This window comes from Electrona antarctica, assembly GCF_951216825.1.
Source record: "Electrona antarctica genome assembly, chromosome: 7".
NCBI classification, from domain to species: domain Eukaryota; kingdom Metazoa; phylum Chordata; class Actinopteri; order Myctophiformes; family Myctophidae; genus Electrona; species Electrona antarctica.
The window spans coordinates 6,978,582-7,111,081 of record NC_136812.1 but is presented as its reverse complement, the minus strand read 5'-3'; the positions used below and the strand labels follow the sequence as shown (position 1 = coordinate 7,111,081).

At 43.7% G+C, this 132,500-nt stretch overlaps 2 protein-coding genes across 4 annotated transcripts in view; both read left to right on the top strand.

The window, feature by feature from the left end:
- The window catches only part of mcf2l2 (MCF.2 cell line derived transforming sequence-like 2), a gene marked incomplete at its 5' end in the record, with an annotated part of 156,436 nt that extends 137,725 nt beyond the window's left edge, over window positions 1–18,711 (top strand). The window contains 6 exons of the mRNA XM_079507069.1: window positions 311–382; window positions 1,897–2,007; window positions 2,638–2,747; window positions 4,872–4,987; window positions 14,684–14,757; window positions 17,009–18,711. Coding sequence (XP_079363195.1) covers window positions 311–382; window positions 1,897–2,007; window positions 2,638–2,747; window positions 4,872–4,987; window positions 14,684–14,757; window positions 17,009–17,100 — 575 coding nt within the window. The 3' untranslated portion in view covers window positions 17,101–18,711. The remainder of the gene's footprint in view (window positions 1–310; window positions 383–1,896; window positions 2,008–2,637; window positions 2,748–4,871; window positions 4,988–14,683; window positions 14,758–17,008) is intronic.
- A 7,884-nt stretch (window positions 18,712–26,595) lies between these two features.
- Window positions 26,596–89,730, top strand: ect2 (epithelial cell transforming 2). Of its 3 annotated transcripts, none has more exons than XM_079506655.1 (26): window positions 26,596–26,684; window positions 28,736–28,903; window positions 30,200–30,276; window positions 34,009–34,107; window positions 35,475–35,654; window positions 37,118–37,207; window positions 37,850–37,957; window positions 39,347–39,420; window positions 40,253–40,383; window positions 43,574–43,689; window positions 46,790–46,852; window positions 47,649–47,871; window positions 51,252–51,376; window positions 55,213–55,332; window positions 56,563–56,631; window positions 59,459–59,569; window positions 61,333–61,429; window positions 62,496–62,577; window positions 63,483–63,561; window positions 64,652–64,771; window positions 71,850–71,988; window positions 73,125–73,279; window positions 75,337–75,444; window positions 79,200–79,328; window positions 83,217–83,909; window positions 87,914–89,730. In XM_079506655.1, exons 2-25 carry the CDS (start codon window positions 28,771–28,773, stop codon window positions 83,868–83,870), a joined length of 3,282 nt encoding a protein of 1,093 aa, XP_079362781.1. In that variant the 5' UTR covers window positions 26,596–26,684; window positions 28,736–28,770; the 3' UTR covers window positions 83,871–83,909; window positions 87,914–89,730. The 3 variants fall into 3 exon arrangements, with proteins under 3 accessions (XP_079362781.1, XP_079362780.1, XP_079362782.1); XM_079506654.1 differs by having other exon boundaries at window positions 26,654–26,830; XM_079506656.1 differs by lacking the exon at window positions 26,596–26,684 and adding an exon at window positions 26,948–27,002.
- The last annotated feature ends 42,770 nt before the right edge of the window (window positions 89,731–132,500 follow it).

The following is a 132,500-nucleotide window of genomic DNA, read 5'->3' as shown; positions in this document are numbered from 1 at the left end:
GCACTCACTGTGCTGCCCAAGACCTCCAAATAAACACATTGCTCCACTTGTCTGTGATATATTACATCTTTGGTTCTAAGATGTTGTTTACTCGTTTCGTGATGCCTTTTGCCCCCCCTCCATTTTTCCACCCTTTTTCCTTCTTTTGTATCATATTTAGACTATACTGAACCGAACAATGCAGGATCGATCAGTGTTTTTTAAGTTGCAATGCTGTTCATGTTTTCCTCTTAATAAAACGTGTCCTCTGATGAACTAACTCACTAACTCTGATATACATGTGGGTCCTTGCATGCGTCTCCTTCAGCAGGTCCCCTGTCTACTAGCGTTAAGCCCAAGAGACATGAGATAAAGAGTGATCCAACTCCCTTTGGTTATGAAGGTACAGAGGCATGCCGAGATATACAGTACTATATGATGCACAGGCTCATTGCATGCTCGCTCGCTCGCTCGCTCGCCCTCCATTCTGTGGCTTGGTGATCATCAGTGTTGCTTGATAATGTTATTGCATGTATGTCTGTGTGTGTATTGTGAGTACACAGTATTGTGAATGGCATGATGTGAGTGGGAGTGGGTAAGTTGTGTGAGTGTGCTCCTATGTGTATGTTTGTGTTTTTCAGTTTGTGCTCATGTTGTACTATATTTGTATTGCATCAGGTGTAAAGCAACTAAGTAAATTTTCTTATATTAGGTACGCCGAGCTCTTCTTTTGACTCATAGTACTTGAGTATTTCCAATTTCCAATACTTTTACTTCTACTCCACTACATTAAATATTGCACTTTTACTTCTACACTTTAGTTACTAGGCAGGCACATTGTGAGCTATTTTCTAAAGATCTTTATACATTTGAAAACTTGAAATGGGACATTCTGCATAATGAGTACTTTCTACTTTTGGTACTTTAAGTAAATTATGATGCCAATACTTTTGTACTTTTATGCAAGTCAAATTTGAATTCTAGACTTTTACTTGCAACAGAGTATTTCCTACATTGCATACAGTTGGGTGCCACCGATATTGTCCCTTATCATTTGACCCATTTAGGCCTGACCTCAAAATTTTAAAAAATCCTTCTAAATCCTCCAGTTTTCTGAAATAAATATTTTCACGATTTTTCAAAAATAGCAGACCTACAAGCTCATAGCGCGCCACTCGGTGGCGCGCTATGAGCTTGTAGATCTGCTATTTTTCAATAGCTAAATTATAACATAGTTTAAAACACCAAAAGGGGTTCCCGCCCAAAATGGGTTAACTGTCCTTTTGCGCAGATCACGCAAACCTCAGCAAAAAGAAAAGGACAATATCGATGGCCTCCAACTGTACTTTTAAAAAAAAAAGGGTAAAAAAAAATTCCACTACTGGTACTATAGTTGTACATCAGCATTCAGCAATAAGCATGCAGTGTGTTGTTGATGTGTGTCTGTTGCCTGCTCTGTTGTGCTCTTGCTGTACAGGTAGTGTTGATGTGTGTCTGTTGCCTGCTCTGTTGTGCTCTTGCTGTACAGGTAGTGTTCCGTCGTGTGGCGTGATGTGCGTTTAATGCAAACGTAGCATGAGTAACAACAAGGACCACGGACTGCCTGTCAATCGTGGATTTTGACGTGTCTGTGTTGTGGAGATGTGCGTTTTTGTTGTGTTTATTTGTGTTGCCGAGTTGAGTTGAGTTAGATCGTTATAACTCTGGTTGATTTCATTTTTATTCTTTTTTTATAGTCGAGCTCTCTATGTGTCAGACTGAACTGCTCCAGAAAGTGCTCGTCTCAGTGTGGAATGCATTGTGGATTTGTTTTGCCGTCCCCCGATTGCCTGTTTGTTGTCGCTGATATGTAGAGATGATGAAGTTGTAATGGTGGAGCGTTATGCACCGATGAACAGAGTGTTGCTCTCGTCCCAGATACGTTGCGTGGTGCTATGGCCGCTGTGGCGAAGCGGCAAAGCATCGCTAGTGCTACCCCTGCTATTATCAGCAGCAACGCTACTGTCCCAAGATCCACCTCCCAACCAGGTAACATCCAGGAGAGGAACCTCGATCATTACAGACATTAGATTGTCTATTTGGTGTCGTCTTGTTTTTGTTTTTTGTTGTTTTTTTTCGTTTTGCATGATTGTAAAATGATGATGATTTGGAAGTTGGTGAGTTGAAGGAGTGTAATTTGATTGTTTGGCGTTTGGTCTGGAATACATCATAATAGCACAATCATCTCTGTTTGATCTACGCTCTTCTTTGTAATTGTGTTCATATGGAAACCAAAAGGGCCAGACGTGTTCTCTTTGGTGCATTCTGTACGCAGTCTGTTGTTAGTACTTTTATTTATTTTTTAGACTGAGATCGTCTGTGTTTGGAATTATCCCTGGAAGTATATTTTTGATGAGTCGTGCAACGGGGAGTCTGTTTGGACTCTTTTCAACACATGCTGGCTCACGTTTTGCTGATGCATTCAAAAAGAAAGCTCAAAGAAGTGATTTTTCGTTTTCTCATTCAAGCACGCCAGCTTGGAAATTCTGTTCACTTTGCCGAGCCTTATGGAAATCCATTCTGGTGTAACAAGTAGCAGCCGTGTGCTGCTATATACTGTAGCAGCAAGCAGTACAATACTTCCAACATAATTCTATGATGTGCTTTGTCTTCCTTCAGGGTGGAGCCAGAGACGTCTGCCTTCCATGGACACCGAGGACTTTGAGACCATCCCCTCCAGCGCAGAGGAGCTCTCCAACTCCTCGGAAGAGGAAGGCAGCAATAAGAATGTAGGTAACTCAGATTAACAGTAGCAGCGCTGCAATATTCCACTCCTGCTGGAAGGTTTTGTTTCCGAACCCAAACTAGGTCTATATAAAAAGAGCAATAGTTTGATTTTATTTATGTTTATTTGACAGGGACAATACAAAAAAAAACTATGTGTCAAGTAGAGATGTCCCGATACTGTATAGGTATCGGAAAAGTATCGGATCGGCCCTTATTTGGTCATATCGGGTCATATCGGTATCGGCAAATATGCCAATCTAAGCACCGTTCCGACATAGGGGTAAGGGGTTGACACTATGAGGAGTCTGCTATTAACAACACGAGATGTATAGCTAGATAGCTATAAACACTATTCCCGGTCGGTGGACTTCAAAATAAGAAAAACAAAATGCTTTTTTATTATTCTCTGGTATCGTTATTTGGTATTGGTATCGGCTAACACAGAAATTGTGGTATCGGGATCGGATCGGAAATAAAAAAAGCGTATCAGGACATCCCTAGTGTCAAGTTATAAAAAACATTGAAACCGTTGCATTGTATAATGCGACCCAGTCCCTGGCTGGGCCTTTCTGTACAAATATCTACCATAGCGGAAAAGTATGCAATTACACAAAGTACATGCATGAAATAATTGATACGTATATGTGTGAGCCTGAATAAATAACAAGGGCGATCCCTATATATGCAAATAGTGACCCTGCACTTTGAGGTGTGTCACCATGTCTCCAAGTAGTGTCCTATGCTATATATTAGGCTGCTGTAGCCAGCGTGTGGGCGCGGCTTATGTTGTGGAGTGCTGAAGAGCTTGTGTGAAGGTTATCTATATTAAAACTATTCATTTAATGTAGTACAACCCCAAAAATGTAAATTATATGGATATGTACTTGCCCATGCAGACAATATTGCAAAATAAATGAGCTATGTATAAATTAAACTGTACTAAAGGTTTAAGAGGTAAGTCTGATGAGCCAAGCCCCTAATTCCACATTGGAACCATGCCATGCCCCAATGCTTTTTATCACTTTGTCAACATTTTTTAATTGTGTCTTTTTAATGTGAAGCATATCGAGTTTTCTTTGTATAAAAAAAATGAAATGAACTTGATTTGATTTGATTTGACTTGATGATTTGAGTTGTTGATTTGACTTGACTTGACCCAAACCTCCGGGTTGGGCCATAAATCAAAAACCACCTCGAAAATGAGATGATTCATCTCAGGGGGCTGATCCTCCGAAGACCAATTTCAAATCAAATAAAATGTCAAAGGAGAAGCCGTCCCTCTCTCCCACCAGCTCAACATCTATCCCCTCCTCCATGTCCACTCATCCCTCGCTCCCCTCTTGTTCCAACTTAAATCCCTCGTCCAATCCCTCTGAAGGAAGAGCCCTCTAGCAGCTGCAGTAATTATTTCCCAGCACCGCTCATCTCGTTAGCGCAGCGCGCTGACGACTTGACATTTAAAGGAACGAGGGAGGAGGAGGAGGAAGCGGAGGAGAGGAGGAGGATTACAGGCGCTGCGAGTCTATTGGGTGCGTCAGGGGTTTCCATCACCATTATAATCTGTGTGATGTATAGAGCCGGGGAGCACGTTCTTTAACCCATTTCCACCGAGACCAGATTCTACAAATGTCTTCTAAATCATGACAGTTTTCTGAAAAACCCTATGTTTCTATGTCAGTCGTGATCAAACATTTTCATGTCAGGGACCCACCAAAAATATATGTAATTGGCCGCCGACCCCCATCTGAATATATGTTCTTCTAGGGAGTCGGGACCTCCCCAGAAGCAAAGTTATGAGTTTAAAACGTTTGCTCTGAAAGAATATATATTCAAAGATTTCAGGCACATTTTCACGACTTTTCAAAAATAGCAGACCTACAAGCTCGTAGCGCGCCACTCGGTGGCGCGCTATGAGCTTGTAGATCTGCTATTTTTCAATAGCTAAAGTAGAACAGAATGCTATAAACACCAAAAGGGGTTCCCGCCCAAAATGGATTAAGGGGAGCAGGCGTATTAGACACACAACACACGTGCTGGCTCCAACGTACACACACACACGCACACGCACACACACACACACACACACACACACACACACACACTCAAACTCTTTTCCCTCTTGGCAGCGTGACAGTGGTCGTTTCCGCGTGCAGCTGACCTACGAGTCTCGAGCGGCCAGGGACCTCAATCTGGAGTCAGGTGATCTCGTGCAGTTCCTGGAAGAGGCGGAGAACGGACACTGGTGAGTTTTCTATTGGCTCGGCAGCGTTGCACCGTTATAGAGGTCAACCAATCAATCAACATGTATGGCCCCATTGGCCCCGCCCCTCTCAGTACTCCCATGTCAGCTTATAGCGCTGCACTTCACAGTGGCTATTAAGCACGTTGCCATTTGCTCATTAGTCATACTTTGTTCAATAGGAACTGTGGGAATACCGTCATGTCACCTCGATGAAGACATTGTTGCTGCAACTCGTATAGGTGTCTTGTTTATTCTTGCCATGCATTATAGCCAGACTATTAGGGCTATTTATTTATTAAGGCTTTTTAGTTTTTTCCACAAGAGAGCCTTGCGGTCTCTCCTTTTTTTACGAACCATTTTCCTGCTAGATGGCACAAGATTTCCCAAGTTAAGAATTAACACTAATAAAGTCATATCAGTATATTTGCATTGAAGATATTACTGTATGTTGTTCAAGCACAGCTTCCTAGCAATCAGAGCACAGTTTTACGCTGACTAGGACCGATTCTGAGAAACTGTAGTTGGTAGTGTTGGTTCGGAAGATTAGGGCCGATTCATACTCCTATTTTACCGCTGTAGTGCCGAAATGATTTCGGCTCGTCAGAAACTTTCAGTAGCACCGAAGAGCCGACTTTAGGACGGTACCCGCCCCCCCCCGAACCTCAAATGACGTCACATTGTAGGCTCTACAGAGCCGAACCGACTTTTATTCGGCTCTAAAATAGGAGTATGAATTGGCATTACACCAACATACTGTGAAAAACTGACGCCATTGACGAGATATCTCATCATTTCAAATCCAACGGTTCACTGCCAGTGACAAGATACCTCTTCATTTCAGGCTTTTCATTGATTACGTTATAGATCGCGCTCTTCGACCAAACGTACATGTATGAACAGTTCTAGCTTGCTAGGAAACCGATAAACCCGGAAATTAATAGTTCGTCTACGTCCACCTCAATGTAAATGGATTTATAAAGAAAGCATATATCTCCGATTCTCTTCCCAGGTTGCGTTTTTGGTCAAAAGGAGCTTTATTCACGGCCCATAACTGAGGAGCCGATGATCGTGGTTACAAAACGTATTTTAATTTCTGCGTGAAAGAAAAGTCGATCGTCCATCATTCAACACAGCGTGAAAAACCACCGGCAGTGGCGGAAGAATAGGAATTCATTAATATCTGGCAGTAAATGTGTTATTTAAATGTATTTTAAATGTATTTTTTTGTCCACCCAACTTCGTATACTATATTCTGCATTTATCCATTGATAGTTCAGCTTGTTAAATCCCATTTATTTCATTCTCACAGTTGGCCGTCTAATGAAGTGAAATGTGTCTCGCTCATCATCAGTAATAATGAGAGGGGGGGGGGGGGGGTTGGTTGAGGACAAGAGGGAAGGGGGGGTGCCATCCAGACAGAACTGGTCTAATGTCTCATTTAACCCATTTTGGGCGGGAACCCCTTTTGGTGTTTTAAGCATTATGTCATGCTTTAGCTATTGAAAAATAGCAGATCTACAAGCTCATAGCGCGGCACTCGGTGCAGATCATTGAATATATATTCCTTTCAGAGCGAACGTTTTTAACTCAAATCTTTGCTTCTGGGAGGGGGTCCCTGGAACTACATATTTTCAGATGGGGGTCGGCGGCCAATTACATTACTGAAGTTTTTCAGAAAACTGTCAGGATTTAGAAGACATTTGTAGAATCGTTCCCAGGTCTAAATGGGTTAATGTCATTCTAACATGGCATTGTTTGGTGAGGAGTTGCTGTTTTTGTTGTTCGGCGCGGTTTTAATTTATGTGTACATTTATAAAAATCTCATGTATTTATTTATTGTATCATTACGAGGAGTAACACCATTAATTCCCCAGCCACAATCACCTCCATTAAAAAAACGAAATAACCTCCATTAAAACTGGGTCACAGTCTATTCCCGTCATAGTGAGAAAGCTGTGGAAAACAAGGCCATGTCATTCTTTCAGTTCATTTACAGGGAATGAGGTACAGGCTCTCAAAAGACAAAAGAACTAAACGCTACTGCAGTTGGGAAGTCCAAATAAGGTCAATTGGACACTTTAGTCCATGCCCTTAACTACTTGGCACACCTAATACAATTCCAAATAGGCTCGCAGTTAAACACCTGCATAGGCTCTTTAAAATGCCTCAATCGTTCCATTGTGTAAACCTAAGATAACATATAATATATAATATATATACGATTTATATAGCGCTTTTCAGGGTACCCAAAGTTAGCCTGGTATCCAGCCTGCTTCGCTACGTTCGGCGGATTTTTTTTTCTCTCTTCGCTTATCAGTCTGGAAAGCCTCCCATTGGGAGGTTTTGCAGAACTACACTAGAACTACATATGTTACGTAGTCAACGTCGTTGCTGATTGGATGTTGTTCCAACAAATGAGAGTAGCGTTAGGCAACCTACGTCATCAGCCAGCGCCACCCTCCATGCTTTTCACACTGCAGTAGCTGCGCTTTGCTATGACGTCTCACTGGTGCTTTGTCCCGCCCCGCACCACAGACCAATCAGAAGCCACGTTAGGTTTCGAAGCTTTTGGCATGTCCCGCCTCCCTTGGAGATAGGAGGCTTTCCAGACTGATAAGCGAAGAGAGAAAAAAAAATCCGCCGAACGTAGCGAAGCAGGCTGGATACCAGGCTAACCCAAAGTCGCTTTACAGAACAGAAGTAAAAACATTTTTATTAGAAAACTAGTTAAAAGGTTAAAAACTAGAAAAATAGGTGAAAAGAAGCAGCTTGGACTCCTCATGCATATAAAGGAGGCATGAGGTGAGTCCGCTGCCCCCCCCCCCCCCCCAGGTTGGCAGAGGAAGTGTAGCGCCCAGGATTACATTAGATAATTGGCACTGGGTGAAAAAACTGGGTTGCAAAATCGTGGGATAAAAATTATAAGAAAAAAAACTAAAAACTAGAAAAACTAAAAAAGTGGATATATATAGTATTTTATCTGCAGACCTACCATTTTCAAAGAGCACCATGACTGCGTCAGCTGCCATCCTGATAAATTCTATACATGCAAGTTGCGCTGCGTTGATTAGCGGCTTCCCTCTGGGACAGTCACACGCATGGCTGATGATCCACTGTAGACGCAAATCACTATTCTATGATGTTGGCTTTCTCACAGAGGAGCAACAGTGATTTTACCAGCAGAAAGAACAAAGCAAAACATTGTAATTTTTCCCTGAAAAGGTAGCTTACAATAAGGGAGTTCACCTCACGTATCCCAACTTATTCACTCTGATTAAAGGATTGTAGTTACAGTACATTGTGACTTTACTTTATATGTGTATTTGGACCGGACCGATTAATATTATTAATTCATTTATAGGACAGTATACTCGTCATACGGATCCGATGTGTTAATGAACCTACATAATGTGTATTTATTTCCATAATGTAATTCACCGGATTTAGCAGTAATGCTAATTTTCATCCACTGTCCCCACACATAAAACATTGAACGAGGACCAATAGCAGTTAAATATACCGTACAACATAATTTTCACAATAATTCAAGCCAGCCGGCAGGAGAAATACGCCATCAGATGCACATTGTCTAGTGCAGCACCGCAAGCCAGCTTAACAAAACCTTTTAACATATTATAACCATTTGATGTGAATGCATCAAGATATAGAACTCCCAGGCGTTCAAATTGCATCCTAAAACTTGAACGCATTTTTTTTTTTTACATTCGATACTTGAGATAAGTTATTTAGCACGTACTTTATAACTTGAGCAAGAATATGGAATAGAAGATGACAATTTGCCAAATGACAAATCTATCACGGCAGCTTCCACTTTGCCTTCCTGGCTCCACCGCTCTCTGTGGGCCTTGTGCATTTGCATTAGCTTCCCTGGTTTACAGTCCACGTACAGTAGAGGCCGGCCCACATTAATCAGTGCAGCCTGAGAGGGGAAATTAGTATAACGAAATAACAACTCTGCTGCTCCCTCTCCCTCTCTCTCTCTCTCTCTCTGCAGCGATTAACCCATTCTTGTGTCGCAAATTTGGAATGTATATTTTTTCAGAATGAACGTTTTTAACTCAAATCTTTGCTTCTGAGGGGGTTCCTGGAACAACATATTTTCAGATGGGGGGGTCGGAGGCCAATTACATATCATTTTTGGGGTCCTTGACATGAAATATCGAGCACCACTGATACAGAAACATGAGGTATTTCAGAATTTAATTTTTATTTATTTTTTATTTCGACGTCAGGCCTAAATGGGTTAACTTCCCTGGTTTACAGTCCACGTACAGTAGAGGCCGGCCCACATTAATCAGTGCAGCCTGAGAGGGGAAATTAGTATAACGAAATAACAACTCTGCTGCTCCCTCTCCCTCTCTCTCTCTCTCTCTCTGCAGCGATTAACCCATTCTGGGCGGGAACCCCTTTTGGTGTTTTAAAGCATTATGTTATACTTTAGCTATTGAAAAATAGCTCATAGCGCGGCACCGAGTGCCGCGCTACGAGCTTGTAGGTCTGCTATTTTTGAAAAATCCTGAAAATGTAGTGCAAATCTTTGAATATATATTCTTTCAGACCGAACGTTTTTTAACTAAAATCTTTGCTTCTGAGGTGTTCCTGGAACAACGTATTTTCAGATGGGGGTCGGCGGCCAATTACATACATTTTTGGGGTTCCTTGACATGAAAATGTTTGAGAACGACTGAGATATAGAAACATGGATTTTTCAAGAACACTGTCAGGATTTAGAAGGCATTTGTAGAATCGTCCTCAGGTCTAAATAGGTTAACCCATTTTGGGCGGGAACCCCTTTTGGTGTTTTAAACATTATGTTATAATTTAGCTATTGAAAAATAACAGATCTACAAGCTCATACGAGCTTGTAGGTCTGCTATTTTTGAAAAATCGTGAAAATATTTATTTCAGAAAACTGGAGGATTTAGAAGATTCTTTTTTAATTTTGACGTCAGGCCTAAATAGGTTAAAGGCTCAATCCCCCCCCTCATTTGGGATTAGAATTTCAATTCACCATAACATTACCCTGATAAAGCACTGGGAGATATTAATGAAAGGAGGACAGAAAGTGTGAAGAGAATGGTCTAAAATTCTACAGTCTGGAGTTCCAGATCAATGAGAACACAATGCATTGGGATGAATGATAAATAGGTCTGTTTTATTCAACCCGTTGCTCCTCCATCTCCCTCCCCAAGTCCCCGTCCTTCGATTCACTGCAATATTGGCTCGCTAGGAAAGCATAGGCCTCTGGAAGCCATGAAGGGAGGGAGCCACTGAGAGAGAGGGAAACAAAAAGGTGGAGAGACAGAGAGAGAGAGAGAGAGAGAGAGAGAGAGAGAGGGAGAGAGAGAGAGAGAGAGAGAGAGATTGAGAGAGAGAGTGTTTTGCTTTCATTCTCAGTGCATTTGGTGGTGAATAATACCCCGTTAGATAAGAGCTGCACTTTAAAAAATCCTTTGAATATCCTCATTTTTCATCAGCTCATACATATTTCATGTGTTAAAACTGTCTTCCATCATCTTCATCTATGGATTTTTGGCACAAAATACCTCACTCACACTCATCTCCAGCCCACTGTCGCCCTCTTCCTCGCTCGAGCGAGATCATGGAATTCATAAGTTCTTCGTCTTTATTCATGTTTTTCGTCAGATGGGAAGCGATATGTAGCCACATAGCACTTTGCATCCGCATTGGATTCGGAAGAAATTTGTGCGTGCGTGCGTGCGTGTTTAAATTCAAATCAGGTGCCAAGTGTTATGTGATAGATCTCCTGGGCACTTGTGAATAGCCCTGCTTTATTTCCATGGTGTGCATCTGTGACGCCGCTGACAAATTTTCACATCCAAGTGTTGATTTGTCTGCTAACACATCGCTCCCAAGAGCACGCTCCACCTAGGAACTGTTTGTTTCACACCCATTACATACACTCTATCAACACATACACACGCACGCACAGCCGCACGCACACACGCACGCACGCACGCACGCACACACGCGCGCACACACGCACGCACGCACGCACGCACGCACGCATGCACTCACACACGCGCACACACACATACAGACACATAAAACACGCTGTCCCTGGCTGTCCCTGTCTGTCCCTGGCTGTCCCTGTCTGTCCCTGGCTGTCCCGGTCTGTCCCTGTGGGCTTGCCGCTGGCAATTTACTGAATATTTGCATCAGGGCCCCAGAAGGCTTCAGCACATGCACCAGTGTCCTGCCAACAGAATACATCAGAATATGAATAGAACCAAGAACTTCTTGCTCGCAACACTATGACTTCAGTGTCTGGCAAAAAAAAGTTTTTTATCTCCACAAAGCCAACTTCTTAGGGAACTGAGAAGAAGAGGTTTTTAGATGGAAACCTCCCCACCCAGCGAACTGAATAGCTTCAATTGAAGTTTTCAATAGTCTGGCTTCAGTCCAGGGCTGTGTGTGTGTGTGTGTGTGTGTGTGTGTGTGTGTGTGTGTGTGTGTGTGTGTGTGTGTGTGTGTGTGTGTGTGTGTGTGTGTGCGTGTGTGCGTGCGCGACTGTGCGTGCACGTGTGTGTGTGTCTGCCAACTGCGATCCAGTTCTGCTAAATGACTTGTGCCAGTTGAGAAAATGCCTCTCTGCTCCTCACTAGAGAACTAGAAACTTCTGAAGTTGAATCGTGAGAGTTGATGAGAAACAATAGACTGATTATCCGTGATATTACACTGAGTTGATGAGAAACAATAGACTGATTATCTGTGATATTACACTGAGTTGATGAGAAACAATAGACTGATTATCCGTGATATTACACTGAGTTGATGAGAAACAATAGACTGATTATCTGTGATATTACACTGAGTTGATGAGAAACAATAGACTGATTATCTGTGATATTACACTGAGTTGATGAGAAACAATAGACTGATTATCTGTGATATTACACTGAGTTGATGAGAAACAATAGACTGATTATCTGTGATATTACACTGAGTTGATGAGAAACAATAGACTGATTATCTGTGATATTACACTGAGTTGATGAGAAACAATAGACTGATTATCTGTGATATTACACTGAGTTGATGAGAAACAATAGACTGATTATCCGTGATATTACACTGAGTTGATGAGAAACAATAGACTGATTATCTGTGATATTACACTGAGTTGATGAGAAACAATAGACTGATTATCCGTGATATTACACTGAGTTGATGAGAAACAATAGACTGATTATCTGTGATATTACACTGAGTTGATGAGAAACAATAGACTGATTATCTGTGATATTACACTGAGTTGATGAGAAACAATAGACTGATTATCTGTGATATTACACTGAGTTGATGAGAAACAATAGACTGATTATCCGTGATATTACACTGAGTTGATGAGAAACAATAGACTGATTATCTGTGATATTACACTGAGTTGATGAGAAACAATAGACTGATTATCCGTGATATTACACTGAGTTGATGAGAAACAATAGACTGATTATCCGTGATATTACACTGAGTTGATGAGAAACAATAGACTGATTATCTGTGATATTACACTGAGTTGATGAGAAACAATAGACTGATTATCTGTGATATTACACTGAGTTGATGAGAAACAATAGACTGATTATCTGTGATATTACACTGAGTTGATGAGAAACAATAGACTGATTATCCGTGATATTACACTGAGTTGATGAGAAACAATAGACTGATTATCCGTGATATTACACTGAGTTGATGAGAAACAATAGACTGATTATCTGTGATATTACACTGAGTTGATGAGAAACAATAGACTGATTATCTGTGATATTACACTGAGTTGATGAGAAACAATAGACTGATTATCTGTGATATTACACTGAGTTGATGAGAAACAATAGACTGATTATCTGTGATATTACACTGAGTTGATGAGAAACAATAGACTGATTATCTGTGATATTACACTGAGTTGATGAGAAACAATAGACTGATTATCTGTGATATTACACTGAGTTGATGAGAAACAATAGACTGATTATCTGTGATATTACACTGAGTTGATGAGAAACAATAGACTGATTATCTGTGATATTACACTGAGTTGATGAGAAACAATAGACTGATTATCTGTGATATTACACTGAGTTGATGAGAAACAATAGACTGATTATCTGTGATATTACACTGAGTTGATGAGAAACAATAGACTGATTATCTGTGATATTACACTGAGTTGATGAGAAACAATAGACTGATTATCTGTGATATTACACTGAGTTGATGAGAAACAATAGACTGATTATCTGTGATATTACACTGTCGCACCAGAATAAAGTACATCATTTACACTTGCCATCGTCAGGTCCTGCAACAAACAACAAACAAACAAATACAAATATGTTGAGCATTATAATGTCTTCTGCATGCATATTATTACCTTGTATTTCTATTAACTATTCAATTAATTTGAACATGTATATATTTACAATAATCATGGAGAACTTATAGATTTAACATTTGTAAAACTTGGTAGTGTAGGGCACTACTGGCCAATCTGGACTGGAGGGGCACAACATCCAATCTGGGGGGGCAATGCCCCATGTAGAGACAGCACTGGTTACTCTTATGTCTGGATGTTTTTTTGTTTTTTTCAGATGGCAGTCAGCAGGTTAGATAAGAACTTTAAATGTATTCTGTTTGGGGTAGTTTAGAAAATAGCTTGTTAAGAATTTAAATTTGCAAGACGACTCAATAGTGACATGACCAAAACGGGGAAGCCGTGTTAACATTAAAGGGGTTAACATTTACACAATAATGTTGTGAATTTAACTTTTTTTAATAAGCTGTTTTATTTATTTATACATTTTTGTCTCTCCTTTTCACTTGGTCTCCCTTCCAGCCCAATCTTTCAAAACCACAACCTTAGACAAATAAGAAATTTCAAAACATACTCACTCATATCAAGTCTGTTTTAATTCACCCTTTGTCAGCCTTCTGATTGGTCCCTGACTGACTAACCAGCAGGCTCGTTCTGGCTTGTTCCGCCCTGGTTCCGCCTTGTTCATGTTGAATTTTTTTTGGAAAAAAACTAAAGAAACATGACATGCCCTGCAGTCACCATGCTGCACCTGTGATGTTCCTTTTTTACTGACACCAAGTTTAAAATAATAATTGAGTGCACAGAATATCAATATGAAGCAACTGAAAAACCTCTATATTCAAAACATTATTTCAATGGTAGTGGATGGAGAGAGAGGATTTTTGTCCAACCACGAAACGGCAACCAATGGGTGCGAAGGAGGGGCACAACCATGGGCGGGACTTGACAAAGGGTGAAGTGTAACGGCTTTACGCCGGGGCTCCACCGGGCGCGTCGCGTCACACGTGCGTGCGTCAAAAAACGAACCGGGCAATTTTAATGCAGTCACGCAACGCAACGTGGGCAGTGGAGCCACCCTTCATTGATTAAAAAGGGAACATTCCCTGACGGTGACGGTGACGGAGACGCAATGCGCCCGGTGGAGCCCCGGTGTTAGGAAACCCATCATGTCATGACAAATAAAGCGAAGACGAGACTCATGTCTCATAATAAGCACATTGAGTTTGGCCGCACTCACATCATGTACTGTACAGGCATTTCTGTCTCATTCTCTGCACTTAGTGGTATTAAGGACCCTCCAAAACCATGTTGTTTCATGTATGTTCTAGGCTAGTCAAGAACCTATTAACAGAGGAGACAGGGCTGGTCCCGCCCACTATACTGCAGACAGCATCTGAAGGAGGTCTTTCTTTAAGTAACAATACTGGTATTCCTCACTAACCACTGTCTGGCAGCCTTGCTACCGCGCACTCACTCACTACACACCCACCTTGCTACCGCGCACTCACTCACTCACACCCACCCACCGCTCCCTCCCTCACTCACTAGGGACTTTAAGCAACGACTGTTTCAGGACGGCGACGCTATGCAGAAGTACGGCGGCTATGACGCCATCGCCGTAGCTGTCAAAATCGTTAAGCAAACAGCCGTCGGCGACGGCGACATTGGTTCCCATGGTGACTCGTCTATAAACACTTTTTTTTAAAAACACCCCGTCGCGCGTCAGCTAACTTGCCGATATTGCTTAATTCTTACATGCGCTGGACATGATCAGCAGTGGAAAGAGGAAGGTGCTGGAGCAATCTGTGTTATTCTAAAACCGTTTTAATAAACATGGTTAATATGACATATGGTATTAGTGTTATTTCTTCATTCAGAGCATGCCAACACATTACACAGCATAAGAGAGGTGATGGAGCAATCGGTGTAAATGTATGACAGCTATAATTTCAATAAACATGGTTATGACATGGCGTTGTAGACACTACGTGTAAGTGTAGGTTCTCCCGTAGTAGAAAGGGCTGCGACGGAGAGCAGGTTTATGTATCGAGCACTGATCCATTTCCGGTCGCCGTATCCGACTGGCGTAGCCGTCGTTGCTTAAAGTCGCTAATCACACCCACCCACCGCTCCCTCCCTCACTCATCTCGCTCACTCGGTTTATGCTTTGGTGGCAAACGTCCTCTTGTGGCACGTAGTAAAAAAAAATACAAAACACCGTATTTTCAACTGTTTTCGTGACAGCGTTGAAAATAGGCCTATAGTAACGTGTCTGTCAGCATATCGCTGCATGAAACTTTGCCCATGTATAAATCGTCCTCAACTTCGTTGCTGCGCTTCCTCATGGCAGTTTGGGCTGGGCTGTGGGCCGCGGAGGGATTAGGTGGACCCGCTGCTTGGGGAGAGAGGGAGTGGGGTTGGATGCATTCGACTGGATGGAAGGATGGATAGAGCGGGTGGGACTGGAAAAGCTTTTGGCTGTGGAGTTGAATAAGCAGAGCATGATGTCACTCACTGCAGCACGAGTACCTCCTCGCTCCCAGCCTTGTTCCTCCGTCTCCTCTTCTCTCTCTCTCTCTCTCTCTCTCTCTCTCTCTCTCTCTCTCTCTCTCTCTCTCTCTCTCTCTCTCTCACTCCTCCACACTGTTCTCGCGCTTTAATGTTTCACTCCAGCCACCCTGTATTTTCTGATCCCTCTCTGCTTAATCTCCTCATTTCCACATCAGCTTGAAAGCTGGTCCTTGGAAGTGTTTAATTCACAGGCTTCCTTTTTTTATTTTTTTATTATGGAGCTCTGTTCCTCTGTAACACTAGTAGTATCTTTATTTTATTTCTCCCTTTCTTTCCTCCTAACTTAACCCATTTTGGGCGGGAACCCCTTTTGGTGTTAGCATCATGTTATGCTTTAGCTATTGAAAAATAGCAGATCTACAAGCTCATAGCTCGCCACCGAGTGGCGCGCTACGACCTTGTAGGTCTGCTATTTTTGAAAAATCGAAGAACCACTGACATAGAAACATAGCTTTTTCAGAAAACTGTCAGGATGTAGAAGACATTTTTAGAAATTTACACATTTACAAAATGGGTTAATCTCCTTTTTCTTTTTCCCCTTTCTCTTTATTGTCCCGTCTTCCTCCTTCTCCTTTTCGCCCTCCCTTCCTCTCCCCCTCTAAGATGTTTTCATGTTACAGAGGGGCAGAGCTCCATGCATTGGCAGTTGACTGCAATATTTTGGCTAAGTGGAATCCATTTACAAACAGCCCCTTTTTACCTTTCACTTTTGATTGCCCGAGTCTGCCTTGGCTATAATTCTTTATGCACTCCACTGACTGGTATCGATGCAGATATTGAATGTCTCACTATTATGTGCCCTTGTTTTACACTCCTATTAAAGCAGCATTGTTTGGTTCTGTTATGTTTCATTGGCATTGCAGCCAGGCTGTGCAACCCCACCTTAAACACACTGTTTGGTCTGTTATGTTTCATTGGCATTGCAGCCAGGCTGTGCAACCCCACCTTAAACACACTATCTGAATGCCACAGTTTGCCTGTATACATGTCTTCATGCCCATTTGCTTTGGCAACCATATATTACTTGTTATTGCTAGGTAGAGTTTGTTATAGACTCTGACGTTTCTTATTTTTTGTTGCAGATATCTTCAGTGATTTGTGTACAGCAGCGCTGTCAGATTCAGATGACAATGAAGCCAGCACCTGGGGTGATGTGTCTCAAGACAGCAGATAAACATGGATGCTATTGTAGATAACTGAGTTGGAAGACAAACATGGTTGACTATGGTTTTTCCACTGTATTACTTTATTTAACTGTAAACATGGCCAACTATTGGAGTGTTCTTTTTACTCTAATGGTCCATGTTGGACTACGACGTTGTGGACTATTGTTTTTCTACAAACAAACAAAGACAACTTTGATAGTTTTCCAACACTACCCTTTCTCTTTCTCAATGGACTGCAAACACGGTTGACTGTTGTTTTCAACTGCAGTTTTTCACAACTGACATGTTTTAGCTTTTCTACGGAACCCTCTGGAAAATGCTGGAACCCAAACATGCTTGAATTCCAACGTGGGAAAGCCATATATGACTCAATCAAAGAACTACAAGTACCAACCAGCTATGGAGTATTCGCACGGAGAAATGGCACTTAATCAGACACGGGCGCATAGGAAGATCTTCCGATCCCACATGTGTGATTCATTCAGTTTATTCAAAAGACTACACATGCTATGCCTGAGTGGCGCATACGTTCTATATGCCTGAAGAGATCAGATGGTGTCTGAGTTGGATAACACTAAATGCACACATCCCATCTACCGCTAGGGAACTAGGCCTCAGCGAGGTGCCTTTTGATGCTGCTAAGACGAGATGTGTGTTTCTGCCCTGGCCTGCTTCAGCTGCATGCTGACGACTTTAAGACTACTGACGATTCAAAATGACTTGATAGATACTGATTGTCATGCCACTGACAAGGTCTCTCATGGGCCCGTCATCGCTGCATACCTCACATAGTTACCAACCTAACCAACGTACAGTAACACCTGTTCTCAGAACTGAGGGCGTATGTCAGGAATACAGATACCGGTAATTATATCTTCAGAAGTGTTACCATTTTATATGCAGAGGATCTAAAATTAGCTGAAAGATGAGTTTTGCTTTCATGCCAGTAATTTTATTTTACAAGAACGAAATCCCTGCGGTTTCCTTTTTGCTGCACGTTCTCGTTCACCCCCGCTCAGTGAACTCTCCGGAATGGAGAGGCGGAAAAGGTTGTATCCCTGAACACACACAAACACGTCCGTCTTAATTACTGATACTCTAATAACACCTGACACCATCACAGCAGAACTATTATGCAACTGATTCATTATACAAACCTATATACGGTCTGGAGTGTAGGCATGTTGCAAAGGCTCTAATTAAACTAATATTCAGGATTCACGTTCATCTATGAATACAGTATTGTGGTAGCTGTATAGCGGTCCTGATGATTGGTCTCCATCAAGTCAACCTGATCCTAGTTTATTGTTCTTTGTCGCAACTGACAGACAGACAGACAGACATGTCACACTGATTGTATTTTGACCTTGAATCCCATGTGTAAAGCTTAGTTCATATAATCCATCACATGACGGTATGGCTTGCTGATGTGATGCAGTTGTTAGCTTGAACAAGTGACTGTCGTACTACATACTCCTACCGTAGGCTATAGCAGGGGTTCTCAACGTTTTTGGCCGGGGACCCCCGGAAATGCTTTGGCAATGTCTCGGGACCCCCGCCCCGCCCCCTCCCGACCCCCAATATAAATTGACTGCTACAATAACCTTAACCCATTTTGGGCGGGAACCCCTTTTGATGTTTTAAGCATTGTTATAATTTAGCTATTGAAAAATAGCAGATCTACAAGTTCATAGCGCGCCACCGAGTGGCGCGCTATGAACTTGTAGGTCTGCTATTTTTGAAAAATCGTGAAAATAAAATTTAAACCCCCCCCCCCCCTTTTTTTTTTTTTTTTTTTTTTAAATATTTTGGGGACCCCCCAAAATAATTTGGCGACCCCCCGAGGGGTCGCGACCCACGGGTTGAGAACCCCTGGGCTATAGGGCCATCCTGCTGAATCCAAAGTAGTGGCTGAGTTCTTTAAGAAACATGTCATCTGATTGATTGTGAACACTAGGGAAACGTTTCCCCTCCAACCAAAAAGACCCTAAACCAGCGGTGAGGTTGTAGACATATTAGAAAAAGAAGCTACTGTAGCACATTTTGTCATTAGAAAATGTCAATAATTGAGCAAACAAACCATTTCTTTCACGAGTCATATTTATGTATAGGCCTAGTCTTGATATCAGACATTATGTTTAAAAAGGGTTAGGGAGCTGTTTCAGATGTGATGAGGGGGTGTTTTTTTCAACACCAACTCAGCTGATTTCTTTTTCTTTTGTGAACAGAATTGTTTTCACACTTTTTGTGAGAGGAAATTATAATGAAAAGTTCTTCAGATCATGGGTTCTTGATGATCAGAAGGGAGGGTGGAAGAAGAGATCATTTCAAATTAATATGTTGCATAACTGCACCATTTCTATGTGACATTATTGTCAGTATTTTAGAACGATCGGCCATGTAAAGATCCATAACTGTATGACTGCTGTGTTGTGTATATCTTCTGCATATTTACATATTTCTTTTTTTTACATGTGCCTCTTTTCTGTGCATTGCACCTTATTTCCGAAGGCAGGTCAAATGATAAGAAACATCAGTCATGTTCCATTTGTAGCGTTTTAGGTTACACATCTCTTTCTGCAATTACACTGTAATGAGACACCTTACTAGTTTGCTACTCGGAAAGCTTTCCATCGCCAGATCCTGATACTAGCATTGGTCAGATCACCACTTTCAAACTGGCGTTGTCTCTAATTATTTTTCTTCTTTCTTTTCGCAGAAATGTGCAATAATTACATAACATAACACTTTTACAAGCACACAAACAATGTGAGCTTGTAGATTGGCTGTTGTTTTCATGACACATACAGTACACAAAGTTTAAAACAGGGCCCATTTTGGGTGGGAACCCCTTTTGGTGTTAGCATTATGTTATGCTTTAGCTATTGAAAAATAGCAGATCTACAAGCTCATAGCGCGCCACCGAGTGGCGCGCTATGAGCTTGTAGGTCTGCTATTTTTGAAAAATCGAAGAACGACTGACATAGAAACAGAAAACTGTCAGGATGTAGAAGACATTTTTAGAATCTGATCACAGGTCAAAATGGGTTAAATGGTTGCTATTCGAGCAAATCAAGTGCCCCATTGGGCCGTTTCTCTCGTTGTATACTAGTATGAGCTTCACCAAACGATTAATGATTTGCCGATCATATATCAATGTGTACTTTCACTGTAATCCAGGGTGCTGTAATTTAAATTGCCCGTATCAGAAGACAGCAGTCTCCTCAATAACACCCATTGACGTTTCTCATTTGAACTGCAACGACACATTGAGCATTTAATTAACATGTTGTATATTTTGTGTATCTTATTGGAAATGAAAGACAGATTGTATCTTTGTAAAGACAGTTCTATCGCATCATACTGCATTTTTATTAATCATCCATTGTTTCATATTATAGAATGTATACTATTAAGTGTGTATAAACTATACAGTCTATCATTGTAATGTACATATTTATAAGAGTTCACCTTCTTTTAATTGTGATAATATGCATTCATAAACTGATTTTCTTTTTTAAATATATCATTTGACACTGTTTTCAACAACTTAAAAAAAGCATGAATATTTCAGATTGCATACTTTAGTTTGAGTAAAAGGTCCTAATTTAGCATAATTATATGACCTTATTTCTTAAACTCAGGGCTGGGGGACAGCCATAGAATAATGATGTATGGTCCATACTTATCTCCTCAACAAATAGAATATCCTACTAGTGTTCTTTGATATTCGTTAAGGGAAGCAGTCCCTAATGTATAACAAGACAACCATTTTCAGGTCTAAAAAAAGATTGGTAACACTCCTATGTGCACAATTATAACACTTTGAATGCTGTGTAACCTGTTTATTTCATGTGCATTTAAATACCTTAACCATTAGATCCCATTAGAATGGGATTTCTTCCACACTGATGCAATGATGAAACAATCCCTTCGCATCAACCGTGAGTTCATTTGAGTCTGGTTTGTATACAAGTCTGTCGACTGTCTGTCACCATGGACCAATGAATGAGAGGCAAAAAGAAGGGATCACAAATCAAAGTCGTGAATGTTTGGGCGTCTGCAAGATGGCGAGAAAACATTGTCAATTTTGCCATCAGCTGAAAACAGAGATTGGACCCTCAGCATTATAGGCTCAGAGCTATACAGAAAGGCTTGGAGACTGAGGGAAAAAAAATAAAACAAAAAACACAAAGTGATCTTTGTTTCACCACCTTTGCTGTGTTCTATATCTCACAGACAAGCCCTGTGTCAAGAATAGGAAGGGCGTTCAAACGAGACGTTATTAATCCATTTTGGGCGAGAACCCCTTTTGGTGTTAGCATTATGTTATGCTTTAGCTATTGAAAAATAGCAGATCTACAAGCTCATAGCGCGCCACCGAGTGGCGCGCTATGAGCTTGTAGGTCTGCTATTTTTGAAAAATCGAAGAACCACTGACATAGAAACATAGCTTTTTCAGAAAACTGTCAGGATGTAGAACACATTTTTAGAATCTGATCTCCGGTCAAAATGGGTTAAAGTCTGCGCCAGCAGGCGGTGAATTCACACGCTGCCACTGAGCTCCCCTCGCCACAAACCACCCCCTGCACATCCCAGCCTCGCCGTGCCACAGCTACTTTTATGATGATTTAAGGCTGTATTAAAATGAAATGTAATTATTTGAAAGAGAGATGGGGGGAGGGGGAAAAACAGACTGTATTCTTCACTGCTGCTTTTTTTCCCCTCCCGTGGACAAGGCCATCAAAGTGATGAGTGTAAATGACTTCCTGTACATTCGAGTATGTGATGAAATACATGCATTTTGAAAGGCCTTGGCGTATTTCTGGTGTTATGTCAGTGATCTATGGCTGCTCACTGCTCAGGTATGGTGGAGCGGTGCTGCTGCATCATAATTCCAACCACACTTCTGCTATACTCCTTCAAAGGGAAGGAACTAGGCTATTAATGTTAGACTTAAAGCATATTCACTCTGTCTGTGACTGGTGCTAACTTTTTTATCTGCTTCTCTCTGTGCCCAGATGAAATCATAATTTAAAGACAGGAAATGTGTGTTGTAAAGTTTTAAATGCTCCAGATTGGCTCTCCAGCCTCAGACATCAGTGACACAGATGAATATGAGCAAACTTATTTTATTTTTTTTTTCCAATTAAAGATGTCTTATTTATAGAGTTGCTGACTGAACAGTACTCCTCATTTTTTTAGGACCAGCTTCTCTGGCTCATAATTTAACCATGTGACCAGGGTCTTTCAATTACACCTGCCATTAACTTGTACTTTTCCCAGTACAGATTTTATTGAATACGTTTTTTAGTTTTTTAAACTAATACCGAAGTTTCATACTTTCAAAGACAAATTGCCTCCCATGATCTAGTCTGACAGGTGCACATTTCTACTGGTAAAGATTTAGGCCTAGGCCTATACAGTATGCATTCCTGTAATATTATTATTAACCACTATTATTTTAGGTCTGTGGCAAAAATAGGAATTTGATGGAAATGTCCATCACAAGCCAGCATGGTGCATGACCCCATGGTTTTCTCCCCATGCGTATAGTCTGAACTGCCAGGTTGATTCAACTCTGAAACGCCAAGCTGGCAGAGGTTGCCACACATACTGTATTACTACTGATGGAGATTTGAACAAGATGTCCTCAGAGGCTGAGGACCCAATCACATCCCCGGTAATGTGTTCTGTCATTGTTTCCATCACACCCCTGACCACCTCCGCGGCACCCTGGCCTATACTGCCACTGAACTTAAGCTCTCCTGCCAAACACACAGGGGGAAAGGAAAGTGGAAGTATCGTTTAAGCCTTTTAAGACCAGATTCTACAATAATGTCTTCCAAATCAGTTTATTTCTGAGAAACCTATCTTTCTAATGTCAGTGGTTCTCAATGTATTTCATCTCAAGGACCCCCAGAATGAAATGTATTTGGCCGCCGACCCCCCCCCCCCCCCCCCCCCAGAAGCTAATATTTGAGTAAAAAACGTTTGCTGTGAAAATATATATTCAAAGATTTGCACTAATTTTCACGATTAAAAAAAAATAGCAGATCCACAAGCTATATGAGCTTGTAGATCTGCTATTTTTCAACAATTTTTTAACAGCTTAAATTTAAAATAATGGTTTTAAAGTGATTAAAAGCTATGGTGACACAGACGCGTCCTCAGGTCTAAATGGGTTAACATCGCATCAAGTGGGAGATATCCACTTTGACTTTGTTTCTGTGCCATCGTATACTCTTGGTGGCTGCTTACTTAAGTTCCATCAGTGGACTGAACCGTCCCCTCTAGTTCCAGACGTAAGTGAGTGCCAGACAGACACCTCGCCGCCCCACACACGCTGCAGCCCACAGCTATACTGCTGCTACAGTGAGCGATGGACACGGACACGGCCAGCAAGTCTCATTCAATGTTGATGTCAGAAATGGTCAGTCAGTGTCAATATAAGACATTTCCAGTTCCAAGGGGCTTTATATGAACCCGAATGAGGTCACACTTACATCAAATGTAACTAGACCAGGGCTAACTGAACACCAGAATTAGCATAGTATGAGAAATCAAAACAGACGCACGCACACAACACGCACGCACACAACACGCACGCACACAACACGCACGCACACACACACACACACACACACACACACTTGCTTTCATATACAGCATATCAAATCTACTAGTCTGAGTCTGAGAACATTTCTAAGAAGCTGTACATTAGTTCTGATCCTATGTCCATGACAATGACTTAATTTAGTTTCCATACAGCCGTTAAGAGTTCTTCACTGAAAGATTTATACAATCTACTTAGTGTGTAGATCCCTGAACACGTAATGATTGATTCAATGAGGTCTTTATTTACAAAAATGCATTTGCACACATACTGTATAAACCTGCAGCTCCTGTCCGTCCGTTAGTTCACCCCACGCCTCCATATATGGTCACGCCTTGTGACATCATGCCACCATATATGGTCACGCCTCGTGACATCATGCCTCCATATATGGTCACACCTCGTGACATCACGCCTATCGTGACACATCACACCATCATATATGGCCATCTCCATATATGAAGATCACGACACTGACCTCATCTAACCCTAGATTTCTAGAGTTTGAATGGACAGGTATCAGTCAAAAGGGAGACATCGAAGAGGAAGGACAGGTGGGGATGGGGATTAAGGATCAACATATGGAATGTCAGAACAGGTCAGCTCCATGGAGATCTAAGGGTTTGAGGTTTGAGGTGAGAGTTGCTGGCCGGCTCCTAGGGTTGCCACCCGTCCCTTAAAATACAGAATCATCCCTTATTGGAGAATTAAATGATGCGTCCCTTATTGAACCAATAAGGAACACAGTTTGTTCCTTATTTTCCTAAATAGCCTCTACACGTCAACACTGAATTTAACAATAATGAACAAAACAAAACACAGGAAATATTAAAGTCAGCACAATTGTTCTAGCAGGAGGCACACAGTACCTAAAGTAGCCTAAACCAGTGGTTCCCAAAGTGGGGTCCGGGGACCGCCAGGGGTCTTTGAGGGAGTTCCAGGGGGTCCCCAGCTAAATGATAGTTTGGAACCAAATGGACCCTTATGGGTCTGTAACTCTGAGAGTGTACAAATGGAACCAAATGGACCCTCAGAGTTAAATTAACATTGATTTTACAATATGAATTGGGGGCCCAGAGATAGAAATGCCATTAAATGGGGGTCCGTAGACTAATGCATGTCAAACTGGTACTTGAAATTAAATGGGTTGAGAATCACTGCGTAAAAATCCTCTCTTATGGGGGTCGCTGGCATATATTTTCTAATGGGGGTCCGCGGGCTCCTAGTATAGAGTCCTGTAGCCATTCCAGCCAGGTGGGTTCGGGGAGTGAGGCCAAGTATTAGCCTGACCAGTTTGTTTTGGGAAGTCTGGAACCTTGTTTTAAGGGCCTTTGAGGTGCTGTGGTACCGTCCAGGAGGTGCATGCATAGTCGAGGAAACCTTGTACGAGGGCTCCTGTTAGGGTCTTCAAGGTGTTTTTGTTGACCAGTGAGGAGATCCTGTGTAGGAATCTTGTTCTTTGGTTGACTTTTTTGATTACGTTGGTGGCCATTTTATCACCGGAAAGATTTGACTCCATGATGGAACCTAGGTAGGTAATTTCATCTTTTCGTGTTCTTCATGTTCAGTTAATTTTCAGTTCTTCATGAACCAAACATCCAGTAAGGGCGAAATCCATTTGACATTTGACAAACATCTCCTGAGATCGATTCGGTATGGGACCTTATCTTATTTATCCGTGTTTTTACAAGATGTCATGTCAGTAGTATTTCTAATACCTGCCCAATAGCCCACATCTTGGCTGCTGATGTGGGGATAGGTTAGCCTGCTATTTCAGTAGACTATTATAGTTGATTGTTTAATAATGTTGAGTTTTAAAGTCTAATATAAATATAAATCAATATAATTAAATATTGTGCCCATTTAAAGAACCACTCGGATTCACAATCAGAACTCTTTATGTTGTTATGCTCATTTGGAAAACAAAATTCTACTTCTAGTTGTGGATAGCATTAACAATAAGTTGAAGGGAAACTTCAACGTATTGCTTCAACTTATTGCTTCAATTTATTGCTTCAACCTATTGCTTAAACTTATTGCTTCAACTTATTGCTTCAACCTATTGCTTCAACTTATTGCTTCAACCTATTGCTTCAACCTATTGCTTAAACTTATTGCTTCAACTTATTGCTTCAGCCTATTGCTTCAACCTATTGCTTCAACCTATTGCTTCAACTTATTGCTTCAACCTATTGCTTGCCGCCACAAGGCCGTGGCAGGCGTAAAGAGTGTCCCTTATTTCAAGATCTCAAAGGTGGCAACCCTACCGGCTCCATATATGCAGATCTATATGATCCAGTCTTCTCCATGTATCCAGGGTTTGATGAGGTCACTGTCGTGATCTTCATATATTGTGTTCTGACATTCCATATGTTGATCTGACCTCTTCAAACCCTGTACACTCAACACACGGTCCATATATGGCCAGTACAGAATTCATTCCATATGTTGATCTGACCCCCCCCCCCCATGCCAAAGTGCCAGCGCTCACCCAGCAGTCTGCTGTCACCCAGGCGGATCTTGTTAATACAAAAATTAATAATAATAATTTAAAAAAATAAAAAAATATATAAAATATAACTTTTAATATATATAAAATATTACTTTCATAGTTTGAGATGACATGAATCACAGTGATTTTATTGTTTATGTACCACTTGAAAATACTTTATTCCCTGCTCCTTCACTGAAATAAAGTTCCTTACTAGGCCTACTTTTATGTATTTATTTATGTATTATTCATATTATTAGCCTATATGGGGCTTGGTCTATAAAATCAAAGCTTCTTTTTCTTTCTTCTTGGCTGGCATGTTGTTAATGTTTATGCATCGTGGTTTGAATAAACCGACCAATCAGAGCAAAGTGTGGCGCTTCCGTGGAACGCTCCGTCCAATCAGAGCGCAGCTGGCGTTGTTTGCTTTGCTTTTTGAATTCAGATGGAGAGACATAGCAGGCTGAAGTGAAGCAGACATTGAGGTATGCCGACAACAAGCAAACCAGCTGTCAACAAAACATATATTTGTTTTATTTCGAACGTCAGTTGTAGCCTTAGAGTTTCCACTCTAAGGTTTTAGCGGATACATACATCGTACATTGACGGAAAAGTCATCTCAAGACTTCGAGTAAGTTCCACAGCCAACGGATTAAAGGAACTTTTCTGGCTAATAATTAGCTCATTGTTGGCTAGCGCTAGCTGGACAGCTAGCTAACCAACCACCAGATCGAGTAGCTCTAATAATAAATAAATAGGTTTTGATATAATATCCATCTATCTACCGGGTCATCAAAACACTGGTAAGTTTGTGTTTTATTTCAAATATGACCCGGCGGTGGCAATGAATGGAACCAGCTAGTCAGAGTAACATTAGCAGCTCAGGCTAACGTGTTTAACGTTTTCCACATCGGACTGTACGGAACGTAGATCTTACACAACTAAACCATTATTGGAATTCGACCAACGCCAACTTAGTTGTATTAATTTATGTAGCAGCAAAGACTGTTAAATACCAACACTTACACTTTGATGAATTGAACAATAAGGTGGACCCTCTTGTAAACAAGTGTAATGCTTTATTGGGTCGTCCACTCACAGTTAACAACAGTCTTTGTATTGAGTTGTGCTTGAAATGTACTGTAATTCTGCAAACTGTTATATATCAATCAAAAACACCATTTATGCAAGAAGTATTTCGCAACGAACACCCGAACGAACGTTAGGATTTATTGCTGCTATAACAAACCTGTTGCACAGGCTGAGTCGGGTAAAGCAGGGCCAGCTATGAGGTAATCTATTTGAGGTTGGTTTTGTGTTGTTGTATTGTTAGGGTGAAATAAAACGCCTGGAGACAGTGAACAGCTAGGACAAGTAGAATCCAGCTACAATCATATTGAGCTCTCCCAAAGTTGGAACAGAGAGAGTACTGACTGACTGACTGCCCCTGGTACACAACAGAGCACAACTCCACACACCCAACTGCAGTTTAAATGTAACACTGCATAATACACACTCCACATTTGGGACTTTTCTGTCCCCTGACAAATTCGAAATAGACGTCAGCAAGCAGCGCTGAAAATTGATTATTGTTCTTTTTGATCTTGCCCAAGATCAAATCTGAATCCCCCACCCACCCCTTTCCCCCTCACTGTATATGTTTTTTTCCCCTTATTACCCCCTCTATGATGATTTTCCTGTTTTTGGCTATATAGAAGTGTATATTTGTAGTACGTCTCTAAATGTTATGATGAATTGGAACAAGGTGGACCCTTAGTGGACCCTCATGTAAACAAGTGTAATGCTTTATTGGGTCGTCCACTCACAGTTGACAGTCTTTGTATTGAGTTGTGCTTGAAATGTACTGTAATTCTGCAAACTGTTAATCAATCAATCAATCCCTGTGGTGCAGAATAGCTGTGGTCCATAGGAGGAGAATGCCTTCTAAAGCTATGGACCAGAGCTAGGTGTAGATTCTGTAGAATATTTTCTGTTGGAGGAAAATGCAATACCATACACCGACCTGTATCAGAAACAAAAGTAAATCCTGGTGGTGTTCTATTGTGTGCGTACATGTATTTCCATGTATTAGCACTGTTATAGTAACTGCTAGATTGGATTTTAGCATGACTTTCACACTAGAGAAAATGGAAAATGTATTTAGGCTTAAACTGCACAATGTTTGGATCTTTTGCTTGCCTGCTAGCTTTTTGATTTACCTACAGGCAGGGGCATTGGAAGTTTAGTTAAACATTGAATTAATTGACTATGCATAATATTGTGCAGCTTTGGCAAAGTTTTGTTTCTGTTTAGTCTGCAAAAAAAAAATCTAATTCTTTCCACTTGATTTGTCAGACTCGGGCCACATTTCAGTTTTTTTTTTTTGTCATGCAAAGTTATTTTTCTCGCCTCCGGTTTGACAGTTTTCCTCTCCGTTTCTCTCTCACCCCTTCTTCTCTCTGTTGTTGTGATGCTTTCTTACTCCTTTCTCTGCCTTTTTGCTGTGCTCCGTGTCTTTCCCTCTAACTTTTGATAGTTTGGACAGTTTGGTGCCTTCCTTTGGTCCCTGTCATGGCTGACAGCAGCATAGTGACTTTGGGGACAGCTCAGAGTCTGCTGGTGGATTCCTCGGTCTACGACTCAAACTATGCTGAAACCACCAAGGACCAAGTGTTTCTGGGCCTGACATCCGAGGACAATGAAGGTTAGCTTGTTGGCCTCGTTACTTATTTCTCTCACTCTGCCCTAATTTTATCCATTTATTTTTCTTTCATGAAAAACAGTAGAATATGTTTATGTATGCATGAATGAATGAATACACAGTAGCAGTAGTGTGCAAACAAACATTTGTCTTGCCTTGTCATTTGTCTTCCCGCTTGCCTTTCACTTTTTGTTTATGCTTACGCCGAAGCTCCACTGGAGCCATCTGGTGTTCCGTCAGCATTGCAATGAAGGGTGCTCCACTGCCGGCGTTGCGCCCGGTTCCTTTTCTGACACCGTCCGAACGCAACACAGTTGGTGGAGCTTTGGCGTCGTCGCTCTCCTGCAGGCTGTTTCCTGCCCTTACTAGCCTGACACTTGATTGAATTCTTTATTAGACAGACATGCAATCAGCATGAGGTACAGTCACACGTTTGGGCTAAAAGCCCCAAAAAAAGAAGGATAACAAAGTCCACTCAACCTGAACTTTCAGTTTGAATGTTTAAATCTATTAAAAATCAGACCCATCTGAAGTGAGTGGTACTAACTGTACTGTACTGTACTGTACTGTACTGTACTGTACTGTACTGTACTGTACTGTACTGTACTGTACAAGCCCTCCCTTGCCTGTGTCTGTCTGTGTGTTAGGCTGTGCAACAGTGACACTGAACAAACGCTTTTTCAGACAGACCCAGGGACACACATAGCTGTCTATACACCACTCACTAATATATCCCTATTTTGGTCATGTCACCATAGGCGAAAAGCAAAAAATAAATGAATAGTGAAAATAGCCGATCTACAAGCTCACAACATGTAGCAATGTGACATGTAAGCTTGTGGATCCGCTATTTTCACTAGTTTTGAAAGTATGAAATAATACTGGTTAATTTGTTATCTTAAAAAAAGACCTGTGCTTCTCGATTATTCAAGTAATAGAAAAAAGTAATCGATAGAATAATCGCTAAGAAAATCTATAGTTTCAGCCTTACACGTGTTCCCTTTTCAGTCTCTCTCTTGTCTTCTCTGTTTAATTATTAATAAGAAAAGTAGAGTCTGCACTTGACTTAACACACTGGATCATGCTCCCATAGTTAATTTATTGCATTACAAGCAAGGTAATGTTTTGAGCATTTCAATGCAAAGTCACCACGGTGGTAAACCAATCAATTAACTGTGTGAACATGATGGAATATGGATTGTATTTCATCATGTTCTTCTGTCATCTCTTGGATGTTTGTGTCCCTTGTTCTAAACCTTTTCTGTGTTTAATTGTCTCCCCCCGCCCTTGTTCTCTCAGATTTGCTGCCCAGAGTGACCAGGGTGGTGCTAGTGGGAGAAGCAGGCCGAGATGACGCGCTGGTCAAAGCGATGCAGGTACGTAACATTATTCCTCTGGTGGACAAGAAGGTCTGCTGTGGCCCACTGCCTTCTTTTTTTGTGGGGTGGAGTGGAGGTTGTGCCTTTTGTTGATAGTTAACACCATCGGGGCCCAGGACGGAGATCACCGTCAAGTTCAAGTTCATGGTCAAGTGCCACAGACGGAGATTGATAAATAGGACGGAGATTAATGATATCAAAACCGATCGCATCGCTCCACAGCCTAGGAGCGCTATTTGCCCAATCCTCGGTGTTGCACAACAGTGACACGTCATCGAAAATGTTCCCTGCCTGTTTAGCGGACGAAAACGAAAATCTTAAAACGTTCATAACTCGCGATCTAAATCGTCTAATTATGAAAAAATATCCTGTGTTAGACGGCGGTCCAGTCGCTAGTCGCGATAGATTTATTCTTACCTCCCGTTGTTGTCGATCGACTCTAGAGTGGTGTGGCTATTGTTAGCTGCTACACAGACATTCACAACAACTTCCGGTGCGCCGGTAAAAGTGGTCCGGGCGCTATAAACGATGGGCACATTTTATTAATGGATTAAATAGGTCCGGGCCCTCAAGGTGTTAAACGGTAGGTAGACAGGAAACGGGGAGAGAGTTGGGGAGGAAGACACACGGCAAGGTTCGTCGCGATCTGGACTCGAACCCGGGACACACTGTCATGCTGGATTACCAGCCAAGGTGCCTGGACCACTAAGCCGGCCCAGGCCGTAGCCCACTGCCTAGCCAAGGTGCCTGGACCACTAAACCGGCCCAGGCCGTAGCCCACTGCCCAGCCAAGGTGCCTGGACCACTAAACCGGCCCAGGCCGTAGCCCACTGCCTAGCCAAGGTGCCTGGACCACTAAACCGGCCCAGGCCGTAGCCCACTGCCTAGCCAAGGTGCCTGGACCACTAAACCGGCCCAGGCCGTAGCCCACTGCCTAGCCAAGGTGCCTGGACCACTAAACCGGCCCAGGCCGTAGCCCACTGCCTAGCCAAGGTGCCTGGACCACTAAACCGGCCCAGGCCGTAGCCCACTGCCTAGCCAAGGTGCCTGGACCACTAAGCCGGCCCAGGCCGTAGCCCACGGCCTTCTATTAACGTAGCAGGCCTCTGTATGCTGGCCTTGTCGACACTGCTGATCTGAGGAGAAAGAAAACAAAACAAAAACATCCCTTTAGATTTGAGAAATAGGACACTAAGCCACGGCTATGGCCCAGTTAGATCATATAGCGTTTCTTTTGGTTTATATTTTCCTTGTTTTAACACGATCACCTTTGAGTCAGTGTTGCATTGTTGCTTCTCCGTTGCTAGTAATGCGGCATACCACAACATTTTAAAGCTAAGTGATGTATTTCGTCAAAGTATGTGTTAATTAAGCTCTATATTACAAATGGTAATCAGAGTGTTTGTTCAGTAATGAATGTTTCCCTGTCTCTCCAGTTCTTTAATAAAGAAAATAAAATGTATTTTCATTTTTCCACTTATTTTTTTTATTGGATACCAATTTTATCCAACCAGGAGAGAACTCGTACACAATACATTATAAATAATTGGAATTGGAAGTGATGAAACTAATAAATGAGGAGACAAAATTGGAACCAACTGGAGCTGATAAATAAGCTTTGTGCGTGTCTCTCCTGGTTTAATGAAATTTATAACTACCTGAAAATGTATTTTCTCTTTACTAAAGACCTGAAGGAGACCCCTGTTAGTGAACAAACACTATCAATGACCACGATCAGAATACAGTTTTCACTTTCAAAAACACATACGTGAACAATATATATTGTTTTATAGGTTTTATTTTGGATGATTTTAGGGATTGTTCCGATTATTCAAGTATTATGATGCTGTTAAGTGTAATATTAAGATGCTTAATTTCTTTATACTTTAAACATTAGAAGTACTAAATGTGCCAACTATCCAAAGCTTGAAAAAGGTTATTTGAGACGTATCCTTAACTTGATCGGGAAACTGCATTGAGATTGTACTATAGCTCAAAATAGGCACTTCAAGACTTGACTAGAATTTGTGTCCTTTTGGAGGACAATTTATGACCTATGAAACATTTATATGAGCTATTCAACTAAGTGAAAAATGCACATTCTCTTCCTCCCCGACACGCACACACACACCTGCCTGCCTTGTAGAGATAAACCTGGGTGTAATATTTTGCACCCCGTGGAGCCTTGCAACTTTCCAGACTGTAGTTTACTTCAATTGTAGCTACCGTACTTCTTCAAAATGCTGGCTGTGGCTGGTCTGTGAACCTCCACCGGCGTTCGCTACTCCATTACTTTCATATTATCATGGTTATGAATTTCTCCTATGCTGGTTAGAGGAGGCCCTTTTTTTTTGTTAAAGGGGGTGATTTCAAAAGTGAATGCAAAAATGTCAAGAATCAAGACCCAGACCCAACCAGACTTCAGGAGATGTTAAGGATAGTTCTAGCTTTAGAGGATGTCTGATTATACAAACACTTAATGCATGTGTGCAGTGCACTGGAATCAGATGGCCTCATTTTAGGTACAGACAGAGTCTTTGAGAGATAAGGAGAAATAAATACCTTCTGGTTGATATTGGTATCGGTTATATATCGGGTTGGTGTTGGCATCGGAAATTGTAATTGTTGACAAAGCCCAACAAACCAAAACTACGTATTGGTTTTACTACTATGTAGTTTTGGTTGTCTATCCCCTACCACCCCCACTTCTCTGTTGCATCGACTTTGGAAGAAAAGATTTAGAAATGTCGCCAGACTGGCAACAGAACTTGATTTGAGTTCAGTGTTGTGAGAGAGGAGGTGGGGTCTAGTGCAGCCTTTTTCTCCATGAGATGAAATACAGTAATACAGTAGGTTACAGCCTTGTGGCTCTGCGGGAGGGGAGCGTCATCAGACGCTCGGCTCCTATGCGATATGCACATTTTTCTCTTGTGTGTTTTTTGAGTAGAGGCACCAGGTGAAGGTGCCTCAGTCAGAGGTTCATTGTCATACTGAAACGCTGCAAGGACGTCCACATCCTCGGGCCTCCGGTGCTCCTGCGTGCACTTCTGGAGCAGAGAGGCTGCTTTTAAAAAAACAATCTCTTATTGCCAATCTGCAGTGCTGCTGCATGCAAACTGCAAAGACATCCACACAGACGGATCTGGCAGCGGTTCCCCAGGTTGACCAGCCATCGCTTGATACATTTTTGTCCCTCTGGGACATAAAGAGGACCAGCCTCTCTGCTCTGCCTTTCAGGCATTGCGGTGGTGCCGAATTGCCGATCTCTTCTCTCTTCCGTTTATCCCTCCTGAACCCTGTCTGTTCTCTCCTCCACCCCAGCCCACAGATCCCTCCTGAACCCTGTCTGTTCTCTCCTCCACCCCAGCCCACAGATCCCTCCTGAACCCTGTCTGTTCTCTCCTCCGCCCCAGCCCACAGATCCCTCCCTGTTATGTGTTCATTTGTCATGGTTTGTCACTTGCTCTATCCTTCTGTCCTGATCTTTTTAATGCCGTCGATCTATCCCTACCCCTACTCTTTATTCCCACTCAGTCTTACAGTTCCACCCCTCTGGCTTACACTGTTTCAGTCGCTCTCATCCCCGTCTCTTTCTATGCCACCCTCCCCCTGTTCTTCATCCCCGTCAAATACACATCATCCCCTGCTTCACTTTCTTCCTCTGTTACTCCTTCCGTCTCTCTCAGTCCAGTATTTGATGTCTAGCTCCCTGCTGCTTGGTTTTTACAGACCGTCAAAGTGATGGAGGTGCTAAAGATGGAGGTGGTAAAGACAAAGGGCGAGCCGGATGGCGAGCAGACTTTGGTGATAAAAACTTTAGTCAATATGGTACGGTACCTACCTGTCTGTCTGTTTTTCTGTCTGGGCAAATTACTTGATTCCGGATGGGACCACCGCTGGGAAAATGTTGCTAATTTACCCAGAGCGCTCTGTTCTAATCACTCACCCGCTGTGCATGATCACGTCACGGATGGTGTGTGGATTTGTGGGTAAATTACTCAAGTGTGTGATTAAGGTAATGGTGTTGCACTCAAATGTCCATGCTTGTAGCATGCCGTCAGACCTCTTAAGATGGGTCCACGTGAGAGATTTTGAAGCCCGGTCCCGGACAAGTGGTCCTCACGAGAACGGGTTCTGAAAATGTATCAATAATAGTAAGGTCTGAAGGCATCTAACAAGCTTGAATTGTCCTTTTCCTTTTTAACATACAGCCAAATAGATAACAATAAGATGTATGTGATTCTAACTTGTGTGTGTGCAAACTGTCCATACCACACCATCGCTGCCTCTCCTCTTGCATTTCTTTGTGATCTCTAAATGGTTAATGGTCTGCATTTCAATAGCACCTTCATCCAATGCATTTTACAATGTGCGTCAAATTTTCGCACTCTGTAGCCTGGCAGAGCTAATTTTCTAGAAGTACATTTGTTTTCTGACCAAGTTTACAGGTAAGCATGTGTAACTTAATTTCACTGTTGGATTGCTGCCTGGTAGTTCAGATTTAATTTCTGCCCTGTTATTGAAGTAATTGATTCAAGGCTAGCAACTGTGTTACTCTGAATCAGAACAGACTGTTTCAGATGAACACCTTCTTTCAGCACACTGAGCACAGTTCTGATCGTTGCATGAGGCATTGACCAATCTCATCGTGGTGTACTGGTACTGCCTATGTGTGTGTGAGTGAGAGAGAGGAAAAAAGAGTGATTGTACATGTATTATGGGGGAGAGTGAGTTAATGAGTTATTTTCTTTTCCCCTTTTTGTGGAAAGCCTTCTTAACAAAACTAAAAGAATACTCAGACTTTGGCAATGAAGCTTTTTTAACTTACTGTTGCATGAACAGATGGGTCTCAATGTATTCAGTATGTACAGACTCTAATTATCAAACTATACATGACACATAAGGACAAAACCTATGAACCTTCCTTTAACAAGCTGCCAGTGGTAGACTCAAATATAACTTAAAGAAAATGTGTATTTGCCAAAGCACAGGTGTATTCTTTTTGTGACTTGTCTGTGACACCAATACTCCACTGACACCAGTCAAATCTCCTTGCAGTGTGTGGTTGAAATACTGATCGGTATGTGTTTTATTTGTGACCGATGGGCGCGTGTGTGGTGTGCAAGCAGGCAGCTTTGTTTGCACTCTTTATTTTATTTTATCCATTTATCACTAGTTCTGGATTTTGTTTTCAGGAGATCAATGCACAAATGAAGACGGACAGCATCGAGGTTTTTGGACAAACTGACTCTGTTCAGTTCGAGACCGTTTTCGTCCTCACAGACTTCGACTGTCCTGACTACAGCGACCTGTATAAACAGGACAAGCGGATCATTGGACCGCCTGTGCTGCTACAATGTGCCGCCAAGGAAGAGGTGGGTTATTTTTTTGTTTCCTGCATTTTTGTTTTAATTATTTATTTAAAAACATTTTCAAAAAACATTCCCAAAAAAGCAACATCTTTCATGAATTAAAAACAAATTCAAAGATTTCTTTCCCCCAGTAATTTCATGAAGAAATTACAGTAAGAAATTACTGAACAAATCCATAAATTGGGAAACAAATGTTTCATTAGTAGTGAAAATAACCAATCTACAAGCTCACAGCATGGCGCGACTAGCCCATTTGCAGGCAGCTATTCTGTGAACAGTTCGAAGGTTGCTGTTCGCTTTTGCCAAATATACACTAATTCGCCTCAGATGGACAGACAAAACGGGCACAACAAGTATTGCATTAACGGGGTGGGGCATGCATCGAATTCCCACCCCAACTTGCATCGTTCCCATAACTTCCCAACGTGTGTGGCCTTTAGTTTCCGACACTATTATTGGTCTGACAGTCATTAGACCGACAACCTACCTCAAACCCTAATTTAACCATAACCTCAAGCACGGCAGCAGCGCATGTTCGAGCACTAGTCTGACCGTCGTGCCCGCATGTCGGACTAATGCTCCGTCAGAATTACCGTCGGAATCCCGGAGACGGAGCCACGATGCAGAAATACATGACTGTTCAAAGTCACCATGACAGAGAATTCCCAGCCTCTCTTCGTCTCTGTTGTGCTGTCTGTCTGACGGAGGGTTTAGATACGACACTGATGTCCTCAGTGAGCAATAGGCCCTGTGTCCAATGCTGCTATCAACAAGACGTAGAGCACTGTGCACATTTATCAATACCCCACACACACACACACACACACACACACACACACACAGTGTGACTGCAACATAAAGCACCATTACAAAGTATTGTTGTTGATAACGGCAGGGAGAAGCAATGTTAATGCATTTTGCTGTTTGTCATCCATATCGGGCCATTTATCTGCTCTGTTTATTTGCTTTACACCCTCTAGCCTAGCCAGCCAGGCACAATACTGTTAGTTTTAGTGTTGCCACTGTATTATTTGTGCCTGCACGATTCTTGCTCAAATGTGAATCTCCATTTTCTTCCACAATAATTGAGATCACGATTCTCACACTATTTAACTATCGTCTTTAGTCTAGTGGCTGAATAATTACTACTTTCAGAATGTGGCACCTGGAGCCATAACCACTGTGGCTTTAAACAGACAACATCAAAGTGCTGACTTAAATCTCTCTTAAAGTCTCTCTCGTAGCAAAATCATAAGAGTAATCTAAATGAATCGGACAGCCAACTAGTGCTGCACTTATTCTTCACAAAATGAGATTGCATAGGTGTCTGAATCTAGATCGCAATCGATTAATTGTACAGCTGTATACTGTTCTGTGCAGTTGGCTGGCTCACCCAGACTGTTGCCCCCTCCTGTGATTGTTGCTCCCTGTACTGATTCATTGTTGTTTTGTCCCCCCCCCACCAGCCACTACCATTCTCCCCCCGCCCACTGTTCACCACCTGCATGCTCAACCTTTCTCTGTGCCTCACCGGGTTCAGAGACAAGGAGCGCCTGGTGAGTTAACCCTGGACACAACTGTGTGTGTGTGTGTGTGTGTGTGTGTGTGTGTGTGTGTGTGTGTGTGTGTGTGTGTGTGTGTGTGTGTGTGTGTGTGTGTGTGTGTGTGTGTGTGTGTGTGTGTGTGTGTGTGTGTGTGTGTGTGTGTGTGTGTGTGTGTGTGTGTGTGTGTGTGTGTGTGTGTGTGTGTGTGTGTGTGTGTGTGTGTGTGTGTGTGTGTGTGTGTGTGTGTGTGTGTGTGTGTGTGTGTGTGTGAGAGAGATGTAAAGCTAGCAAAATAAAGTAGATTAAAAAACAGTACAGTAGTGCATCCCGTGGATGCTGAGGTCGTTGTTTCAATGCGTCCCTTAACTATAAACTGTGTTTTGGGATGCAAAATGCACCCTATTTTAATCTCTGGAGAGATGCATGCACCATGTTTAACATGGTGGTTCTCTGTCATGTTCTATGACATAGTTGTAATATGTTATAGTCACAACAACTGGGTTCTAAAACCCTGACAGTGTATTATTTTATGTCCTTGATATAAAAACCTTTGAGAACCACTGGGTATAAAGTGTCCTACTAATCAAGTGGCTATTGGGTGCACATCATTTTCTTGTGGTGCTGAGCCTTGTCATTCTTCCTGTGTTCCCGTAGAGGAAGCTGGTAAATGTTGTCCATCACATGGGCGGGAGCATTCGGAGGGAATTCGGCCCCAAGGTCACTCATCTCATCGCCCACTCCACTCACGGCGAGAAATACAAGGTCTGGTGCACACTTTACGGTGTTCCGTTTGTTCAGCGTTCTGCCTTTTCATAATGACACAAAGGGAATTGTACATGCATCACTACGTATGAAACAGGTGTGTTGTAATGTATTCAATAGGTATTTTGCATTTCCTCCTGCAGTCTTTAGTTGTGAGATAAATTGCAAAAGAATATGGATAAATTGGGCCTGTGAGATGCAGCAAGCACTGCACTTCAGCTTCAGCTTCAATCGTGTTGTGCCACTGTCTCTGCACGTTCTAATTCAGTTCCCCCGGTTGGATTGTATAAAGAAATGGGTTAGACGCCAGACGGGCGGTTTCTCGTTCTGCCTCTCAGACACAGATAGAAAGATGGATAAATGATGCATTGATAAATGGATCATTTTCCTGTTCTCACTGATTCTCTTTCGTTTAACGCATTCTGGGCGGGAACCCCTTTTGGTGTTTTAAACATTATGTTATAATTTAGCTAATAGCTATTGAAAAATAGCAGATCTACAAGCTCATAGCGCGCCACCGAGTGGCGCGCTACGAGCTTGTAGGTCTGCTATTTTTGAAAAATCGTTAAAATGTGACATTGAATATATATTTCAGAGCGAACATTTTTAACTAAAATATTGGCTTCTGAGGGTGTCCCTGGAACTACATATTTTGAGATGGGGGTCCGTGGCCCAATAGAGATAATTCTGGGGGTCCTTGACATGAAAAAGGTTGAGCACCACTGAGAATAGAAACATAGGTTTTTCAGAAAAAAATTAGAATTTAGAAGCCTTTTTTTTAATCGACCTCAGTCCAAAATGGGTTAACGCAATTCTCTTGTGCTACAGTAGCTACTGTCTAAGTGTCTTATCTAAACCACACAATGATTTCAGATTTCCTTTTTTTAGTTTGTTCTCTTTCCGACTTCCGCCTCTGCCTCATTAACCGTGAAGGTTTAGCTCCTGCATGATGGGGAATGAAATGCTTTTTTTAGACAGGCAGTCCTAAACTATTTTCCATAACGATTTTGTAAATGAACAGGAATAGCATCGGTTTGAAGTTGACAACAGCCTTCTTTTTCTACATTCCTGTTCCTCCTAAAGTAAAAAACTGTACCTCGTCTGTGATTATGAGTCGCACAGCAGCCACAAGTAATGGAAATAGACTGGCCAGATTGTTGCACTGTGAACTGTGACAGGAATGAGTTTGGTTTATCGCTTGTTAGACTTGTCGCTTGTGTTTGTTTATTTCTTTGCCCTGTTCCAGTCCTCGTCTTATTAACCAGCGACTTGTCCTGTCACCGTTTTCACTGATCTGACCATTATTATTTGGTCTCGTTTACCATCTCTTCCCTTTCCCTCTGTTCCTCTCTACCGTCTCTCCATCCCCGTGTTCCATTTCACGTTCAGCTGGCAGTGGTCATGGGGAGACCTATCCTCACGGAGTCATGGATCTCTAAAGCCTGGGAGAAGAGGCATGATATGTAAGTCCACCTTGTGCATTTTCATTTGTTTAAAATGTCACTACACTTAAGACTACACAAGGAAGCTTAACATTACATAATATGCATAAAGCCACAGAAGAGCTTCTGTGGAAGCATACCGTGTTGTGAGCTTGTAGATCGGCTATTTTCTGTCATTAGTTTAACTATATGGAATCGAGCATTTCCCGCCAGTGTGTCGGGCACCATATATGGTGCCCAGGTCTCGTGACATCATCGTCAGGGATGGAGATGTGGAGACCCTGATGTCATAGTAAATGCGACCTGCTGCTGTCGAAAAACTAGAGTTCTCAACAAGCCTGAAAATGAAGGCCCGACCATACCTGGGCCCTCATCAAACCCTGTACACTCAAGAGAATGTCCCCGCTACCACCCTTATATCTCTGTATACTGTATGGAGCTGAACTGTTCTGACATTCCATATGTTGATCTGACCCCATCAAACCCTGTACACTCAAGACATGCTCTTTATATGGCCAGTACAGAATTCATTCCATGTGCCAGCGCTCGCCCAGCAGTCTGCCGTCAACGAGGTGGATGTATGCACGCGACCTCGCCCTTTTAGGGCTGGTTATTTTAAGATTAAGGGGTATTGGAAGTTGTTAAACTAGCAATAGAATACATGTTCAGAAGCATCTTCCATAAACACAAATGGTGTTAAAGCCTCAAACTGTGACTTCTTTAACCAGTTGGCTCTGTGTAGAACAGCAGGAACATGGGGTTTAGAATGATCATAATACCTAAACATCCATCATTAAACTTTGAGTCATGAGATTTTATTTGGCCTTTATTCCATCCATCCTATCCCCACCAGATCGTTCCACGCAGGGGACCCGGAGTTCCTTACGGAGTTTAAGGTGCCTCCGTTCCAGGACTGCGTTCTGAGCTTCCTGGGTTTCTCAGACGAGGAGAAGGCCAACATGGAGGAGAGGACGCTGAAGCATGGTGAGCACTGAGCACCATAGACAGATAATCGTAGACGCCCTTTCCGGCTCTGGAGCGTATGTATGTGCTCAAGGGAGGGCAAAACATTCCCCAGATTCCTTTGCGAAGCCCCTCGGAAGCATGAGCGTGCGTCACAGAGCGCATGTTCGGGTCTGTAAGTCCCGGAAAAGATGCGCTGTGATTGGCCAGTAATCACTTGAGTGGCAGCGTGACGTAACGTGCCTTCCACACTTCCGGCGTACTTCCTCCTCCAGTGCAAGGACTGTCTAAAGAGGACGAGAGGAAAAGACCGTACATGCCCAAATTTGTGCATGTACAACTTCCTGGTCTCAACTGTGCATGTTTCTTTCCTTCCATGGAGCAACATGGCGTCGCCCGTACAGTCTTTGCGTCTCGTCCTCTTTAGACAGTCCTTGCTCCAGTGTAAATTCTTCCGCCCCTCCTTCGACACACACCGCTCCAACGAACGGCAGTGGCCAATGAGGCATCTATTTTTTTAATATCTATGCTGAGCACTTCCTCCTCACGGACACTCCATGGCTGCCATGGCTACTGGAGGAGAGGACGCTGAAGCATGGTGAGCACTGAGCACTGTTCCTCCTCACGGACACTCCATGGCTGCCATGGCTACTGGAGGAGAGGACGCTGAAGCATGGTGAGCACTGAGCACTGTTCCTCCTCACGGACACTCCATGGCTGCCATGGCTACTGGAGGAGAGGACGCTGAAGCATGGTGAGCACTGAGCACTGTTCCTCCTCACGGACACTCCATGGCTGCCATGGCTACTGGAGGAGAGGACGCTGAAGCATGGTGAGCACTGAGCACTGTTCCTCCTCACGGACACTCCATGGCTGCCATGGCTACTGGAGGAGAGGACGCTGAAGCATGGTGAGCACTGAGCACTGTTCCTCCTCACGGACACTCCATGGCTGCCATGGCTACTGGAGGAGAGGACGCTGAAGCATGGTGAGCACTGAGCACTGTTCCTCCTCACGGACACTCCATGGCTGCCATGGCTACTGGAGGAGAGGACGCTGAAGCATGGTGAGCACTGAGCACTGTTCCTCCTCACGGACACTCCATGGCTGCCATGGCTACTGGAGGAGAGGACGCTGAAGCATGCTGAGCACTGTTCCTCCTCACTGACACTCCATGGCTGCCATGGCTACTGGAGGAGAGGACGCTGAAGCATGCTGAGCACTGTTCCTCCTCACTGACACTCCATGGCTGCCATGGCTACTGGAGGAGAGGACGCTGAAGCATGGTGAGCACTGAGCACTGTTCCTCCTCACGGACACTCCATGGCTGCCATGGCTACTGGAGGAGAGGACGCTGAAGCATGGTGAGCACTGAGCACTGTTCCTCCTCACGGACACTCCATGGCTGCCATGGCTACTGGAGGAGAGGACGCTGAAGCATGGTGAGCACTGAGCACTGTTCCTCCTCACGGACACTCCATGGCTGCCATGGCTACTGGAGGAGAGGACGCTGAAGCATGGTGAGCACTGAGCACTGTTCCTCCTCACGGACACTCCATGGCTGCCATGGCTACTGGAGGAGAGGACGCTGAAGCATAGTGAGCACTGAGCACTGTTCCTCCTCACTGACACTCCATGGCTGCCATGGCTACTGGAGGAGAGGACGCTGAAGCATGGTGAGCACTGTTCCTCCTCACTGACACTCCATGGCTGCCATGGCTACTGGAGGAGAGGACGCTGAAGCATGGTGAGCACTGTTCCTCCTCACTGACACTCCATGGCTGCCATGGCTACTGGAGGAGAGGACGCTGAAGCATGGTGAGCACTGAGCACTGTTCCTCCTCACGGACACTCCATGGCTGCCATGGCTACTGGAGGAGAGGACGCTGAAGCATGGTGAGCACTGAGCACTGTTCCTCCTCACGGACACTCCATGGCTGCCATGGCTACTGGAGGAGAGGACGCTGAAGCATGGTGAGCACTGTTCCTCCTCACTGACACTCCATGGCTGTCCTGCTGCGCTGCTGAGCGTCGGTCACTGTAACATGCTTACTATTCAAGTGCCATGATGATGGCGGTGCAGTGTGCAGTCTGGGACCTATTTGTATGGATCGCAAGTAATATATCACCTTTTTCCCACGTTCCTACATTTAGTTTTTTATTATTTCAAAAGATTTAAAAGAAATGTCTCCCCCCAAAAAATCTAACACTTTTCAAAAGAATTTCAACATAGATAAAAAAAATGAAAATAGCTTGTAGAACAGCTATTTTCGCTAGTTTAGGTCCTGGGGTCTGGGGAGACATCACGTGTCTCTTTTGAGCCTTTGCTAAAAGGTTTTGGAACAAGTGCTATAGTGAATAGGCTAGCCAGTTCTATTTGGAGGGGTGCCATTTATTCAGGGGGGAGATGGCTGTGATGGGAAGTTGTTTTTAAAGGTGTATGTGAGGAGGGTGTTGTTTTATCCTAAACTGTTGCTGATAGCGTGACATTTTCATGTTTGATCTGGAATTCTTCTTCAGCCACACCATGGAAAAAGTTTTATTTGGCTTTTGGCTGGCCAAAAACGTTGGCAACGTTTCAATTTCTCAAAAATCATTTTCACAGCTCGATACAATCAAATCGGGTTAACTGGCTTATGCCCATTATGACCTAAGAAAGACTGAATAAGATTATCACCTATCAGGCTAACTGGATAATTGCTAATGTACTTGTGGTCTATTACAATGTAGCTGTAATATCCAAATCCAAAGGTATTAAAGGTAAAGCCTTTTGTCGCAATCGAATCGAATTCAAAATGTCAGTTTCTTTAACCTTTGTTCATAACCAGGGTCTATAATATAAATTACATTTCTCTCTTTAATCTACTCTCAAAAACATTGAACGTTTTCATTGCGTATCTGTAATATAGGCCTATGTTGTCAATCTTTTATTGACATAATCTTTGCACAAGGCCTTCTCTTTTCAGTGAATGAGTGAATAATCTTTTTTTTTTTATTGTGTGGTTGGGCAGCTTTACATAATTTGTTTTGTTGCAATAAATTGCGGCCGATACCATTTTATTATTCTTCTGCCGAGAAGATGACTTGACCAACTCTGTTTCCCTCTTCTGTCCAGTGTATGCTGTATGACTGAGGGTATTCTTTCAGTGTGGTTTTAACACATCTGTTTGTGTGTGTTGTTCATCCATGCATCTTTGTGTGTGTCTGCAAGGTGGGAGGTACCTCGAGGCTGGTGACGAGAAGTGTACCCACATGGTGGTGGAGGAGTGCTCCGTGAAGGAGCTTCCCTTCATTCCCTCCACGAGACTGTTTGTGGTGAAACAGGAGGTATGCTATGTTAACACCCTTGTCGCCATGACCCGCGGCACCGCGGGTAATGCATTTCCCTTTGATAGCCGAACCCGCGGGTAATCGCTTTATATCAAAATCCACCAGCAGAAGCCAAACACATACCTCTACTGCGCCCAGGTTGCTAGGCAGGTTGCTAAGTCCCTCCAGGCACAAGGCGAAATGCGCGCGCACCCGACCCATTGGAATCCACTTATTATGATTTCTTTCCTGCCTGCTTTCTCTGAAAAATATTCCAAAATCCGACTTTTTGTCAAATCCGTCCGGCGTTTATGAGAATAGTGATTTTTGATCCCATTGTGGCCGACATATTACCGTTTCTAGCGAAAGATGAACATCGCCAGCTGCTAGACTACAATGTGCTTTGGGTTTCGTCTTTGTGAAGCGTGTGACACACACGGAAGTGGGGCTTGATGTTGATGTGAAGCGAGTTACCGTTAGACCACTGGAGGGCGCAGCGCTAAAAGTGTTAATGGCCATGTTTCAGAGAGCTTGGAGAGCCCACACCCTAAACTTTTATTATTTCTTCTGACTATCGTATGAAATAGAATTAAAGCAATATTGCATAATGCAGTGGTGCCCAAACTTTTTCATGTCAAGGACCCCCAAATTGACACTAATTGGCCTGTGGACCCCCATTTGAAAAGACATGCCAGAGAACCCCCATAAGAGAAGATTTTTACGGCTAAGGACCCCCCAGTTTGACGTGAATTGGGCTACGGCCCCCTATTTAATGGCATTTCTATCTCTGATTCCCCAAGTTTATATTGTAAAATCAATGTACAAATGGACCCTGACAGGTCCATTTGGTTCCGTTTGTACACTCAGAGTTACAGACCCTCAAGGGTCCATTTGGTTCCAAACTATAATTTAGCTGGAACTCCCTCAAGGACCCCTGGGGGTCCCTGGACCCCACTTTGGAAACCACTGGCATAATCTATCTTGGACATATTTGGGAGAGTTCCAACAGTTCCATGGGCCGAACTACTGAAAAGAGTTCCAACAGTTCCATGGGCCGAACTACTGAAAAGAGTTCCAACAGTTCCATGGGCCGAACTACTGAACAGTTCCATGGGCCGAACTACTGAAAAGAGAGTTCCAACAGTTCCATGGGCCGAACTACTGAAAAGAGAGTTCCAACAGTTCCATGGGCCGAACTACTGAACAGTTCCATGGGCCGAACTACTGAAAAGAGTTCCAACAGTTCCATGGGCCGAACTACTGAAAAGAGTTCCAACAGTTCCATGGGCCGAACTACTGAACAGTTCCATGGGCCGAACTACTGAAAAGAGAGTTCCAACAGTTCCATGGGCCGAACTACTGAAAAGAGTTCCAACAGTTCCATGGGCCGAACTACTGAACAGTTCCATGGGCCGAACTACTGAAAAGAGAGTTCCAACAGTTCCATGGGCCGAACTACTGAAAAGAGTTCCAACAGTTCCATGGGCCCAACTACTGAACAGTTCCATGGGCCGAACTACTGAAAAGAGAGTTCCAACAGTTCCATGGGCCCAACTACTGAAAAGAGTTCCAACAGTTCCATGGGCCCAACTACTGAAAGGTCTCCAGAGGTAGTGTGTGTGCGGCTGCTGCTGACCGTTTATATTATATAAACGTCTAGTTGACAAAAACAAAGGTTTATTTTCTGCTAGTTGACCCAAAATAAGTGAGGGTCACTTTTTTCTACAAAGCATGTACTAACAGGCTTTTAGATGCAGTTCACTTAATTACGAAATGTCACATGATGTATACTGTATATAAAATTAAAGGTATTTTCAGTGATTTGACTTAATTCAAATATCACTTATTTTTTCTTTTTTTCTGGATAATCCTCCCTACTATAGAGTGTGCTGACCATATAAGGAGTTCCTCCCTGTCCTCAGTGAGCCCCTGGGGTCAAAAAACCCTAGTTTCAGTTTTGGTGACGGGTGGCAAAGCCTTCATCCAATCAGGATGAGAGGGGCCTTCCTCCAATCATGATCGAGCCTTGGTGCACATGCTGTTGGCCTGTTGCACTTCCCCCCACTGTAGAGCGTGCATGTGCACATTTTGTTACCGAGGCGGACCGGGTGGCTTTCCAAATCACCCACATCACTGAATGCTCCTTTAATGTATGCATTAGTACATTCTCAGAGCTAAATTGTAAATGAACACAGAGTTTACTGTGTATTTCATTGAAGGAAGAGCTGCCCTACCAAGCCACAGAGGGACTTTGGACTGTCAACCGTCCAGTCATAGACTTCTAATCTTGTTGATTGCCTTCAATTGCAACATGAAACCTTGTTTCTAACTATTTCTAAACTAACGGTGCAATAGCTGTGGAATCTCTAGCATCTCAGTGTTGTTACTATTTCATTTCATTCAGTGTGTTCTTACTTTCCAGTGATGAATGGGCATAATAATTTGCGTGACATCAAGTTCACTGGACTGTGTACTGTTTGTCCTTTCGGACGGCTATTTTCCTCTTATCACATCCTAAATTCGTTTTAAAAGAGGAGATGATCATTTTCTTGCCTTTTTCCTGTCGTTTATACTGTAGCTGAAGATTAATTAAGGACAAATAACATGTATGCTGTTCAACATGTATGTTCTGGAGGAAAGAAATCCTTTGAAGAACTGCCTGCCCTATTAATATTTCCGATTCAAACTACTTGATGCAATCATCCGGACAGCAGGCCAGATGAAGAAGAGTGCGGTACTAGTGTTACTGTAGCCGGTGGAGACGCTTGACACCCCTAATTATCACTAGAGTACCATCTTGACATTTACCAACATGGACCTGTATCAAAGTAATTGGTTTAGGTCTACACTACAAGGATGTATTATAGACAGATGGAGAGGAGCAGGAAAACATAATGTCTTTCACTTAAGCAGAATGTTAAATAAATCATCTGATCATGATTCCTTTTGCGTTCATTAAAGCCCACTCAATAACTAGTACTAACCGAGCTCTGTACGAAGTACAGTACAGAGTCGAGCCCTGCCTGTGTACTACCTGTACAACCTTGCATGTTTGCATATTGTTTTTTTTCCCCTTCATGATATTACTAAGATGATGTTTTTTCCCTGTCTGGTCTAGTGGTTCTGGGGGACCATTCAGATGGATGCCCGGGCTGATGAGTCCATGTACTTCTATGAGAAGGTTAGTACACAAACTATTCAATCGTGTGTGTGTGTGTGTGTGTGTGTGTGTGTGTGTGTGTGTGTGTGTGTGTGTGTGTGTGTGTGTGTGTGTGTGTGTGTGTGTGTGTGTGTGTGTGTGTGTGTGTGTGTGTGTGTGTGTGTGTGTGTGTGTGTGTGTGTGTGTGTGTGTGTGTGTGTGTGTGTGTGTGTGTGTGTGTGTGTGTGTGTGTGTGTGTGTGTGTGTGTGTGTGTGTGTGTGTGTGTGTGTGTGTGTGTGTGTGTGTGTGTGTGTGTGTGTGTGTGTGTGTGTGTGTGTGTGTGTGTGTGTGTGTGTGTGTGTGTGTGTGTGTGTGTGTGTGTGTGTGTGTGTGTGTGTGTGTGTGTGTGTGTGTGTGTGCGTGCCCGCCCGCCCGCCCGCCCGCCCGCCCTACATGATTGATTGATTCAATCAATCCGACGGTTTGCAAACAATGATCAAGTGAATGGGTTGGGGTCGGTGTCTATCTCTGGGGGTGGAGCCCGCAGAGTGACCGTATGATCACTCTGCGGGCTCCACCTCAGAGACTGCATATGCTGCTTGCATCTGCATGCAGGACTTGATTCGCGGGACATGGTTCTGTTTGTGTGATCTTGATTAATTGGCACGAATTATTGATTTAGTGAGTATTTATTTTCATTTGGACATATAGATCTTATTAGTTGAAGTTTGAATGATCGGTAATCTAGTTGAAGTTTGAATGATAGGTAATCAAGGTTTTTTTTCTCTCTCTCAATGTATCTCACTATCTGTCTGCCGCTTCCTTGTCCTCACTCAGTCTGCCGACAGTCCCACAATGAAGAAGGCCGTGTCCCTCCTCTCCCTCAACACGCCCAACAGCAACCGCAAGCGCCGGCGCCTGCGTGACACGCTGGCTCAGCTCACCAAGGACACCGAGGTGTCCCCCTTCCCTCCGCCCAAGAGGCACTCGGCAGAACGCTCGCTGTCCATGTCCCTGCTGGACATCTCCAACACCCCGGACACATGCAAGGGTCTGGCCGGTAAGGAGGGGGAGGGCTGAGACCGCCCGGGGCTCTGCAACACTGCACACGTCCGACATCCCTGACACATGACAGGAGACCCTTGCAGATAAGATATAAGCGATAGAGGGAGAGTTATAGGCCTTTCTAGGGCTACCTTAGAGGGAAAGTAAGGGGTTGATGGGGAGGGCAGGAGAGAGAGAGATGGACTACTTGACATGTTTAATACATTCAGTGGCCTGATAGATAAGTGGGAATGAGATGGAGAGATTGGGGTGAGTCGGTGAGAGTGTGCAATTGGGGAGAGGTCTGGGGTATTACTCGTAAGCCCTCTACTTGACATGTGTCGACAGTAACACGTTCAATACAATGAGAGAAACTACGTAGGGTCCTGCCCAGTGAGGAGGAACGGTGGGGAAGATGATATGGAGAGGACTCGCTGTCATCTCTTACTTCTGAGAGGTTTCAGGAACACATTAGGTGGTGGAAGATGGGTAAACTTTAATACATTCCATTCAGACCTGAGGTTCTAAAAATATAACGCAATATGACCACGTTTGACCAAATACCTCAATTGATATTGTGACGATGATGGTATTTTTTGACGGTAATATTAGTTTCTTTAACATTTTTTTTTTAAATGGCAAAATTAGCCGATCTACAAGATCACAAAAACACATTGAGCTTATAGATTTGCTCATTTTCAAGTGATTAAACACATGCCATATCACGATATTGATATATTCCTAAACCAATGGTGTGCTGTCCACGAGCCTGCTGCTTTTGATGTCTCCATGCAAGGCTGTGGCAGATTGGACAGGATGGTGAGAGAATTGTCTAGAAACCCAGTCAGATGGAGGCGGGTAGACAGATGTTGTTCAACCCACCTGAGCAACACTGTCCCAGTGGGCTGACTACTTGAGGTCTTCAGCACAGCAAAGACATGCAAGGTTCTGTCTGGGGGACGAAGGCTGTCTTTTATCCTCACCAGTGGTGAGGAAGGAGAGATTGATAAAAGACAGCCTTCTTCTTTTAAGGGAGAGATGTTTTAATAATAAACCAAATAATAAGCGAATAAAGCCAAAGAAACGGACGTGGCAAGAATCAAGAATGTAAGGCATGGTGTGACACACACACAGAGTACTGCTAGTGCTTTTAGTGGCTACTGGCCATCGTGGGTGTGCAGCGTTGCCAGGTCTCTAGACGGCCTTATTAGAGACCTCACACTGGCCAACACTGACAAGCGGACGACTGCATTAGCGGGAGAAGTGTGGCCTAATCAGCCTGCTCTGACAGGCAGCGCTGGGCACACAATCCCACTTCCCACGGATCCTCACTCCTGTAGGTGTGGGTGACTGGCATATAACTGAGTTAACAATGTTTACTTCAGAGGCTGCTTCAATTAAAGCTAACCCTACAATGCAATGCAGCATTCATCAAATATTGTCTGCCAGCTGACCCTAGTGACCACTCCATATATACTGTACATGTAACTGCTATGCGTACTGGTTCCCTGACCCTGACTCTACTACTTGTTCAGTTGGAAGCTTATTCACTGATGCATTAAAGCTCCAGTTGTCAGATCCATCAAAGCTGCCGCTATTTTAACAGTCTTGTCTAGTAGCCATAGTTACTTACACATCAAGTAAGCGGTGAGCGTAAGTTGGAAAACGATGCCAAAGCAATGAGACCAGACAGTGGCCTTGTGGTTAGAGTGTCCGCCCTGAAACTGGGAGGTCAGGGTTCGATCCCCGGCCGGGTCATACCAAAGACTGTAAAAATGGGACCCAATGCCTCCCTGCTTGACACTCGGCATCAAAGGGTTGGATTGGGGGGTCAAATCTACTAATCAAATGATTCCCGAGCGCGGCACGGCTGCAGCTCACCGCTCCTTGGCTGCGGCTCACCGCTCCAAGAGATGGGTCAAATGCGGAGAACAAATTTCACTGCGGTAACGCGTGTGACAAATCACATGACTTCGACTTTGACTTTGAATGCCTGTGAAGTAGATCAGTGGTTTCCAAACTTTTTGGGCAAGTCCTATAATCTCAAGGCACACCTGGACTTACCTGGTCTCATGATGACGCACCAGTGTGTCTCTGCTCACCGTTTGGGAACCACAAGTAGATATTGGTGCCTCAGTTGTAGCCCCCGTCCCTAACATGTATTTTTGAGTGGTGCTAGCCACTCCAACTAACACCAACTACCAACTATGTGTCCCGCATGTCGGACTAATGCTCTGTCGGAATTACGTTCGGATCCCGTCAATCAACCTCACCTTTGATGGTTGGGTGCACACAGGTCTTGGGTTGCATCCACTGGCACTAATGCTATACAGAGTGAGAAACAAATATGAATACTCAGTTTAGGTATAAACGCAACGTTAATCTGATGGCCAATAAGAACAAAGGAAAGGACGGGTCAAATATTGACGGGTAAGATTTCTCCCGATCATTGCAGCTTAAATTAACCCATTTTGGGCGGGAAGTGGGAACCCCTTTTGGTGTTAGCATTATGTTATGCTTTAGCTATTAAAAAATAGCAGATCTACAAGCTCATAGCGTGCCACCGAGTGGCGCGCTACAAGCTTGTAGGTCTGCTATTTTTGAAAAATCGAAGAACGACTGACATAGAAACATAGCTTTTTCAGAAAACTGTCAGGATGTAGAAGACATTTTTAGAATCTGATCTCAGGTCAAAATGGGTTAAATTAAATGTATAATTGATTTAATTTGATCATGTCAATCATTCCGCCTGCCGAGGCACAACACTTCCTAGATGGTTAATTTCTCTCCTCCATATAATACTTAGAGACCACAGAGGGAGGATGCATTCTCTTTAGTCTCCTTTATGGAGCATTGGATAATTAACCACAAAGCATGTCCAAATGCAATTTGGAACCATCTGGGATAGAAATGTGCCATCTTGGAAGCAACGTAGGCGTTCTGTATTTTGCCCTCTGTAAGTGTGGACATAATACATTATAGGCAGTGCAAGACAAATTAGTCTGCCAGACACAGTGGGGAAAGTTAACGCGTGGACATGAGGTCAGTCGTGTAATGTCAGGTTTTCATGAGAAAAGACACACAGGTCTTGGCTTCTTTCCGCCCCCCAAAGACCCCCCCCCCCCCCCACACACACACACACAGTCCATTGCACTTTATTGCACCATCTCACCGGGCACCTCAAAGCCCTGTGAGGAAGATAACTGATTTGACAGGCTGCTCATTAACGCTATACAGCTATAAATGTTTGCGTTCAGTCAGGACAAAGTAAGAACTATCATACACGCGATGCTGTTCTTCCCGTTGTCGTTGTTTTTTTTCTGCACGCTGTTTAATCAATGCAACGTTGTCTCTCTCTGTCCATCTTCCCCTCCCTGTCGTCGTCTGTCCTTCCAGAGAGTTCCAGGCCGTCTAAGAGTTCCACTCCAGCACCGGTCAAGCAATCTGCCAGGTGGCAGGTCTCCAAGGAACTCTATCAGACAGAGAGCAACTACGTCGACATTCTGTCCACCATATTACAGGTGGGCCGTGTGTGTGTGTGTGTGTGTGGGGTTAAGTTTGACATTCTTACCACATGCCTCATAGGTAGGCCAGTTGGTTGCCCATGACAACAGTGTCAGGCTACGCTACTGTCATTAAGTGTGTGTGTTGTGTGTGTGTGTGTGTCCTGTCTTATCATCCGTTCCCAGTGGTGAGGCAGACAGCTGACCAGTGAGGGAGAAAATGGCCTGCCTGACCGTCTCCCTTCTAAAAGTTCTTCCTCCTCCACTTTTCCATGTCTTTCTCTCCTGTAGCTGCAGCCCCGCATGAACATGTCAACATCTTGCGGCTCTGCCTCCTCCTCCTCCTCATGCCTTCTATACTTCATATCTCTCTCTCCTCCAACATTCCTTTCTGTCACTCTGTATCTTTCAGGGTTTTTTTCCTCCTGCTCGCTCTGAGTCGAGGCCCTCTTGAGGATTGCCTTTTCTCACTGCTCTCTCTTCACCGTCTCCACGGCTCTGCCTTTGCAGTCACCCAGACAGTTTATTTAACCACTTGAACCCTAGCGTTCCTATCAAAGGTTGCGCTAGAATTGTAAACTGCCAGCCTGGAATAGAATGATTACAGTTTACCCTACATAAAAAATATCGGCCATGTCCATACATGTAGCCCAACAACAGTTAAGGTGTTATTTTTTTTTCTGGATTTGAAACTTTTAACATAAAGAAGTAACATTAAACATCTTTATCTTGCACAAGTGGATTAATTGGCTACAGTACATTGGCATTTTCATTTCAGTTCACATGGTTTGTGTGTGGGTGCAACAAACAATGCAATGCAATAGAACACATTTTCTTCACAATAAAGTATCAAACGATACTGCAGAAAAATAGGAATGGAATACTTCATGATGTTGATTGGCTCAGCTGGCCCCAGTAAGTCTAAATATATGCTACTCACAGGTTCTGGTGAGTGGTGACATACAGTAATCGTTATAAGCACAACCCGTGTAGGAATTGGTATGTAGCGTCCTCTTGCGTCACTGGTTCCAGACCACTTCAGGACAGTTGATTAAGAGATCCTCATGGAGCCTTTTCAATTCAAGAGGCAACATTTTACGGGATAGGAAGTGGAACCGTGTATTCCATATATCCTTTGTGATTAGCGCTGCGGTTTCAGCTACACGTGATGCAACTTTACAGTCACAGACACACTATAGTACCAGGACGAAGCTGCTGTTAATTATCTTTACCAACCAGGATGTCGGGAGGGATTTATATTTTCCAGCCATTCTTATTAACCCATTTAGGCCTGACGTCGAAATAAAAAGTCTTCTGAAACAATATATATTCAAAGACTTGTGCCACATTTTCACGATTTTTCAAAAATAGCAGACCTACAAGCTCGTAGCGCGCCACTCGGTGGCGCGCTATGAGCTTGTAGATCTGCTATTTTTCAATAGCTAAAGCATAACATAAGTTAAAACACCAAAAGGGGTTCCCGCCCAAAATGGGTGAAGATCGGCTCAGATCAGCCAACATAGGGAGGCTGGCAGAACCTTCACTAAAACACTCGGGACAACGCTCCAGACGTCCCAGACTCTTCTCCCTTCTGGCTCCAAAACTATGGAATGAACTTCCCATTGCAATCAGAACTGCAGGCTCACTCCCAATCTTCCACCGTAGTCTGAAAACCCACCTCTTCAGACTCTCTTAGGCCCGCAGCACAGGTGTAGGCAAAGGCTAGACTTATGTAACTTATGTAACATTTTACATAGCACTCTATAGTGTACACTCATTTCATATAGTTCAAAATCACTCTTGATTAAGAGCGTCCGCTCCATCCATCCATCCATCTTCAACCGCTTATCCGTAGTCGGGTCGCGGGGGCAACAGCTCCACCAGAGTGCTCCAGACTTCCCTCTCCAGAGCAACATTAGTGACTTCCTCCTGGGGGGATCCCGAGACGTTCCAAGGCCAGTGAGTCGATGTGTTTCCTCCAACTGCACCTTGGTCTGCCCCGGGGTCTCCGCCCAGTGGGACGTGCGTCGAGGACCCTCCCTAGGGAGACGCCCGAGAGGCATCCTAACCAGATGCCCGAACCACCTAAAGTGGCTCCTTTCCAGGCGAAGCAGCATCGGTTCTACTCCGAGTCTCTCTCGTGTGACTGAACTTCCCACCCTATCTCTAAGGGAGATGCCAGCCACACGTCGAAGAAAACTAATTTCAGCCACTTGTATTCGTGACCTTAAGAGCGTCTGCTAAATGCCTAAATTGTAAATTGTGTGTGTGAGTGTTTTTCCTGTTCCCAGCTTTCTGTGGGGTCCTTGAACCAGCAGGCTACCTCTCCAGCCACACCACCATTAACATTCAGCTTGAAACGGTTCTACTATCTCAAGATAGCTTCCATTCAACGGAAAACACCATTCATCAACCGAAAACACCACTAATGACTTTTTTATAGTACCACATTTATTTGGGGTAAAAACGATAAGCCTCTATTGTATTGTATTATGGCTGCCGTCTAATGAGGACAAATACAGCAAAGTCATGTTGATTAACCCATTTTGACCTGAGATCAGATTCTAAAAATGTTTTCAACAATAGCAGACCTACAAGCTCATAGCGCGCCACTCGGTGGCGCGCTATGAGCTTGTAGATCTGCTATTTTTCCATAGCTAAAGCATAACATAATGCTAACAACAAAAGGGGTTCCCGCCCAAAATGGATTAAGCAAAGTTTCGTGGTGGAGTATTTGGCATGACAACAGAGGAGTCCGTTTCATAGCACTTCCTATTCCGTAATTTGACCTGGCCCATTTTTACAGCATAGGGATATATATAATTCATATTCATTACAAAATTATAGTAAAATCTGACAACTCAAAAATGGACTTCAATAGAACGAAAGGCTGAATCAAAAATGTTCATGTTTGAACTTTTGCACGGCCCCATGACTATTATAGTTTTATAAACCACGGCCCCATGACTATTATAGTTTTATAAACCAAACGATTGAGCAAGTCAACTTTCACCTATTCTCTTAATTCAACAAATTCAAGGGAAATGGTATTCACCCCAAATATCTCCTTAATTACCATATAGTAACAGTTTTCCCCCCCGTCCATCAGAACATGCCTTTATAACAAATCCAATCTTATATGGAATGGTATTTAGAGTTCAGGTTAGGTTGACAAGGGTGTCGGGCGAGAGAGACACTGAAGAAATGGCACTATGATTTGCCCACAAGTTCATGCGCAACACAGTCACTGTTCAGTTAAAGCCTGTGTCTGTTTAGGCCTGACGTCGAAATAACAAAAGTCCTCTGAAGGAATATATATTCAAAGATTTGTGCCGCATTTTCACCATTTTTCAAAAATAGCAGACCTACAAGCTCGTAGCGCGCCACTCGGTGGCGCGCTATGATCTTGTAGATCTGCTATTTTTCAATAGCTAAAGCATAACATAATGCTTAGTTAAAACACAAAGGGGTTCCCGCCCAAAATGGGTTAAACAGCAACATACTATGCGTGCATGGGACAGAAAGAGAGGGAGGCAGATTGTGTCATTGTCGGTATATATTATTTTTTGAGGGGTGCAACCACTCCTATAGACAGCTATGTGTGTCCCTGGGTCTGTCCAAGCATGAAAATAGTGTTATAGCGTCTGTTCACCACCAAGTGTCACTGTTGCACAGCCTAACACACACAGGCCAGGGAGTAGGGCTTGTACAGTACAGTACAGTACAGTACAGTACCACTCACTTGAGACGGGTCTTATTTTTATGTAACTTTGGACTGATGTGGAATCCTGTGGAACATAATTGACACAATGAATTAACAATCACTATCCTTTATTTTATTTTTTACCCCCCAGCTATTCAAGGTTCCATTGGAGAAAGAGGGCCAGGTGGGTGGGCCCATCCTGGCGCCAGAGGAAATCAAAACCATATTTGGCAGTATCCCAGACATCTTTGAGGTTCACTCCAAGATAAAGGTAAACTTCAGCATTCAAGAGGTTTTATTTGTCACATGCTCGTCACATCTACGTATGTGTGAAGTGCGAAAAAGGAAACTTTGTAAATGGAGTAACATGAGCTGACAGGAATCTAGTACAAATGTAATGGCGTGGGTTTAACATGTGTGTTGTTCTTACATGTTGTAGTCTAGTCACTGGAAGGGGGTATCATGCACCCCCCGGAAATATACTTCTAACTAGAAAAAGTGCCCTTCTGGGCACAGGTCTCCACCAGGAGGATAGGACTGTGTGAGATGTTGGGCAAAATGTTTAGGAGTAATATAAACATGTTTGATGGCATTTGGATGATTTGAGGCATTTTGTTCCAAAAATGTGTTTTGCAAAAATCAACCTGTTGGTGGCGCTATAACAGGCCAATGTGAAAAGGGTGGGATATATTCCTCAGCCTAGTAAGAAAATGTGTGAAAGATTTCACGTAAATTGCATGCTGTGTTCATGATTTGAGGCTTTTGTTCAAAACGGGGCAATCTTGCTAACTGTGAAAGCCAATTATAGCCAATTAGGATGGAATATGAAATATCGGACAGATCCGACTTGAGCACATGACCATAGAGATGCTGTGTAACGATTTGTGAGATTTTTGGACAGAATCTGGAGGAGTAACATCAAAAAATGTGTTTTACAAAAGTCGGCCTCCTGGTGGCGCTATAACAGGCCGTTCTGGAAAATGTGGGGCAGAGGTTCATCGTTGGCATCCAGGGAGTGTGTGTGCAAAGTTTGGCATCGACCGGGTTAACGGTGCCGGAGATTAGCTGTACACAGACGGACGGAAGGACACACACACGGACGGACGGACACACACACGGACGGAGTGCAAAACATACTCTCTCCCCATGCCTTCGGCCTGGTGGAGACAATCAGTGTTTTCTTATTGGAAAAAATGTGCTGAAAATGATGAGCTATGATAAAAAGTTGTCAAAATGTCCCACCTACCTCAAAACCCCCTTTTTGGTATATGGCTCTGGCGAAATTGTGTAAAGGCAAATATTAATTCACTAAAATTACATAAATAGACATGGTAGTCTGAAATTGGTGATGGAGTATCTTGGCACATAGGGGTAAGTAGCAGAACAGGATTTGGGAGGTTGCTACCATTATATTCTTAAATATGACCCACATCATCATCAGAAACACAAAGAAATATGGTGTCCGTTTGACTAATAACATTGTGTTTGTTAACGTAATCAGGCCGACCTGGAGGAGATGCTGACAGACTGGTCTGAGGATAGGAGTGTGGGAGACATTATCCTGAAATACGTGAGTGAATTAACTGACATCTCTAGCATACCTTCCCATGGTGATGAGGTTTGTCTTTATTTGTGGGGCGCTTTTATTTAACAAGGAGTGCCACCAGCTGCGCCAAGTTAATAAGAAAAATACACATTTAGACCCTGTGGTGAGGTACAGTAGGACCACTGCTGTTTGACAGAATCGCAGTTATCCTCTTCTCAATTAGCACACATTTTTGCTAATGCTTAAGTTAAAAGTTATTCGTTGGTGAAGTTCCAGCTTTAAAGCATGAGCATTCGAGGAACCAAATGATTTATCTTCTAGTGAAGGTGAAGAAGATTTTATGAAATTGGCATGCACATAATTATTGACTGAGAGATTTTTTTTTATTAATGGCCATGAAATAGATTGGCACCCAACAAGCTGGATAGTGGACAGTTAATTAAAGCTATTTAAATCAATACAGTTGAGGTATATTCAGATATTATATGCAAAGATATAACTAGTTGTTGGACTCCTTTTGTTTTCAATCACTAAATAACACTATTGTATTTTATTTAAATGTATATAAAATATACATTACATTGTTTTCTTGTGTTACTTTTTTTAGTTGAGTCAGTAGTGTCGTACGTGGAAAATAAAATACAATTCTGCTGTATTCAGCTAGAGACCCATCAAAAGAAAACAGAATTCATGTCAAATGTTGTTTGGATAAAGGCTTTAGTTTAGTCCTTACAGAGCCTATTATATCGTCTGATGGACAGGAATTCCAGGTAATTGGTTGTAAACATGCTTTTTGTTCATTATTTTGCTGCGGCCAAAACTTGCTCATCAATCTCCCTTACCCCAACTCATCTCTGTCCATAGTGGTTGCAGCTGTGCGCAAAACTGTAGAATCCATTCCTTGTGCATAAGATGCAGCTCTCTACAGCTCATAGTTTTTTTTCTCCGTTCATTGTTATTAAGGAAGGACACAAGAATGGAAACTGTTCACACTTATCTTGCCCAGCCTCGGCAAACTTATTTTTCTCAGTAGCATTATTATAGCACTAGAGATCAGATGAAGGGCTGTGGGGTGAGGTCTGGACATGCAGCACAACAGAGCGTGTAAAAAGGTTCCTTTTGAATTTACCACATAAACCCCTATCTGTAGAACAAAGCGGAGATGCACACGACATGTTTCGACCTATACGGTCTTCTGATGAAGTTTTCCTCCGCTTTAGTTCTATAGATGTGTTATCCCGATTGATCCCAGGAGCACCTTTTTACTATTTTTACATTTTGTATACCTGCACACCTCCTGAGCACCTGGTTGCTTCCTTTCCTCTCCCCATATATTATATATATATATATATATATAGAATACACTTTTTTTTCACCATACTACACCAGAATTATTTGCTGAAAATATAGCTATATTATATATCTACAAGCTCACCATGCGTTGCTTGCAATGCATTATACATGTGCTATTTTTATACAATCTGTTATGACACGCCAAGACTATGGATTCTAGGGTTTACGTGGTTCAGAGCCTGTGATGTGTCAGTTGACGTACTAATGAGTCCTTTTTTTTAGCCAATTGTATTGCTTCTGTAGCTTTTTTTTCTCCCCCACGATTTTGTAACCCATTTTTCACCCCTGTGTGAATTATCTAATGTGATCCTGGGCTCTACACACCCTCCGCCAACCTGGGGAGAGCAACGGACTTGAACTCATGCTTCCTTCATGCATGAGTGTCATGTTGCTCCTTTACACCTGACATGGGGGAGTTTCTCTGGTTGGACGTAGCACGTGGAAGGAACACGTTATTCCAACCAGTTCCTTTCCCCTCCATCAGGTGCCCCGGCTGGCCAGGGGGAGCCAGTTTAGAGACCAGGATTATTGCATGTTTTTTGTGAGGGTACCTACCCTAGGGGACACGGGGAGAACATACAAACTCCTGTAGCTTTAACCAGCTAAAATAAAAAGAACAGCCACATGGCCGATACCGATATGTGGACGATTATTGTATTATTTATTTATTTATTTATTATTTATTATTTGATGGTTTTCCACAACACATTGGGAGTACCAGTAGTACACATACTTTGCAAACTGGCAACCCATTTTGGGCGGGGACCCCTTTTGGGCATCTTAAGCGTTACGTTATACTTTAGCTATTGAAAAATAGCAGATCTACAAGCTCATAGCACGGCACCGAGTGCCACGCTACGAGCTTGTAGGTGGTCTGCTATTTTTGACAAATAGTGAAAATGTGGTGCAAATCTTTGAATATACATTCTTTCAGAGCCAACGTTTTTAACTCATATCTTTGCTTCTGAGGGGTCCCTGGAACAACATATTTTCAGATGGGGGTAGGCGGCCAAATACAGATAATTCTGGGGGTCCTTGACAAGAAATATTTTGAGAACCACTGATAAAGAAACCTAGCTATTTTAGAAAACTGTCAGAAGACATTTTTTAAATTTCGACATCAGGCCTAAGTCGAAATGTAAAGAGAAACTAAACCTGGCAGTGTTATTGCTGTACTGTTTCTATTGGAAAAATCATGTGCAATTATGTAACTCAGGGGGTAGAATATGGCACTAAAAATACCTCTTCTCACTGAGCTACACAGGGAACGGAGTCTCTAACCCTCACAATGTTACTGCTATGCTCTGTGGGCTAAGATTAGTCTCTTCTGGCCAGTGATGGGCTATAGGCTGAAGAAGAAAAGAAACGACATCATGCAAAAACAGATGAACTGTGAACTCTCTCTTTTAGGAAGTAGATAACCCTTTCCTGTGTAGAGGACCACATAAAAGAAACCCACTGTTCTCCTTCTGACTCTCTCTCTCTGTCTCCTCCCCAGTCCAAAGACCTGGTCAGGTGTTACCCGGCCTTTGTTAACTTTTTTGAGGCAGCGAAGGAAACCATTGTCCGGTGTGAAAGACAGAAGCCACGCTTCCACGCTTTCCTCAAGGTAGGATTGGGAACGTGTATGTATGTGTGTGTGCATGCTTGAGCACAAGGGATGTGTAATTAGGGGCACAACTGCATGTGTTGCTTGACAAGCATGGTAAACTGTTCACAGAACGGTTCACTCGTCGTTATCTACAATTCTACATCCCCTTATGCCACTTTAAACGGATGTTTCTTTGCCAACACAAGGAGTTTATCAGCAAAACATTGCATTAGTTTTCTCCAACACAAGTTAATCGTGGCCAATGGCCATACATTTAGATTAAAAACTAAAGACCATACATTTATGCCAGTCCATACAATTTACAATTTAGGCATTTAGCAGACGCTCTTAATCCAGAGCGATTTACATTAAAAAGAACAAAAAAAGCATAGGAATACATCACATATATAAAATGCATTTATCATGAAACATGCGTAAGCTAAGAACGTAACTAGAACATATCTATATAATGACACTATACATATAAACTATACATATATACTATACTATGCTGTACATATGTACTATGATGTGCTATGACTACATACAATGCAATTATTGTGCTGTCTACATGACATGCTACAGTATAAGTCTCTGTCAAATGCTATCTAAAAAGTCTAAAAAGTGCTATCTAAGCGGGTAGGATAAGTGCTATGGGCCATGATGGAGTCTGAAAAGGTGTGTTTTCAGACTACGGCGTAAGATTGGGAGTGATGCTGCAGTTCTGATTGCAACGGGAAATGCATTCCACAGTTTTGGGGCCAGAAGGGAGAAGAGTTTGGGACGTGTGGAGCGTTGTCCCAGCGTTTGGGCTATATATATATATATATACAATATATAGCCCAAATCTTCTGAAGCCTTCAAGCCAAGCAACCGCACTTACATCACCCCAAGTCTACATCATACAAAGGGAAATAGTTCTGTCCCAGCGTCTTTCATTGGTTCTGTGAAGCTGTTATTTTTGTAAATTTCCAAATAGTTTTACAGCTACTTTTAGCCCAGTCACTGAATTTGATGTCACCACCAGACGACGTATCAGTAGATTTTAGATCTTTGATCATCTGGCTTCGCAGACTATTAGGATCTCAATCCAGCGAACAAAGCGTGAAGTTCGGAACCATTCAGTTCAGCTGTATGATCCTCTGAACACCCGGTTCAGTTCAGCTGTATGATACTACTCTGAACACCGGTTCAGTTCAGCTGTATGATGCTACTCTGAACACCGGTTCAGTTCAGCTGTATGATACTCTGAACACCGGTTCAGTTCAGCTGTATGATACTCTGAACACCGGTTCAGTTCAGCTGTATGATACTCTGAACACCGGTTCAGTTCAGCTGTATGATACTCTGAACACCGGTTCAGTTCAGCTGTATGATACTCTGAACACCGGTTCAGTTCAGCTGTATGATACTCTGAACACCGGTTCAGTTCAGCTGTATGATACTCTGAACACCGGTTCAGTTCAGCTGTATGATACTCTGAACACCGGTTCAGTTCAGCTGTATGATACTCTGAACACCGGTTCAGTTCAGCTGTATGATACTCTGAACACCGGTTCAGTTCAGCTGTATGAGACTCTGAACACCGGTTCAGTTCAGCTGTATGATACTCTGAACACCTGGTTGACTACCAGCCAACATACTGTAGTAGAGGGAGTTGACTGACAGGGAAAGATATTGTCTGGCTGGTGGCAATTTCATGCCTTGGTTATCATCGTCCTCCACCGCCACAGTGTTTGTATCACCGTTCTCTTTCTCTCTCTCTCTTTTTCTCCTTCTAGATAAACCAGAGCAAGCCGGAGTGTGGCAGACAGTCCTTAGTGGAACTTCTTATTAGACCCGTACAGAGATTGCCAAGCTTGAACCTCTTGCTCAATGGTAAATGGCGTGACCTGACTTAACACATTTTGGGCGGGAACCCCTTTTGGTGTTAGCATTATGTTATGCTTTAGCTATTGAAAAATAGCAGATCTACAAGCTCATAGCGCGCCACCGAGTGGCGCGCTACGAGCTTGTAGGTCTGCTATTTTTGAAAAATCGAAGGACTGACATAGAAACATAGCTTTTTCAGAAAACTGTCAGGATGTAGAAGACATTTTTAGAATCTGATCTCAGGTTAACAGAAAGATGCGTCCATAATGTTACAACTTAATTAACCATACACAACCAAACCTTTAATATCGTGCGCAAGATATTTCCTAAGAAAAGTCCAGTGATATGCATGACATTCTTAAAGTGTGTGTGTGTGTGTGTGTGTGTGTGTGTGTGTGTGTGTGTGTGTGTGTGTGTGTGTGTGTGTGTGTGTGTGTGTGTGTGTGTGTGTGTGTGTGTGTGTGTGTGTGTGTGTGTGTGTGTGTGTGTGTGTGTGTGTGTGTGTGTGTGTGTGTGTGTGTGTGTGTGTGTGTGTGTGTGTGTTATAATTACACTTCTATATTATACGACTAGAGTAAAATTGAAGAAAGCCCAGCATCCAATTATTTTGCACTATCATGTCAGTCATATGTACGTAAGAGTGCTCTTTAGTGCACAAAGATGATTCTGTTCATAACCAAGAATTAATTTCAAGTAAGAAAACTATTATTTACTATTATTTATTATATATCACATTCTTAATTCTTAAAGGACCACTTTTCAACCAATATTTGAAGATGGATTGAAAAGTGGAATAATTGTGAATAATTGTGAATGAGGCCTATCATTTCTCTGGTGCAAAACTCCATTGATCGTTTGCACTAACCCCGCTATCAGTTGTTTCCCATCTTGCAAGCTGCAGCGCTCTGTCGATTCTATTTATATATAGTATTTTTTGATTATTCCGTCATAAGAAAATCTCTATTCATCTCTGTTCCTTTTATTGACTTCTCCACTCAATTGTATTCTCTTCCTCCTTCACCACATCTTTCTCTCTCCTCTTCATCTGCCCCCTCCTTCGTCACAACATTAGATATAAAAAAGCACACGTCAGATGACAACCCAGACAAGATATCTTTGGCGAAAGCCATCGATGCCCTCAAAGAAGTCTTGACGTAAGTTACCGTGACCGTATCTGTGATGCCTTGGATGATGGTTTAGCTTTATTATTATTACTATGGCCATTTCTCAATAACTTGTGTTCTCTGAAAATGTCATCAGTGACAGGCGAAGTACTGTCTATGACTATTTCAAAAGTTTGCATCTAGCCAAGTTCAGTCCAAATGCCTGGAATGGATGTATATTTGTTGCGTTGGGAGGTATAAGTGAACCTGGGACAGTCGAGTATCCCAGAATGTATTTCCAGCCACCAAACTGCAGCAAAGTCTTTTTGGCAATAGTTTATTTGTTTAAACCTCATCTGTGTTTATTTGCTTCTAATAAACAGATGTTATGCTCTTGTGTTTTGCCAAGTCCCGTAAAAGACGCGCAGTGATTGACCAGTACATTCACTTTGATTGGCACTTTTTCATGTCAAGGACCCCCAGATTGATACTAATCAGTCCGCGGACCCCCATTTGAAAAGTTATGCCAGGGACCCCCATATAAGAGATCAGTTTTACGGTTCTAGCAGTGCTTCTCAACCCGTTTAATTTCAAGGACCCCCAGTTTGACATGCATTAGTCTACAGACCCCATTTAAATGGCATTTCTATCTATGGGACCCCAATTTATATTGTAAAATCAATGTTAATTTAACTCTGAGAGTGTCCCAAATGGACCCTAATGGGTCCATTTGGTTCCATTTGTACACTCTGAGTTACAGACCCATAAGGATCCATTTGATTCCAAACTATCATTTAACTGGGGACCCCCTGGAACTCCCTCAAGGACCCCTGGGGGTCCCCAGACCCCACTTTGGGAACCACTGAGTTAGACTTTAATATATTAGCGCCCCTCACTTCACACAGGTGTGATTTTGACTTCATCACTTCCATCCTAATTCTTTTCTCTTTCCCCAGCCACATCAATGAGGCCAGGAGGATGACGGAAGGCCAGAAGCAGTTCTTTGATGTGGTGTATGAAGTAGACGGCGTTCCTGTAAGTTAGAACATTATTGGATTGTTGGAGTATATATTGTTTGGTCTAGTATTCATATATGGGAAATTCTAAGCGAGTTGAGGTCAAGCAGAATTCACTCCAGGAGACTCGAGATCAAATAGCCATGGCCGCCGTGGCCGGGCCCTCAGACTTTGCTTCTTGTCTGACAGGCAGTTTCTCCATCTTCGTTACATCCACATAGATACGCCTACACCTAGTTTGAAACTTTATTTTCAATATTCTGTAAGTTCCATATTGAAGTCCCCCTCCCTTATTTTCTGCAAAAATAAGCGTTTTTTTTTCTTCCTTCTAAATAAATCCTTTGACTGAAAGCAAGTTCCGACGTACAAGTAAACAACGATGCACTTTGTCATGAAAACACTCTTTCTGGAGCACTGCTGTTTTTAGATGCTTTTAAGAGAATCTGTTTATCAAGGGTTGAATTGGGGGTTAGTCCCTGTGACTGTGACTGACTGACTGAGGGGAGAGAAGTGCACGTATCCGCCTGGGTGACGGCAGACTGCCGGTGCTTTGGAATGGGGGGGTCAGGTCAACAAATGGAATTAATTCTGTACTGGCCATATATAGAGCGTGTCCTGAGTGTACAGGGTTAAGAATCAACATACGGAATGTCATAACAGGTCAGCTCCATATATGGAGATCTAAGGCCTAAGGTTTTGAGGTCGGATGTAGGTAGAGTTTCTGTCCGGCTCCATATATGCAGATCTAGGTGATGATCCAGTCTTCTCCATGTATGGTTATCCAGGGTTGGATGTGGTCAGTGTTGTGATCTTCATATATGGAGATGGCCATATATGGTGGCGTGATGCCATGAGGCGTGACCATATATGGAGGGGTGATGTCACGAGGTGTGACCATATATGGAGGCGTGACTAACGGATGGGATATGCAGGTTTTCATAGTAAATGCAACCTACAGTCACAACAAAATGGTGTCAGAAATCCCATAAAAGCCTCAAACTGATTTCTTCAACCGTTTGGCTCAGAATGATAATAATACCTAAACATCCATCATTATGACATCATGACATTTAATTTATCTTTTATTCCATGTACTCTCTCTTCTGCAGGCCAACCTGCTGTCCTCTCATCGCAGTCTGGTGTGCCGAGTGGAGACCATCGCTTTGGGAGACCAGCTGTGTGACCGCGGAGAACAAGTTACACTCTTCCTGTTCAACGACTGCCTTGAGGTAACACAAACACACACACGCACACATCCGTACGGACAGTGGTGCTAAAATAAAGTGTATGAAGACGATGTTTGTTGACCAAATGTTGACTCGCACAGAGATCAACTGGACTTAGGTTAGCCCTGGTCCAGTGTGTCAGCGAGTCTCTCACTGACACCCATCCATCCACTTCTCTCTAGCAATTTTCCCACTGCCGTGCGAGGGTTTAGAATTCCCCGAAAATAAACAAAACGACGTAACTACTCACCGAATCAAAGCCTGCTAGACCTTGGTAAAAGTCTATTCTCCAGGCTGGGAAGCGTGTCAGGTTCCTCAGCTTCTCTCTAAAATGCACTTTGTGCCATTTTAATAAAGCAATGTACCGGACAGAGTAACTTCTTCTACTACGGCATTTCCGGGTTGTGCCTGCGCCGAGCCACTTGGATGCATTTTATTTCATGACAAAAATGGTGCATTTTAGAGAAGCTGGGGAACTGAGACTCTTCCAAGCTTTGAGAATAGACTTTTACCAAGGTCTAGCAGGCTTTGTTTTGGTGAGTAATTACGTCGTTTTGTTTATTTTCGGGGAATTCTAAACCCTTGCACGGCAGTGGGAAAATTGCTACAGAGCAGTGGATGGATGGGTGTCCGGCAGTGCGTCAGTGAGAGACTCGCTGACGCACTGGACCATGTTAATGGGGCACAATTATTGGTTTGTGTGCTTTTTACAGTATTTTTTTACTGTCGAAGCCGTTTTTACTCGTTCATGTGTCTGGCCCAAGCTGCAATAAGCTCATGGATTAAGTGTGTAGGACACATGATGGCACCAGTGTGTGGTGGCTCCTTTCACGCTGTTTCACAAATGACATATTTGGACTTGGGCCAGCAATATTTTTTTTTCAGTTGTGTGATTTTATTTTGTTTTAATCCATGTAAGTAGTTGCAGTACCTATGATCGGCCTGCATGCCTATTGCGCTTCAGTTCTCCCTCTCAGTCCTGGGGGCTTGGCACAACACCAGTTGATCTCCATATACAGTATAGGCATAAAAGGGACACGGATAGGTACAATTATCTGACAAAGCCCCCAACTCTATGACTCAGAAATATTGGTGGGATGGGCAGTGTGACGTAGACTCTGTCTAGATGTGAGCCCAACCTCTAGTGAGATCAAAACCCTGCAGATTGTTTCCTCATCGGTGTAACCTCCATTCTGTGTTCCCTCTCTAGAATAATGTTCCAGAGTAGGTTAAATTATGTTACAGGTAGGGTAAGTGATTTTCTTTGGTTAAAATAAGTGTTAAAAAGCTCTATTGCGAGTCTCCATCCATGTCTCCCCAGCTTTTTACTGAACAGAAAATGCATTTTCAGGTCTGGATACCAATTTTATCCAAACAGGAATAGAGAACTCAGTCAGGAGGATACAGATTAAACAAGTGAAGAAATGAGCAGACGAAATTGGAACTGGAACACCCTTAAAAATTAAGCTGATGTATGGCTACTTTCTCCTGATTGGCTGAAATGTTGTCACCTACCTGGAAAAGGTTTTTCTGTTTATGTATTATTAATAAAGAGCTGGAGAGACAGTGCAGAGACCCCCTGTTATTGAACGAACACTATAGTAGTGCTGCACAATTAACCCATTTAGGCCTCAACATTTAAAAAAAATCTTCTAAATCTTCCAGTTTTCTGAAATAAATATTTTCACGATTTTTAAATGTAATAGACCTACAAGCTCATAGCGCGCCACTTGGTGGCGCGCTATGAGGTTGTAGATCTGCTGTTTGCTAAATTATAACCTAATGTTTAAAACACCAAAAGGGGTTCCCACCCAAAATGGCTTAATACAAAAATATCTAGATCTAGACACCTGTGCAATCTCATTTAGTGAAGAATCGTGCAGCACTAGTTGGCTGTCCAATTCATTTTAGTTAGTAGTTACTCATGTGTGTTTTTTTTCTCTCTTTTTAAAAATAAATATTTTCATGGAAAAATGAGAATCGTGATCATTTCTTGTGGAGGAAAATCAAGATTCAATATTGGGAAAAGAATCGTGCAGCACTAAACTATAGCAATGATTACCATCATAATTTATTGATTAACCTTTTAACAAAAAAAACGTTGTTACTTTAAAACCTAAGAAGTAAGAATATCACTTAACCTACCTTAACAGTTTAACTGCATAACCTGTGTACCAAGCTATTTAATCCATGTTCTCCCCCTGCGTAATACGCTAAACCCGTTATTTGTGTTTAATTCGCCGTTTTGTAATAATTTAACAGTTTGACGGCCGCTAATTGTTTAATCCAGTGTTCCACCGCGCGTAAAATGCTATACCCGACATTTGTTTAATGCGTTTAATTCACAGTTTTAAAATAATTAAAAAGAAACGGCGGATTTATCCGGGACCTGATGACGAGGCCGTCGCGTTATGATGACGAAACCGGAAATCAAGTCATCATCTGGGCTGCTAGGGCTTCTGGGAAATTGAGCTCAATGTAAGTGGACGGGGGGTTTGTTTGGACTACAATGCCTCATAGAGGCGGATCCTGTACCGCATTGTAATGGCCGCTGGTGCTGATGATCATAACATGCCGACGGACTATTTTTCGCCGGATTTTTGTCGTTGAAAGCTGCAAATACTTCAGCGTATGCTCTAAAGGTAATAAAACAATCTCGGCAGCATAGAATATTTGATTAAATAGTGGGTAACGCGTTTTATGGAGTCAAACTAAATATTGGTGTTTTGGTGTTTGTCGCGGACCTGGTGAAGAGGCGGACGCGTTATGATGACGTAACTGGAAATCAACCAACCAACCGCCGGCTTGCAAGGGCTTCTGGGTAACTGAGTCCAATGCAAAGTGAACGAGGGTGTAGGGACAATCTTAGCTCGCTTTGCTCTTTGTCTATGACCCGGATCAAGGAAGTGGCTTTTTTTGTCGGCTCGATAACAAATCATTGGAGTGTTTTCAAGCGGACTTTCATGGATCAAAGGCACAAATACTTCGGCGTTATGCTCCAAAGGTAATTAAACAATCCCGGCAGCCTCTGTATATGTCATATACAGTAAAGCCCTCAAAGTGTTAAAAATCGATTCTATGTAGCCAGAAGGCTAAACTTCATTAAACACTCCTCGTTTGCCTCTGCCACTCGCTCAGTATAAATATCTCTGTGACTTGAGATGCTTTTAAAAAGGGGAAATCCAGCGGCGACGGCTTTGTTGGAGAGAGAAAGTGTGAATAATTTATGTGGACAATTTGTCGTTGCTGACACAGGTTGTGTGTTTGTGTACGTCTTAATTAGCAAAAGGCTGGCATTGGAACAGGATGAGCATTCAAGAAAGAGATGGGGTTGGAGGATGATTCAGGAGCATCAGTGTCCCCTCCTAATGAGCTCTGTATCTGTGTGGCACATGGACGGAACGCACGCACACACATGCAGACACACATGCACACACATACACTGTTGCAAACGGAGGGAATGCCATATCCACACATGTATGTTATTAGTGCTGCACAATTCTTGAATCTCAATTTTCCTCCACAAGAATTTGAGATGACGATTCTCACACAATTCTAATTTTTTCCCATAAAAATGTTTATTAAAAACATAAACAAAAACATAAGAGTAACTATAATGAATTGGACAGCCAACTAGTGCTGCATTATTCTTCACTATTATTTACAAAATGAAATTGTCTGAATCTGTATAATTTTCGATTAATTGTGCAGCACTAATGTACGTACAAGAATGTTTGTCTATGTTTCTGTCAGTGATGCTCAACCTTTGTCATGTCAAGGACCCCCAGAATTATCTGTATTTTGCCGCCGACCCCCCCATCTGAAAATATGAGTGCCGCGCTATGAGCTTGTAGATCTGCTATTTTTCAATAGCTAAAGTGTAACATAATGCTTGAAACACCAAGAGGGGTTCCCGCCCAGAATGGGTTAACCTACTTTATGAATGAACAATGGTATGTGTGTCTTTAACTTATAACGGCTCAGCGTTCAGACACAACGCACGTCCCACACGCTAATTATCCTGACGTTAATGAGTGGGATCTTTCACTTGTGAAGCCTCCATTGATTCGATGCCAAGTAATGCTTTATGTGTCACTAGATGATGGTGTTGTACACCGAAAATAGCAGATTTACAAGCTCGTAATGTGCACACACACACACACCGTTAGGAAGAGTGGTATCACCAATATTTCTACATTCCTGAGGTAATTGGCCACCATTAAAGGACCATTTCACCCATAAAGTGTCTTTAAAAAGACAATCAATGGATTTAGGTTTAGGCAGCATTAGCAAATGGTTCTACAGGAATATGCTGTGGAACATGCAGAGATTTTGGTGTAATAAGATTTTTTTTTAAAGAATGTAAGAGGCCATAAAAGCACTTCAGGGGTTCTTGTGTGAGAACATTGTCCCCCGACACACACACACACACACACACACGTATACATTAAATTCAAAGAAAGCCTGCACACATCTGTGAATCAATAACCTCAAGAGGAGGTTCGGGGGCGGTAGAGGGAATTTGCAGCGACTTAATACCACTTCAGTAACTTGAGTGATTAGCAGAGTGAGTGTGTCAGCTGGAAAATACATTGACTTCTTTGAAGGTAATTGGTAAATGAGAGTCAGCGAGTACGATCAGCTGATAAGCTGTCAAACGGGGGTCAACAGGGCTGATGCACGCACAACTTCAGTGCCCTGCTGCCTGAGCTAACGTAATGTTTCATTTATATACTTCTTTGTACATTTTGAATTCCTACAAATCTCTCCTTCATAGTGAAGTCCTCAGTGTATGTCTAACTCAGAGAGTGGTGTGTGTGTGTGCTTGAGCAACCTGGTCTCACCCAAACACGGTGAAAAGGCACGTATTGGCTTTGAAAACCCCCAAAATCTGTACATATTGCACTGAAATCCTCCCCATGGACTGTAACGGAGGAAGCGCAACGTTCAACACAGCAACTCGCTCGCTTTAGCTTGCTCGTGGTCTCTCTCGTGGCTCGAGACGACTCGGGGCCCCGTCCGAGTTGTACAGACAATAGCACAGAATCGTAAATGATGTCAAACCCGAACTCGCCCAAAAAAGGTGAAATGACATACAATACTAGTGAAGCCACGCCTCCATCGCGGTAAAAACTGTAGTACATTCCGTCTATGTACGGAATTGCCAATCCATGGTATTTCAATGTGTTTGGGTGAGATCAAGGTGTGTTTGGGTGAGATTCTGGGCGTGTTTGGGTGAGATCGGGGCGTGTTTGGGTGAGATTCTGGGCGTGTTTGGGTGAGATCGGGGCGTGTTTGGGTGAGAACGGGGCGTGTTTGGGTGAGATCGGGGCGTGTTTGGGTGAGATCGGGGCGTGTTTGGGTGAGATCGGGGCGTGTTTGGGTGAGATCGGGGCGTGTTTGGGTGAGATCGGGGCGTGTTTGGGTGAGATCGGGGCGTGTTTGGGTGAGATCGGGGCGTGTTTGGGTGAGATCGGGGCGTGTTTGGGTGAGATCGGGGCGTGTTTGAGTGAGATTAGGGCGTGTTTGGGTGAGATTAGGGCGTGTGGGTGAGATCGGGGCGTGTTTGGGTGAGATCGGGGCGTGTTTGGGTGAGATCGGGGCGTGTTTGGGTGAGATCGGGGCGTGTTTGGGTGAGATCGGGGCGTGTCTGAGTGAGATTAGGGCGTGTTTGGGTGAGATTGGGGCGTGTTTGGGTGAGAACGGGGCGTGTTTGGGTGAGATCGGGGCGTGTTTGGGTGAGATCGGGGCGTGTTTGGGTGAGATCGGGGCGTGTTTGGGTGAGATCGGGGCGTGTTTGGGTGAGAACGGGGCGTGTTTGGGTGAGATTGGGGCGTGTTTGGGTGAGATCGGGGCGTGTTTGGGTGAGATCGGGGCGTGTTTGGGTGAGATCGGGGCGTGTTTGGGTGAGATCGGGGCGTGTTTGGGTGAGAGTGGGGCGTGTTTGGGTGAGATCGGGGCGTGTTTGGGTGAGAGTGGGGCGTGTTTGGGTGAGATCGGTGCGTGTTTGGGTGAGATCGGGGCGTGTTTGGGTGAGAGTGGGGCGTGTTTGGGTGAGATCGGGGTGTGTTTGGGTGAGATCGGGGCGTGTTTGGGTGAGATCGGGGCGTGTTTGGGTGAGATCGGGGCGTGTTTGGGTGAGATAGGGGCGTGTTTGGGTGAGATCTAGGCGGGCTCGCTTGAGACTTTCATGTCGCTCTGTCTAACTGCCCTTGACTCCTTACCTGCCTGCTCGCCTTATCTCGGCGTATCATTCTTACTAAAGCCTTCCGGTTTACAGCATTAGTGAAGTTTGTTTGACAATGATCAACACAGTGCATAGCATATTTGTCAGCTTCAGACCTCCAATTGGATAACATTAACATATATATCAAATTAGAGTGTCATTGATTAGAGTGTCATTGACTTGTAATATGGTTTAATACTGTGTTTTTAGGAATAACGATGTCCCAATCAAGTTTTTTATTTAACCGTTTTTGTTCATTAGGATCTCATTTACTCAATCACAATAGAATGTTTTGTTTATAAAATGGTCTGACATAACGGGAAACTGTACGGATTTATGTCAAATAACAACACAAACTCATAGCTTTACTGTTAAGACACAGACCGATCATGCTTACTGTTGTGCGAGTCCTGTCCCCCCCCCCTCCAAATTAAACCTTGTTTAATTTGTTATAATTTTAAAGACTGTCCCTAGTATAAGAAGTAAGAACACAATGGTTAACTCCTCCCACCTCTGCTTCACCTCAGCGTTGGATGGATACCTGCTGCTCCTGGAGCTGGTCCTTCACACATGAGCAGATCCGTTCCATTCTCCTCCTCCGCCATTCAAATAACAATATGCCTGGCACACCTGAAGCCAATGGGAGATGACACTCTTGATTGGCTTCATTCATGTTGTGTCTAAAAAGCACGCATGGCTAATTAAGAGATTAAATATAAACCTTGTTATGATGAGCCCAGATAATAAGCTGTTTTTGCAAGTTAGTGCTTAGATTACTGTTTGCACTTGTAATGTTTCTGTCTATATTGTAGCTGAACCATGACGTCTTCCATCCATGTTTGTGCTTCTGCGCAGATTGCCAGGAAACGTCACAAGGTGCTGACTACGTTTAAGAGTCCAGTGGGGCAGACGAGACCCCCGGCCCACCTCAAACACATTATGCTGATGCCTCTGTCTCAGATCCGGAGAGTACTGGACCTGCAGGACACCGAAGGTAAACAAACGAACGTACAGACTACAGACCACACGCACAGGCACAGACCGCGCACAGGCACAGACCACACACACACGCACAGGCACAAACCACACACACAGACCACACACATGCACAGACCCAGACACGCATAGGCACAGACCACACGCACAGACCATACACACAAACTTCCACTCCTACACAATCTCCCCCGCTCAGACACACAAACATTTAATCAACACGCCCAAACGTACTCACACGCAAACACGCGAGCGGGCCGCGCCCAATGCCTCAGTTCTGCACGCACGCACACCTACCTCACCCCCACAGATGGTAGAGTCATCTTCATAACCGCATGAGGGCATGCATGTTTTCAAGTGAGGGCGGTGTGTGTGTGTCTGACACAGTTAACAGTGACTGTCTGTTTGCAGCACCTCCAGCTCTTTGACAGGGACAAACACGCCCTGTCAATGTTCATTCTGGGTGTTTGGAACACACACACATGGAGTAAGAATAAAAAGGTCCGCACACCAATTTCAGCTCCCAATAATCTTTACTTGAGGTAATTGGATGTGCGTGTCTTTCGGCTTTTTGTTCAGCCTCTTTTGCTACTGGAACACACAAACATACATGGTTACGCACGCACACACACACACACACACTCTGACACACCCACACACACACTCTCTCTCTTTAACACATACACACAGTGAAAGGAGCCTCTTGCGAACACAATAATCCGATATGGCATGAAGCACAGTGTGTTATCAGAGACAGAAGAGTGATGTTTATGTTTGGATGCTTAACGTTTTATATTTCTGTACAGACTGTATTACAAAACAACAATGGACTGTCTCTTGTCTGCTGGCTTCCCTCTGTTTCTCATCTCTGTTTTCTCACTGTCCAACAAAAAGTCTTTTTTAATCCTTTATTTTGTGCTTTTCTCTCTCACACTTGGCACCACAGTTTTCATCTGGTTTTGTATCGCTCCCTCAATCTCTCTCTTTATCCCTCTCACCTCCCTCCCGCCCGCTTCCCCTCTCACATTGTGCATCTCTCTCCCTCTCTCTATCTATTGTAGTGTCTGCACGGTAAAATGGAACCTTGCAATCTTGTGGAGTTAAATGAGCTGTGTTGTGCTCTCCTCTCTCCTCCAGACTGTGTGAATGCGTTTGCGCTGCTGGTGCGTCCTCCCACCGAGCAGGAGAACATGCTGGTGAGCTTCCAGCTGACCGCGGAGGAGACGGTCAAGAGCACCTGGCTGCGCTCGCTCTCTCGCGCCGTCGCCAACACCATCTGCAGGGCCGACGCTGTGAGTCGCTGAGTGGTTCATACACACTTTAAACAGTTTTCTGAAAAACCTATGTTTCTGTGTCGGTGGTGCTCGACCTTTTTCATGTCAAGGAAACCCCCAGAATTATCTGTATTTGGCCGCGAACCCCCATCTGAAAATATGTCGTTCCAGGCCCCCCGGAAGCAAAGATTTGAGTTAAAAACGTTCACTCTGTAATAATATATATTCAAAGATTTGCGCCACATTTTCACCATTTAAAAAAAATAGCAGATCTACAAGCTTGTAGCGCGACACCGCGCTATGAGCTTGTAGATCTGCTATTTTTCAATAGCTAAAGTATAACATAATGCTTAAAACACAAAGGGGTTCCCGTCTAGAATGTGTTAAAATAAATGCTTGTTTACTGCATATCCGTGAGGTATGTCTGGTGTTATTTAGATGGAAACAAATCAAGTGGAAAGTATACGGCAATCATCAGATGCTGGACAGGAAGGGGAGGTACCTCACAATGGAAATGTTTAATTTCTTGTATGTGTTCAATACATTACTGAATACGAGCATACCAAGTAGGACTAGGAAGTGGGAGCAATAGAATCACAAACAAAACGAAACATATAATGTTGCATAAGTGAATGCATTATTCTGCCCTCCTAGAAAAGTCTGGCCGGCTTGGTCCCTTCGTAACCCCTCGTCGGTTTTAGACCTTTCCCAAAAAAATAAAATAAAGCAACTACAAAGGCACACATTCCCTGAGCCCAGGGAAGGTCTCATTACAAAATAGTTCCCTGGGAGTGAATTAAGAAGCCTAGCCACGTGTAGCACTGGAGCTGCCTCTAAATCCGAACAGTCCAAGTAAATGAGTGGAGGCTTGAGGGAAAAAAAGGGATGGGGGTGCGGGGGTAGAGTTATGGCAGCCAAGTTGTAATGGGCCGGCTGAGCTTAGCAGTAATTGAGTGGTCTCGACCGACACGTATAATTCTGTTGATAATTAAAGAGCAGCATGATCGTCATCAGCCAGGAAAGATCTGGAGGTGAGCGACTGGGGCCACCCGTTGTACTCTGTGGAGTCGGCAGCAGGGGGCGATGTTGGCCTCTGGTCCTGCCTGGCAGCACACAGCTGCAATCCTAATGCTGTTTTCACTGGGTCAGTGCTGCACTATGAATACCAAGGAGTCAGGACCCTCTGCTTGTTAATCCATTTTGGGCGGAAACCCCTTCTGGTGTTTTAAACATTATGTTATAATTTAGCTATTGAAAAATAGCAGATCTACAAGCTCATAGCGCGCCACCGAGTGGCGCGCTGCGAGCTTGTAGGTCTGCTATTTTTGAAAAACCGTGAAAATGTGGCCCAAATGTTTGAATATATTCTTTCAGAGCGTTCGTTTTTAACTAAAATCTTTTTTTTTAACTTCATCATTTTCAGATGGGGGTCGGTGGACAAATACAAATAATTCTAGGGATCCTTGACATGAAATAGTTTGAGACATAGAAACATGGGTTTTTCAGAAAACTGTCAGGATTTAGAAGGCATTTGTAGAATCGTTCCCAGGAACTTCCCAGGCCTAAATGGGTTAATAGTGGACTGACTGCAGAGAGGAGGGGAAGGCTAGAGAGCAGGGAATAAAGACTGTGTATATAATATATATACAGTATGTGTACTGTACATCCCTACAATACATCTCCAGTGATGTAAATAGGTTTTCAATGTAATGAGTCCCGGGATGCAGGAATGGTCTTTTTAGATGAATCCCAGGGACATTTTATGAGTCCCACTTCAACAACGTTAGGAGTCATATTTTTGCCATTTTTACAAATTGCAGCATTTAACTCCCATTCCATTTTATATGGTTATAATGTGGTTACCGGTATATTCATGTAGAAAACAGAAGAAGACATGACTATTATAACTAAAGCTAGCAGAAAAAAACAGTACAGTAGTGCATCCCATGGATGCAGAGGTTGTTGTTTTATTGCGTCCCTTAACTATAAACTGCGTTTTGGGATGCAAAATGCACCCTATTTTAATCTCTGCACATGTATTTGATTGTGTTCCTTTGTGTTTCGTTCAAACCCAGGAGGACATCATCCAGTGCACGGATCCCGACTCCCTGCAGGTCACCACCAAGGATATGGACAGCACGTTGAGCAAAGCCTCCCGAGCCATCAAGAAGACTTCCAAGAAGGTAACTAACTTTTACGGTTTGGGCCAGTCTGAGTCGGATGGAGGCTAGAGCCGAATCAGTGCTATTATATCTCTTTACAACCTGTCAGCATTACAGTGTTCATCGCTCAAAATGCTTGTTCTCTGGGTCACGCCCACCACCACCACGGAGTCTAGCGGTTTGAATTGGCCCGTTTAGGCCTGACCTCGAAATTAAAAAAAAATCTTCTAAATCCTCCAGTTTTCTGAAATAAATATTTTCACGATTTTTCACAAATAGCAGACCTACAAGCTCATAGCGCGCCACTCGGTGGCACGCTATGAGCTTGTAGATCTGCTATTTTTCAATAGCTAAATTATAACATGTTTAAAACATTATGTTACACCAACACCAAACCTCGAAATAAAATAAAAAATCTTCTAAATCCTCCAGTTTTCTGAAATAAATATTTTCACGATTTTTCAAAAATAGCAGACCTACAAGCTCGTAGCGCGCCACTCGGTGGCACGCTATGAGCTTGTAGATCTGCTATTTTTCAAAAGCTAAATTATAACATGTTTAAAACATTATGTTACACCAAACACCAACACCAAACCTCGAAATTAAAAATAAATCTTCTAAATCCTCCAGTTTTCTGAAATAAATATTTTCACTATTTTTCAAAAATAGCAGACCTACAAGCTCGTAGCGCGCCACTCGGTGGCGCGCTATGAGCTTGTAGATCTGCTATTTTTTCAATAGCTAAATTATAACATAATGCTTAAAATACCAAAAGGGGTTCCCGCCCAAAATGGGTTAGGGGTGCACGATTATGAAATTATGACCGATTATCCGATTATTTGCAGGGTCATCATATCTGCCGATACCGATTCTGACCGATTCCGATATTATACGGATTATGCTGCCTTCAAACATTAGAAATACACAAAACAAAAGCGTAAATATTTCATATTCCGTCATCAATATCTGTGGAAAATAATCTGGATTATTTTGAGACCGATCCGATGCCAGGTATGGCATTTTCATGGTTGATTTCGATTGTATCGTGAATCACTACTTTGAATCCAACAATCCGATTTTGGCTGAGAATCTGTATGGACACAATTGGCTGTGTATGGAGGAGGGAAGCTGGGAAGGGCGGGCGGGGGGTCTCTGTTTGCTGTCCATACGCCTATGGGCAGGCCGTCTCCTGCTGTCAGTGGGGAATGTTGGGTGGAAGTAGCGCGGGGATGCCCAATGGGGGGTCGTTGCATGGCAGGGAGCCAGTAGCCTGGGTACAACAGCTGTGGGGAGGCAATAATTGGTCATAATTACTAAATGGGGAGGGAAAAACGGTGTAGAAATGTTGTGGCTCTACTATATTTAGAAGAGGGGAGAAGAGTTCTGGTTGAAGAATAAGGTTGGACGAGAAGAGGCATTCTATGAGTGCTGCACTGCCGATTATATACAGAATAACAGCAATGTTAGTTTTTACTGTACGCCGCTGGCTGGCAGAGCCCAATAGACACAAACTAAAGTAATGCATGATAATATCAGAGAGTTGTCTCCCATTACTTGATAAGTAGTTTAACCCATTTTGGGCGGGAACCCCTCTTGGTGTTTTAAGCATTATGTATGTTATACTTTAGCTATTGAAAAATAGCAGATCTACAAGCTCGTAGCGCGGCACCGAGTGCCGCGCTACGAGCTTGTAGGTCTGCTATTTTTGAAAAATTGTGAAAATGTGCCTTAAATCTTTGAATATATATATAATTATTACAGAGTGAACATTTTAACTCAAATCTTTTTTTCTGGGGAGGTCCCTGCTGGAACAACATATATTTTTCAGATGGGGGCGGAGGCCAATTACATATAGTTGTTGGGGTCCTTGAGCACCACTGATACAGAAACAAGGTTTTTCAGAAAACTGTCAGGATTTTGTAGACATTTTTTAAATTTCGACGTCCGGCCTAAATGGTTTAAATACTAGTAGGACTGTTCTCGCATATTATACACATCAGAACAGCCGTTATTATCTTCGGCCTGTCCGAAGATAATAGCGAGTATAATAGAATCAGTCATGCAGAATATGCAGCAGTACAGTATAACAACACTCTTTTTATGCGATATGTTTTTGTAAATAAGCACAGTGCGATAACTAGACTGGTGAAGTGCTGGCCGTAGCTGCAGCAGTTGCAATGCAAGTTTTTATGTGTGAGATATATATGCCGTACCAATAAACATTTCCCTGAAGAAGACCTCCTAGGTCGAAACGTTGGATTCTTGTCAATAAATATACAGCATCGTGGCTACGAGTGTGCAGCCTTTTTCTCATTTTTACTTATTTACTGCCTTAGGCCAGCACCTCACCAACACTGGTGTGCGCCCTTTTCCTTGAACCTTTTTGAAATGCTACAGTTTTTAATAATTTTTTTTTTTGAATGGCAGCAATGGCAAAAATGTACTTTGGCAAATGGTACAATTTCCAAGCCAAAACTCTTAGTGATAGACTTACTCTAGTGGTGACTTGTGTGTAGTGTGTTCCTAGGTGATTCTAGTGGTGACTGGTGTGTGTGTTCTACTCCAACTTTTTCATGTCAAGGACCCCCAAAAAGTTTTAAATTTTTATCCCATGATTTTGTAACCCATTTTTCACCCCTGTGTCAATTATCTAATGTGATCCTGGGCTCTACACACTCTCCGCCAACCTAGTCCCCATATATGGGGGACATGGGGAGAGCAACGGACTTGAACTCATGCTTCCTTCATGCCTGAGTGTCCAAGTTGCTCCTTTACACCTGACTGGTTGGACGTAGCGCGTGGAAGGAACACGTTATTCCAACCAGTTCCTTTCCCCTCCATCAGGCTGGCCAAGGGGAGGCAGTTTAGAGACCAGGATTACTGCATGTTTTTTGTGAGGGTACCTACCCTAGGGGACACGGGGAGAACATGCAAACTCCACACAGAAAGGCCCTTTCGCCAACCCCGCCTCGGGTATGGGCACTGATGACGCGGAGGAGGAGACACGCCGCCAGCACCCACAAGGACCCCCAAATTGACACTGATGAGCCCGCGGACCCCATTTGAGAAAAATATATGCCAGGGACCCCCTATAAGAGAAGATTTTGACGGCTCTAGCAGTGATTTTAAACCCGTTTAATTTCAAGGACCCCCAGTTTGACATGCATTAGTCTACGGACCCCCATTTAATGTCATTTATATCTCTGGGACCCCCAATTTATATTGTAAAACCACTATTAATTTAACAGGTTCCATTTGTACACTCTCAGAGTTACAGACCCATAAGGGTCCATTTGGTTCCTATCTCTAATTCACCCTTTGTCAGCCTTCTGATTGGTCCCTGACTGACTAACCAGCAGGCTCTTTCTGCCTTGTTCCGCCCTGGTTCCACCTTGTTTATCTTGAATTTGCTAAAACATCATGAAACAAACAAACATGATATGCCCAGTCACCATGCTGCACCTGTGATGTTCCTTTTTACTGACACAAGAATTGAGTGCACAGAATATCAATACGAAGCAACTGAAAAACCTGTTATTTCAATGGTAGTGGATGGAGAGAGAGGATTTTTGTCCAACCATGAAACGAAAGGGGCAAGAACCACGGCCGGGACTTGATAAAGGGTGAATTGAGCTAGGTACCCCCTGGAACTCCCTCAAGTACCCCCAGGGGTCCCCGGACCCCACTTCGGGAACCCATGTCCTAGGTGACGAGGGTGTTCTCTTTCACAGTGTGTGTGTGTGTGTGTGTGTGTGTGTGTGTGTGGTACTTCCTAGGTGACGAGGGCGTTCTCCTTCACAAAGACTCCGAAGCGGGTCCTCCAGAGGGCGTTCATGGCCGGCAGCACGCCAGACAGCCCGAGGCTGACGTCTGAACACCGCGTCGGCAGCAGCGCCACTTTGACCGTTGAGTATTTTATTTTTTTCTCTCAATAATAGTAATCTGTCTTTGTTAACTGTCTGTGTAACTGAAAAGAACACGATCTGACACATAGGCAGCATATTTGATCAACTTGAAATACGTATTTAAGTCTCTATGTAGTTTAACAAACACAAAAAATCCATCTTTCTGATTATCATAGATCCGCTTGACACAGAACGTTCGGGGTCCGGTCCTGTTGTTGCGTAATGTCATTTTTATTTTTCCTCAACTTGCTAAAGGTTTTTATTTTTTTTTACAAAATGATAATATGACAAGATGGTGGCTGACTTTCTTTCCTCCTGTTAGAACAAAATTTAATTCAGTTGTTTGTTCACCCGTCAATCAATACATACCGCTGAGGCCCTCATGGCCATCTGGCTGTGAATTTGGAAACAATAAGGTGCATATTAATGCAAGCTAGTTGATCCATCTGCCCGCCATCCGTCTTCATTTCCTCTCTGTCCCATCCGTCCCTTTTATCCCCTTGAATCTCATCCAGCCATTGATCCCTGCATCAGTCCATGGACGAGTGCTTTTCATACGGTTTAAATGTGTTTGGTACAAAGCAGCTTTTGGCGTTCCATGAGGCTGGGCAAACAATGTAGTTAGTTCTGTTTGTCGTCGGGTTTTTGTTGGTGTGGATTTCTGAGTCATGCGTACAAACAAGTGAGTCAGCTTTGAATTGACCTTCCCCCCCCTCTAATACATCCTGTGTGTGTGTGTGTGTGTGTGTGTGTGTGTGTGTGTGTGTGTGTGTGTGTGTGTGTGTGTGTGTGTGTGTGTGTGTGTGTGTGTGTGTGTGTGTGTGTGTGTGTGTGTGTGTGTGTGTGTGTGTGTGTGTGTGTGTGTGTGTGTGTGTGTGTGTGTGTGTGTGTGTGTGTGTGTGTGTGTGTGTGTGTGTGTGTGTGTGTGTGTGTGTGTGTGTGTGTGTGTGTGTGTGTGTGTGTGTGTGTGTGTGTGTGTGTGTGTGTGTGTGTGTGTTGCCTTGGATGGCTTTTTAGTTGGGGTGAGAGTCTAGCAGATAAAAGTGTTGCTAATTCAATCCCCATTTCTGTTAATGTGCAATATTGCCAAAGTGTTCCACATCTAGGTTGCTTGTGTATACCCATCCGTTCCATCAAAGCATTAGTTAATAATTTCTAACTACCACGAAACACTCAAACAGGAGCTTCTTTTAACCTGTACGAAGAGGCTCAAAAATTAGATGTACCTGTTTACTGGCCCAGTGGTTGGAGAGTAATGTCTTAATGATTGTGATGGCATGAGGTCATTTTTATTTGCCCACCATGAGCCACGGCCCAGGATGGACCGCAGTGCCACGGCCCAGGATGGACCGCTGAGCCAAATGTCATGCCCAAATATGGGGTCCCTGATGTCATACTTACATGTGACCTCACCGGTATGACATCATCAATCCAGCCAGCATGATAAAAAGCACTGCAGCCTCAGAGAGAGGTCAGTTTGAATCAACTTCTCCAAGACTCGACTCTTCAACACAGATCTCTACAAGACTGTTCTCTCCAAGACTGTTCTCTCCAAGACTGTTCTCTCCAAGACTGTTCTCTCCAAGACTGTTCTCTTCAAGACTGTTCTCTTCAAGACTGTTCTCTTCAAGACTGTTCTCTTCAAGACTGTTCTCTTCAAGACTGTTCTCTTCAAGACTGTTCTCTTCAAGACTCTTTAGACCAAGACTCAAAGAGCTCTAGAATCTAGAAGCGAACTACTTTGGCTCTCCTTTTCTTTGGCTCTTCATTCTTCTACAGAGCAGGAAACCAACAGGTTTACTTCAATCCACCATTAACTGTCGTGTTAAAGATGTTTTCCTGGACGTTGCATCAGAAAGGATCACCAAAGGTAGATGGTGCTGCTGTAACGGTGAGACACAAGCTATACTGCTTTGGATGGAACGCTGACGAGAAGCGGATTGGTGTGCAGGTCTTCAACACACTGACTTTACTCTGGAGGAAGTTGACCCCAGTCACCCTGGAACAGGAGAACCTCACCTTGAGGTTCCACTCAGGCACTACGTCCACACAGCTGTGTTGATTGAAGATATCGTCTACCTCTGGGGAGGGAAGACTAAACATGATCACAGCAACCTGCTGCATGCATTTGATGTCGACGTCCACAGATGGTTCAAACCACAGGTTTCTGGGGCTGTTCCAGAGAGGAGGTACCACTCAGCCTGTGTGTTGGGGAAGGTCATGTATATTCATGGAGGATACAACAGGAAGACTAGATTATCTAGACACACTAATGACACCTACAAGTTGGACACCACCACAATGGTCTGGACTTTTATTAACACCAGAGGAACTCCACCTCCTGCTACATGCAGTCAATCTGCCACCATCATCGGGACAAAGATATTTGTATTTGGAGGCTGGATGAGGTATCATCAGCAGGGGGGTTTCTACAACATGAGAGTGTTTGACATAGAGACCAACCAATGGATGAACTCGATGAACACTCCTTCTACACAGCTTCTTCCAGAAGCACGCAGGTATCATTCAGCCTTTGCCTACAATGGAGAGTTGTACATATGTGGTGGCCATGGAAGGAAACACGTCTTTAATGATGTGTGGAAATTCAACCCAGAGACCTTCTCCTGGAAGAAGGTTGAGCCCAAGGGGAAAGGCCCGACTCCGACGTCTAATATGTGCTGTTGCATGATGGGAGATCGTATCGTCCTCTTTGGAGGATACAAACAGATGGATGGAACATCCAAATACATTATGTAAGCTAGTAGTTATTCAGTACGGTCTGGAGCAGTCTGGACTCCCACACAACATCAGGTGGGAACTCAACAGGGGGTCCGCGTCCCACTAGGGGGTCCTCAGAGATTTTTGTTGGTGTCTTGGTTGACTTGCATGTAGGGCAGGCTACAATGATTATCTGATGGGGAAACCAACACCTCTCACTGCTCTTTTGTTGAAGACGGTGTTTGACTAAATGACTATTTTAAATTGCAGCAGTTCAGGGGAATACAAGAGTAGGTCTATATAATTACTGTTGATCGTTCAACCATAATGTTGAAATAACTTATTTAATGAAAGACTTGAAGCAGTAACCTGACTGACTTGTACAACACACACATGTACGATAATAAGAACCTGTACGAGGGACAATTAAAGAGCATAATACTGTACAGGGCCACTTGATCATGTTCATGTTCAAGGGGTCTTGGAGCCTAGTTTATGCATCAAGTAAAATAATTAGCCACATTATTTTGCTGCTAATCATTCATCTCAAGGGTAGAGTGGCCGGATGGTAACCACAAGGTTGCCAGTTCGAACCCGGGCTCCCCCAGAGTTGGTGTCGAAGTGTCCTTGAGCAAGACACTGAACCCCTAATTGCTCCTGATGTGCAGGTTGGAAACCTTGCATGGTTTCCGCTGCCATCGGTGTATGAATGTGTGTGTGTGTGTGAATGTAATGCACAATCTATGTAAAGAGCCTTGGATAAAGGCACTATATAAATGCACCATTTACCGTGTTTGTGTGTGTGTGTGTGTGTGTGTGTGTGTGTGTGTGTGTGTGTGTGTGTGTGTGTGTGTGTGTGTGTGTGACTGTCTGTGTGTGACTGTGTGTGTTGGGTCAGAGAGAGACCCAACACATCTCTTCATGACATGTCTGTACCCTCTGTGTTTGTGTGTGTGTGTGCATCTCTTTGACATGTCTGTACCCTCTGTGTTTGTGTGTGTGTGCATCTCTTCATGACATGTCTGTACCCTCTGTGTTTGTGTGTGTGTGTGCATCTCTTCATGACATGTCTGTACCCTGTGTGTGTGTGTGTGTGTGTGTGTGTGTGTGTGTCTCTTCATAACATGTTTGTGTGTGTGTGTGTGTGTGCATCTATGTTCCATAATCCAGATCATGTCCCGCTCCGCCTCCACCTTCAGTCTGAATGATTCTACCAAGAGCAGTGCTGTGGTGCAGCGCTCTAACTCTCTGGACCATCCTCCCATCAGAGCCAGGATCCCTGTCTGTAAACGTGCCCCTTGCAGCCCGTCCCCAAACCCCGTGCTTAGTCCTGGCCCTAGCCACAGCCCCACACCACCTGACCATGCCGTCGGCCATCGCCCTCGTTCCATCTATCACTCCAGCACCAGCTCAGATCATCCCAAGTCCATTCTCCATTCACCCAGACCCAGTACCAGAGCGCCCCCTGCTGCCCAACTAGCTACCCATTCACCCAGACCCAGTACCAGAGCGCCCCCTGCTGCCCAACCAGCTACCTTCTCATCCCATCCCAATCACACGGCCACTCGGGCCGTCGTCCGTAACCTGGCCAACCCTCGCCCAAAATCGATTAGTTCTGCCAATCTAAGCCTCAGACTCCCGTCTTCTACAGCGTTTCTCCACCCTAACACGCCACCCCTCCAGAGCATGTTTCTCCACCCACCTCCCCAGAGTTTTAACTCTTCGAAGGGCAGACAGTCATCTGGGATAAGCAGGGACCCTGTAGTGAGCTTTGAGCCTGTCAAGAAAGCCCTGGCCAGTCCCCGCAGGGAGACTAGACTCTAGGCCACTCCGCCAAGCTCAGCCCCATGCCAGGATTCTGACGTGAGCAAATCTTTAATATGAGCAACGTTCAACTGGGAGTGCACTGATGAAATAAAAAATAAAATCCAATGGCTATACCAATTCAGAGTGCTAAACATGAACTAACATCTGATACCAAGTACCGTCTAAAATGTATTATGGAAGGACAAAGAATATTGACATGATCCAATCTCTCCACAGTACTAAAATATAAAAGATATCAAATTGAGCTTTGAATTGTGGCTCTTGGTATTGGATTTTAGTCATGTAAAGGTATAATCCACTGTGTATGGTAGCCATCACCCAGGTGTACTCGCTAGTTCCAAATCAAATCCTTATACCATCGCAACGATAGAGCAGTGTAAATGAATAATAAAGGATTTCTTGTACCTTTTCCTCAAACCAAATTATTAATGTCTAATCTTGCTACTGATCCCAGGCTTATTAGAACATTTTGGGTCTTGTAATATGAGGACCCACCAGCATTAAGCTGTTAAGTTAAAAAAAATGGTTGCTTTGTTTTGTTGTGCCTTATTATCCACTTTCCAATTTGGATCTTAGTCTGAGTAACAAGTTGAACAACAATGGGACAAAATGTTAAAGAATATTTTGTAGATTTTAGCTGCACTTCATTGTCGATGTTGATAGTCTAGTTAGTTGAGATGTACTCTGGTGGAGAATTCAAGGCTTGATTTGGAACAGGTCAAGTTTGTTTATGCTGTTGGTATAGAGCGTCCCAGTCCTGCCCCCTTTCATGACGACGCCAGGCCCAGGAAATGATTCCCAATGCATTTTTCCCATAGACATTTCAAAAAGTATTTATTTAAAGACCTTTTAAGCTCGAGTCGTGACAAATCATGACAACAAAAAGTGTTTTTTGTTTGGCCCAAAACATTGTGTTTATTGTCATGATTTGTCACGACAAGAGTTGGCTTTGTCCGCGGTGTAAACGTCTTTGAATAAATACTTTCTGAAAAGTCTGAGGAAAATAAACGGGGGATTTCTTTTCCGGGTCTCTCGAGGGGGCGGGACTGCGACGCTCTATAAACCAAGTGGTGGCTGGGTGGGTATCCACAAGGTGTTGGTGGTTGCTGTTAAGACTAGGCCATATTCAAGAGGGTGCACTGGCCTAGTCTTGTTTGCACCTGGGAGGTCTTTGACCACATGGTTTTCCCCTGGATTCATTGTAATAAAAGGCATACCTTGACATTTTGAAGATCTCATTGTATCTTTGCCAAGTGCTTAAACTGGTGGAAAATGTGCTGCACAGTTACCTGTTTTTGCTTTTTAGTAATTTATTTTACTTGCCATTCTGACATGTTTGGTGTAGAATACTGTCAAAACTAAACTCCAAAATGTCACTGTCTGCTTTTAAGGAAAGTGCTCTGCCCTGTTGAGGCCCCCCTTTTAACTGCAGTTGGCTTCTCACTAAGTCTTGGGTGTGGGTTTGTGGTTAACTATGGTTATCTGTCGTGGGTTTGTGGTTAACTATGGTTATCTGTCGTCTTAACCGCTTACAACAACTATGCTCCATATACACCTCAGCCATTTGACCATTCCCAAAATGATTGAATCCTAAACCTGCCCTGTCTGACATGATGCAAGCAATTCATTTTCTTGATTCTGACAACGACAAGCTTTGCTGGGAAGCAGGGATATCCTGTGCACAAATTAGGAAAGCAGCTAAATGGCTCTAGTATGTAGTGTACCTGTAACCATTGCCACACAGTTCTACGTTGTAACGAGCCCCTTTACCTCATGTTCAAGTAGCTGAAGCTTGTCAATGGCTTGATAACGCGGTAATAACTCGAAACAGCCATGTTGGAGTGGGGAGATGGCTAAAACATGCAGGGCCTTACAGAGGCACTGGCCTGTGGGTCCTCTGCAGTCAGCCATAATGGGCACACACTGTTACACATGCCACACTTTTTAGCCAAGCCATCGTATTCGGCTTGCACTCTCAGTGACCACCTCCGTCTGACGATCATCCAGGAAAACAGTTGTCTCTCCAGCGTCACCGCCTGACTTGGTGTGTTAGGCCACCTGCATAATGTTTGGCTTAACTGTTGTCACTGCAGGGGTGTCGGGGAGTCTGAGCTGACTCTGGGTGAACATTCAGCTGTCAGCCTTGCACTTTATCCAGGAGCCCAGCTGACACCCTGCATGGGCTGCCTTCTCCACTGCTGTAATGGAAGCAGTACTCCCACCTTGTGTGGATGGGCTGCCTTTTCCATGAGTGATATCTCTGCTGATGGCGTCAGCTAGGTGGCAAGGACCTACAGCCTTCAGCAGTTGGTCATGGCACCAGCGAAAGCATCTTTACATTGGTCAAAACAGACACGATCTACTTTGTGACGGAGCTGAAGTTCTCTGCCTTTCACAGCTTCCCAGAGAGACATGGTTGGTCTCAGTCACCTACCATTGCCGCAATGACTGTCACTTAAGTCTGATGTACAGCTCATGAAGCTGATGCTGTGACAGCATTGTGACCAGCCCATCTTAATTTGCACCACAAAACCACACAACGTGGTAGACGACGTAGAGTGTAGGTTTTAGTGTTGAGAGAAAGAATGCCCCAACCGGACATGGACCATATCACTGGAGGCTGGGAGGAGTACTCTCTGAAAGACAAACACTGGGATGAGCAAACATTCATTAGCAAGCATGCCTTGTTATGGCAAGTGTGTGTAATGAGGGTCATATGTTAGCCAGCGCTGCGGCGCTGCCCTTTACCCTGTGCCTCTTCCCAGGGAAAACCGCAGTGTTAATCTGCTCATTCACAGAGCACTCCTCACATTGTCTCTGTAGTCCTTACTGAGCTATATGATGGAAAATATTAATGTTGAGAATTTATTATGAAGAATCGGGCAGAAGAAAACGCATACAGATCATAGGAACAAGCCTCCTTGCCTATTCCGGCAGCCCCTCCGGGCACAAGCCTCCCCAAACCTATTCTCAGACAGTTCTTATAGTCCACTGTTAACAGAGATGCTATACTAAATGTTCATACACGGATATATTCTAAAGATAAGGGGCGACACACAAATAGTTACACCAAGTACACATTCACTGACATAGTGACGGTAAGCATGGAGAAGTCAGGTCAGCTGTTTGACAGCTGCAGGAGTGACTGACTCTCATTGAAGGAGATTGGACAAATACAGAATAATACCTATAGTTGGCATTCTAAAATATCCATTACAGTTGGTGTAGGATCCATTCAGTCACAGGATTTCATTCATCTGCTAAAACAAGAACAGAGGGCATAAAGAAAGTGCTTCTGTTTGTAAAGGGCTCTCAGAAAGAACCGCTGTATACAAGTGCAATTGTCTTGACCGAGGTTGCACTCTCTTGATTCGTCCACAGCCGAAGGTTTGGCTCTGAAAGCACAGAGGCTGTACGTGTGTGGCCGGCCGCGCTGCTTAATTAAAATAAGACTGGAGCACATAAAATGGCCTTGTGTTCACAAATTGCTCATGCTCACATCCTCTCACGCACACTCGACAGTCTGCTGGGAAGCCTACTTGACAATCAATCTTGCACAGGCTTTTAACCCATTTTGGGCGGGAACCCCTTTTGGTGTTAGCATTGTTATGCTTTAGCTATTGAAAAATAGCAGATCTACAAGCTCATAGCGCGCCACCGAGTGGCGCGCTACGAGCTTGTAGGTCTGCTATTTTTGAAAAATCGAAGAACGACTGACGTGGAAACATAGCTTTTTCAGAAAACTGTCAGGATGTAGAAGACATTTTTAGAATCTGATCTCAGGTCAAAATTGGTTAAAAGCTCACCTTGGAAAAGTCAAGATATGTTGTGGGACTGTCACATGGCTGAGTCAACCTCTTTCACACACCTTTTGATTCCTTTAATACCTCCATCACATACTAACTAACTACACATTCCGGTGGTTCAGAAGTACTTTATTCTATTTACTTATTTGTTTACTTTTGTTTGTTTTTCTCTCCTTTTCCCACTCTTCTATATCTCCTCTCTACTGTTCCTTCTATCACCCTCTATTTCTTCAGGCCATCCATTCACCATCTATGGTCAATTTACCGTCCATGTTTGAGAGGAAGTACCACACATTCAGCCGATCCACCACCCATCTCTACTGATCTCCTTGCTGCTGTGGACAAGCAGCAGCAATGGAGGTCGAATCCATGGCAGGACAGCCAGGATCGTACATGCTTCCCTGGACTGCAGTTACATTGCAAAACCTCAGAACACTAGAATAAGAATATTGCATTGAAGCTAGCCATATCGGTATGATATAGCAAATTAACATTTTTAGCCATACTATTGCTGTATGTTGAAGCCACATCCGGATAATTATGGCAAAACTGACATTTGGCCATACTGGAATAATGCACTGAAGGAAGTCGCGTCAAGCTGATATTGGGACTGTGTCAGAGAGGTCATGTTTTAGCTCTCAAAACATGATGGTTGCGCATCAGATCTAAGCCCATGTCGTGTGAGGCTTAGTTTATATTTGTCTTTGCTGTCTGTGACGTGGAAGGGAAAATATCTATTCATCTGTCTTTTAATAGGCAACCTGGAGCATGTCTCAAACATGGACCTTATGTCTGAACTGGTGTGCCACTGTCGTTTCACTACTATGGTAAAGTCCTGAGTGGTAATTTAACTCTTGACGGTGTTCAAATGGTCCTTTTCTTTTTTTTAGAGTTAAATGAACAAAAAGCAAGGCTTTTGCACACCTACAGGTGCGTATAGGAGAGGTGCCCAACAATGAAAAAGGAACAAACACCGCACACTGTCTTCAAATGCAGTGACCAACTTTTATTGGGGAAACGGCAATGTTTCGGCCTATGCGGCCTTCATCAGGCTATCTTTAAGATGGCCTGATGAAGACCGCATAGGCTGAAACGTTGCCGTTTCCCTAATAAAAGTTGGCCACTGCTTTTGAAGACAGTGTGCGGGTGTTTGTTCCTTTTTCAGAGATAAATGAACACAATACTTTCTTCCTGTTTAGTCATTTGCCAAGCCCACTGCAATGGTACTGCACTGTACTGTTAATGTATCTTATGCAACATAAAATTGAAGGATGCTCTGGTCTTTGTTGAAGGAATAACAGCAACTGGAATTTATGTCTACCACGTTTCTTTGACTGGTACTCTTTAATGTCTCACATGAGAGAGAAAAAACAACATGTATGACATGTGTTTGAAGATATTCCACTCCTCTGCTCAAATGTTTTTCCAGTTTATTGAATTGTCATTTCAAAAGGTTTGCCAGCTCACCCAGGCTTTGGTCAGACAAAATGGTGTTAAAATTCCAAAGTACAATTCAAAGTTTATTCCTTAAACAAATGAAGGATTCTCTGCTTTGTACATTTTTGATGTTGTCCTTGAATGTTCCTTGCCTTTTTGTTTTAATTATTAACCATCTCCAGAATAATTAGCGAGGGTATATTATTATATTCACTGACATTTTATAATATATTTTAGTGGTTTACTTACTTTCTCCTAATTAAAATTAATCAAATTAATCATTTGTTTCAGCTTTTATAAAGCTCCTGTTTTGTTTATGTAGGTTTTGCTAGAGATCATGATGAGACAAAGCAGCACAGATGCAACCCATGGTCTTATCCACTTGATATTTCATCACTCTTTTTATATATGTTCTCTCTCCTGTCTTTTTGTTTGGCCGTATAGGGTTAGTTTTGTTAGTTTAAGCTGCATCACAGTGCATATTTATTCTTGTGGAATAAATGTTTTAATTTGTTTTTATTCCTGTTATTTATGTACATATATTTTTGTCTGTCGTCTGTCATGTCCAATTGCCCGTTATTGCATGGAGTTTCTTTTATTAAATGCACCTCAAAGATGAACAACATTTTTTTTTTTTATATTGTCACTTCTGTTATGGTTGAAATTGTATTTTACTAAGTTACACATACTGTACAAAAGTACGCATATCTCGCTATATATATATATATATATATATATATATATTAGGGCATTAAGCAACTAGTCGACTAGTAAATCCACTAGTCGACCTTGTTGGTACTAGTTGACTAGTTGATAAAGAAAGGAAAAAAAAGATTTATTTATTTTATTCCCGATTTTGTAGGCCTCAAGATCAGGTAGATTATAGTTATTATAGTCACCAATGTACACAGTTTTTAAATGTACAAATATTTATTTCCAAACCCCCCTTTTTTTCACACAATAGGTAGTTAAACAACTAGTCGACTAGTAAACTAGGCAACTAGTAAAAATGACTAGAAGTGAATGCCCTAATATATATATATATACACTATGTGTATAATCTGTATACTGTATATACTTTATACACACACTCATCACATCGTACACATTTTCTATTTCTTTTAGTTTGACTAGAGAATAGAGTCTGCACACTGGTGACTCGTCAACATTTCGGTTAAAGGACCACTTCACCACTTTTCAACATCTCTTCATATAATTGGTCCTCACTAATGTTCATGATAAAACACCACAATTTTTTCCTACTCAGTCTGTGTCTCATAGGAGGGCTTTGGGCAGTTTGGACACCCGTCCACCAGTGACATCATTAGGCAGATTTGTTTTGTTTTTCTGAACTGCCCACAGCCTTCCTATGAGACACAGACTGAGTAGAAAAAAATGGTGGTATTTTATCATGAACATTAATTAGGACCAATTATAGGAAGAGAAGTTGAAAAGTGGTGAAGTGGTCCTTTAATTGGATCTTCATCAGGACATATAATACTTCCATTGAAGTGGTTGGCTCACTGAAAACTACAAGCGAAATGCCAGTGGGGTGAAGCACAGCACTCCACCCTTCCACCGCTTGTGACGTTTATGCTTGCCCATGTCAATGACCTTTAGATGAGATGGGTAGAAGAAAAGAGTATGAATCTTTTAACGATTGGGCAATTAGAAGGTAAATCTTAATGTAAACATAATCTTTAGAAACAATCGTTTAGAAGTCTGATTCAATTTGTCTTGCCTCCCCCCTTCACAACTAGGCTGCTATCTCTAGCAAATGAATGGCTCTCACAGATTACATGTTCAACAGCATTACTCATTTTTATTTCGTTGATTTGGTACAAGTTTTGAATACAGTGTAGCAGAGTGGCTCAGTGTCAACGCCTCAGCCTGATGGCCTCAAAAGTCTAATATCTCCCCCTGTCCATGGGGATCTCCCTTTGGTCTAGTGGTTAAGATATTGGACTTGCACACGGGAGACCTGAGTTTGAATCTTGGGCGTTACAAAAGCATGAGGGAAAATGTATAATTGACATATTTTGAAGAAAGTCCTGCTCCTCAATCCATGAAAGGTCTGCATTTTTACATTGTAGTGCATGCACATCCACCCAGGTGCTTGACTAATGGCAATACAGGGGTCCCCCCCTGTAAATAGTCCGCAACACTGGTAAAGAAACTCGGCTCATGGTTTATTAATTAATGATTCAACATTTTGATCACTAGGATCATCTTCAGGAATTAATGTTACATTCTCATCCTCTCCCATATCAGAAACTGTTACTCAAACTGACTCAAACGCCAGCCTTTAGGAGAACGCTATCATGGAATATATATACAGCATGTGGCTCAAACGACAAGCTAAACTAGTAACGTACAGTACAGTTTTCAACTGGATTCACCACCAGGTGAATAATGTGGTCTTTTATGTGACTTACCCACACTGGATCAAGGTGTGCTTTTATTGCGACCAAAGGTCGCAGTAACTATGGAATCGTGCATTTCCCGTCAGTGTGTTGGTCGGGCACCATCAGTGCGTTGGTAAGGCACCATATATGGTGCCCAGGTGAGGTCTCGTGACATCAGGGATGGAGATGTGGAGACCCTGATGCCATGGTAAATTCGACCTGCCTTCGCAGTTAAGCCCATATATGGAGTTCCCTGATGTCATCAATATTGGCCAGTAAGTTCTGACCTCAAACCCTTAGATCTCCATATATGGATATATGTCAGAACCTGTTCTGACATACCTGTTCTGATCCTTCCCCATCCATCCTTCCTCTTCGATGTCTCCCTTTTGACTTATAAGTGTCCATTCAAATTTCAAACTCTAGACGGAGCCTGGCCCAAAGTTATTAGTGCAGCCACGCCCGGCAGCTGAGTTCTCAACAGGCCCGGCCCTACCTGGGCCCTCATCAAACCCTGTACACTCAAGACATGCTCCTTATATGGCCAGTACAGAATTCATTCCATGTTGATCTGACCCCCCCCCATGCCAAAGCACCAGTGCTCGCGCAGCAGTCTGCCGCCAACGAGGCGGATGCGTGCACGCGACCTTGAGGTCGCCTCTCGCCATCAGGCGTCTTACTGGTTTACTAGACTTATTAAATCTGCCTCAGTTGTTTACAAAGGGGAGGAGACACAATTAATGACGTCGCTGTCCTTTGGACAATGAGACATTAGTCTGCATAATGGGGCACTGGTGCTTTGTATACTGAGTGCACACACACCACACCGCACAGCCAGACCTCTGCAGAATGTCCTTTTGCCCTTAGCTTGGGTATAATCGCCTTACCTAGCCCCGTGCTAGATGACTTACCCACACTGGATCAAGGTGTGTTTTGAATAGGGTGCCGTTAATTTGATCCGCATTAGTATTTGTGTCATGGCAGCAGGCTGTATAGAAGAGCCTCTGTTTTGTCCTCTTCACATCCAACCCCTTCAAAGGACTAGGAGATAATCTCCCTCTTTCTCTCCACTTCTCTCTCGGTCTCCTGGATAAGGCGAAGATGTGCCAAGCAGCCAGCTCTAGTGTCTGCCGGTAGAGGGACATGTGGGCCCGAGGCCAGGACAAAAACTAGGGAATATTCACATTAAAAAGACAGGATATCCACTCCACCTTGGAGACCATTCTGTGTTTTGAGATACCTCTGACTTGTTCCTTCTTATTGCTGGGAAATATCCCTGAAGAGTTTCTAATACATGATAAATATTTAATCAAGATCCTCTTAGCGACAAGTAAGAAAGCGATCACACGACGCTGGTACCAACAGGACCCACCAACGAAAGAACATTGGATGGACATTACTGAGGAACTGTATGTTATGGAAAAACTAACATTCATACTTAGACTACAAGAGGATAAGTTATATAAAAAGTGGGATCTCTTCTCTCAGCCTAGTGATAATGCAATAGGATTTCAATGAATGTATCTTGTAATATGAAAAATGCAGCTTTGTCTTTTGTTTTTTGTTTTTGTCTTCCTCTTTTTGTTCTTTTTGTTCGTCTTGTTTTTTGGTTTTGTTTTGTTGTCTGTCTTTTCATCAATAAAAATTAAGTGAGTTAAGTTAAGTTGCCTCCACTTCAAAGTGTCTCAAGAGGCTTTCCAGGGGTGAGAAGGATGGACTGTTTCGTGCAAGCAGAGGCCTGTTGCTGGACTGGCACATCTGATCTAAGCCCATGTGATGTACCCAGTTGTTGAAATTGGTTGGATATTGTCAATAGACGCTTCATAGATTAAAATGTGATAATCGGGCCGCTGGAGTATAGTGGTCCGCGCACCACCTAGTCTTATAGCGTGTCGCGGGTTTGAATCCCGATCCCGACGACCTTTGCTGCATGTCACTCCCCATCTCTCCTCGTTTCCTGTCAGCCTATACTGTCCTATCAATAACGGCATAAAAGCCCAAAAATAAACGCTTTGAAGAGATAGATTTGCCATCTTCAGATGAGCACAACAAAGTCTTTCCTGAAGTGAAAGGATCCTGGGAACTAAGAAGCAGCTCTTTAATGGCAAAAATATGTAAAATAATGGAACGGCTTCCGTGACAGTGAATGGGAAACACATCTGTGGAAATATTATCAGTTCCGAGTCAGACCCACTGCTCTCTTGGGGCTGTCTCTTTAGGACTTTGGATTTATTCCAGAGAAATCCTGACTCTTTAGCTACCACCATTATTGCCTGAAATTGAGGCTCTTGCAGTTCATATCCCCAGGCTCTGACCCAAACTGACCGTTCCCCCGGGCTTGTTAACAAAGCGCCTGCTACTGTACTATTCAAATGCTGACCCACTGAAAAGTGTTGGGGTGCAGCTTAGTCACAAGTAGCAGAACTATAGCAATTACTATCTTCAAAATCTAGTCACTGAAGTACTTCAATATATTTCTTTCTGACAAATATACACCAAGGCTATATTCACTACTATGTGCATTTACCAGCCCCGGCAGCAGAGAAATGTCCCTTTACGTGTGATGTTTGGTGTACAGTCAGGGGTGGCAGTGGCTCAGGGGCTGAGTGTCTGGTAGAGGAGCCAGATGGGAACCGTGAGGTTCCCCAGTTCCATCCCAGGCTCACCAAGATGCTGAACCCCTAATTGCTCCCAATGTGCAGGTTGGTGCCTTGCATGGTTTCCTCCACCATCGGTGTGTGTGTGTGTGTGTGTGTGTGTGTGTGTGTGTGTGTGTGTGTGTGTGTGTGTGTGTGTGTGTGTGTGTGTGTGTGTGTGTGTGTGTGTGTGTGTGTGTGTGTGTGTGTGTGTGTGTGTGTGTGTGTGTGTGTGTGTGTGTGTGTGTGTGTGCAATGGGTGAATGTAATGCACTGCCTGCCTGCGTTCATCAGCTAACTTTTCACTGCTTGACATTTTCATGCATACTCCTCCCAGTAGACCAAAGAAGAACCTTCACCCCACATTTTTCCACAAAGGCCTCATAGTGACAGTATAACAGGCCACTGGCTTATAACTTTTCAACCATAAACCATAAACAATTGTTTTTATTGACTCTTAGGATAATGATTCAACTCTCACACGCACGCACGCACAAACACATGCACACACACACAGTGCCGGATTTATAGGACACACACACATTCTCTCTCTCTCTCTCTCTCTCTCTCTCTCTCTCTCTCTCTCTCTCTCTCTCTCTCTCTCTCTCTCTCTCTCTCTCTCTCTCTCTCGGGTGGTGTGTGCCCTCCAGAGGCAAAATGCACTTACAACTATCCAGACCAATAATTGGTTTCGAATTGCTTGTAATTCTGAAAAGGGGCTGGGGAAGGGGGTGTGCTAATCTAGAGGATTCTGATTGCAAATACGTTTTGTAGAAAAGTGAAATGATGACACCATTTAAAAGGACGTTGAACAATGGAAGTGCTGGTTGCATGCTGGGTTGTCCTGGATGAACACCATGGACCACTAAAAAGTGTCATCACTTGGCGATGAAATAAGCACTAAAAATCTAAACGATCAAGTTATGTTTCAAACCTTTTATTATAGACAATTGGAGGTACAATAAAAAGTAAAAAGGCATGCAATCAATGATGCAAATATCAAATAAAATCAAACCCACAGCAAGAACTCCATTGGCTCCATTTGGCCATTTACAGATTGGTGTACTCTGTGTAATTAGTGTTCGACACGTGCAAATGATACTCATGGGAGCCCTTCTCGCAGGCATGTAATCTGCAGTGTTCAGTGCCTTGCTATGCTCGCCATAAAGACGAACAGTACTTTGGGGTGTGTGCCCGTATGAATTGGTGTTCTGGCGAGTGGTGTGCGCCTGTGCGGTGAGCGTGGACTCCCGCAGAGTCAGTCATCATTTCTAATACCTGAACACACAATATGCTGCAATAATACCAGCAGCTCAATATTAGGCCTCAGCATTGTACAGTAGACGGCCATCTGCCCATTGTCTGCACACTGGTGGTCAGTCGCCTCGAATTGTTGAAGGAACAGCCTCTGAATTTCCAATACCTCCTTTGCAATGGAAAACACAGATCACAGTTTTCTGTTAAGTTTTCTGTGTGAGTCTCTGGCGTCAAGTTGCCACCCTCTCTACGGACACGGCATCCTCTGTCATCCCTGCCCACTTGGCAGGGATGACAACCCATTGTCTGAACAAGGCTCAAGATCATAGGTTTAAGTTTGGACTGAATTGTTAGATTTTTGTTTCATTTCATTGCATTTCAAACAAAACTGTGGCAACTCAACACATAAAACAAAAAAATACTTTTTGTGGCATGAGCAAAGTGAATTCTCATCAAGTAGTGGAGCGTTTCTGCAACAAAGCTGTGCCTGCTAAATCAATTAATGGATTCCTGTTATTTATGGCCCACTAACAGGTGAGAAATGCTATCGACTTCTCCCTAAGCCCAGTGTTTACTTACAATAGACGACATCAAAGGCTGAAGGAAGCTAAGGTTATTTACATGTTTTACCATAGTAATGCTGGGAGTCTAGGACCGGGACATTCCATTCTCATTCTAGTTCATTTTACATTTACATGCACGTACGCACGCACGCACGCACGCACGCACGCACACACACACACACACACACACACACACACACACACACACACACACACACACACACACACACACACACACACACACACACACACACACACACACACACACACACAGCAATAGTTTGTTTGAGCACATTACAGTAGTAGTTCTGGTGTTTTCTTGATAAGCCCACATTGCTCAGGGAGATGACAACACAACACTCCACCATTCTCCTCGGTTCTCCACTGCACTGCATCACTCTTTTAAGTTCAACTTCAAATAGAGGGCTAAATTAATTACATATGGAATGCAAATTCATTTTTTTTGCTTTTTAAGTGATGATTTATTTATTTGATGTATTTGCAATGCATACATTTTGTAAGGCACTTCATAACTCTGTTTTGAAAAGAAAAAAACAAGTTTATTTATTGTAGCTTTAGAACGAGAGAGTGGTAGCCTAGTCTTTTTTTGGGTGATCCTGCTACATGGACTGAAAATGGGATTGTTTGTTTATTTTCATCAAAATGCTAAATGGTGCATTTAGTGCTTTTATCCAATGCGCTTTACATATATTGTGCAGTATACATTCAATCTTCATATGACCACCTCGCTCAGACTGTAGGTGCGCCACCCAATTTACAACATATCAGGATCAAGGAGATGGGTCGCACACACCAAGTGTGACTGTGGTTGAAAAAGTTATTATTTCAAACCAAAGATATGACAAACGTTTCGGCTATCCAGCCTTCATCAGTGTTGATGAAGGCTCATTCACACACACATTCATACACCGATGGCGGACAGGCAGAGGAAACCTCCATGCAAGGCACATCGGGAGTTGGTGCAATTATGGGGTTCAGCGTCTTGCTCAAAGACACGTTGACACTAACTCTGGGGGAGCCCAGGAGCCCGGAATCAAACTGGGAACCTTGCGGTTCCCATCCGGCCGCTCTACTCTACCCCTGAGCCACTGCCGTCCCCATCAAGGAACTAGAAGCAGGGGAAGAGATGCATTTTCCCTCGGGGTGACACTGTGTTCAGCGTGAGGCTTTAACCAGATGTCTATTTACATAAGCTTTGTAGCATGAAGTGACTAAACCTCATGCTGTGTAATCCTGGATGTTGGCTCAGTATTTACCGCAGGTTACAGGACCTTAACCCCTTTTGGGCGGGAACCCCTTTTGGTGTTAGCATTATGTTATGCTTTAGCTATTGAAAAATAGCAGATCTACAAGCTCATAGCGCGCCACCGAGTGGCGCGCTACGAGCTTGTAGGTCTGCTATTTTTGAAAAATTACTGACGACTGACATAGAAACAGCTTTTTCAGAAAACTGTCAGGATGTAGAAGACATTTTTAGAATCTGATCTCAGGTGAAAGTGGGTTAAGCTGCTCAATGGCTGAAATGAATGAACATCCTCAGTGACATGACAGTTATGACTGAGGCTTTCTGGTTCACGGAAGGATAAAGGCTGCTTTTCAGTGGTAATTATGCAAAAAATTATAGCAGTCCACGTGAGCTGGATGCGAGCGTTCACCTGTCAAGGACTTGAAAGGGCGATATTCACAACGACGGAACAAAATGTACTGGAGAATTAACCTTCGGGTCATTAGATTAAAGAAAAACTCTCATAGACATCTGTTGGCATATGAAATATTCACTGATTGATAATTGAAGCTGTTTGTGTGTGTGTGTAAATGGTAAATGGTGCATTCATATAGCGCCTTTATCCAAGGCGCTTTACATAGATTGTGCATTACATTCACACACCGATTGCGGCGGAAGCCATGCAAGGTACCAACCAGCACATCGCGAGCAATTTGGGGTTCAGTGTCTTGCCCAAGGACACTTCGACATGTAGACAGGAGGAGCCGGGATTCGAACCGCCGACCCATGGATCATTGGACGACCTGCTCTACCTCCTGAGCCACAGTGTGTGTGTGCGTGTGTGTGTGTGTGCGCGCGTGTGTGTGCACATGTGCGTGCGTGCGTAGCAGAGTGGCTACACACATTCCATGGTTGTTTTTGTGATAATAAATGCCAGGAAAACCAATGTTATCAGTATCACCTATAGGCTATAACCCACTCACAGACCATCCACCTCCGATGACAACAGGAGGCAAATGCCCTGAAAGAAGTAATCGACTTTAAATACCTGGCCCTCACGAGTCAACGCAACATTAAAGTTGTCACAGTCAGACTGTGCCTGTCTTATCTAGGTCTTGCAGTTCTGTGTTATGTTCATGTTCTAGATTTCATAGTTCTACAGTATGTTCTTGTCTTCCCCAGGTCCATGTGTATCTCATGTGTAATCAGCCCTCATGGTAAATGGTTCATTTATAAAGCGCCTTTATCCAAGGCGCTTTCCATAGATTGTTCATTACATTCACCCATTCAGTGTTCACACACACATTCACACACGATGCCGGAGGAAACCATGCAAGGCAACCAACCTGCACATCAGGAGCAATTAGGGGTTCAGTGTCACTAACTCTGGGGGAGCCCGGGTTCGAACTGGGAACCTATCCGGTCACTGTCACAGGGCAGCCTGTGCCCCTAGCCCTACCTAGACAATATCAAGGACCTTGCAAACAGACCACACATTTAAGTCAACTTGATCAATTATTGACAAACAGCTGGACTGGAAGTAACGGTTTATAAATGACATTTTAATTAACACAACTGCGCTGCCACTCCTCTCTAGATTGGAGGGTGCCAAGTACTGTCGAGGAAGAGGGGTGTTTGTTCCCTCTTATTTTTCACTTTTCATTGTATGTGTTTGGCGCCTGAAATATGTATCGAATGGTATTTATGTGAACAGAAGTATAGAAGTGAATCAGTAATTGTAGATCAACTCATGGGCCTGGATTGGCCTTAATTTGCATGAGATAATTGATACCAATACTGTGATTGTGCTTGGTTTGTCCCACCTGTTTAAGAGCAGGTGAGGAAGTTCAGTATGATTTGAGGCTAGTAGAGACACAGGGGAGAGCTGTGAGCCAGCTGGGCCTCATTGAAGGTGAAAACAAAGCCTGTAACAGTTCCTGTTTGTTCCTCTTGAGTATTGTAGTTTTCAAGTGTTCATTTTTTTTCTTTTTTTGCAATGTTTACTTTTGGCCAGCATTATTTATTTTTGTACTTTGTCGCCGGCTTGCACTGTGAAGGCACTTCTGAAGGAAAATAAAATGCCTAAAATGTACTTGTGGACCTGTCTACTTCCTGGAGCCTCCGACCATCGGCTGCCATTATCACAGTCACTCTACCCCTCATGATGTGTACATTAGTCTTGTCCCCAGTCAGTCCCAATTGGATCACTGTTTGTTATGTTAGTTTGTGTTGTTCACCTTTTATTAAAACACCCAACCATGGGTTTTTGATCTACCTCACTACCTGCCTGGCTATTCTGCTTTTGGGTTCCCTCCGCAAGACTTAAGTGACAAAGTGGGAAAAAACTCATGCATGGGGGGCTCAGTCTGAAGGGCATAGTGTGCCCCCCCCCCCCATATCATATCAAGCTCAACTTCTTATCCACGAGTCCCTGGTCAATGTGAATTCGATGTGCAATACAACAAAAAAACATCAACCACGGGTGGCTGGCTATCAAGGGTGAGTGAGAAGATGGGAGAATGACGCTGGTCGGTCACTGCCTCATGACACCTGGAGCCTCCCAGCAGGGGAGGGAAGTACTGCCCAAGCTATAGCCACATATACGGAGGACGGAGACACCGCTGGAGGGCTTATTGTCCGAGGACGAACTAGAGAGAGGGTGGCTCTATCTCTCTATTGTGCGTTTTGAGCCTGGACATCATCTTTATGTCAACTGTTGAAGTCAAAGAAGACTGCTCAAGGTAGGATTTGTTTTGCTGCTGCTGCTTGTCTTGTATGATGTGTGTGTGTGTGTGTGTGTGTGTGTGTGTGGTATACTGATTTGATTCAAGCTGTTGGTGTTGAAGGTGGTGAGTTGTGACAGGGTACAGCAGGGTTCCCCAATTAATTTTCCTCAAGGGCCGTATTTTGACCTGGGTACCAGGAGGCCGAGTCCGTGCGTGCGAAAAATTGTTTTAATGTTTTCATTAATTCATTAAGCTTAGAATAGATGTAGAACAGTGGTTCTCAACCAGTGGTCCTGGGACCACCAGTGGTCCTTGAGGGGGTTCCAGGTGGTCCCCAGCTAAATGATGGAGAGTTGGTAACCAAATGGACCCTTATAGATCTCTAACTCTTGAGAGTGTAACATTTTCAGACCGATATATGAAAAGATATGGCAGTGCTCTAGCAGTGATTCTCATTTGAAGGATGCCCAGTTGCATAGGCTACTGACCCCCATTTAATGCCATTTATATCTGGGACCTCAATTTATTATAACATTTATTTATTTTTATATCGTAAAATCAATGTCAACTTGACTCTGAGAGTACAAATGGTTCCATGTGTACACTCTCTGTGTGCCAAAAGCCCTTGAATATGATTAAGGATTACTTTCATTATGGTACATGGCATACCTGTAACTTTTATTAGCCCTTTTTTGGCTCTGGCTCATGAACCAAAAATAACTGAACCGGTTCCCATTGGGAACCAACTGGTGGAAAAGGGGTCATAGTGGATCGTTAGTGGATCATTTTTATTTTCCCTGTTAATATTTTCTTTTACTTTTGGCCACTGTGCAGGGCACAGAGGCGCAGAAGTCAAAGGTAGCTCGCAAGAGGAGTGCAAATTAGTTAGGCAAATGGAAATGAGATAAAAGAGGTGCATGTATAAATTAAGATGTGGATGTTGAATGATGTTCTCACCTTGTAGTTGATCAATAAGTAAGCATAGAGGCCACAGCCAGAAGGTACGCCAACCAGTGACCCTGAACAAATAAATGTCACACCCCATGAGACGTTTGTTGAAACTTTCACATAAAAGAAACATACCTAAATCAAACGGCAAGTTTTATTAAAACTGCATCAAGCAACACACAAACTAATAAGCATGGAGGCAGTATCTCAGTGTGCACAGTGGCATACTGAGTGAGTGAAGTAAACAAACGTGTTTGTGTCTGTGCTGGTGAGGTGTCCTGGGCCCTGGTATGGGTCTGGTTGGTTTCATTTGTACACTCTCAGAGTTCTGGGGGACCTTAAGGCTCATTCATAGTCTGGATTTTCGGTGGTGAGGTGACCACCGAACTACAACATGACGTCACAAGCTGCGGTAAAGAGCAAACCACCGCCACCTCCCCAGCCCTTCTCTCTGTTTTTACTCGCCACCGCTCAATGTTATTTCAGCTCCGGTGGTCACCTCACCACCAGAGCGGTGGTCACCTCACCACCGAAAATCCAGACTATGAATGAGCCTTTATTGGGGCAGTTCAAAGTGTGTCAGTGGTGTGGAATTGAAGCGCCTGTTGGTCAGTGGGGTGGATTGGAAGGAAGCCATGAAGCCCCATGTTTTGCTCATGGTTGTGCTTTTGTAGAAAATAACAGTTTTGGCACACAAAGGAACAGACCAGATTTATGCCAGCCAGCCAGCCAGCCTGCCTGCCTGGCTGGCTGGCTGCCTGGGTGCCTGGGTCTGAGCACGAAAATAGCATGATTGTTTTTCACCACCTGTGCGCAACCTAACACAAACACACACGCACATATTAACTGTATATATGATGTTTTCGGGTGTGCCAGTACAGTACAGTGACACAGTACATTACAGTACAGTAGAGGGTACAGTAGAGGGACCCCCACGCGGTAACTCTGTCATTTCTCAACCGTTTCGGACGTGGGGCGGCTCGCCGGAATCGGCCCGGTCTGGGCGCGTTCCTGTGGGTCTGGACCCACCCCCTTCCGGGGACCCCCCCCCCCCCCCCCCCCCCGGGGTCGTACACACAGCAGAACATTTTTGTTAGATAGTGGATAATGTTGGTATTAAAGACTATAATGTGACATAATATCAGGAGACACAAAAGCTCTGGAAAGGAAAATGGAAAGAAGACCACCAGCATTATGTGGCATTCCTCCTGTAATGTCTCCTCATAATCCTGTATTACAGTATGTCCAAGAGACAGATAGACATCTGTAGTATCTTGACATATATCAACTTCATAACATGCTCATTCTCAGTATAGGTTCTTTTTTTTTAAAAACACCTATTAAAGAATGACGTCGATCCTCCATGATCGCATGAAGCCCCAAATGTGACGATGACCTGAACTGATACTGTGGAGCTTGAGTATAGAGGGTATGCGCGTGACATCATCATCAAACCCGGAAGTTATGCAGGAATGCGTACTGAGTGGCAAAAACTACTTTCTGGCCTTGACAGCCCATACAGTTGGAGGCCATCGATATTGTCCTTTTCTTTTTGCTGAGGTTTGCGTGATCTGCGCAAAAGGACAGTTAACCCATTTTGGGCGGGAACCCCTTTTGGTGTTTTAAACATTGTTATAATGTTATTGAAAAATAGCAGATCTACAAGCTCATAGCGCGCCACCGAGTGGCGCGCTATGAGCTTGTAGGTCTGCTATTTTTGAAAAATCGTGAAAATATTTATTTCAGAAAACTGGAGGGATTTTTTTAAATGTTGAGGTCAGGCCTAAATGGGTCAAATGATAAGGGACAATATCGGTGGCACCCAACTGTACATCCAAACAGAGAAGTCCTATCTGATTGCATTAACCGACTTTAAACGACATTAAACTGACTTTTCCACTCGATTTGCCACTCGATTTCCCATTCACGTCATGCATGTGCATACCCTCTATAGAGCGTCGCAGTCCCGCCCCCTTTCATGACGACGCCAGGCCTAGTCCCGCCCTCTTTCATGACGACGCCAGGCCTAGTCCCGCCCTCTTTCATGACGACGCCAGGCCTAGTCCCGCCCTCTTTCATGACGACGCCAGGCCTAGTCCCGCCCTCTTTCATGACGACGCCAGGCCTAGTCCCGCCCTCTTTCATGACGACGCCAGGCCTAGTCCCGCCCTCTTTCATGACGACGCCAGGCCTAGTCCCGCCCTCTTTCATGACGACGCCAGGCCTAGTCCCGCCCTCTTTCATGACGACGCCAGGCCTAGTCCCGCCCTCTTTCATGACGACGCCAGGCCTAGTCCCGCCCTCTTTCATGACGACGCCAGGCCTAGTCCCGCCATCTTTCATGACGACGCCAGGCCTAGTCCCGCCCTCTTTCATGACGACGCCAGGCCTAGTCCCGCCCTCTTTCATGACGACGCCAGGCCCAGGAAATGATTCCCAATGCATTATTCTCATAGACATTTCAAAAAGTATTTATTTAAAGACGGTTACGCCGCGGACAAAGCCAACTCGAGTCGTGACAACTCATGACAACACAAACAATATTTTGGACCAAACAAATAATTACAAAGAAGAAAAACAACAAAAAAAGTGTTGTAACCTGCCGTTTTTTTCTTCTTTCTAATTATTTGTTCGGCCCAAATAAATGTGTTTGTTGTCATGATTTGTCACGACTCGAGTTGGCTTTGTCCGCGGGACTGCGACGCTCTATAGAGACAGAATGAAGGATGAATGTATTCAAAGCATTCTTACACAACAAGAGGTATTTATTGTTTATCTTATTTCTCGTACAGGTATATAAGTGTAGGTTACTTATTGAAATACAAACTGTATAAACTTTTTCTCTCTCTCCATTTCTGAGCATGGCAATAATAATAAATAATATGTTTTAATACTCTACATGTTGAGTGCCCCAGCAACTTCATCTACCATGTTGAACATTCTGGATGGGTTTGGATTGCCAGCAGTACGTGTGGGTCGTGTGCACATGTTGAAAACCCATCTATATCCTCTAATGTGCTGTTTAAATGGCAGGGGCTGCACCCGCAGGGACTGCCCTGGAGGACTGCTCTAGGCAGGAGAGTTAGAGACGTACAATCTATTCCGTTAGTACATTGAAGATTGAAACCAGTTATAGGTGGCGTGCGTGCGTGCGTGCGTGCGTGCGTGCGTGCGTGCGTGCGTGCGTGCGTGCGTGCGTGCGTGCGTGCGTGCGTGCGTGCGTGCGTGCGTGCGTGTGTGTGTGTGTGCGCGCGTGTGTGTGTGTGCGTGCGTGCGTGCGTGTGTGCGTGCGTGCGTGCGTGCGTGCGTGCGTGCGTGCGTGTGTGTGTGCGCGCGTGCGAATCTACATGGATTCTCCTGTTGAGACAGCTGTCAAATAATAGATTTTACTGTATGTACTGTACATATACGGTAACATGTGCTAGTCTGAAGCTCTTGTGTGAAATAAAGCACAGAGTCTAAGCACTGATGTTGTATTGACCAACTACACTTTTAACCCATTTAGACCTGAGGACGATTCTACAAAACGTCTTCTAAATCCTGATCGTTTTCTGAAAAACCCTATGTTTCTATGTCAGTGGTTCTCAACCTTTTCATGTCAAGGAGCCCCAAAATGATCTGTATTCTGCCTCCGACCCCCATCTGAAAATGTGTTGTTCCAGGGACCCCCCAGAAACAAAGTTTTGAGTTAAAAACGTTCGCTCTGAAATAATATATATTCAAAGATTTTTCCAAAATAGCAGACCTACAAGCTCGTAACCCGCAACCTCAGTGGCTGTCTTCAAAACACTTTTAAAAAACCTTCCTTTTTACACAGGCTTTCCCATAGATAGCCTGTTTGTTGTTTATTATGTGGTGTTATTTTATGTATTGTCCGTTCAATGATTTAACAATGTTTTGTTGTTGTTGTTTTATCCCATCAAAATGCCTCTATTGTACTATATTTTATATGCAATGTAAAGCACTTTGTGAATTTTGTTCTAAAACGTGCTCTATAAATAAAGTGTATTATTATTATTATTATTATACGCTGAACACACACGGCGCACACACTCACACACTCAGTTGTAATGCTCTTAACACCCTGCGAAGTATTGCTTTGTTTTTATCAGCAACACACAGAAAGTGTTTCTCTTCCACCTGCTCGGCTCTCTTAGGGACAGACAGAGTTTGTTGCTTGGCTCGTTTGTTTGCATCAAACTCTGGAAGATGAGTGGGTGGGTGGGTAAAGGTCAGAGCTCTCAGGAAGGGGAGTTAGTGAAGATGGAAGCAGAGCGGCAGCAGACAGATTGACCTGTCATCGGCACAGTGCATTGGCACCAGATGACAACTTTTTCATTTCAAGGACCGCCAGTTTGATATGCATTGCATTAGCATTAGGCCACCAACCCCCATTTGATAATCTTTTTTAAACTCTCTAGAGAAGTAATCTACGCGGTGTAGCGGCCTGGGCACCATATAGGCAGCCTGACAGCGTGTCGCGGGTTCGAGTCCCGATGCCAACTGTCTTTTCTGCGTGTCACTCCCCATCTCTCTCTCTCTCTCCATTTCCTGACAGTCTACTATCCTATAAATAAAAGCGCAAATTCCCCCACAAAATAAATTGTGAAATTTAGTTCCTTATAGTCTACTGGGAATTTCATGAACCCAGAAATGGTGGTTCTTATTAAACTTTTATGATAGAAATGTTATCTATAGGCCTAAAGGATGAAATTCAGCTTGGTTGCTAAGAGTTACACGTTGAGCAATTTAAGTAATTTGCATAATAAGTGACCATACCATTAACATCCTGTATAAGACAAAAAAAGAATCTAAATTTCACCAGTATCATGTGATGTGTCAAACTAGGGTTTTTTCATGATTCTGAATCCATTCCAATCATTAGTTTTGCACAAAAACACTCCTTGGGCTCAAAACGGCCATAGCCACTTGTGCTGACCACATCACATTTGTGATGACGGCTATGGCTGTTTTTTTTTAAAACATGTCTGGGTCTAACATGGGACCTATGGGGGCTTCCAGTAGTAGTAGTAGTATTAGCATCTACGTAGGCTGCTCCTCCCTGTTGTGTTCTTCTAGGCATGAAGTGAGACCACCTGTCTTCAGAGTGTGTGTGTGTGGCGTGCTAGTGAGAGACGAGACTGAAGGATGCTAATATCTTATTGATTGTGTGAGTCCTGGAGGGGCTGATTGATTATTCCGATTTAACTTGATGTGGTGATGACTCTGGCTTAGACACAAGCAAAGACAAGGCAATTGCCGAACCTGAGACTTAATTTATACCTGCGCGGGTTCGATGGACATTGTGATGTAAGCTTATGTGCTCATGCTTTATTTATAGCATGAACTGTGATGATCATCATCATTATTATCATCTCATATTTGTAACTGTTGAACCATGTTTTGAACATGCAAATGAGTTCCACAGTGAACACCTTCATTAGCATGCGTCTCGACTCTGTATAAATATTGTGCAAAATTGGGGCTATCCTTTTTAGAGCAAGTGTTTGACTGTACGAGATTAGCTCCGGACAGACGGGTACATTCTTTTATAAAATCATAGCCCTCAAGCAAAGGGCCTTGACATTGCAGTCATAAGCCGCCTTTTATACAGAGATCCTGCAATGTAGTCTTAAAGAAGATCCATGACTAGCTTTGCCCTTTTAGTAAAAGGCTTTTACACATTGTGGCAGCGGTGGCCGAACGGATTGCGGAGCGGTCTTGATACCGGAAGGTCGCCAGTTCGAATCAGCGGTCCGACACGTTAAAATTACCACCGCTGAAGTGCCCTTGAACAAGGCATTGAACCACTACGATGAAATGTGTTCTATGAGCAGGGCCTGGCTGGAAACAAGTTCTTGAGCTTAGCCCAGATACCCTGGGTAAATATAGTAATCATTTCATCATCATCATCATGCATGACCAAACAAAAGCTAAGCATAATGCTGCTCCTGTGAATAACACAACAGCATCAGCATCTAATGTTTCATCATGCTGTTTCAAATGTCACTAATTCACAAAATACTGATTGATAATAATGGACTGACGACATGTATTCAATCATTTTCCTTCACTGAGCAACATAAAAGCTGTATTTCCCAATACGAGCTTTCTCATTTTGTATAACCCACTCAGTTGTTGTCTGATTCCAAAACTCCCTTCATCGTCATAACATAATTTGACTCTGTCCCTTCCTCTTGTTCAGACTCTCAACAATGCATTTGTTTCACAAAATACAGACTCAAAATAGTTCTACGGTAAGTATTGTTTATTTCCGTCAAGTCCTATTTGCATCAAATGGGCATGTCTGATGATCAATCAAACAATTATAATTGGTTTGATTGATCAGACATGCCCATTTTCTCACTAAATAAAAGATTGGAATTCTTAATTTAACGTCTTTTATGCCACGGCTCGAGTCGGGTTGTGAATATAGAGCATGCATTGAAGTTGGTCAGGCGGTTCCAGTTGATGCAGTACCCTAGATGATCTCTTCTAAAGGGCATATCAGTCCATATCAGGTGGTTCTGGACAACCGCCTATATACGACCGATTCAACACTGTTGAACACTGTTCAACACAATTAAGCCAAATTATTATTTCATGTTACTAAGTCAAAGTCAAAGTCATACGATTTGTCACACACGTTACCGCAGTGAAATTTGTTCTCCGCATTTGACCCATCTCTTGGAGCAGTGAGCCGCAGCCAAGGAACGGTGAGCTGCAGCCGTGCCGCGCTCGGGAATCATTTGATTAGTAGATTTGACCACCCCAATCCAACCCTTTGATGCTGAGTGCCAAGCAGGGAGGCATTGGGTCCCCATTTTTACAGTCTTTGGTATGACCCGGCCGGGGATCGAACCCCAAACTCCCAGTTTCAGGGCGGACACTCTAACCACAAGGCCACTGTCTGGTACTAAGAAACCTCTGAGACCTGGTCAACGTCCTCTGTCCACATCTCACTTTGGACAGCAATGGGCTTAAGGCTGAGCTCACACCTTTCATGCAATTCTGTGCTCGTCGACTGCGCCCCTCCCCCTCACACAACACAATGTTGGGTCAAACCATGTGACCTCCATTGGAAATGCATTGGGCCGCTGGGCGGCCATGACACAACACCCAACGAGCACAGAGAATTGCATGAACCGTGTGAGTGCACCCTAAGGCTCCCTGAACAAACTCTCTGGATCTACAGCATACTAGAGTAACGGTCCTGACTCAGAAATGAGGCACAGAAGACCCATAATTGCCAATTAAGAGTTACGATTGCATGCTAATGCATCCTTTGTACAAAGTAACAGCAACAGTACCATAATGAACTTCTTGTTTGTAAAAATCAAGATTGTCAGAAAGTAGAAACTAGAGACTTGGAAAGCAGAGCATGAGGCTTCATGACATGAATATTTGATTACCTCTATTGAAGTAAAATAATATACTAATGCCAGTCTTTCACACTACTCCCCCCCACAACTACCACCACCACCACCTAATTTATCTCCTTCCCTGCCATCTCATCTCCATCTCTGTCACCTTCCTCTGCCATATCCCTTTTTAACCTCTCTCTCTCTTTCTGGTTCGGGGTTCTCTCTCTCTCTCTCTCTCTCTCTCTCTCTCTCTCTCTCTCTCCAGCCGCTCCAACTCTCGCCTTTCGTGGCTTTCACATCTGTGTTGGCCCTGCTCCAATCTCCCCTTCGGTAATTGCCTCTTCCAAGAAACTTTTCAGAGTGGAGTGGAGTAGCATTGTGTGCTCTATTGTGTACCGGGCGACACAGATTGTTCACAATGGAATGCATTCATTCCAGTATGAAGTGATAAGGACCTGCTTTCAGGGGCAGACGAGCAAAGGACAGGGAGGGAGAGATAGAGACTGAATAGACAAAGGATCTGAACAGGGCAGGCCGAGAAGAGAGAAGCAAAATGTGGAGGCGAGAAAATGGAGGGCAAAACGGGGAAAACAGAGAAGAGCCAACAAAGTGGTTACTGACGAACATTAAATAATCACGCTTAGACTCTCATGTTTAACATGCTAATAGCGCCAATTATAAATTCCTTGTTGAAATCATGCATTTCAGTCATTAGACACATCTACAGAATAGGCACCATGAACATCTTCATCCCCTCCTCTGTTGCCGAGCGATTGATGGACAGATTGATTGATTTGTCTTGATTTGTTTGATTTTGCAGTGCCTGGTGTCGAGTCTGTCGGATCGGCGGTTGTTCAGAACCAGCACAAAAGCCTAATTAGGCGCACACACACACACACACACACACACACACACACACACACACACACACACACACACACACACACACACACACACACACACACACACACACACACACACACACACACACACACACACACGACAAGCAGCAGCAGCAAAATCAATCCTACAGTACCTTGAGCAGTCTTCTTTGACTTCAACAGTTGACATAAAGATGATGTCCAGGGTCAAAACTCATAATAGAGAGATAGAGCCCCCCTCTCTCTAGTTCGTCCTCGGACAATAAGCCCTCCAGCGGTGTCGCCGTCCTCCGTATATGTGGCTATAGCTTGGGCAGTACTTCCCTCCCCTGCTGGGAGGCTCCAGGTGTCATGAGGCAGTGACCGACCAGCATCATTCTCCTATCTTCTCACTCACCCTTGATAGCCAGCCACCCGTGGTTGATGTTTTTTTGTTGTATTGTACATAGAATTCACATTGGCCAGGGACTCGTGGATAAGAAGTTGAGCTTGATATGATGGGGTGGAGGTTGGATTTTTCACACACTATGCCCTTCAGAGTAGACTGAGCCCTCCATGCATGAGTGATTTCCCACTTTGTCACTTAAGTCTTGAAGAGGAAACCCAAAAGTACAAAAGTACAAGTCCAGACAGTAACTCGTCTGTTAGCAAAAAAAAAGAAAAAAGAATGGTGATAGTCAACTGGTACAAGAGAACTATGGGTGACCTACTTAGCTTCCCACAACTTTCCGAACAGGACAAATAAGTAAAATCTGTCTGACTGTAATGAGATTTGACACTGGCATAGAATTTTGTCTTTTAATCCTATATAGACCTCAATAGAAATTAGTGATTCGTCAACATTTTAGTTGCCTTGAGGATCTGCCGCGACAACCTCATTCATGGTTTCCCACCCAGCCTTAATTCATATACTGCTATAGCAGGCATAATCATTTCTTCATAAACAGTACAGTACGATCCATGATTAAGTCCTAACAGTGTTACCTTGGCCTATACCGGCCGTGGCAAGTTTATATAACTATAGGCTTTCAAAATGGAGTAGCTAAGTCGGCCGCTATTTTCTCCTCGCTCTTGCTGGGATTCTAAGGGGGCCATTGATCTCTGTCTGGTGTGTTGTCCTTTTCTGTTATAAAGACTGTCCCGCACTCAATGTTCTCATTGTCGATGGCTTTTTAACGTCCAATGGTCTTTTCAATGGTTTACGATAGATGGTGCTGTTCGCCAACGCATGAATGGTTCTATAGGTTGCTAGGCGACGGATACAACCGGAAATGAACCGGGCGGTTCGCCACAATTTATTATCAATACCTAGATTAGAAGACATTTGCACGACGGCAGCATGTCATTTCTGTTCGACTTACTCACCATGAATTGGCACGTACACGAGCCTCGCGCTCCTCAAAGTAATTAAATGTGTCTTTATCATCATAATGACATCATCAATTTCAATAGATAACACGATTAATCTATTGTCCCATGATTTCGGTCTGGTGCGTCAGACGAGGCTTATAACTCTCCTACACCCTTCCCTGTACAGTACGTGTCAGACTATGCTTTTGTTTTGCATCCATGCATTCTCACACCACATCCACTCACATACACCACTAATCCTACAGACTCAAACACGTGGTAATTCAATACATTCTGTAAAGTGTGTCCCTATCCCTTCCTTCAGGAAATGTACGGATGATGAACTGTAACCATACTGTAGTGTAGATCCATCCCTCCGGGGGAAAGTGTCAGCCTTCTACACAAGATATATCTCATAATTTAACCCATTTTTGGCGGGAACCCCTTTTTGGTGTTAGCATTATGTTATGCTTTAGCTATTGAACAATAGCAGATCTACAAGCTCATCGCGCTACGAGCTTGTATGTCTGCTATTTTTGAAAAATCGAAGAACCACTGACATAGAGACATAGCTTTTTCAGAAAACTGTCAGGATGTAGAAGACATTTTTAGAATCTGATCCCCTTTTGGTGTTAGCATTATGTTATGCTTTAGCTATTGAAAAATAGCAGATCTACAAGCTCATAGCGCGCCACCGAGTGGCGCGCTACAAGCTTGTAGGTCTGCTATTTTTTGAAAAAAACTGACATGCTTTTTCAGAAAACTGTCAGGATGTAGAAGACATTTATAGAATCTGATCTCAGGTCAAAATGGTTTAATTTGCAAGTTGTAGGATATGAACCCCAGTAACCATTCGCCTGTAGTGTCATTGCTACTCTTTGCATACATCTCCAAATTGAACGGCCGCTGGGATGGATTACCATGAAACTCGCTGAGCATTCATGAATGCGCCCTAGCATAGAGGATAAACCCTGAGCGACCCCGTGACCTTTTACTCTAGCGCCACCCTCGGGTCAAAATGTCAACATTGGGGCACAGGATTTCTCATAATCTAATTGGAAGATTGCAGAGCTGAAACCTACAGGTTTTAGTGACCCGCCAGAAGGGTCACCAGAAGGGTCACCAGGGGTCAAAGGTAAAAGGCATCCAAAATGCTCACACTAATAATCATTGTAACTGTCCAACTATTTTATTTTTGACAAATGCCCGTCTATAATGACATTCCCAATGACTGTGCCCTGTGGTTAATAAGCAATGAAACCAGAATAATTAATCCGATCATATCATGCAGATTAGCTTTAATGAGAGAATGTGATTGTGAATTCAAGACTACAGATCTACTAGACTAAATCTAAATCTAAATCTAAAGACTACAAATACAAGACTCCAAAAGAGCCGACCGACGCGGCGGGCGGTTCTTTTGGATTTCGCCCCTTGTTGCAAATCTTGCGCCTTGCTTTTGTAAACTATAACAGGGCATCTGAATCTGTGCTTCTGCTATTTCCAGCCCACGGGCAATGCTTTGTACAGTCGGGATCAATTCAAATTACCGTCATCATCTTCCCGCCTGCACCCTTCTCTTCAATGCGACCACGCCTGCACCCTTCTCTTCAATGCACCCTTCTCTTCAATGCACCCTGCACCCTTCTCTTCAATGCACCCTGCACCCTGCACCCTTCTCTTCAATGCACCCTGCACCCTTCTCTTCAATGCACCCTGCACCCTGCACCCTTCTCTTCAATGCACCCTGCACCCTGCACCCTTCTCTTCAATGCACCCTGCACCCTGCACCCTGCACCCTGCACCCTTCTCTTCAATGCACCCTGCACCCTGCACCCTGCACCCTTCTCTTCAATGCACCCTGCACCCTGCACCCTGCACCCTTCTCTTCAATGCACCCTGCACCCTGCACCCTTCTCTTCAATGCACCCTGCACCCTTCTCTTCAATGCACCCTGCACCCTTCTCTTCAATGCACCCTGCACCCTGCACCCTTCTCTTCAATGCACCCTGCACCCTGCACCCTGCACCCTTCTCTTCAATGCACCCTGCACCCTTCTCTTCAATGCACCCTGCACCCTGCACCCTTCTCTTCAATGCACCCTGCACCCTGCACCCTTCTCTTCAATGCACCCTGCACCCTGCACCCTTCTCTTCAATGCACCCTGCACCCTTCTCTTCAATGCACCCTGCACCCTGCACCCTTCTCTTCAATGCACCCTGCACCCTGCACCCTGCACCCTTCTCTTCAATGCACCCTGCACCCTGCACCCTTCTCTTCAATGCACCCTGCACCCTGCACCCTTCTCTTCAATGCGACCACGGTGAGAAAAGAGGCAGATCATTTGTACCCATGAAGTACCCTCACTCTCCACTTTTGTGCTCGGGAATTATTATTTTTAAGTGGTGCAACCACTTCCTTAAGTGACTATGTGTGTGGGTGGGTGTGTGGGTGGGTGTGTGGGTGCGTCTGAGCACGAAAACAGCATGGTTGTTTTTCACCACCTGCGCAACCTAACACACACACACAAACACACGTACATATTAACTGTATATATGGTGATTTTGGATGTGCCAGTACAGTACAGTAGAGGGTACAGTAGAGGGACCCCCACACGGTAACTCTGTCATGTTTCGGACGCGGAGCGGCTCGACGGAATCTGGAACTCCCCCCGGGGACCCCCACACGGAGTTGCACCACTTACTTCACACGGGTGTGATTTTTTTTTTTTAATGTTTTTTTGTGTGGCTTTTGCCCTTTTATTTTATATTTTTTATGGAGGGACAGACAGTAGGCTGACAGGAAATGGGGGAGAGAGATGGGGGAGTGACATGCATTAAAGGCCATCGGGATCGGGAGTCGAACCCGCGGCACACTGCCAGACTGGATTACCAGTCCGCTGAGCCACGGACTGCCCAGGCAGCTAAGGAAAAGTATATAGCCTACTTACTATTACTGTTTTCTTTATCTCACACAATCTCACACAATCACACGAGATCGCACGCACGCGCACACACACACACACACACACACACATGGGGGGGGCTTATGACTCGAGAAGAAGTCTGATTGCACTTGCAATTAAGTGTTTCACACTCTGTATATCAGAAATCTGAAATATCAGAACAGCGCGTTCCCACAGTGTTGCAGCTTCGAAGGGAGACATGATGTAGTGATGCCATATGAACAAAAATAAAATTATTACACACTCTCACCACTCACTCTGCGATTGGTTTGGTACTGTGTGTGTGTGTGTGTGTGTGTGCGTGCGTGCCCGTGCTTAATAACAGATGGCTTTCCATTACGAAACGCCACCGTCAGACACAGTACGATATAATGGAAAATGAATCGGCCACTTGTGTCTTCCATAGCACAAGGTGTTCTTTTCACGGTGGTGCCTGTGGACGCCGCATGGCCCTCATGGTTATGCAATGTCTGTTGTACCCGTTAATTGTCAGTGTGCTCAATGCAGTGTGTGCTTATGTCGTGGTCTGTGGAGGACTGTCTGTATTTGTGCATTTGAAACGCATGCTTGGGTTATGCAACACACTCGTTGTACATTATGTCTGATCGAGTTCTCAGTGCAGTCATAGTACTTTGAAGGCCAGTCAGACAGAAGAGTTGGTCAGCTTTATCACAAATTACATTCTCGTTGGTTTTTACAGCGACATGCAACAGATTTTACTGGGGTCGGTCAGCCCAACATGGAACTTATGAACCCCTACTATCAGCCCCCCTTAAGGCTCATTCATAGTCTGGATTTTCGGTGGTGGGGTGACCACCGCTCCGGTGGTGAGCTGACCACCGGAGCTGAAATAACGTTGAGCGGTGGTGAGTAAAACAGAGAGGGCTGGGGCGGTGTCGGTGGTTTGCGCTTCACCGCGGCTCGTGACGTCATGTTGTAGTTCGGTGGTCACCTCACCACCGAAAATCCAGACTATGTATGAGACTTTACTGTTCCGGGCATGGTTTTCAGCCTCGATCAGACTTGGACGACTATTGAAAGTTGTAAAATCTACACGTTTGGGCAAATTATCATAATACTACTGATGCAGGCTTTGCATAACCGTATCAAGTGTTATTTTGGATCCGCCCACTCCGTCTCGGTCAACAATCCTGTCTGGAAACTGTTGTTGCGACCCCTAAAGCACTAGTATTCTCCCTGGTAAATGTGAAATGAATGTCATATAAGCTCATGCATACAACACTGATGGTGTCCATTTTATTTGTAGCTGCAAAAATGAAATACTGATCAGGTTTTGGAGAAATGTCTTTATTCAAAAATGGGGAACATCAAAGTGATGATGGAGTAGTGCTGGACAGTAATTAGTTAAAAAAAATAAACTATCTGGCTTCAATATTTCATTTTACAGACTATGACACTCAAGGTGAATGAATACCCTTCAAAAGTACATACACGAAAGTAAATGGTTATTAAAAATAATGTTTTTGTACATCACAACTATTGCCTTACTTAGACATTTTGTTTGAACAAAAAAGAGATACAGCGTATTAAGTTGTAGGCTTGTAGCTGACTTCAGATACACGAAGCAACACAAAGTATATCAAATCCCCTCCTCCTTTTCATATCAAAGGGGCTCCTGATTCATCTTTTATTAATATTTATGAATTTATTGAATTCAAATTCAATATTATATAGTGCCTTTTGTTTTACCTATATTCTGGGCTATTGGTTGCTTACTCGTTCAAAGAAGCAGGGGCATTACACAAAGTATTTGAAGGTGCCGTTATTTAACTGAAACCTTTCTTCATCCTTGTCAAAGATCTGTTGAAGTCACCGCTCTGTTCTCTCTCAATTAAAAAAAAAAGCAATTTTAGAGACATATCTGACTCACTGAAGAGACAAGTGAGAGTCCGCTCCACACTTATAGAAAGAAAATCTCCCTCCTGTCCTGTGGTGTAATTTGTGTAATGCTGTGTACAGGTTCACATAAACCACCCACCTTAGGCAAATGACACGACTGGGTGGTCACTTTGACAGCTTGGACCACTGGACACTGCAAGTGTGCTGCATGTGTCCAGTGGTATTCTGTCTGGAGTTCTGTTCCAGTGAATATACCTAGAACTCAAACAATGACTTAAAAACTCAAACTGAGGGGCACGGTGGCACAGTCGGTATAGTGCTGTCGCCTCACAGCTAGAAGGTCCTGGGTTCGATTCCCGCTGGGGGTGCTGTGGGCGTGTTCTCTCCTCCGCGTCATCAGTGCCCATACCCGAGGCGGGGTTGGCGAAAGGTCCTTTCTGTGTGTCCTTTTGCATGTTCTCTCTCCCCGTGTCCCCTATAGGGTAGGTACCCTCACAAAAACATGCAGTAATCCTGGTATCTAAACTGCCTCCCCCTGGTCAGCCCGGGCGCCTGATGTAGTGGAAAGGAACTGGTCGGAATAGAGGGTATGCGCGTGACATCATCGTACCTGGAAGTTATGCGGGAACGCCCACTGAGTGGCAAAAAACTACTTTCTGGCCTTGACAGCCCATTCATGCAAACAGAAAAGTCCTGTCTGATTGCATGAAACAATGTTAAACTCACCAACATTGCAGCTGTACGAAAAGCTTGACTTATCCTCTTTCTATCTGCAAAGATTTTATTTCATAAAAATCCACCATAGAAACGTTTTGAGCTACTTTCTGTCAAGAAATGCCCTGCATTTGATTAGTGTCAGAGTTTGGAAGTGCTTGTTTTCAATAACACATTTTGCTGCCTCCTGCATTATGTGACATTTAAAACAGGTGCTACGCAGGACGGTTGAGTCCTGCGTACCAAACTCCAACATGCTGCTCAATGTTTTGCCACTCAGTCTAGATGAGGGGGGCGTGTCCTGATGGGAAAATCATGCATGTGCATACTCTCTATAACGTGTTCCTTCCACACGCTATACGTCCAACCGTGGAAGCTCCCCCTGTCAGGTGAAAAGAAGCAGCTTGGACTCCTCATGCATAGAGTTCAGTCTGCTACAAAAATGTAATATATAATAGAAAATGCACGCACGCACGCACGCACGCACGCACGCACGCACGCACGCACACACACACACACACGTGCACACGACAATAGGCCTATCTTACAGCATTTCCCCGCCCCCTTTCCACGCCCCCTTTTGGGGCTAGTGGTGTTATTTTTTTTGCGGTCCATAGGCTTCCATGTTAAAAGAGGTATTTTCACAAGCCACAAACTACCGTTTTGTAAAGGTAAGGTTTATTCTACTTATTTGAGTTGTTATACCATTGTGTTTTCTTCATATTATTATCGGTCTTTGACATTTTAACATTAGGAAATGTACTTAGATTCTCCAGAGAAAAAAGGTGTAAATGCCTAATGTTAAATGACACCACTATCTACCGGAAGTGGGCGTGGAAAGGGGGCTGTGAGATAGGCCTATTGGAAATGCACTTGATGTAAATTTGAACAGTTTTCTCCCAACCTACACAAGACTTTGTTCTGCTATTTTACTCAACCAGGCAACCAACGGATGCCATGCATCAGCCATTTAATCCGTTCATTAATTATACATGAAGCTTCCGGAATTATAATAATTGTTTACCAATTGTGAAAGCACCTTGGGCACAATTAATCTTTTTAAGATGCCAATACGGTAACAATGCCAACGTAGAACCCCCCCTCCCACACCCCCTCACGTCGCGCCACTCAATAAAACGCCACTAATTTATTCAGCGGTGAAATTAATGCGTGCCCATATTGCTGATCGCAACATTGCACACATCTCCTAAGGTGTCAACGCGATCCCATAGCAGATGAGGGAAGGGAGAGAGAGATAGAGGCTGTGTGGAGGAGAGAGAGAGAGAGAGAGAGGCTATCCCATAGCAGATGAGGGAAGGGAGAGAGAGACAGAGGCTGTGTGGAGGAGAGAGAGAGAGAGAGAGGCTATCCCATAGCACCTAGACAGAGCAGATGAGGGAAGGGAGGGCGAGACAGAGGCTGTGTGGAGGAGAGAGAGAGAGAGAGACAGAGACACTGTGTGGAGGAGAAAGAGAGAGAGAGGCTGTGTGGAGGAGAGATAGAGAGAGAGAGGCTGTGTGGAGGAGAGAGAGAGAGAGAGAGAGAGGCTATCCCATAGCACCTAGACAGAGCAGATGAGGGAAGGGAGGGAGAGAGAGAGAGAGAGAGAGAGAGAGAGAGAGAGAGAGAGAGAGAGACATTGTGTGGAGGAGAAAGAGAGAGAGAGGCTGTGTGGAGGAGAGATAGAGATAGAGAGAGAGAGAGGCTGTGTGGAGGAGAAAGAGAGAGAGGCTGTGTGGAGGAGAGAGAGAGAGAGGCTGTGTGGAGGAGAGAGAGAGAGAGGCTGTGTGGAGGAGAAAGAGAGAGAGAGGCTGTGAGGAGAGAGAGAGAGAGAGAGAGAGGCTGTGAGGAGAGAGAGAGGCTGTGTGGAGGAGAAAGAGAGAGAGAGGCTGTGAGGAGAGAGAGAGAGAGAGAGAGAGGCTGTGAGGAGAGAGAGAGGCTGTGTGGAGGAGAAAGAGAGAGAGGCTGTGAGGAGAGAGAGAGAGAGGCTGTGAGGAGAGAGAGAGAGAGAGAGAGAGGCTGTGTGGAGGAGAAAGAGAGAGAGAGGCTGTGTGGAGGGGAGAGAGAGAGAGAGAGAGGCTGTGTGGAGGAGAAAGAGAGAGAGAGGCTGTGTGGAGGAGAGAGAGAGAGAGAGAGGCTGTGTGGAGGAGAAAGAGAGAGAGAGGCTGTGTGGAGGGGAGAGAGAGAGAGAGAGAGAGAGAGAGAGAGAGGCTATGTGGAGGAGAAAGAGAGAGAGGCTGTGTGGAGGAGAAAGAGAGAGAGAGTAAATGGAGATGGAAACAGAGGGAGGTTTTAACAAAGCTAATACCCTTTCTCAGAGAGCACATAATGTGACCCACCTTGACAAACAGTAAATCATTGCATGTTTTCCTTTTTTTCCCCGTGTCATATGAAAGCAGGGAATCATAGCTTCAAATTGACATTGGTTGTTGAGTTTGACCCACCAGTTTTGGAGATATGGCTTATAGAGTAATGTCTTGACTTGCAGAGAAACGGCGTGTTGAGAAAACAGGCTTGAAATGTTCACTTCTGTGGATCCTAACATTCCACCTACAGTAGCTACATTTATTGCATATTTACATGTCGATTTCAGCTCTGACATTTATTTCAGACATGCTCTAGTCTAGTCAGTATGTGAAGAAAGAGTCTGGCTGTGCTATTAACACAAAAAAAAGCAGTTTTTCTCCTCTGGTGAAAACCTGGAGAGTGCACGATGGCAGCCTGTCAGTCAAATCTGATCATGACGACACTGAGATTAAGGGTAGAATGAGACAGTATTATAGCCTGATTGCAGTGCACAATGCATCTACATGTACAATCTTGCGATGCAACGTGTTGAGAGCTTGTCCATCTAGTCAGGTAAATAAATACCAGAGGTTGGACAAAATTGGAGTTTGAGCCTATGAAAAACACTCATTGGGCTAAAAACGACCATAGCCGTCATCATAAATGTGATGAGGTCAGCACATTTGGGCAATGGCTATGGCCGAATTTAGCCCAGGGAGTGTTTTTTGTGTAAAACGAATGCTCGGAATGGATTCAGAATCCTGAATAACCCCTAGTTTGACTTGTCACATGCTACTTGTGCATAATGAAATTTAGAAAATATTGGCTTATAATAGCTTATCAATAGGGCCATTTTGGATTATGGCAAATTTAGGGTATTAGCAGTGAGCAGATTAGAGTAGATTTTTTTATCCTGGCTAGTAGACCTAATGTCCTGTCAGAATCAGTTGTGAAACAAAATAATCCAATTTTGTCCAAACTGAGCAGATTTTTTTCCTTGTATTTACTGGACTGCTATCTGCTTTTGCGACAGTGGCGTTAAACAAGGTACTGTACACATGTGGCTCCATAGGTGACACTTCTATATATCAGGAGATGATGACGCCAATCGGATAATGATAGAAGTCAGTGTTGGCATAACAGTGTGTCTATATCAATTATTGTAGATGAATTGCACAGCGTGGCAACTTCTGCTTACATTTGAGAGACCAGAGAACCAGAGAGAGAGAGAGAGAGCGAGAGATCAGAACTTGTCGATACCACCCATGCGGCAGTGTGCGATTGGCTGTCCCGGGGGAACACGGCTTGCTGAGTGGCCAATGGCTGTCCACTGGGTCGATGATTCTGTAGCAGCCATGTAGTGAGTGAGTGACACGGTGTGTGTGTGTGTGTGTGTGTGTGTGTGTGTGTGTGTGTGTGTGTGTGTGTGTGTGTGTGTGTGTGTGTGTGTGTGTGTGTGTGTGTGTGTGTGTGTGTGTGTGTGTGTGTGTGTGTGTGTTTGAGTGACAGCGAGGGCTTACTCCCACTGTTAACTCACACACTCTCACCCCCTTACACGTATCGACCGCTCCGAAGGACCCTGGATGCATGCCAACGAGGGTCTGAGCCAGCTGGTTCACACGGTTCACAGCAGCCCATGCGTGCTTCATTACGAGGGGGCATGGCGTGTGCCTGCGCCGTGCAGAATGGGATGTTTTCAGCTGACTGTTGGAAACAGAAGATGGATGCCTGTTTGATCTGTGGGAGACAGCAGGCCGTGCCCGACTCCTTGGGCAAATGTTTCTTGTGGTGAAGTCGCAAGGCTATCAGGCTACCAGACTCTGTGTCTTGTGGTGAAGTCGCAAGGCTATCAGGCTACCAGACTCTGTTTCTTGTGGTGAAGTCGCAAGGCTATCAGGCTACCAGACTCTGTTTCTTGTGGTGAAGTCGCAAGGCTATCAGGCTACCAGACTCTGTTTCTTGTGGTGAAGTCGCAAGGCTATCAGGCTACCAGACTCTGTTTCTTGTGGTGAAGTCGCAAGGCTATCAGGCTACCAGACTCTGTTTCTTGTGGTGAAGTCGCAAGGCTATCAGGCTACCAGACTCTGTTTCTTGTGGTGAAGTCGCAGGGCTATCGGGCTACCAGACTCTGTTTTCCCGAGTCCGAGTACAAAGAAGGAGAACGTTAACCATGTAGGGCAGAGGGTGGAATCTGTACAGTGAGCAGTTGGAGCCTTATGAAAGCCGAAATAAGCCTTCATTTGCCTCTTCGTGGTTTGAGTTCTTTATATAGTCACAGGCACAATTGTGTGTTACACTTATGAACTCTGGACAATGACCAGAGAATCAAGCCTGGGGCATATTGTCTAGTGTTGCCTTTCCACACACGTAGGACACAGCTAGGTGTCAGATATGTACTCACATAATAACCATAACATTACTTTAGCTCCTCTTCCACTTATTAGCATGAGGTATAATGAATGGTGCGATGATGAGATTAAATCTTTTGTATTTATTTCCTTCAACATGACAGATATGAAAATAAATTGAGAAATGCATGTAGGAATTGAGCTAGCTGCTTCCCAGACAGTTCCCACATTGATGCACCCATGCACAACCAACCACTATAAAGACTGTGTGAATACAGATCAATCAAACTCTTATTATACAACAGGTCGTTTCGAGGAAGCAATCTGATTGGTTTCAACGGCTTCTAGCCGTGGATCAAACCAGCACCATTCACCACCTAATCAAAACAAAGAATTCAGCTGCTCTGTTTTCCCAGAGCGCTAGCAAACTCGGTGGCTAGGCTAGCCCGTTATAGAACTTTGGTTACATTCGTAACCCCCAGTTTTCAAAACCCATCGCAAACTCATTTGGCTCGCCCCCTAGTGGTCGGTTTGCACAGTATATCCTATTTTCTTTAAACTATTTGTTAATTAATTTAACAAATTAGGCCAATCTCTAAGTTGAATAATAATGATGATAATAATAATAATAATATCTCAAACTTATATAGCGCTTTTCTGAGTACCCAAAGACACTTTACATGTTGGGCAAGAGGAAGCAATAAAAATAACTTTATTAGGACAAAGGAGCTAATACAAAAATAATATTGAAAAGGTGGATTTTGAGGGCGGTTTTGAAAGTTTGGAGTGTGGAGGCATCTCTGAGTGTACCTATGTCAATATATATCTTTTATTTAAAAAAAATCACACCCGTGTGAACTGAGTGGTGCAAGGTCTTATATAGCCTGATCAGCTGTGGTCTGACGTAATGTCAGTGACCATAGTAACCATGCTCGTTTTTTTGGTACGAACAAACACGGGTACACGGGTACACGGGTACAAGGGTACAAAGCCAGTTGTTGGAGTGGTTTGCACCACTCAAAAAAATCACACCCGTGTTAAGTGAGGGGCGCTCTGATAATTATACATCATCATACATCATCTCATGAACAACTGAATTGATGTGATTGGTTAAATTTACGTCATATTTGGCAGACATTTGACCCAATTTCTCCTTTCATCGTCAATGGCAAATATTGAGACGTGTGGGGACTGTATATAGGCCCCTCAAAAAACAGTGGCCAAAACTCAATCGAAAATTTGCGACTGAAAATTGTTGAAAGTGGCCGTTTCCAAGATGTTTTGTACATTTTCTCTGGAATGGAAGGTCCATAATGACACCTTTTTCGTGTTGTACGGGTTTTCGGGCCTAAAAGTATGGACATTTCTTCGGGCCGGGCCTCGGGCTGGTCCTGCAGGGCCCAGTTAGGGCCGGGCCTTAATGTTCAGGGCCGTTGACATCTCTTTGTCTGGATACACTGGTGTCTCTTCAGGCCACTGGACACACAGAAACTCTTCTCACACTGTTTGCAGTGCCATGGTTTTTCTCCAGTGTGAATACGCTGGTGGTTCTTTAGACTATCTAAAGTGGGGTGCCCAAAAGGTAGATCATGATCTACCAGTAGATCACACAGGCTGTGCAGGTAGATCACATACATGGCCCTAAACCTATATAATTTGGCATCTGCCACTTGAATTAAGGTGACTTCATTGATTGAAAGGGAAGTTCAAACTCACAATGCAATACGTTGTTTTCAAGAGTGTTTTTCACCATCATCGGTATTCCTAGTGCATTTGTCTAATATGTAACTATTTTCAGCAATGGGATAATTCTTTTTTTGGTGGGTAGATCTGGTTGAGCTGGTCATTTTGAAAGTAGCTCTCAAGTCTAAAAATCACACCCGTGTGAACTGAGTGGTGCAAGGTCTTATATAGCCTGATCAGCTGTGGTCTCACGTAATGTCAGTGACCATAGTAACCATGCTCATTCTTTTGGGCCCCACGTACAGGTACACACAAACACGGATACAAACAAAGCTGGTTGTTGGAGTGGTTTGCACCACTCAAAAAGTGTGGACTGAAACTCTTGTCACACTGTTTGCAGCGGTATGGTTTTTCTCCAGTGTGGATATGCTGGTGTTTCTTTAGAGTACCTAATTCGGTGAAACTATTCTCACACTGCTTACAGCGGTATGGTTTTTCACCGTGTGGATACGCTGGTGGTTCTTTAGACTATGTAACTGACTGAAACTCTTGTCACACTGTTTGCAGCGGTATGGTTTTTCTCCAGTGTGGATACGCAGGTGAGACTGCAGATGACCTGACTGACTGAAACTCTTGTCACACTGTTTGCAGCGGTATGGTTTTTCTCCAGTGTGGATATGCAGGTGAGACTGCAGTTGACCTAACTGACTGAAACTCTTGTCACACTGTTTGCAGCGGTATGGTTTTTCTCCAGTGTGGATATGCAGGTGAGACTGCAGTTGACCTAACTGACTGAAACTCTTGTCACACTGTTTGCAGCGGTATGGTTTTTCTCCAGTGTGGATACGCAGGTGAGACTTCAGATGACCTATCTGACTGAAACTCTTTTCACACTGTTTGCAGCGGTATGGTTTTTCTCCAGTATGAATACGCTGGTGTTTCTTTAGATCACCTAAATCGTTGAAACTCTTGTCACACTGTTTGCAGCTGTATGGTTTTTCTCCAGTATGAATACGCTGGTGTTTCTTTAGAGCACCTAAATTGTTGAAACTCTTGTCACACTGTTTGCAGCGGTATGGTTTTTCTCCAGTGTGGATATGCAGGTGAGACTGCAGATGACCTAACTGACTGAAACTCTTGTCACACTCTTTGCAGTGGTAAGGTTTTTCTCCAGTGTGGATATGCAGGTGAGACTGCAGATGACCTAACCGACTGAAACACTTGTCACACTGTTTGCAGCAGTATGGTTTTTCTCCAGTGTGGATACGCAGGTGAGACTGCAGATGACCTAACCGACTGAAACTCTTGTCACACTGTTTGCAGATGTGGAGTTTCTTTCCTATGTAACTAATCCGACACGTCTTTACGTCTCCCGCCTGAGCTACATTATTGGTAAACTGTTGACGACTGTCATGTTTCGGTCCATCCGTGTCTCCTTGTCTCTCATTGTCTCTGGCTGGCTACGGGGCTGTTGATTGGCTGACAGGCTGCCGAGGGCATCTGTTCGTTGCTCAGCGATTGGCAGTAGAGGTCCTTGTGGCTCCTCTTCATGCGTTGACGGAGGAAGGTGGAGGAACGGGCATATGGACTGTCAGAACAGGAGACCTGAGTCTGGACATGTTGGGACTCGCTCCTCCGTTCCATCATCAAATCTGATGCTATACAATAAATGGACTGTGATGGGAGGAGAGTTTCAGGTTCCTCTGTGGGGGTTGGGTAGATATGTCCTTTATTCGGGGGCGGGGCGGCAGTGGCTCAGGGGTAGAGGGACCGGATGGGAACCGCAGAGTTCCCGGTTCGAACCCGGGCTCCCCCAGAGTTAGTGTCAAAGTGTCCTTGAGACTCAGAACCCCTAATTGCTGTCCTTCTCTGTCTCTATTTTGTCTATTAGGCAAATCTTTAGTACAAAATCTACACACTGTAATGAGACAAAGTGAAATCTACACGCTGTAATGAGATGAAGTGAAATTCTAACAGAAATTCACACCTTATCTAGGCTGACGATGAGCTGAGGTCTGACGTCACGTATACAAATCGTTTGTCACATACAAATTGGCAGTGCAAGCCTATAGCAGGGGGCGGACTTGTAAAGATTTGTTTTTTTGTGACTAGTTTTTAAATTTTGGCGTGGTGTTAGGTATGGGTATAAGGTTTTCAAAAAGCTGTGCAAACGTGTTGGGCGCTTGTTTGCACAGACTCAAATAATAGATACATATAGGTATGGTTGAAAACCAAAATAATTGATAAGAGATTTCTCAATGGATTCAGTTACTATTGGGTGTGCTAAATATACAAAAAAAAACGAGCAACCAGAAAGGCATTTTCAAGATGGCGTCCACGTTGGCTAAAATGAGCTAAAATGCCTATAAACTGGGATTTAATTACACTCGAGGGTGTGGTTTAACGTGATTATTGCCACTTCAGTGATGCTTGCGGAACTCGACTTCGTCTCGTTCCTTACCGCATCACTGTCGTGGCAATAATCACGTTAACCCACACCCTCTTGTGTAATATTGCTTAATTGAATGTGTACTGAACGTGTATTTCACACACTCAGTTGTTTATATTAAGGGTACATAGATAAAGGAATACAGAAGGGGGAGTACATTGTATTCATATAAATATACGTAACTCTGCCACTGCGCTCTAAACACTTATTGTCTCCACCAGGCCGAAGGCATGGGGAGAGAGTATGTTTTGCACTCCGTCCGTCCGTGTGTGTGTGTGTGTCCGTCCGTGTGTCCGTCCGTCCGTCTGTGGACAGCTAATCTCTGGCACCGTTGGCTTGATCGCAGCCATACTCTGTACACACACTCCCTGAATGCCAGAGCTGAACCTCTGCCCCAAGGTTTTCACATTGGCTTCTTATAGCGGCACCAGGAGGCCGCTTTGTGCAAAACACTTTTTTGGACAGTACACCTACAGATTTTGTTCAAACTTCACGCAAATTGGTACACAGTCTCTCTAGAGCCACTCAACGAAACAGGTCTTTCAGATTTTTCAGACTCCATCCTGATTGGCTAAGATTGGCTTCCAAACAAAATGCCGCAAATCATGAACACATCGTGTGATTTCCGTGAAATTGTGCACGCACATTCCCAATAGGCCGAGGAAGAAAAGCCACTTGAACATTTTCAACTCAGCCTCATGGTGGCGCTATAACTGGCCGATTAGTGTTTTTACCTCTAACTGCACTGATCTTTGTAAAACTTTGTATGCACACTCCCTAGAGGCCATGGAAAAATCTTTGCCTGGAATCTTTCACATGTGCTCTTTATAGCGCCACCAGGAGGCCGACATATGTAAAACATATTTTCTAATATTACTCCTTCAGATTTTATCCAAATTTCACGCAAATCGGTACACATGCTCTCCATAGTCATGTAATCAAGACGGGTTTGTTTGATTTCTCATAATCCATCCTGATTTGCTACGATTGGCTTCAAAACTTTTCAGGAGTAGCCCGCTTTGTACCCGTTTTGTACAAATCGCCACAACTCCTCAACTCAGCGTCCGATTGCGGTGAAACTGTTCATGCATATTGCATACTAGGCTGAGGAAGAAATGCCACTTGACAGTTTTCAAATCAGCCTCATGGTGGTGCTACAACAGGCCAAGTTGCGACACACACACGCGCACACACACGCACACACTCCTATCCTCCTGGTGGAAACCTGGCTGTGTACCCCCCCAAAAAATATTCAACAAATAAAACCATGAAGGCTGGATATAGCCGAAATGTTTGTCATCTTTTTCATGAGGCAATGGAATGAAACGATTATGGACTTTTATTTCCGAGACCGACCCTGTATTGTTTTGGTTTAGTCCTAAAAAATAAAGACATGGAAGATTGTTCATCTGAAATTTGCAATATACCAATATCTGTTTTCTGTCGGCTGTGACTGAGTGAGCAGGGACTGTCTGAAACTAAATTATGTTGTATTCTTGAATTTTCTATGGCTGCCAATGCAACTTGGTCCAATCCTTAATCACATACGGACAAACATCTATGCCGATGCTATCTAACTTGCGGAGGTAGCGTGCCTTGTCCACGGGCAACATATCTTTCAACGTATGTCATTGCAAATACGTTTGATAATCGCTACTCTGCTCAATATTGTTTTGAAAATGCCGCAAATTGCATTGCAGTGAACGAGCGAAAATCACAACTTCCCCCGTTTGTGGGCGGAGTCACAGTTTGAGGCGCTGTTTACGCGCCGTGGTGTCAGTGTATTGTCTTTTACGGAGTTGGCTATTGGTATTCTCACATACAGCCCTACCGGTTAATCTCTAGATAACTTAAAGGTTAAAGTGCATTTTCTTATCCCTATATGTTCAAATTGGCTTAAAGGGACACTTCACCCTTTTTGCCAAATAATATATATCAATGACGTTTATAAGATTTAGAACACTTTCCTGGCGTTATTTTTTCTGTAATCTCTGGGTTTAGATATTTTAGATTAACGGATGGCTCTGACGTCAGAGACACTCTTCCGTATTGCTACCGGACTACATTGTCTCCTCACACTGCAGCTAGACCAGCCCCAAAACACAGCCGTCACGGACACTGCGATTTGTTCCACCTACAACCTTCGTTGACCGCACCCCCACATGCGCATTTGTTATTGTGTTTGTGTCATGTCGCCGTCGTCAGCAGAGCAGCACCAGAGAGACGCGCTATGTTGCCACGAATCCCCCCCCCCCCCCCCCAACTCTAGATTTATTATAATGATATGAAGTGACTTGCCATAAACCATCCATTAACTCCCCATTCATCCAATTTGCATCTGCTTGTATTAAACAACATTAAACTCACCAACATTGCAGCTGTAGGGAAAGCTTGAATATCCACTTTCAAACTGCAAAGCTTTTGTTTCATAAAAATCCACCGAATCTTTTTCCCACTCAGCTCTGCACTTAGTTTTTCTTCTTTTTTAGTTCTATCTCACTACTAGAACTTTCTGACTCTGAGGTAGATAAGATTTTTGGCTGTCAACAGCATCCATTTGTTTTTTCAATGTTGTGGACCCGGAGCGTGGTGAAATAGTTGCTAAGATACGATACTGCATAGTGATTGGCTCTGCTGCATGCCTATGAAGAGTACTGACCAATGAGCTGAGCCTAGCGCCCTTCCAGACACCAGGTTCCAGTGTCTTGCTTTCCTGTTCCTATAGCTCAGTCGGCTGCCCCTTCTTATTACTGCATGGGAGCGAGTGACTGAGAATCACCATAACGCGCTGTCATTTTTCCACGAGACAAAAATACGGGATTAAGTGCGTCCCGTATCGGTTCATTACGGGACAGGTCTTTTAGTTGCCAAATACGGTACGATCGTATCTTAGCAACTATTTCACCACGCTCCGGTCCACAACATTGAAAAAACAAATGGATGCTGTTGACAGCCAAAAATCTTATCTACCTCAGAGTCAGAAAGTTCTAGTAGTGAGATAGAACTAAAAAAGTGCAGAGCTGAGTGGGAAAAAGATTCGGTGGATTTTTATGAAACAAAAGCTTTGCAGTTTGAAAGTGGATATTCAAGCTTTCCCTACAGCTGCAATGTTGGTGAGTTTAATGTTGTTTAATACAAGCAGATGCAAATTGGATGAATGGGGAGTTAATGGATGGTTTATGGCAAGTCACGTCATATCATTATAATAAATCTAGAGTTGGGGGGGGGGGGGGGGATTCGTGGCAACATAGCGCGTCTCTCTGGTGCTGCTCTGCTGACAACGGCGACATGACACAAACACAATAACAAATGCGCATGTGGGGGTGCGGTCAACGAAGGTTGTAGGTGGAACAAATCGCAGTGTCCGTGACGGCTGTGTTTTGGGGCTGGTCTAGCTGCAGTGTGAGGAGACAATGTAGTCCGGTAGCAATACGGAAGAGTGTCTCTGACGTCAGAGCCAGGCATGGAATTTCATCCTTTTAGGGGCAAGGCCACTTGGCCTTTAGTGTGGTCAACTTTTTGAGGGCACAAGGCCAAGTGCCAGGGCATGAAGGCCATCAATTAAAACAATGATTTTAAGTCCCCGGTCATCATTATTTTAGCTTAAAGGTTAAGGATGATTACATTTTTTTTAATTTAAAGGCGAACATTGGTTCAGAATAGTTCTTCTTAAATAGGCTACATTCATTTTTATAGCCCTATGTTTCTGTTCTGCCTTGTTTGTTTTTCTTCTGCTATAGTCACAACTGTGTGATATGTTCCTTGTTTTTAATTTTCTTCTATTGTTTATACTGTGCAAATTGTTCAGCACCTTCTAACTTTGTTTCAAAAGGTGCTTTATAAATAACATTTACTTAATTACTTACATAACTTTTGAATGAGGGCTTGGTTTAGAAAAGCCTATATTTTGTGCTAAAGTAATATATTGAATAACATATAAATGTAGATTTTAAGGCTAGACTGGCATATGGCATTGTGGGGCTGCAGGACTGAGGACTCTGGAGATAAGTCAAGTGTAAAAAGCATTTTGTACAATTGTGTGCTTATGAACATTTACCACGTTATGTCCGCATTGATACAGAAATGAATGATTATTAAGCGAGCGACGCGTGGTGTACAGTGAGCGCGCTCTGGTGCTTGGCTACTAGCGTTTGGCTAGCGATATTAGCCGTGTAGTGGCCAGCGTTGGCTGTTTAAACAATTTACTCTGTCAACTAACGTAGCAGACGATAGCGTGGTAAATGGTGGAGGAGTCCTGCAGTCTATGCTGTTGCGTGGTGTTGTTTTGTGAGTTTATATGTCCATGAAGACGAGTCACGTTGGTCTTAACACACGGGCTCTGTGTGATAATAATCCTGAAGCGCTGAGTGTCAGTGTGAGTGAGAGCTGTCAGTGCGTGTATGCGTGCATGGAGCGGAGGAGGAGGAGGAGGGAGGAGGCAAAGTAACGCAAAAGAATCAAACCACTTGGCAAATGGCAACACAACTACAATAGCCTACAGACAATACAAGTCTGCGCGAGACGTTTGGGGAAGGTTACCGTAATGACTGGAAAATTGCGCAGAGGAAAAACGGTAAAATGAACTGCTGTGGGCGCCGGTCGGGGCACATGGGCACCGCGGCCACTGTGGCCGTCTGGGCATATACTTTTTCGAGGGGCACAAGGCCAAAGAGAGGGGCAACGACGGCCATGGCCGCCGTGGCCGCCGTGAAATTCCTGCCCTGGTCAGAGCCATCCGTTAATCTAAAATATCTAAACCCAGAGATTACAGAAAAAATAACGCCAGGAAAGTGTTCTAAATCTTATAAACGTCATTGATATATATTATTTGGCAAAAAGGGTGAAGTGTCCCTTTAAGGGAGGACCGGCGATGATCTCCAGACATCAGTCAGATCGGCGGGCCTGATGTACAGTAAGTATGTGTAATACTAGGCCCTAACCTCTACTAATAAAAGCATGCGCATATGGACACTCCATATGGACACTGCATATGGACACTGCATGCTCACTCGCATACAAATCACACACTAAACCATGTTTGTTCAATTAAACCTTTGTATACCAACACAGGCAGTGTTGGGAGAGAGACCTTGGATCTAAACAAGCGAGCAGTTAAGGAGCAAGGGTCATTGAAGGAGGAGGGAAGGGAGAGGACAGATGGGTGAATAGGACAGAGAAGGAGCGAGACAGAGTAGAAAGGCTGTCGAAAGTCCATTTATATTTGCCAGGCTAGAGCAATAGTCTTGAAGAGAACGAGATGAGCGGGAAGGCTTAGAGGACGAGCAGCGAGAGCTATAGGGTTAGTATGGAGGATGGATGAATGATGGAGAGAGACAGAGTTCAGACTTGGCGATATAGGAGGAAAGGGAGTAAGGGAAGAAAATTTAAGAGTTTGTTTCATGTCTTCGTGAGATGAGGCTACATGTGCCAGCGATAGCTTGGCACATGACTTGACCTCCAAGGGCTGCATTTTTGCAGCCTTGACATAATATGTTCAGTTTCACGAATGGCAAAGAACACAAAAAAACCATGAGCCTGCTTTTAGCTTTGTATGTTTAGTCTAATATACGACCACTAGTCTAGTCATTTCATGTAGACATGCATGATATTTTACAGTATAGTATTCTAATAAACAACAAAGAAAATACTTTTTTTTGTCCTTTGTTCTGAGAGCTATCAAAGCACAGCATTAATTAGGGCTGTCAACTCGGAAGCGATTTTTTTCTAAATTGTAAAAATAAAACTAGAAAGTGCACTCAGTAGAGGGCAAATCTCCACCAGGAGGCATGGTCTCCTCGACCCTACTCCCTCCATCTTTCAGGGCAATGGGGGGGGGGGGGGGGGGGAATATATCATATGAAATGTATAACCCACGGGTCGAGAACCCATGTCATGACATCATTATGCTGCAAGAAGAAGATGAGAGCAAGCACTCAGTTGAATAGTTCCATGTAGTGATGTAACGGGTGCACGGTTCTGGAAGGTATACTGAATGAATAAATACCAGCACTCACGTTATCCGTTAGGATTCTTGTTTTATTGGGTGGCCTTCTTCAACTATAATCTATTATATCTATTATAGTTGAAGAAGGCCACCCGGCCGAAACGTCCGTCTGTCTGTTTGTTATGCCTGCTGGGGAAAACTGAAATAAAACAAGAATCCTAACGGATAACGTGAGTGCTGGTATTTATTCATTCAAATCATTATGCTGCAACCAGAGCAGGCGGGCTAATATGGACAACGCTCCACACGTCCCAAACTCTTCTCCCTTCTGGCTCCAAAACTATGGAATGCACTTCCCATTCCCAATGCCATCAGAACTGCATGCAGACTCACTCCAAATCCTCCGCCATAGTCTGAAAACACACCTCTTCAGACTCCATCTTAGCCCATAGCACTTGCCGTAGAAATTTAATAAAAAGGTTATTTTTCAGGATAAAAACAAAAAACTGTAATTTTTTTCAGAATTTCAATTAAAATAGCTGAAAAATTGTAGATCGCCTATTTTTGCTCTGACAGTAATATGCAACGTGGCCCCTCTGGAGTGAATGTGGACATATAGTGGCCCTCTCCATCGTCAAAGTTGCCCACCCCTGGGATATATACTATAGCCTACCCCAAGAAGTTCTTGAGGACTTTGTTCTGATTGACTGGCGCTGTCTGACTCTCCCCGGCCAAAATGTAACTTTGCAGTACACCTCAGTGGGAGGCATTTCCCCGGATGACGGATTCCTGTTGGCTGCACATTTTTCAGAATGCTGGGGGTACGACGTGGCAGACGGGCAGTCAGTCGAGAGAAGATGAAACGATAGCAGGTGTTTTGCGCTCGTCGGCCCCAGTAGGAGCTGATTCCCTGCGGTCTGGCCCCGTTCCTGTCTCCCTGCAAGGAGCACAGCCCCGCTGCCCCGCGGTCAAGCAGCGTCCTACAAGATTGGAAAGGAGTAAAACATGTTCAAACTTTTGAGACACAAGCCAGTTCTGCTAGATCAGGGGTGGGCAACTTTGACGATGGAGAGGGCCACTATATTTCCACACTCACTCCCTAGGGCCATATATTACTGTCGTAGTAAAAATAAACGATCTACAAACTCAAAACACGTCGCACTGCTTGTAGATCGGCTATTTTTGCTATATTCGAATTGAAATCTTGAATTGTTTGCTATTTTTTAATTGGAAGCCTTATAGAGAGATGACTTCTGCACACCCGGTAGGTAATTTGGAGCAGGTGCGATGATGACGAGGCATATACAATGTGGAAAGGAGGGACATCCGCACAGAGCATTTTTTGGAATCCTGAAAATTTACATTTTTATGTAATTTCAAATGCCTTTAATTATACTTGTGTTGAGCATTGAGCTACTAATTTAGACTGAAGTAATTAAAGCGGGTCATGTTTGCATGTTTCGGAATTGTAACAGCTGAAACCAATATTATATCGGTATTCTGACATTAACCTGAGGGCCACATTAAGTGAAGGTGGGGGCCGCATGTGGCCCCCGGGCCGCCAGTTGCCCACCCCTGTGCTAGATATTATAAAGAGTCTTCTTCGTCTTCTAGATTCTTATGAATATTCATGACTTTGCGGTGGGTGGGGTCGGTGGAGGTGAACATGCGGGTTGACGTGAGCTGTGCTCAGTTCATTTATTTTTGAGGTCCCTATCCCCAGCTTTGTGTGTTTGTGTGAACACAAACATTATTGGCT

Excerpts from the sequence above, each read along its gene's own strand:
- ect2 (XM_079506655.1), top strand. The coding sequence starts at position 28,771 with ATGGCTGACAGCAGCATAGTGACTTTGGGGACAGCTCAGAGTCTGCTG. Across the intron at positions 30,277-34,008 it reads CGCTGGTCAAAGCGATGCAG|ACCGTCAAAGTGATGGAGGT; the intron begins GTACGTAACATT and ends TGGTTTTTACAG. Across the intron at positions 62,578-63,482 it reads GCCCTCAAAGAAGTCTTGAC|CCACATCAATGAGGCCAGGA; the intron begins GTAAGTTACCGT and ends CTCTTTCCCCAG.